Here is a 119,464-nt window from a genome sequence, read left to right on the forward strand (position 1 = left end):
CCACCTGATTTGAACAGCTCTGCTTACTTGCCATTTCTCAAAAAAAAAAAAAAAAAGTTAAATAACAAGTGTGCCTGTGTATGGAGGATCAGGATTCTGCCTTGCAAGGAAAGCAAATTCTCTGATGGCAATCCACCCCACAACCCTCAAGCTGTTATTGCTGGGAAAGGAACTCAGATTAGCACCATTTCTCTCTCAGGTGACTCTGTGTAGTTGGATTTTGAAGAAGAAAGTATTAAAGGAATTCTTCAGTGTGTACCACAGTCCTGACAAAAGCAGAGCCAGCAATTTAGAGATTTCTAAAGGGTTTGGTAATATTTTCATATTCTGCCTAGTTTGTCCTTCAGGAGCCAGCACAATATGATGCTATCAAGTCTCCTGATGACTCATAATTTTTTTTTTAGTATCAGAATGTAAGGGTTGGTGGATACCTTGAAGATCATCATCTAGTCTAAGCTCCTGCTCAGTGCAGAAACCTACTACCACAGTATCCAGCAGGAGGAGCATCCAAATCCTCCTGAGGTAGTCTGTTCTACTGCTGAAAAGTTCTTACCATTTGGAATTTTTTTCCTGATGTCCAGCAGGAATCTATTTCCTGTAATTTAAATCCATTGTTTCTTGCCCCATCCTCTGAAACAACTCTGAAAAATGTTGCCCTGACTTCTACATGACAGCCCCTCAGATACTGGAAGACAGCTATCATCTCTCCCTGTCCGTCCTTCTCCAGTCTAAACATACCCAGCGGCTTCAATTGTTCCTCACAAGTTTTCTTCCAGGACACATTCCAGTTTATATTTTTATTTATTTATCCATTTTTGCCACCGCCCATCTCCCCCCAGAAGAGGAACTCTGGGTGGTTTAGTTTGTCAGTCCCTTCCTAAAATGTGTCCAGCACTGCATACGATTTTCTAATTTATTTATTAACTGCTCGTATCACAGCTTTCGTCTTAGAAACAAAGCAATTTATGTGATTATTTTTCTTCCCAAAATAATTCTTGCACAATGATCTTGTGACAAAGAGGCAGCGAAAAACCGGCCACCCTATTGAGCTTTGCAGTTCAGTGGGGCCTAGAATCCGGTCTCTCTTTATTAACCCCACCCATAATTTAGAAGTCAACATCATGGCTCCTGCAACACTCATGGAGGTTGGGAGAACACCCAATTTATATTTTAAAAAATTAGAAATGGTCAAAATCTCATGCATGGGATCTCATGAAATACCAGGTAAGAACATTAACCATGTAAGATGTTAACATTTTATTTATTTTTAAATGTATTTTAGTGTCGAAACCAAACAGAAGAGTTACAACCCCTGTTTAAGCTTTATAGCACTGTTCCTCTACATTGAAGGAAGCCATTTGCAACTTTATTTGCTTAAGCTCTTTATTTCTTATGCTCAAACACAACACACTGGGAACACAGAACTGATCTTCAGCCCCATACCAGCACAGAGTTCCCAGGAAATGGCATAGTTTTCTTCAGTCTTTGCCAATGGTAAAGGGTACTACTGCTGCAGTATGCCTGCAACTAATTACTTGATCTAAAATGTTATGCAACAGACAGTTGGAAATAGTTATAATAAATAATTCTATGCAACATACTTGAAGGTATTCTGTTCTGGATTATGAAATGAATTGGTTTTTATATTATTATTATTATTATTTATGGCCAAAAGACCAATATTCAGTAAAGTTATGGAACAACTCATGTTTTAAGCGCTTCAAATATTTATTTTCATGGCAAAAATAGACTATGATATAATTCATTTCACATATATTACATATCAAAGAAAAACAACCCTATGAAACATAATCTGCACATTGTTTTAAAAACCCATCTCAATTGTACATGATTTAAAGCTGCAGCAATTATACATTTTTACACTATTGATTGAAATAAAGTAGAGCTTATTGTTTAAAAAAACACTTTAGCTTGACATTAAAAAATAATACTTGAATTTTCAGACACTTGTTCAAGCAAGATACTGCAAAAATCCTTGTATACTGACATAAAAAAGAAGAGGGGAAATTGTGTAAAAACCATCATCTCTTTCACTTGCATAGATATAATTGCTTAAGGCTAGTGGGATGTTGAGGTATCTGTTTCAAGATACAACATACCTTGCAATATCAGTCCCTTCCCCAAAAACTAACTTCCAGCTCTACAGCTTCACACTTTAGAAGAGAGACATGGGAGTTGCTTTCTTGGACTCCAACGCAAGGTCTCTCCAGTATGGTAGGACATGAATGATGCTCATGACACAGTTCTTTCCAAACAAGTGCCATTCAGTCCCTTGGGAGGATACTACTGGCATGGGAATGCACACCCCTGTTCATTCACCTTACCCATGTAGTTCCTTGGCTGAAAAAGCACAGAACTGAATACTTCAAAATATATTCCCTGCCACTGTAGTAGCCTATGAATCCAAACTGTCTCTCACAGTAATCCAACAAATGAGGTCAGACATATTTTGGGTCCAAGATTAATACAAGGAAACAGCATCATGAAGAAAGTCTGATATTTCTGATTTTATGTATTTTGTCTGTTAAAAAGTATGCTTTAGCAAGGTTTGGGTATTTTTTGAGCTTTTATGAAGATTTAATAGGAACATAGTTTAGTGAACCTATTCTGGAACATGGAAGCTCATTTTAGATGGTTTCAAATTCCTTCATGTTTAAAGGTGGCTCTAATAAAACAAAATGACACATAACTTCCCTCCATATGTTTAGGCATAATTTCTTCTCAATCTGTGCTTAAATATTAGAGGACTAAATAAAGCAGTGGAATTTCTAAAAGACATGCATTCTAATACACTAACCAAAACTATGTGGTTTGCTTCATCTATATTACAGCAAATGCTATTTTATTTAGCACCATGGGACTTCTTTGAGGAAAAAACACAGTGGCACTTTCTTCATTTCATAACACAGCATCATGTCAACATTGATTTTGGCCAAACAACATACAGTACTAGTTCATTTAGTAGCTTGTTCAAAATATAAAATGCAGTTTCAGGAAAATTATGCCCAAAGGATTTGTTCAGAATAATAGAGCAAGAATTGAGTTGGAAAGACTCACTATACACTGCAAGAGGGGTCTGCTTCAGTCAAAGATCCAGACAAGTGTTTCTCAACCTTGGCAACTTGAAGTTGTGTGGATTTCAACTCCCAGAATTCCCCAGCCAGCCATTCCCCATGCCGACTAGGGAATTCTGGGAGTTGAAGTCCACACATCTTCAAGTTGCCAAGGTTGAGAAACACTAACCTAGAATATCCAATATTACAGCTTGGACCTGCACATTTTTCCAAAGGGGTAATGTGCAAAAAAAAAAAAAAAAATGGCAAGAGAAAGACAAAGAAACTGGTCCCTATAGTACTGTAGTAACAAGATCCACAATTCAGAGAGCAGCCTTTTCCCCCTTTCCAGTCTTTTACATTCTTCAAAATATTTCCCCTCTGGCCCAAACTAATGTTAGAGCAACTTGACCTACAACTGCTTTTTGCAGGACAGGAAGGAAAAGAGTATGCCTCACAAAGAAAGGAGTAATTCCATAGTCCTGTGGATTGCACCAAGATTGGACAGTACAATATTGTACCACTGAGATTTCTGAACTCTTCACTTCATTGCACTGAAATAGGTCTAAAATGTTTGCTTATAAGAGTGTTAGCTTATAAGTCTGATCTTGAGCTTAGCTTTAAGAACTGCAAACCACATACAATCACAAACAGCAGAGCAACCATATAAATCACATTGCTTGCGATAGCCCGTCATTGTTCACATGGAAATCACTTAACAAGGTGCATATAATTGTAGATATGCTGAGTATGACTACACTTTGCAGTACATTTTGCTCTGTAGTACATGCTAATTAAGGCTATGGATCATTCAAGCACAGAACAGAGAAATCAACCTGTTCTTTCTTACATCTTAGTAAGTATAACTGCTAAAAGACATTCCACCTGAGAGACAAACAAAAGCAGAATCCTTGAGCTCTGGAGACCTGCTGTTGTTTCAATTCAGCTCAAAAATAGGTTAATCCATAACATAAAAATTCCACTTCTCCCTTTCCACCTTGTGCTGCACAAGTCAGGCCAAAATAAACAGAGAACAATTTCATTATACAGAAAACATTACAGTGAATATTTTTCCACAGAACTTAGAAGAGCCAAAAGATAGAATTTAACCAAGCCCTAAAAATTAAAATTTGAATTTTCGAAAACGATTTGGAACACACCTTTATAGACTTGGACTACATGTTTGTATACCATATTACATTTCAAAAATTAAAATGAATGCCCTAGGAGTATCATCTTGCAGATTGCTGTACAGTATTGTACATACAAACACTTCCAAATTTATCTTCGGCCCTCTCTAATGCATGGCCCCATCCCACCTTTAAAAGTTCATGCAGGATATCTAACTTGATGAAAAGCTCTTTTGAAGAAGATAGTGTTTTCAAAATGAAATGCTTCTTCAAGGAATTTAGGCAAAAGCCCACATCTCAAATGGATCATTTTCAGAAACTGCTACTGTTTGTCACCTGGTAAAACTTAGCTAGAAAACTAGTTAATACATACATATCTCAAGGGGTGAAAAAACAAGGGAAACTGAGTTTGCACACTGGAAATTAGCATCACTAGTACCAACCAATCTGACTTTTCTGTTTGTTCTTTTTGCCATGAAGAGTAATCAAATACTCAAAGTATCCCAGATACATCTTTTGACATCTCACTGGAGAGTGTATAACGCAAGAACAGACATGGCTAAAGTTTAAAAGAAATGTTACTTAGAGTCTGCACCACAAACACTGATCGATTTAACTTCTGGCTTAACAATATACAATAATCTCAGAGGCCCAGATAGTGCTGCTTTGAAGAAATAGCTCCATGTTATTCAAGGTATCACACTACACTTACTGTGCTGTACACATCTGTCCATCCATTTCTCCCTGCCTCCAATCTCTTTGAGACATTATACAGCATTATGGAAAATACATAACTGTTTTGCTTTTCATAAGTAGTTTCCATCAGCTATAACTCAATTAAAGCAGTAATCATTTCTGCTTTAAGAAGCAAGTAGACTTTCTAAGTTTAGCACAAAGTTGTTGGAGGGACTGCTGTTATCCAGGAGAGAAGATAAATAAATTTGGTGACTCCAAAAAAGGTTCGTTTTTTTTCTTTTTTTACTTTCTTGATAGGGAATTATAAACAAAAGCAATATTACAGCCACTTGCTGTTATACAAACCAATAGCCACATTCCACATTAAACCAAGTCCTTTTGTACTCCGTGTTCAAACCCTTTTCCTAAAACAAAAATTTAGTACAGTATGTTAAGCAGATAAACATACTGCTTTCCTAGATAAATAAAATATTTAAGAAGTGTTTAAATATTCACCTGTATTCAGCTTGATTTCAACCACAAGTAGCAAACTGTTCTTTAAACAAATCATTCTGGAGCTACACTTCATCAATAATTACTTTCTGACATTTTGAGGGGCTACATAGGATTTGCAATACTTTTTCTTTTTGGCCTAGAATGTGACCCGACGATCATCTCCTGTTGGAGGATAAAACAGAAGCAGCTGGCTTTTGCCATCCCATTTTCTTTTTGTTTCCTTCAAAGATTTGCCAACTACTTGTTTTATGACACCACAAACTTTACCAGCCACTGTCACCTTTAATCCTTTTTCCCTTTACAAATCTTAAGCAAAAAACTCAATTTCTTTTACTGTGTGCCATCTGTAGCCTGCAGCTTCTAGAGGAGTGCCCCACCCCTCACAAAAGAAAGCCCAACACTCTCTGCATTAAGTGCTTCCTTTAATGGCTTTTTGCTGATGCTGGTTCCAATATAAAATCAGTATAATACACAGAGAGAGAGAGAGAGAGAGAGAGAGAGATTGGAGTAGAAAACTCAAGCACAATGATGCCATTTGTGATTACTGTCTACACAGGGCACACTTCTTTCACACACAGTATATCTACAAGTATACATAGGCATAGCTTTTAATTAATAAAAAAATAACCATCATGATTTTCAGTATGGTGCAGTAGTGTCTTCATAGGATCAGCAGTTGTATGTCTCCAGCAACACGGTCTCATCAGTACATGAAAAACACAATACCACTGTGTACATATGTATGTTTCCATTTCAAAACACCTGCACGCATTCCCTTCCTCTTCTGCATGAACTAAGGAAGGAGCCCATGCACTTCACGTCTTGCTCTGCAAAAGCAGTGTCAGGTGGCATTCAGAATCTTCAGGCTACATGAGAAACATGTTCTCCTGGAAGGCAAACTTCTGCTTCTGTAAACTCTTGCAAAGAACGAGACTTCGAAGTTGGGTGGAGAAAACTTATATAAGCCTCGAACTCTTGAGAAACTGGATAAGAACTCCATAGACAAATGTGTATTGGCTTAGGGTTTGCACCATCATCATCCTCTGCTGCCTCAGCATTTCTAGCATTCGTGGGATATCCAATGCCTAAAAAACACACACACGTAAGTTGGAAAATGGTCATTTAAGTGGTAATAGTAAGCAACAACTGGCATAATGACTGTGAGAATAACCTTGGAAGACAGAAGGAGGAGCCGCAGCCTAGACAACGGTCAGACAAGAGATAGCCCACAGAAGGAATGGGGGTGGAGAAAGCCTCCCAGAAGGGACCCTCCCTAGTTCTCTGGAAAGTAAAGGCAGGGGAGGGGAGAAGGGCTTTCAGACTTGCAAGATGCTGTTACTGTAACCTTACAATAAAGGTAGTGTTGGTACTCATGGTTTTGCTTTCTTGTCTGGACTACCTTGAAGGGCTGACGACTATATAGATACTTATGTGACAAGTCTTTAAATATCGGAGAATGGAAAGAGACAGGAGAGGAAGGGAACGACGTGATATTCTATTTGTGCTCTGCTCTGACAAGAGGCATTTAGGAATACCTTCCTGGAGAAATGCTAGTTTTTGTGGATTTTGGTTTGAGTCAGAAAGGCAACGGATACGTTTTTGATGCCTAACTCTGTAGTTTCCAATCTAACATGGGGACAAGCACATTACAATTAATCACTATTGTCCAATAGTTACCCCAGTCTTGAAAGAATGTTGGGCACATTATAGGGATCGGCACTCTATGAGATAATCTTTAGCAGGCTTTCTCAATGGGTATCCCCTTTGGTTCCCATGATCCCTAATTTAAAAATTAAGAAATAACCTCATTGTGCTCCAAACAGGCAATCATGATCTCTGATAAGATGGCCACTCCAGTTCTTCCTACACCGGCACTGCAGTGCACCAGCAGAGGGGGGTTGGGAATTGCAGGGTCAGCAGTACTGTTGGTATGGCGCCGTACCGACTGTATCTCTTCCAAATATGCTGTTGGATCCAGCGGAAAAGAAGAAAGACAAAATCATTTCAATTGGACATCGCTGACAATATTTTTGGGGCTTTGTAGTAAGAAAAATGTGTTTATCTGAATTCCAACTATATATTGAACTGTTCAAATTTGAGCTCAGAAATTAAACAAGATTGAGCTTCGTACTTGGATGGGAGATCTTAAGAGAACATCAGGACTGTAGGCTGGATAAGATGATGCAAAACATCCTGGGGGAAAAAACTGCAAACCATGTCTGTATTACAGCCAAAAGAACTACAAGAATGTACCCACCAATCACTTGGAGGTGACTTTGACTGAAGAGAGAATTGTCAGTGCTACACACTTACTGGAAATATGACTATTCAGCACAATGTAGCACACAAATAAACATACATTCTGTTTGAATATTTTGCCTTCAAACTAGGATTTTGTTTACATAGCATAAATAACTTTATGCAAATATTGGTATATTTCTTTCAGTAAGCTTCAGGCTTGCATGCTCCTCACAACCTTCCCTTCTGAAATAGAGATGAATTTATTTCTGTGTCTCCTTAACCACAATTTCTCATTTTCTCTTAGCTGACAAATTGTGATGAAAATGTAATGACTGGTTATTTAAAAGTATGACTGAAGTTCCAAACAGAACAATGCAGGAATGAAAACAAAAGTATCCTCAATTATCCTTACAGCAATGTGGGACGAAGAGACATTAGGGGTAATGTACAAAATGCACAATGATATTGCACTAAACTCTGTTTTAGCACAGACGCCAAACAGCCATTGATGATGGCCACATCCCAAATAAATTGCATTCGTGCTCGCTCGTTCTCTGTCTCTCTCACACACACACACACAAACACACACTCATACAGGCTGAAATCTTGTGAGAACACTAAACCTTAGAAGATTTGAGCATTTTTACAATGTATTTCAGGGCTGAGTTGGCCTAAAACTTCTGAGATTAAGGGTAATTTTGGGTTAGGCTAACCTTACTATGGCATGCAACGGCACTCAGATCACCATGCATATAGTGGAAGGTATATATTTAGACTTCATACATGGCCTGAGGAATCATAGCTGGAAGGCAAAACCTGGCTAGTCAAGGCTTTCTTTAGATATCCCCCATAACCCCAGCCTTACAAACAGGCCTTTTAAACATTTAAACTCAAGGCAGCATACAGATTATATTGTTTTCCATGCAGGCAATTATCAGCCCCAGACCTACTTTGTTTCAGCAGGTTTCCTGCATTATGTGCTTTCACATAATAGAAGAAATAATAGAAGATGAACAATGTGTAAAAAACAAAGACAGACAAAAACATACACAGAAACCCTTTTGTGTCTTCTGGGCAGCCATGCTCTGGCCAGTCAGTGTACTGAAGATGCCAAACTGTTCTCTCTTGTCCTGTGAGGAGGTGTTTGATCTTCAAACCTGTGGTGGCATAGCAACCAGAGTCTGTCCGGAATCGAGTGGTAATCTTGAACCTCCCATAGGTCACCGTGTTATGCCTTGAACCAAGTCGTGGCCAGTATCGGAAGCTTTTCTCTCGGCCACCTTCCTGCAAATGTTAAGTTTAATCAGCAAAAGAATAAACTGGCCTGTGTGTAGCTGAAGAATGTTCCACAACACTTATTGTTAATATGTTATTTATTATTAATTTTGGCCAAGGTGTTACTAATGCTTCATCCCTTATTTTATCTCTTCAAATAGCTTGTAATTCAAATTGGGCAAAGAGTTTCATGAGCCAATGAGATACCTGGGTCAGCAGGTATCTGAGTATGTATTGCTTGTTCCTAAAACAGTCACATCCCAAGTTGATGTCCTACAAAAATATTGGAACTGCAACTTCCCACATTTTCAGACAGAATGAAGATGGCTGATAATTCTAGTAGTTACAGTCCCCAAACATCTAGAAAGCACCAAACCGGGGTAAGCTATGTGTTGGTTTTGACTGACTTTCCATACCGGTTCTCCACATCATTTTCTGGAACCCAATCAAGACAAAATCAGCTTAAACAGAAGGCTGACCCATACATTCTTTTCATAATTACGTTTTTGAAGGCAGAAATATGATTCAGGAAGATAGATTTACCTCTTCTGCTGTCACCATGGTTATAATGGCAACCCCTTGCTCCCATACCATCTGCCAGAAATCTTGGCATGTATTCTGCAAAGGACCTTGGGTAGCAATATAATCCCACTCCATACCCCCAACACAGACCTGGAGAATAAGAAACAGGATATGGATACCAAGGTTATGAAAGGATACTAGTCCATAATGTAAGAATTAGAAGGAAAAAAACCCCATCCATATTCTTTAATCTCTGTATTTAAACCCAGAAACAGAGATTTGTAATACCTAAATGCTAAAAATGGAAACAAAATATATGTTCATTCTTTTCCTTAAACATGGTTCCCTTCATACCAATCAGAAAGTTCAAAAGATGCTTTGTGGGGCCATAACCTCCAGAGAAAAATAATCGGAGAGTATGCCTTTTTCAGTGGATTTCAGAGTGAGGGCAAGAGCCAGTTTGGTCTAGGATTTCCCAGCAAGAAAAAGCAGCATGAAGACCAAACTGCTATGCCATATGATAAAAATAATTTTTTTAAAAAAAGAGTGAAGGCAAGGCTAAGAAATCATTTTACACTTACATTCTTGATTTTATATAGGGTTAACCAGTACTCCCCAATCTGTGCTTTCTTGCTGTGTCAGACTACAATTATTTTAGCATTATCGAGTGGTTATATTAGCTCAAACTTATTCTGAGTATGATTTCAGGTTTTGCAGAGGGTGGGGAGAGGTATCAGAGGCATTTGAAAGTTAAGTGGAAGAACTGTTCATAAGTATACATCTTATTTCTGACCCTACCTTAATGTGTGATGCATTGATATAACCCGTATTATTTTCCTTAGTAGGGACTAGCTCAACTCTAGTGTCATCATAAGGAAGCACATCCTGGAATCGGTTCCTTTCTGCATTTTCTGGCAGACGGGCTATTGAACAGTCACCTTCTACAAGCCTTTTCTTTTGAATCCGTTCATACTCTGTAAACACCATCCCTTGGTCTAACCGTTGTTCCAAACCTTTGAACTAAAAATATAGAAAAACAGAGGGAATCACACTAGGGCTTTTCCCCTCCACAAATATATGTGTAGTATAAAAACATGGGTTATTTAAAAACTAATTAATATATACTGTAACTCCGATTTTACATTTTCTGAGTTTATCTAAACCATGCTTGCCTTTCCCCTTAAGCCAGGTTTCCCAATGGCTCATAACATATTTAAAATATTTGTATGCTCCTTCCCATTGTTACAAACGAGGGCAAACATACTAAAGCAATTTAAATAATTTACATGCACATACAAATAAAAGCTAGCAGTGAACCTCCAAATAGCCAAGCAACTGAAATGAGATGAATCCAAAGATCATTCGGAAAGCTCAGTATCATCACAGAACAGGCCCTGCATTTTATTTAGGGCCACTGACCATACTCTGAGACACACAGAACAGGGAACCAATATCAAAAGATTGTAATATAGTGGTTGGTATCTACCATTTCATATACCAACTGTCTGCTGTATGAAGACTGCCTAGGAAACAAATGTCATGGTAAGTACCGGATAACATTTTAAACCATTTTTAATGAAGAAATAACTAACTAACTAAAATTAAATAAATAAATCCAGCTTCAAACATACATGTGCTCTAAGCAGATAGAAGAATCTGAACCAAGCTTGACAGGCTGATGACCGATCCCAATGCCTATCCTTGTGTCAAAAATTAATTTGGATAGCCAAGTTTGAATAACTAAACACTGGATATGAATTTTCAACATACAATCACAGTCCTAGGAAAACATCAGACCAACCCGTTCATCATTTGTTGCTCTGGGAGGTTCCTCCTTCCCCTCATTTGGCAGAGGAAGACTAGATAATGTTAGTCCATTCAGAGCCGCTAACTTCAAAGGTCCTATTTTTTTAGCTTCAGCTCTGTTCTTTTTCATGACCTGTTGGAACAAGACAATCTTTCAAAATACATTATGATAGAAACCAGAGACAAATTGGCTCACTGGAGGAGCAACAAGATTGGGCACAACCAGAGAGAGAAATGCTTCCAGTCCTCCTTTTGCAAGCACTCAGAAAGGGCACACCACCAGATCCTCTAGCTAGTACAAAATTCTACAGATAATGACAACAAAGCAACATTCTTTCCATGTTGCCTATCTTCATTTCATCCTCAAGGTTCTGAAATGTCACAGAATTAATAAACAGGCTTGCCCAAGACAGTGGACTTTAATGAACAGTGAAATAAAAATTGAACATTAGGGGATGGCAGCTACAACCTCAGGGATATCAATTTATTCTGTAAGAATTTTTAAAACCTTGCTCTTTTTTCCATGGAACTCAAGGAGAAGCCAATATAAAGCCTTTCCTATTTACATTCACAATAACCCTGTAAGATAGGTGAGGCTTAGAGTCCAGTAGCCCAAACTTTGCAGCGAAATAAAGATATGAACACTTCCCCATCCAAGCCTAGTACTACAAGACCCCGGACAGCCTTGGGCTGCAATTCCCACCATCCGTAACCACTGGCCATGTTGGCTAGGAGTGATAGGAATTGTTCTGCCCATCCTTGTTCTAACTATAAAATACAAGATTGGGGACTTGAAAAGATTCTGTGGGGTTGGGGGGGGGATAAAAATTCTCTGCAAGGGACTAAGGGGGAAAAAAGCCTTGGTTCCTTGTAGAGAGGATTACTTTTTTCCCTTGGTCCCTTACAGAAAGGCAAAGAAAAAAACCACCTCTTCACAAGGGACTAAGAGAAAGCTCTCCACAAAGGACCTCTAGTGGAGATTTTTTTCCCTCTTAGTCACTAAGGTACAGCAGAAAGGATGGGTCTTGTCACCTGACATTCAGAAGTCCAACACTCTTGATCAGGGGGTCCTGGAAGTTTTTTTCCAACTATTTATTTATTTGTTTATTTATTTAAACAACTTGTATGGCTGCCCATCTCAACAAGTGACTCTGGGCTGCAAACAATATTCACCAACTCTTTTTATATCTCTAACCAGCATAGTCTAATGCATCTGCAGAACACTAAGTTAGGAAAAGTTGTGGACTGCACTGGATGTCCTTCCCCTACACCTATGGGAGTCCTTCCTTTCTGTTTGTAACTAACTGGAAAGTAGCAATAGTCTTCATTGCCTATGGCTTGTTTCTTGGAGCAGAGCTTTAAGGATCTAGACAAAAAGGTATCCATCTTTTCCCCAAACATATCCTGCTTACCCAATTGTGTGCCAATTATATGAGACATGGCCTGGCATAATGGACTGTCAGTGACAAGGGAATGCTTGTAAAGCCATTGGGGAATAAAAGCACAATTCACATATCCATTAAACTGACTGCATGTTACTTCTCATGAAGTAATGAGGGAATCCTAACAGCTATATCTGGGAGGTTTCATATATTTCAGTAGGACCATTAAACAAGTTCATGTGGATCAACTTCTATGTGGGTGTTAACATGCTATCCCTGTACAGTATATACTGTTTTTCTCCTGTCTGGTGCCCTCTAAACGTATTGGGATTGTAACTCCACTGTTAGCTACAAATACTGAGAGTTTTCTCCCAGCTCATCTTTGTACGTACCATAAAGGTAAACTACATAGAAAAGCTGATATTAACATAAAGCAGCTAATCCAGAAAGGAAATCTGTAATTCATTAAATAGATTTTCTGCTACTAAACTTGAGGGGAGTCCATGGAATATAAAGGGAAGGGACCACAGCTTGAAAATAAACCTCATTCTTTCCATACCTTCAGACCCATGTCCAGTTGCCTACAAATCCCATGAAAAGGTGCTGCCAGTGGCAGACCTGACAGAGACATGTACTTACAATGCCCATCGGTCTCGTGATTGGTTCAAGTGAGGAGCTTTTCAAATATGGCATAAAAAGAGGAAAAGAGGATAACTCACCCCTAGAGGCGGCAGCCCTTCTACAATATTCTTCTTCCCTGACAGTAATTCAGACACTGGTCTCTTCTTTACAGAATCCTTCCGCACTCTATACCGGGCAGAAATGGTTAGGTCAGACTCGGACACAGATGGAGTTAACAGCCCATCTCCTCTCCTTAGCAACTGAGAGTCACCCATGATGTGTGAGGGACTCACGTCTTTTACCCTCTTGTCAGTCTCAGTAATGTGCAATTTAGGCTCATGTATATGTAAAGGGCCAGGAGATGAGGCAACAGAACTATAAGGATAGTTCAATAAAGATTCAGTTGGATAACATGCCATTAGGGAAGGAAGCTGGGGTTTTCCATTGATGAATGGCAGAGCTGGATTAGCCTTTTTTTCTTCTTCACATTCTTCCTCTTCCTCACTGCTATGAATGAGCATAGTTGCATCTGAAAGAGATTTCTTATGCCCATAATTCACATTGTCCTCTTGCTCCTCAATTTCTTGTTTTGCCCTTCCTAGGAAAACAGAAGTCTGTGATCCAGCAGGGATCACCTTTGGATAAGCCACATCTGCAGTTGATGCTGACATGGTTCTCCCTTTAATCCTCATGGCCTCAAAACTGTGCGCCAGGCCAGCAATTTCAATGCTGTTTCTCTTCTGCAACTGAGCATGCCGGGCTGATGTTAAAGGCTCACTCACTTCCTGAAGGGAATGGGCAACTGGCAGACTGTCCTCCTGGAACGTCTGGACAGAGTGATGGACCCGTCGGGTGATGAGATCAGGGTTGCTATTACTGCTGTAGAGGTGTCTAGATAGATCTGGCGTGCTGTTAGCGGGTCGTGGATAAGGATAAGGAGGTGGGGGGCGATATACTTGAGTCTTCATGATGTTCGGTGCAGGATAATCTTGGGCCTGCAACTGAACATTTGTTAGCTCAGGAACGCTCACTGCTCCAACAACCAAGCGCCTTTCAGCAGGATACGGATATGAGGACTGACTGTGGAAGCTGTAATTCAGGTTAAATGGGTAGTGACCAGAATGAGGGGAAGCAACGTTAGCATGTTCTCGGATTTCAGGCTGACTGTACACCAGGGCATCAGGCCTACTGTAAGCATATGAATTGCCTATATTTAGATTTCTCATGGAATGACTCTGTTTGTCTGAATTCATCATTCCTCGATTTAGTTGTTTCATCACAGTCTCATAATCTGGGGTAGGCCGATAAGAAGGTGGTATTAGGGCACTATGCCGATGCGATGGGACATAATCTGAATGGAGGACATCACTGCCGGTAATGCTTGGGTTGGAGGACATGGGTGATGGCTGCATATAGTGCTGCAGGTTATTCAAGGAATTTGTGCTGTGAGCACTATAGACACTGCCATTGCGGATTCTGCCATTATAGTCATGCGGAGCTCTGTCCAGGCTAGTTTGAGAGTGGCAGTAATAGCCATTCTGGTTAGTCCCATAGAGATTATCTGGAATACAAATGTTTGCATCTATTTACACCCGCAAAATGGTAAACGAGAGACATAAAACAGTTGCTATCACAGTATCAATCCTCCATCTCACCAATGTTTTTAAAATTAAAAATAAAGTCATGCCTTCTTGAGTAAATAAATGACAACTTCATTGTCAGTATTTAAAGTGCAAGACATCTAATTCCGACCCATTGGCAAAAGCAGCTTCTATTTAATGAAATACATGGATATATGAAATAAAGCCATGTGTAGGCATTCATTTTGCTCATCTGAGGACATGAGCAGATCCACCTGTCTGCTCACCCACCAGCCTTCCCATTCTGAGAAGGAAAGCCTGAAGTAGACTGGGGGTGGGGGGTGAGAGCTGCAGGTAAAAAGAAAAACATCCCTCTCCAGCTGTTATTTTCTTCCCAACACTCTCCTTACATTGTAATCAGCCACACTGAGTGGCTTTTTTCAGCAGAAGAACAGAGTAAAATTGCTTAAAGACTGCTACTGGCAACATTAGGAGACTTTTTTCAAACCTAATTGTTGCAAATACAGTACTCATAAGTGCATGCAATCTTGGCTCTTGAAACTGCTGGTATACAGCTTCCAGAAGGCTACCTATGAGTGAATGCTGCTCTTGTAATGAAAAAGTATCCTCCCTGCATACCAGCTGAACAAATAAGCTTTTAGTAATTACTTCTTACTCTCCCTCTAAAAAAGTTAATAGTATGACTATGAATTACAGAGTTCACAGGTTTATTTTGTTTAATGCTCTTGTATTTTCCAGCTGGAAACTTAAGGTAATATGCAGTAAAAAGAGACAATAGCTCAATGACAGAACATATATTTTGTAGAAAGTCCCAGGTTCAATCTCCAGAACCTCCATTTTAAGGATACAGATAGCACATGATCTTCTGATAGACTCCTTCTGGTAGCACCTTTTCCAACTAAACTAGTGTTTCTCAACTTGGCCACTTTCAGTCAGCTATGTTGGCTGGAGAATTCTAGGAGTTGAAGTCCATACATCTGAAAATGGCCAAGACTGAGAAACACTGAACTAAACACATCTTATTAAAAGTCATAGGCTTTCATAGGCTGCAGCCACAAAAGGTGCCACCAGACTCCTCCAGATTTTTTTTGCCACCATAGAAGAACATGGCTCTCCTTCTACAATGTGTACAACAAGATAGTACATGATGGAAAAGATTTTGGTTGGAGAACTTCAAGAGCCCTGCCAGTCTCAACAGCCAACTTAACGTGACAAACAATTTGATCTGGGACAAGGCAGCAGCTTCTCTTCTTACATCAAAGCAATACAATCACTTCCTCATTCAGGTCCTGAGCAGTCTGCATGTCCTCCTGAGCCATGTTTTGTTTAACTGTGGTTAAACAAAACATGGCTTAGAACATGCAAACTGAAACATGAAAACGGTTTACTGAATAAACCTCAGTTGTTGCATTTACATACAATATTATGCCTTCATTTGAATCCAACCACTGATTATGCCAACAACTGCCTAGCATTAACTATTAATGGTTCCCCAATGACACCCTCCCAATGTTTTCAGGCTACAACACTCAGAATTCCCAACCTGCACAATCAGACGTTGAGAATCCTTGAAGATATGATCCTAACACATTGAGAGGAAGCCAGATTAAGGAAGACAGCATAACAGTGCTTCAGAATCTATTTTTCCCCAAATTTTCCAATTATTTGCAGACTACTCCAGTTTCCTAAAAATGCTGAAACTTTACCTTGTGAGGATGTATATGGTTCTGGGTAGTGTCCATTGTAGTGTAACTGAGGTGGTGGTGGCGGCATCATGTAAGGCTGTGGTTTAGGCTGCTAAAGAGATATTGAAGTAAGCAAACATAAAAGTCGGATAATAATAGAAACTTAAACTTTAATCCAATTCAAACATTCACATGTACTTTAAGTCTGAGCACAAGAATAAAGATTCTGGCTAATTAATATAATTAAAAACTACAAGAATGTTTTGTAGAGATGAAAGAGCTGGGTATATCTCTGCCCTAGAATTTCCAATAATTCTATTAAACCAAGCATATATATTAACTAACTTAGACTATTACTATGGATTTGCTCAGATGTGCAAAACCTGGATTGGTCAACAAAATCAATACAGTAACAGTGGCCTCCAACTCGCATTGCCAAGAAAACCAAATTCAAGATTGGCTGAATCACAGTTAAGTGTGATTTTAGGAAGTGGGTGTGACTCGCTTCCCTGGAAAAAACAGCTAATAGGAACCCATGCATTGTAAAAGGTATTAAGTTATCTTGAAGAGGACTTTTCAGAAAGAAGAGAATAATGCTGATTTGTTCTTTGGATCTTCTTCAGTGTTACAGATTTAAAATGGACTTTTATTAATATAGAAGTTAGATATCTGAGAAATTCTTTGCTCCACTAAAGCAGTCCCTAAAGAGATTGTGAAATATGGTGTTTTTTATAAATTTCTTTCCTTTCCCATTAAAGCAATACTATATTGTCAGCAGAATGGATTTCCTACTTAACTCTCAGAATGTGTAGTCCTATGGTTAAATCCATAGGAGTTATCAAGTGGGTCTCCATGGTTCTTCCAAATTTTTTTTGAGAAAGAGTGAATTATCTGTCCTAGGAATTGAGGAGAGACTGCCTGTATTTATCAACTAAACACAATAGTCTAGTAAGTAAATTATTCCTGTCTCCCATGATGCAAGTTGAAAGGAGGTATCAATACTAATTCACATTACCAAAGGTTTAAAAGTGATATAGGCAAACTTTATTCCATCAGCAATTACTTTATATCAACAACTTTCTTTGTTAAGGACTAGCTTTGAATCCACCACTGACTTATAAAATCATTGACAGATCTTAAAAAAAAGCAACCCAAGGAATAAGAAACAGCTCAGATACAGAGTGCTTACCAGAGACATCCTGGAGGATGATCGCCTTCTAACTGGATTCACTGTCACTGTCTGAGCTTGTCTACAAAGCATAATGACAGAATACATATTTTGCAGTCACATCAATCACAGTGCAATCCTATTCATGTATATTCATAAGTTTCAGTATGCTTAGTCGGAGTAAGTGTCTTTAAGACTGTAGTTTGTAATAATTCAAATTCATAAGATGATTCTTCTCCCAAAGAACCACTTGCAGCCACATTATAAATGTAGACTTCATCCTCCACAGCTGGAAGCACATTGCAATCAAATCAAAATACTGTATGTTAGTACATGCATCTTCTCCAGTGGCAGTTGAGAAGACTATGAATACTCATCAGATGATACAGCAATATTGCATTCACATTAGAGTACCAGGGGGGAAACCATTTAAATTTTCAGAAAAGCAACAGACTATGAAACATGATATACAGAACAATATTGCTTAGCCATCAGCAGAGTCCACCTACATGAACTGTAGCTAATCCAGCTACAACCTAAACACAAGTATATGCTTAATCGTAACTGGTGAATTTCTAAGCAAACTTCAAAATAATCTTCCCCTTTCCCTTGTTAGTTGATAGAGGAAATGCTGGGGAGGGGAGGTTTTATTTTTGTCCAATCACAATGCCATATGTAACTTTATCAAACAGTGAATAGGATATACTGGCAAAAATGTACAGAGCAGTATGCATTGCTAGATATGCATAACCACTTTTCAAGTGCCATGCCTACACTGATTGACATAATTATATCACAGCCCAGAGAAATCCAATCAAACGTATTCCAAACTGGACTACAAATGGACCAATCTATTACAAAATATATAGTAAGATGCATGAAAAGCATCTCATATAATGTCCACATAGCCTGTCATAGCATTTGAAAAATAAAACAATATTACCCTAATCCTGTGATTTAAGCTACTCCAAACAAAATATCAGGTATAATAGACCCTCAGTTAACTGGAACTCTCAAGCAACCGGCACAAAAATCAAACCGGAAAAAAAAACGGCACTCTCAAGCAACCAGCAAAAAGAATCTGTATCTCTCTGCTGCCATCTAGTGGATATTAGGGTTTAATAGTAACTCTCAAGCTACCAGAAACTACATTTATCTGGCATCTACCAATCCCCATGGGTGCCGGTTAACAGTCTACTGTATCATCTTTTTGAATTTTTACACCATTAATTTCAATGTGCTTTTCCCCATAAAAAAGATCCAAGGAAGAGGAAGAGATACAAAATTGCTTTTTGATTAGCAGTGCTCAGACTCATTCATCTGGAAAGAAACTATATTAATGTTCAAATGTCAAAACATGGTTTCTTATTAAGTGCTGGTGAGACAGTGACCTACTACCAATCTGTTTTCTCTCCTTTCCTCCAGGGATGGGCAAGTTTATTTATTCATCAAATTTATATGGCCGCCCACGTCACAAATAGTTGTTAACTTACTGTGACATACCTAGTACAATATGGGAATGGGGTCTGTGAAAAATATATAGATTGTTTTAAGGTAGTAAACTATGGTTAAAATATAGTTTCTTTGTTGTCTTGTTGATTGTAACTATGATTTAGCAAGGCTCATTTTTTGTGGTTTATGGGGGGGGTTGTGCCACGTCCCAAACATCAAACTAGTCCAGAGAGACGCATGACAAGAGCCACTAAAAAGAAAAGAAAATGCCAAGAGTTGAAAATAGGAGCTATGGTTGTTCACCTAAAAGACTGTGGCAGTCTTGTTTATAGACTGTTCCTCAAACCACGGCTAAAACCTTTTATAGCTTAAGACATGTGAATGTATCCATTCTAACTGAAATTCTTGGCTTATGAACTTTCTCTGACTCAGTTCTGTTCCCACATACAAAAGGGGCAATAGGTTGTTTAAGTATCCCTGAAATAAGATAGTTTTCTGTGAAGAAGCTTATCCAAATAATTTCTTTTTGCATATCTTGTATCCCATATTAATTGGCTACGTGACAGAAATCATTGGCTCATCAACGATGTTATAATGTTTACCTATTCTTGCAAACATAAAGTTTCATTAAAAAATTGGTCTGGCATATTCTGTTTGCGATGCCAACCTAATACATTTATTCTGAAACAAAATGTCATACCTGACGTACCCACTCCCACCTTCTTCATATGTTTAAGATAGACAGAAATAGGGAAATGGTGCTTTTATTGGAATTTGATGTCCAAAGGGATGGCTTCTTTTAATCTCATCACTGTGGGAGCATAAATATGGGAGCACTACAAATACTAGACATGCAAAGTGTGCAGGAGGAAAGGAAGGAAGGAAGGAAGGAAGGAAGGAAGGAAGGAAGGAAGGAAGGAAGGAAGGAAGGAAGGAAGGAAGGAAGGAAGGAAGGAAGATTGATTTTTTGGCTCACCCTTTTGGCGGAGAAGGACGAGAAAGGATTGGAAAGCGTGGAAAGGCAAGAATGAGGAAAGATTTCTGAGAGGCTTCCTCAGGCGAAGAATCTGGGGAGTCTCTAAAGACAAGGCATATGCAGACAAAATGTAGGCAGTGAAACAGCACATTGAGAAAAAGGATGTTGGCTACAACCAATGTGATATCACAATAGATTTTCAAGTAGATTTCTTAAGGGTCACATCTCTCATTTGGTTATGACCTCCCAACCCTTCCTAGACAGCAGAATGCAAACATAAACTTGTTTTTACAGAAGGGTTCTGTTAAACAGCTATGAAAACGTGTGATCTCTAATTCAAACCCGCAGGCCTGTGTTAAAAGGAAAAGAATGATTACTGCTATTTTAAAATGTGAATTCGTAATCCACATAAAAGGTAAAAACTCCCTTGAGCTGAACTTAACTCCTAGTGACTTCATGGACATGTTTATATTGTTTTCTTGATGACAGTACAGAACTATTTTGCATCCTCAGAGCTAGGGGAAAAAATGTTAGATTAAGCAAACTAGGAGACAAAAAATATTCACATACATGCTTAAATCCCAAGTCCAATACTAGGCAGAAAAGAGTTTTATTTGGTTGTACATTTATTTTTAGAAGCAAACCTGTACAATGGTATACATCTACCATATTAAGATATGCATGAATCTTGTTCATGATCTGAAACTCAGCATCATCTTCCATGAACAATACTCTTCTTTTAAAATCAATTAATCAATAGCATGAACATTAATTACATACCAACAGAGTAATTACATGTAACTAGAGCAAAAGCAACCCTGGTTTCATTTTGCAACCTGCAGACCTCCAAGGATTAACATTGAAATTCTGGTCATTTTGACTAGTACAAAATCCTCTCTCTTTCTTTTACACTTTATGGCTTAAAATACATGTTTCCCCTCTCTCTGCACAGGCTTTAAAATGTCTCTAAAAGGAAAGTACAAAAAGATGCAAAAAAAGCTGAAGTCAGTAAAGTTATGGTTTTCTTATACTAAGAATTTAGCACAGGTGTTTGATTATTTAAATTATGGAAGGTTTCAGAGACAGGTTTCAGGTCACAGAAGGAAAAAAAAAGCACTATAGTGAGCATCACATCCTCTATAACATGGCTGTCCCCATAGCTCCATTTCCATTTTTTAGGTCTTCTTTGAAGCAGGTATCTTCCTTTTTTGTTCACATTAAAAAAAATTGAATTTCAAAAATATACATAGTGCTGGTATATTTTAACATTCCCATAATGCTTGATACAAACTGTTTCCAGGATGCTTATTGCTTATATAAACAATGAAAATCCATCATTCCCTGTAAAACAATTATTCATTACTTTGGCCTGTCATACAATCGATTTTACCAGAGACTTTATCAAGCAAAGCTATAGATCAGATGTTCTAATGCCATCTATCCATTGAAATATTACCCTGATATTTTCATTGTTTAGCAGTAACTAATTTGACTGCCATGAGCAAAAACTTAATGATTTTTTTTTTACTTTGCAATGTCTTATTCTATTCATCAAATATGTGTAGCAAACCTACACTTTGGAGTGAATTGAATCTTCTGTTTACTTATGTGAGACATTTCTTTAAACACATTCTTCCAAAAAGATGATACTGTAGAAGTAAAAAAGGTGACCTTGATGGAGATATGCAGGAACCATTATCTAGGCAAAAGAGCTGAAGTATCTTTTTAAAGTCCAGAACTACAAGGTAACACTACTGTAATTCACTGAACTATAAGGAGGAGGAGGAGGGACAGCTAATTTATGAAATAGGTTTGATTTCTTCTTTTTAATTATATTCCATTGATTAATATATTCCCTTATTATTACTGTTTAATTGCTTCCCCTCTTATCACTGGAGATGTTTGTTTTGCATTATTTTCTTTAAAAATACTTAGAAAGGGACAGAGCTTCTTTTGCTTCTTGGATAGTCAATCGTATTGGACTAAATCACCACAAGTATGTTTAAAAAAGCAGTTTGGGGTCTAAAAATACTGAACAGGTGAGATATGCAAAGAGGTGTTATTGCGCTTGTTGGATTAGGCCTACTAGAGATTTAGATAACCAAATATAATATAATCCAGAATAATAGTTATGGCTATTCAGCTAATATGAGCATCCATTTAACTGGGGTTCATAATTTTCCATGTGTCAGTCAGTCCTTGAGTCTGCAATAATGTTAGCATATGAGAATATTAAAGAGACTTCCTTCTGCACTTTAGGTTGCCCATTTTACCTTAGAGGTGCCTTTAAATCTCCTCCTAGTATCAAATTCTCCATCCCAAATTGTACTAATTTCTTTAGCACTTTCTGAAGAAATTGTACTTGACCTTGTTTGTAGAATAATTTGAAATGATGGTGCTTGGTAATGCATCTAATTCTCCCTTAATCAATTCAAACCTTTCATTGTTACCCTTCAATAATCTCTGAACTCTAAAGTTTAAATCAGTTTTAAATAGACTTGCAACCCTTCTGGACTTCTTAGTTCCTAGAGCAAAATACTGTTTATTAAAATATTTGTCTTTGCACTGTCTATCGAAAAGTTTCTTGTGACATAACAAATGTGGGGGGGGGGGAGGATCTTACATATCTAAATATTCTATATCTTTTTGTGTACCTCAACCCCTTAATATTAAATAAAATAAAAGTACAGATATCACTCATAAAATATCATTGCTGCTTTGGATACCTTGCATATTATAAAATAATCTGAATATATTCGGGGTTTGTAAGAATAAATTTTCTATAGCTAGTACCAGTGATAATCTTGTTTCTTCTTACTTTTTCCCCTCTGAAACTTCCAGACCTAGTCATATCCATCCTCACCCAGAAATCTTCTCTCTATAATGATCCCTAAATTTTCAATAACTATGTTCCCCTTCCTAACCAATCCCCCCTCCCTGTTCAGTCTTAGACCAGGAATGAATCTACAGAGGTTTACCAGGGATCACTCTGACCCCCTTCTCACTCTAAGTGGGGAAATGTTTTCCTGCTCTCTCTACCCTCCCAACCCAATAAAATATATACTTGTCTTAATAAATCAACTGTACCTTAAGTATATTTTCTTAAGTCCTAATGCAAGTTCAAGTTTTACATACTGTGCTAGATCTTTAACTGGTCAACATAAAGAGTTTGTTTTCTTATTTTTCCCCCTTCTGCTCTTGCTTCTGTTTGCCTCCTCCTTTATCTATAATCATCTTTTTGTAACTCTGTCTGCTTGTTTTAATCTCCAAGGTCATTCTTTTCAGTGGCATCAAGGGGAGTCCTCTTCAAGTCTGCCAGGGTTTTATCCATGTCCTGAATAGCAGAAATTATCTCCATTCCATGTGGTTTCAAAGTTGTAAGTTTCAATGAAAATCCCCATTTATAACAAATTCCCATTTTTATCAACAGTTCTGTTAGAGGCTTGAATGCAATTCTTTTTTGTAAGGTAGTTTGACTAATGTCTTGAAAAACCAAAACTTCGTCTTTTCCCCAGTTTATTTGCTTCAGCTTGTGGGCTTCCTGAATAATTTTATCTCTGGTGCATTCATTAAGAAACATAACTATAATATCCTTTGATTTTTTTTCCAACTTTTTTTCAAGCCTGGAGTTTTGAATCCTATATGCACGTCCTATGTTCTTTTCAGACAAAGGTATATCGGGGAAGAGATCATTAAGTTATGTTGCAATATAATATATCATGTTATCATTCTCAGCTTTGTCACTAATGCCTCTAAATAACCTTCAGAGGTTATTTTGTCTATTACAGTCTTCAGCATCTGCCAGAGATACTTCAAAATCCATTGGTTCTTTCATGTACATTTTGATCCCTTTCATTTGTTGCAAAGCACCTCTCCTGGAGACTTTGCATTTCTTAATTGTTTTAGAAGCTAATTCTATATAGATAAGTAGTTGATCATGGTGGGTTGAGAGACCAGCATGCCACCTCCTACAAAGGCTAAGCCATGCCCCCTCCGAAACAGGCATTTTTCTTCAGAAATTAGGCTGTGTGAAAGAAAGCTGTTTGCTAATGTGTTAAGTTAAACACAAAGCCAAAGTCTCTACTGATTCAACAGTCTACCTTCTGCCTAGCCCTGGTCTTGGGCACATATGTTTCCAGTGCCATATGCCATTTCCCAAAAGAAGGCAGGCTAATAATTTTTCCATCAGTGTTAGTCTCTGAACTGGTAAAGAGCAAGTCAGAGTAAGAATGTTCTCACCCAAAATGCAAAATGCACTACACTTGGCTCTTCTTGATAAAAGACAGAACATGAAGAATAGATCAGCACCATGATTCATTATTCTCTTTAAATCTATAAAGGGCTTGTTGAAGTATGACAATTCAGAATGTGGCTATTAAAATGATGCACAAACTGTCAGCTGGGAAACAGACACTGCTGTGATGATTATATTCTGCTTTCATTAATTTAATCCACATGTTCATTTAGAAAGGTAAATATCTTTGGAGCTTCAGGGACTATTTGCAATGGCATTATTGGATGAGTTGTATGAGCTGGATCCAAAAAATGTCCTTTTGTTAGTTGACATCACAGAATCACTGTTACTTTCTGTTAACAGAAGAGTACTGAGAGAAGTGATCCCAAATCCAGAGCAATGTCTTTACTTGTGCAAACTCTTGTACAAAATCTTGAACAAACTTGTTCTCAAGATTTTTTAATAGGCTACTAAAATACATGCTACACAGTACCCATTATTCATTCTTTTTTTGTTCTGAAATCCCTGACAAATTGTGCCATTGGACTGAAATAATTCTTCCTCTATATAAGAGCTCAGCCATTTTTCAGGTGGTGGGTGCTACTGTTTTATTTTGAGTGATAGCACAATGAAGGGAAGGGGAAGGGGAAAGGGCAAATTTTCACAAAGCTTTCAAATCTCATGATATATTGATGAGAGTGCCAGAAATCATGTGTTATTTCTTTCAATTGTATTTTTTTTTAATTCTGAGGTTCCAGGAAAGCCATCCATCAATCTTGCAGGCATCTGGATGCTCATAGATGTTATACTGCAAATCCATACTCTAGTTCTAGTACAATAGTTCTAGAATGTACTAGTAATATTTTCTCACAGTTTGATCCACGTCATTTTTGTCAGAACCTGGAGCAAGAAAACCTTCCTTGCCTTACACAGCTGCTATATGAATGCTGAAAATAAAATTTCTAAGGTAATTAAGTCCCAACATCAGGAATATGCATTCAAAAAGAAAATAAGTTAATTATTTATAAATATCAGATAAACAAACTAAAAGATACAGTACTTACAGGCTACATTTATTTAATCTATAAAATTTGTGTCTGGCCACACACATCCTCCACACGTATTTTGCTGTTTCCATATCTTCCTGTCAAAGAGAAAAGATACCTGTGAAACAAAGAAGGTTCCTGGGCAGGCCTGGCATAGATCCAAATTACTTCCCTACTCTATAAATTTACAGGGCCAAGTGAATTGACCCTGTGAATCTATAGAGTTGACCTGGATTGGACAATATGTTTGCTATATAAAGGTCATGCACAGCAGAGAGAAGCAAAATCCCAGCCAGTACACATGCCTGCCTCCTTCTGTAGCCACACGGAGATGCCTTCTTTATGATTCCCACATATGAAAATGCAACATGTTCAAAACAAGTTCAAGTTTTACACTGCATGTAGAATACTATTATAGCAATGAAGGTCTATATTGGGCTTCCTCAGAATTTATTACAAAACAACTATTATATCTGTGAGAGTTATTTCTCACACAGATAGGAATAACAGTTATCAAACAGGAAACAGATGCAGACTCTTCTTCCTTTACAAAACAGGCAAGCTTCCAGATCCATGCACAGGAAAATGAGGAAGAGATGGACAAGAGTTTTACCATCTTAAACTCCCTATGTGTAGGTGCCTCATTTGAATGAACTTCATTCACTGCAAATGAAGTTCTCATTTACTATCTAATTCAGTGGAATTCTTGTGTTATAACCTTATCCTTCCATCTAATAAAACTGTTAATAAGAGCTCTGAGATTCTTGTTTTCAGTCTAGACTGCAAAAAGGGAGGCCTGATAGAATCAACAAATAGGCACCTGCAAGATCTTGCTCCTACTTCTTATGAAGTATCACTTCAATAAATAGCCTGTCTCAGCTGAGGTCATAGATGTTGATCACAGCACATTCAAATTAAGTTGTGTTTTTTCTCCAGTGAATACTCATGATTGATAAAAAGGTTCAATATTTGAAAGCCAATAAATAATCAATGAATTATATTTATTTATAAAAATTGTTACCCTAACCTTCCTCCACACACACAGGTCTTCCTGCATTTTATCCTCACAGCAAAGGATAGATGAAGCTGAGGGACTGAATAACCCAAAGTGAACTAGTGAACTTAATGGATAAATAGGAATATCCATACAAGTTTGCCTGTTCCCAACTCAACACTCGATCTATATAATCTATATTGAGGAACTGCAAAATGGCGTCTCAAAAAATCCATGGAACTGTGTAACTCTGAAGTATGTCTCAAATGGTTAGCTGTAATTCTGTAAAATTGTTATGTTTCATGAGATATTATTATTCTTGTATATCATGAGATTTTGAATCTCAAATCTTACAAGATTACCACCACTTTTTTTTTAAAAAAAATACTTTTGGCATATATACCATTGTGTTGCTAGCACTGATACTTGCACTATATATAATGCTCACAATAGCCAAGTTGTCTGGGAAATGAACTACAATCTGAATGCTTCTCTGTTAAATAATATAATACAACTTCATCCTTGAGACCATTTTCTCTTTTTCCTATGGATCTGGAAACATGCAGTAACAGAATACTCAAGAGATATGACTGATTCCCTTTCTTATCTATTCTGTTCAAAATATTTTAAGATTGTTATGGCCAAGCATCAGAAGATACCTTTTATCATATAGAAGTAGCATTACAATAAATCATTTTTTAAAAATGAAATAAAACTGATAAGATCTTTAAAAGTATACAAAAGACAGCAGTATGGTTCAGTATTAATAATACAATACCAGGCAAACACAGACAGACAGAGATCATCAATAATAGCGTATCATGCTTTGCCATAGCCAGACCCACCTGTTCCTGGCAAGAACATTGTAAATGAACAGAAAAAAATTAGACCAAGAGGTAGAAAAATAAGAAAAAAAATATGATGTCATCTGTATCTCTCATAAAGCAGAATGATTTCATGATAAACACCTGGCTTGAAAGCACCCTAAGTGCTTAAAAGAACATACAGGTGGTGCCCTAATGTTCTCCTAAGAGAGATAAAAATAAGTATATTTTTATTTTATTGAATGCTATAGCTGTTATCTTTACTGATGACAAAGCAGAGAACATACGATGGATATATATTGATATTGATACGGAGAATACATGAAGAGAATTGTTCCTGCTAACTATGTTGGCTGCTAATAGGATATATAACTTGTGCTAATAATTGCTCTAATTTCAAGATAAAATTAAGAAGTAAGAGACTGTCACCTTTCAAATACACAGAATTTCTCTTTCAGATACATACAGACTCACATTATCATACACAAACATATACACACACACACAGAGAGAGAATCTGATTTCTTCCTCATATCACAGTTGTTTAAAATGCATTGAAATAAAAGTTCACTTACAGTTTGAAACTGGATTGTCTCTTCTTTATTGGCCAATTCTAATGCAAAAAAAGATTTGTTGTGGGTCATATTAGCAATGTCATGCCACCTGTATATGAAAAGAAGAATGAGAGAAACATAAACACTCATCGCCTTCACAAATAATTATGCAGAAGTTCCCTGCATAAAATATATATATTAATTTGCTATTATTTCTTACACATTTACAAAAGTTGTTAGATACCTTGCATATTTCAACTTCAAAGCTGTAATCATTTGGTTGGTTGCTTTTGCACATGCTTTAGTCTCCATGCAACAGATCACAAGAGCTGAACTAACAACATATCTGAGGTCAAGGACAAAGATCTTGGGCACCACACAGTCCTACCAATTTCATTCTTAATGTTTAATTACAAACAGACAGGGCAAAAGGGCCAGCATTTGCTACCCTTCCCTTTCCTCCTGGTCAGCAACTGTAAGGGCTATAGCTGGCAAGATCCAAAGCTAACAGCCTAAAACCAGTAACAATGCACAGGTGACAACTATTTCTCCTGCTGAGAAACAAGTGCCTCTTGGTCGATCACAATCTAAGGGTGGGAAAAGTGATGTACAATTTGAATCTGGGGACTGGTATGAATATCACTTGAATCCTAGAGTTTGCAGTGGCTGATTTTATTTATTACTAAAGGCTTTTGTATTATCTGCAATGTGTTTATTTTATCCCAGTTGTGTCCTCTAACCTCTCTTTGTGAGCCTGTAGGTTAAGTATTGATGTGGACAAAACCCAACAGGAATGTGGGAAGAAAAAGCAGACAAGAGTTAGAAGCCTTTGGATCTCAGTCCAACTGTTTCTGGAACCTTAACCTTAATCCCTCTGTGTTCTTCTCAGGTAAGGATTCACCAATTTCAGAAAGAGCTTTTCATTGAGGGCAGCTGATTTAAAGTCAAACTTATCACTTGAAGTTGGATCCCCATCTACTATCTTGGAAGGGGGAAGCAGAGCAATCTCTTTCTCCTAAGATGCAATTCCAAAGGTCATAGATTGCACACTAAATAATCCTTACAGTGATTACTGAAAAATAAATAAGCATTTCATAGTACAGACTGGACTCTGAAGAAGCAGGATAGGAAGAGTATTGATGCTTTTGAACTTTAATGTTGGAGAAGACTCCTGAAAATACCATGGACAGCCAAGAAAACAAACAAATGGATCATTGAACAAATCAACCCAGAGTTCTCACTTGAGGACAAATGATCAGGCTCAGGTTATCCTACTTCGGACATATTATGTGAAGACCTAGTTCTCTGGAGAAGGCTCTAATGCTGGGAAAGGTAGAGGGAAAGAGAAGAGGATGACCAGCAGCAAGGTGGATAGACTCATTCATACTGGCGATGAGTGCACTATTGGAAGACCTGAAAGACCAGCTTAGAGAAAAATTATTATGGAAAAAATCTATTTATGTGACTTGATGGCACATAATCAATTAATTATTGTAAATGACCCAGAGTCCCCCAATGGGAGAAGATGGGTGGGGACAAATTTAATAAATAAATAAATAAATAATCACAGTATAGATCTTATTAGTGTGTCTACAGCCTTATATCCTGTACGGATTCAGCATGGAAAATATGTTCTTATTTAGCTCTAATATCTAGAGATTATTATGATTATAAGCATGAAACATCATGCTTCCCATCTTACTGGGGAATAAACTCACCTAAATATGACAGGAGGCCGACCATTTTTGTGCTTGACAAAAATTCCATCAAGACAAGCTCCGATGAATATGTCACTTCCTTGGCTATCCTAGATAATGATAATGAAAAAATAAAGTTGGTAATATTAGTAGGACAACCATTCAGCCACAGCTAGATGAACATTTAAATTATATTGCAAAAACTATATGCCAACATGTTTTTGTTCAGGTTAACCTGATTATCTGTGATCCTAATCAAGAAGGGATCATGTATCAATTTGAGGATATTACTGAGCGCAATGCTACCTAGAATAGGAAATAGCTTTGTTCCCTTATACATCACTTCCCCTAAAATTCCCTAATGTTAAAATGGTTTCAACATTCAGTTATGACAAAAATGGTAATGAAAATCTATTATTATTATCAGAGCAATTTATCAAAGAACAATATAAATAATATTAAATAAACAATTAACCAAAAGTCCTGCCAAATAATAAATAAAAAAATTAATTTAAAGTTAATTTAAAAAAAGCAGAGCGGGCAATCTCTGCAAGGATTATACAAGAGTTCTATAAGCCAATTCTTGGACACTTTGGATTGTACACTGTGCACGCCCAGGAATAGTGGCTGCCATTTTTGCATACAAAAACATGGGTCATGCCCCTAAGCATAACACTGAAATTATGTATTTTACTCAGAACTGCCTCTATAATATGCAATCTAAAACACAGATCCCAGAGTTGCTATTTTCCATCTGCCAGGCTGAATGGGTATATCTTTGTCATCTAAATGAAGAGAGCTTATGGCCATCCATATTTTCCTTTGAAGAGACTTCTATAATTGGGATCCTGCCACTGAAAAGACCCAGTGCACTATAAACCAAACCAATTTATAGACTACTGGAAGGTCTTCCACAGCATGGTTTTATAGCCCTGGAGAAGCTCGTATTTTAATATTGGGGTTCTCAGCTACTTGGATTTTACAGACTAATGTCAACACCTCAAATACAGCTCTGGAACCTTTTGGCAATGAGCGCAATGTTTTCAGGACCAGTGTTGTACAATCTCATTCACCAATTCACTTAACAATCAGGTAGCTATGTTTTGTACCAATTGCAGCTTCAACACTGTCTTTAAGAAGAGCCCAGAAAAGGAAATTGCAGTAATCCAAGCCTGAAGTTATTAGAGCATGGATCACGGAGGCTAGACGATCCTAGTCCAGAAGGGTTGTACTCTGCACACCAGCCAAAATTAGGCTTATCTTTTCATCACCACAGAGGCCAGTGATGCCCCTAGTGACAATTGGGAATTGAGGTTAGCCCCCAAGCAATGTACCTGTTCTTCAGAGGGAATGCTACCGATTCTAGAATAAATCACCTGCCTAATTCCAGGGCTTGAGAACCCATTATCTAAGCTTAGCTTCAGTTTGTTTGCCCTCATCTAGTACATTACTTCTTCCAGGAAATTCCTGAACAGCTTCTTCTGACTGAGTGTCAGTTGCACATTGATGACACTGTATTCTAAATTTCTGGACAATCTTCTCCAAAGTTTTAATGTTTATCATTCTTTCCTAACTTTGGCAACTTCCATATGTGCTTACTTCAACTCCCAGAATTTGTAAGAATGTCCGTGCTGAATGCAGAATATTTGGAATTGAAGTCTATACATCTGTAAGTTGCCATAGTTGAGAAATAGTGATGTACTCCCAAATAGCAAGAGAAAAAGGAAGAGAATTCAGTGGGATACCACTACATAAGCACTTGGAGCCAAACAGAAATATACTACTACCAATTGCTGGCAGTAGTCTTGCAGATAGAAAAGAAATCACTATACCCCAATTTCCAACCCACCAACCCACCCCAGCAATATCCTGTGATCAGTGATGTCAAAGACCATTAAGAGATCCAGAAGGTACAATAAAGGTAAAGGTAAAGGTTCCCATTTAGTTGTGTCTGATACTAGGGGGCGGTGCTCGTCTCTGTTTCATGGCCGAAGAGCCAGCATTGTCCTAAAACACTTCTGCGGTCATGTGGCCAGCATGACAGTCACGGAATGCTGTTACCTTCCCGCCAAAGCAGTACCTATTTATCTACTCGCATTTGCATGCTTTCGAATTGCTAGGTTGGCAAGGGTTGGGGCGAGTGTGGGAGCTCACTCCATCACGTGGCGCTCAGGTCTCGAGCTGCTGACCTTGCAACCTTCCAGCTGACAAGCCTGGCATCTTAACCATTGAGCCGCCACGCCCCCAGAAGGTACAATAGTATTCCTCTATTTCTCTCCCAGTAAAGGTCATCAATTAGGGCAACCCTAACTATTTCTGCACTATAATCAGATCTGAAGCAGATTGACATTAGAATGGCTTCCTTCTAAAAGAATATGAAGATGATTATTTTTAAAATAATAATTGTTTTTATTAAGTTAGTTCAGTGAAACATAAATTCTAGTCCCTATAACCCCATGTTTTTGCTCAAAATCTGTGTTATTACTATACACATACTCAACTCATTCATTTACATAGGCAGTCTGTTTAAACAGTTGAAATCTTGCCTTTTAAATTGACTAGATATAGAATATGATTTTTATGTATTACAACTATATGCTTGCTACATTTATTGGTTAACATACAGTAGGATCCAGAATATTTTCAGTGTAGAATTTTGCATTCTAAACAGAAATTCCAATCCTATTTCTGGATTGACATTTAAGTGTTTCTGCTAAAAGTTTTAACAGAAACATTACCAGTGTTGTAACAAGGCAAAAATACACCTTTTAAAAGAAAATAAAAATACAGAAGGGAAATTAATTATCATACTTGTATAACACTGAAGCAGTGGCACACGTCTTCAACAAAGCTAACTTTACCTTAGCAGGGTAGGTCTCTTCACCATAACCTTCCATTCTCTCAACTTCTTGCATGTATAACATCTCTGCATCAGGTGGTGTGAGGCCCCTTCAAAAGAAAGAAGGAAAGAAAGTCAATTGACTAACTAGCTTCTTGGAACACTTAGTTTCTGTCTGTAACTGAATCAAGAACACTTCTGTGAGAAGAAATTAAAGGATCTCTCCCTCTCCGCCACACTGTCTTCCTCAAACACTGTTTTCCCGCCACACTGCTTCACCTCCTTGAGCAAGGTAAAAGATTAAAAGTTACAAAATAGAATGAGTTCAATGCAAAAGGAGAAGCAAAAGATTGAAGTGAAACAGGAAGCCTCAACTGTTTAGACAAAAGATTCCCCTCAGACCTAATCAGAGACCTTGTAAGGCAAAAGGTTGCTCCTTCCAGAAATTAGCAGAGCCCATCCAGGTAAACAGCCTTCCCAGCCAAACAGATCTCCATAATCCAATCACAAAAAGTTCCTTCCCAGGTGAACATTCCAGGCTAGTAGACAAAAGCCACAGCCCAGCAGGGAGCCTGGACTATCTGAGAACAGGAAGCCACAAACAGCAGGGTGCCTGACCACAGAGCGCCTCCTCTCTGAACTTCGGTAAACTGCACTTTCCTAGAATTCCTAGACAGCGCCCCCTTCCAAGAAACTGGACAAGTGCACTTTCTCAGAAGTTCCTAGAGGGCAGGACAGTTTACATAAATAAATCCAGAGTGTAATATTTCATTGCTGCAAAAAATGTGATTTTTTCTCTGACCAAACACACAATACACTTATGCGGTTCAGCAAAGATTTAGCAGATTTAGCAGATACGTACATAAATTATATATGTAGTTCACCATATTTTATGAACTCAGACTACTGAGTCAGTTTATGATTCAATGTATTCTGCAAATCCAAAAAAATGGATTCATTCAGTAACTAGCTTAAATAAGTTTTTGATTTATAAACCACAATAGCTGGTTTCATATAACACACTATGCTACAAACAAGCAAATCACAATAGTGTCTTATTTAAATTCAGCTGTAAAATAGCACATGAAATACGAAAGATTACAAGGAGCAAAGATCGTATTTGCATTCACAGGTTTCTTATAAATCTATAATAAGCAGAATTCAGTAGATCTGTTGCAGATTCCAAACATTGGGCCAAAGCAAATAGCATGCTGGGCTTCTAAAAACTGTAGTTAAAGTTAAAGATTCTAAAGCCAGCCTCAGGCATATGCTGAGGCTCCATATTTAAACAGTTTATAAGTACAATAACACTATTAAAGCAAAACCGTTTCCCATTAAACAGGAGTTGGTTATCACTATTTATCATGACTTTCTGATTAGTAGAAGCTAGTATTAAAGAGACTGCTTCGACTGTTTATTAATAGGAGGGGGTTGGGGGGGTAGCCTAAGAGCCGCATCAGGCAGAGCAATGATGCTGAAGAGAGAAGTATTTTTTTCTTAGATTTATTTGTGGGGATCACTGCTTAAAATACAATGTTAAACCTACTGTAAGCTTACAGTGTTCCTTATGTACCTACTTCAAAATGATGAGAAATGGATCCACCAAATTTCAATCCCAGGGCCAGAAGAAGGACTGCTGACTTTAACAAGGCTGATACGTGTTAACACAGGATCTATATTTCTTATCATCAATCCAAATATAAATAATTCCCTACTTTATAGCAACAATTCAGCATGCCATCATCTGGCAACCTTCAGACTTAAAACATTGTCACAAATTCAGAACCAATACCTGTATTTTTGATGGAGTAATGCCACTTTCTGAGTTGCTTCTTCTAAGATCTTCTCATCTTGCAACCAACCCTTAAAAATAGAAAATAAAGCATCATGCTTATTCCTGTATCCATTGTCAACATCCTAAACTTCATTTGGTGTAAGAAGTTAATTAAAAGTACCAATATATACTATTCCATCTGTCTTCCTTTCAGTCATATATATATACATACACGCATACACATACACATATATATGTGTATATGTATGTATGTGTATATATATATATACACACACACTGTACACTGTATGTGTGTGTATATATATATATAGTATGTATATACATACACTGTATGTGTATATATATATATATAGTATGTGTGTGTTCGTGTGTGTGTATATATATATACACACACGCACACATACATACACATACTGTATGTACTGTGTGTATATATATATATATACATATACAGTATATACACATATATACATATACATACACACACTGTATGTATGTGCGTGTGTGTGTATATATATATATATAGTATGTATATATATACACTGTATGTATGTATGTGTGTATACACACACACACACACACATACTGTATATACTGTATGTATTGTGTGTGTATATATCTATATATCTATACAGTATATACACATATATACACATACATACAAATACTGTATGTATGTGCGTGCGTGCGTGTGTGTGTGTGTATATATGAGAGACTTTCAGTCATTCATATATTAAACCTATAGACTCAAGGCAACTTACATAAGATCAATAATTAAAACATCCACAGTAAACAAGTAAAGTGACCAAACATCAGTTTTGATTTCCCCAACCTGATAACTATAGAGTTTAAAGGAATTCAGATGGGATTCATATTGAGTAGTTTGATGTGTGTTAATCTATCCCCACATTTCAATGTCACAAGCCATGCCAGAATGACCTAGGGGCAAAAAATCCTTTTGTAAATCCCCACAAAAGCACCCGTTTCTTTCATCGGAGCACCTAGAGCGTGTAGCTATTTAAGACTTTAACCTGAAGGGTTTTTTTATATAGTGCAAATGAGCTGGATGCATCTGAGAGAATTTGGAAGCACCTTTGTGTTCTGCTGTTTGAAGAGTTGCTTGCACTTGTTTCTTCAAGGCAGTCTCAGTTAAGGAATGCAGGTAGAACTACTAATGGACCTCAGGTCTTCCAGTTTCAGGATGATGACACTGGATGTGATGGGACTGGAAATCTTTATTGTTTGTTTGGGTGGTGGTGGGGGAGATTTAAGGATGAGAATGGAAGCATTTTAACTCATGAAGGCCTTGTATTCTCACTGGTACCTTTAAAATTTCTCCAAACCATTAAATTCTCACACAGCTGAAAGTCAGTTTTTTTGCCACCAAATTTTAGTAGGGTGGTCCCAGGGAGCTTCAGAACCACAAAGGCAATACTAAAAAGTCTGGGTAGCCCAGACTAAAAGAGGCATATAGATATGCCTCTTTTCAGGCAAATATTCAAATATTCAAAAATATTCAAAAATCCAGACACCCAAAGACTGCCACATATTGGATATCACCTGGAGGGAAGAGGAAAGAAGGCAGATCCTTTCAAAGTTGGTAAAGTGGCATCTCAGGATATATGTGTCAAAGTCAGCAAGATGGCAAACAGAGCATCCCCACCCCTTTTAAACATGGTCTACGTATATGCAAAAGGAAAGGGGGTGCTGTATGGTAAATCTCTGTCCACCGTCTTGCTAATGATCTCTCTCTCTCTCTCTCTCTCTCTCTCTCTCTCTTTCACACACACACACACACACACACACACTTGTGGCTGGAGAATATCAATTCTGGGAGGTTGAGCTAGTCTGTTAGTCGTTGAGTAGTGCTAAGGTGGCAGCAGATTTACATCCTCAAGAATACCAGATATTCCTGGTTTCAACTGGGTTTCAACAATCAGATTCATCCCACTGGAGGTAGGATGATGACAGAGTCTTTATCTACATAGTAGGTTTTACTAACACTATAAAAAGCTGATAGAACAAAAAAAAATCATATAAACCTTTCCGACAGAGCAGCACAAAGAAACCTCTTTCTGAACATTGATTTTTTTAAAAATGTAAAACTTGAAGCAATTAATAATAAAGCTATCATGATACATGCTTGTTTCTATAGGTAAAATAAGACCATTCAAAACAATATCAGCATGCAGGACTGGTTTCACTTTTTAATCAGTCTTTTAAACATCTCCAAACATGGGAAAAAAGCAAGAGAAACTGAACCATCCTTACCACAGGAAACAAGGCAAATCTCTGCAGAAACTCTTGTGATTCATACTGGTCATAATCCCCAAAATCAGCTGAGGAATTAAAAGAAAACAGGCAGAAATTAAATACTTAACATACAATTCTTTTGGAAAGTAAGTCTGTCAAGAACAGACCAATTAACAGTGAAATATTATTTGACAGATGAACAACAGACCACAATTAAAGTATTGCATGCATAGAAAAGATTCCTATCCAAATTCCCAGAAGTCATATAAACAGTACAAATGGATATATTATACAACTTTCAGTTTTCTATCTAGAAACAGAAGTGTAGAAAGCTAAGTTATTTCATGATATACAAGAGCAATTAAGTAATTATTTACTGAATCACTATGATTTAAGAGTCAACTTAAGAGTAAATAAAAAAGGCAGAATGTTTGTCACATAAACAAGTTATTGTGATGTATTTCTTCTATCACACTGACAAAATAACATTCTGGAAATATATTCAATATACTATAGCACAATATTACTATTCCAAGCATATAAAGTATAACAGCAAATAAAATGAATATTCATGGCTTCCAATTCCCCATGCCAACAATTCATCTTTTTTGCCAATCTTTTCTATAACATACAACAGCTATACAAAAGTATTACTGATTTAAAATCAGGGCATATTTCCAACATGCTGTTCTCAAAATAAGGTCCACTGTCTCGCACCTGAGATAACCACTTTGCTACCAGATGGCAAATTAGTTTTGTTTTTTAAAAAAGAGAATAATCAAAAGCTGAGCAGAAAGGAGTTGTGGTGGCATTCCTGATGTATTATGTTGCTGCCTTTGAAGCTTGGCGCCAATACAAATTTTGTTATCTAAAAGTATTACTCAAAAATTACAAAAAGTATATTCTCCTTGATGTTGTAAAATATTATACAGAGTTGTAAGTTACAATGCTTTAGTGATCTGATTTTCATCATATAGATGAAGTTTATCATGGCCAAAGTAAATCATGACTTTCTTTTGATGATTTAAATCAATCCAGACTGTCCAATACTATAGTATACCATTAGGAGAAGTCTAACATGCTTCTGGGAGAAAAGAGCCATGGGTGCTTTACTCTAAAACAGTATGCAGCCAAATGGATGCATTGTGGATACTCCCAGCAGTAATGCTGACCGTGAACAGACATGTACCTGCACACAGAGAAAACTACACAGTGAGAGAGAGAGAAAACCACACACATACAAGGACATCAGAGTCAGGACATTGTGTCAGAAGACATGACTGCTTCAAAGCTTTGAGGAACGGTGCTTCATTCATGCCAATATTCTTTGTAAAACTCCTGTGCCAATTGCTTGTGCAGCCTTAATACAGGATAATGCTAAACATCTTGATCTCCACATATATATCAGCCGCTGAAAAGCAGCAACAGGAGACAGCTATTGCCTTCATGTGCTGTCAACAGGCTTCCTCTAAACATCTGTTTGGGGACAATACATTGATCCAAGATGGCCTTTTTTGTGCTCTTCGTATTCTTATATCCTAATTATCCTTTAATGCTTTTTACAGAACACAGACTGTAACCCATGTACAATCAAAAGGCCATACACTTCCTCCAAAATGTTCATTCAGACAGTAATACAAGTCCCTTCCTCCTAAAATAAGCTAAACATGATTGCAAGTGTGGAGATTACCTTGAACAGCTAAGCCAGCAAGATGAATTGCTTGTTCAAATGTGCAAGGTATGTTTCCTTCCAAGATGTCTTTCTTCAGTTGTAGATAATACTGGTATCTGTGAGAAAAAACATGTTTTTCCACCTGTCTCTGATTCATGGAAATGCATATACTCAGAAACATTTTGTGATGTACATATGTATGTGCATATACCTATATACATACATACATCTACTTCTCAGCTATCAACAATTTAGGCTGTAAGCAAATCAAGGCATGAAACTATCTGTTTTGTTGATATGATTCTATGAAGAAGAAGTATGTACATCACTCTGTGCTTCTGGAGAAGAAGCAGAGTATATAAATAAATAATATTATATAAGCTCTATAGTATGATATATGGTAGGCCAGACACCATAACTCAGCAGAGGAACATATGCAGAAGGTCCCAGGTTCAATCCATGGCATTTCCATTAAAAAGGAATCAAGCAGCAGGCTATAAGAAAAATCTGTATGTGAGACTTGAGAGAACTTCTGACCGTCCAAGTTGATAATTTGAGAAACAGTGGCCTGACTTGGTATAAGCCAACTTCCTTTGTATCTAAATAATAAAGAAACATCTGGAGCTATTGAGATAATGAGCCCCATCTGATATCAAATTCTTAACTCACATACAAGGATCTCAATGTAGCAAATTGTATCTCTACTCATAGATCCTCACTTGTCCAATAGTCACATACTCTCTTTTCTTCTAATAATGTCATTACACTATTACTAACTTTCCAATTAACCTATGTTAGCATTTCTTTCTTTGAACTTACATTTTTCAAGCCTTATCTAATTCCATTCTTCCTTATTTATCCCTTGGAGTGGAAACCCTAGAGAATAAGTATCACTTAAATCTGTGGGTATGCTATTAAACTCTTCAGACAGATTCAGATTTCATGTCTGAGCTTGAACTAGGTGAAGGAAACAGTCTTGGTTACACAGGGCCTACTATTCTATAGAATTGTTATACAATCTAAGCTGGTGAAGGATGTCCCAGAACTGATGTTGAAATCTCTTCAATGTACAGTGTGCTAATGAGAAAAAGTAATCATCCCAGTAGATTCAGTAACTTTTTGTACAACTTTTAGCAGCAATAACTTCCTGTAATTGGTGATCAGTCTCTCACATTGCTTGATAGGAATACTGGCCCACTTCTCCATAGTAAACTGCTTCAATTCAATCACGCTTCAAAGATTTTCTAGCATAAACTTCTCATTTCTTTTTCCACACTGACATGTCACATGTTGGATGATTTTGCTTATGAAATAGAGACTCCAAATTTTGGTACTGCTTGTTAACTCAGATCAACTTCCCTTCCCCCTGTATATATCAGTAGGATCCATGAAACTGATAATGTTCAGTGACAAAGATATGCAAAAATTCAGAAAATCAAAAAAGGGTTAAATGCTTATTCACAGAATGGTAGTTCAATACTTAACACCTCTAAATAGGTCTGGGAAATAACTGACTCTGAATTCTTAAGTTGTCTCACGCAGTGTAAACCAGTGTTCCCCAAATGGTGCCATCCCAGTGTATTTTCACCTATCTTCTAGGACAAAAAGCAGCCAGGGACTTCAACATCAAATCTGAGACTTCACTAAGCAGCTTAGCAGGGTAACACCTTTTATTACCTACCAAAGGTAATGTGCTTGGGATTATCTCAGCTAAAATAATTGGCTATGTAGGAAATAACATATTAATCAGAAAGATTTTTGTTCAGATCTAGGAGAACTATTCTGTTGTAAAGATATATGGAAACAACAGGAATCAGACTCAATACGGCCATTGTAAAATTTGCTTATTTTATATTTAGAATTATTCTACACAAGCTTACAAGATTCACCTGGTAATTTCCTGCTGAAGTTGAGAGACAGAAGGCACATAAAACACCACACCAAAGAATACAGTTGGCTCCAATGCATATTTATCCAGTTGTTTTTTGAGAGGTTTATCCAAGTCTATCCACCTCCTCTGGTTCTGCTTGTTGAAATACCAAAGGCTAAAATAGGTAATCTAAAGGGAAAACATGAAAAGGAAACATGTTACATATTCAAAAATAAAAGAAGGTGTATCACAATGAGGAAAAATTATGTCATTTTAATCTTTTATATATAGTAAAGAGACTAAGAAATCAAAGACTTTAGAACAAAGTATATCTAATTCATGTTAACATATACAGCAGGATGATCAACATGAGAAAAAGTTAAAAAAAAAAACTCAGCTCAAACACAGAAGCTTATCACTTGAAAAAGTCCCTTTAAATGCTTTTCCCCAGCCTCAAAATTGTATAGAAAATTGGTTCTATTGTCCAACTCTTCTTACCATTAAGAAATCTGCATTCAATCAAAATCTATCCTCCTAAAAATAAGTTCCTTTATTTCATTCTGCTATCTGGGCAACAGACAAATCTTATTAAAATGTATATATATTTTTCTTTTTTACTATATGGGGGGAGGGGGTATTTATAACTATTGTCCCACTGTCCAGTTCAAAATACTGGAGTATGTATAACATAAGTACAATTAAACAAAATAACAGTGATAAAGCACTAGATGAAACCATTAAAAGGAATCTAAGATGCAGAATAAAAATCCTTAGAAGTGATTAATATTTGCACAGAACAAATAAGAAAAAAATTAAGAAACCAGCAGCAGAATTCATTGTGGAGACTACTGATGACTTTACCAATTTCTTGAAGCTTTTCTCAAGCTATTGACAATTGAGGGATATTTTTCTGTATTAAAATAGAAAGCAAAGATCATTCCAGCAGTCAAAAATTTTCATTTTAAGACCCCTGGAAGCCCAATAGTAAGGTGTTAATTTTGCATTTGAAAGCAAAAACAGATTCAACTGTTTATATCCAAGAACGGAAGAACAAAGAACTGTGTCCAAAGGACAGCTGTGTGCAAGAATGCAAACATTGCACCTATCTGCCACACCTTAAAGCAACTGCGCCTGATCTGGAAAAAGACAAAACTATTTTAAGGATTTGCCGGACAACACTGCAAATCAGTTTTTGGAGATCAAATCTGAAGAGCTGTAAGGCAACAAAGGGCAATCAAATAAACAGTGAAAGGCAACTTCTAATGCTACCACCAAGAGCTTAGGAGCACACAGGGAAATACATGGGGTACCTGTCTGCAACTCTTTAAAGTAGCTACATTTTTCCTGGGATTGCACTCCTGCAACTACAGCCAAATTGCAAGAAAAGATGCATCTGGTTAAAGTAGAGACAGACAGATACTGTGTGTGTCTGCCCACATATTCCAGAACACCTTTTTTCCTTTGAATCTGAAGCACTGCAGATCTCTAACAGCTGTTCTGGCTCAAAGAAACTTCTGGATCTAGTTCAGAATTCTATTCCCATGGTGCCCAATCAGGTGCTTCTGGAAAGCTTCAAACAGGATGTGGCACCTTCCTGCTTCTGTTCTGTGGTATCACATGAACGGAAAGGCACACCCCTTCAGATAGTGGAAATAACATATTGTTAACATTTTTACAGCCACTGATTGTCTTATATTCCACAAATATCCCTAATTCTCTTATAAATCCATCCGACTTGTTAGCCATCACTACATCTTGTGGTGCTGAATTTCATATTTTAACTATATACTGTGCAGAATACTTTTTTATCTGTGGAGTTCTTGGTGCTTTCTGTGCTTGGTTGTTTGCTTGCAGGCGTTTCATTACCCAACTAGATAACATCATCAGAGTCACTGAGAGTCACTGATGATGTTATCTAGCTGGGCAATGAAACGTCTGCAAGCAAACAACCAAACTCAGAGAGCCCGAAGAATTCAATAGTTCAATGGATATTCTCTTCCACTGGAACTTCTTTATCTATTCTAAATTTTATACCAGTATACTGTAAGGATGGCTCAGATACCAGTTTTTTTTTTCTTTTTTGGGAAGGAGAGGACCTATCACTATCCATGTCACACATAAATTTATCATGTTTCTACATGCACATCATTTTTCCAAACTAAAACGTCACAAAGATAAAATTTCCCCATATTGGAGAGATTCCAAACCTTTTTCTTGACCACTTTCTACATCTCTTTAAGCTCTACACAAATACACCTAGCAGGAAAGAAGGAAACTGATTAAAAGAAGCCATGTCATAGCAATGAATCATTGAGATCACTGTCGTCACTTCTTTTTTTCTCTCTCTCTCAGAAATATTGTACTTGTAGGATCTTTCTGATTATTTTTTTTTCCCAAGATACCCATGGCTACCCTAGCTTACAGTTTGGAAGTTGTTGTGGTAGGGTCTTGCTTACAGTTACAATAATGCTTTTTATTACACTAGATTGTCACTGCAGGTGATTTCTGTACGCCCAAGTGCAAATACAGTTAGCTGGCTTGACAATTATAGTAACAAATGTGGGCTATTACTAACCTTTCAGATCCATGCAACTATTTAGGCTGGTAATGAGACTTCTTGGTATTTAATTGATTGTTTCTGAACTACAGTCGCTTAGTACCAAAGATCAGTCATAATTATACCCAAAAGATAAATAAAGAGAGCAGCACATAGGCCCTTCTGAGGACTTTGTGTGCATTTTTTTGAAAAAGTGAATTAATATAATATAGTGCTCTTAATTAAAGGAAGGATTTGTGGCCAAAGAATATAAAACGAACACCTTAACTGTCTAATCCAATCAGGCACTTTAGATATATTGATACCATAGCCCTAACTGTATCGTCACTGTTAAGCAGGTATCCTTATACTATGAAGTACAGAACTCAATTTAAAAATAATGTCCAATTGTTTTTTTGATAAACTGGGCTTCTCACATCACTTGGATCAACTCGCCTGATGAAAACTGGTTTTAAAACTTTGGCAGAATTAATACATATAATTTGGTGTTATCCTATTATTGTCATATGATTGAACTACATGATTGTTAATATAACTGGATCAAATCCTATACAGTATATTAAAAATGCATATGTTCTTCTTGGCTATAGAGTAACCCCAGTATTTGGAGTCTATCAAGTTATTAACTATCTTGGGGAACATGTAGGATGGCTAAAAATATTATCATACATTACTGGAGGGAGAAATATATGCCTGATTTGCAACAATGGATTCTTAATTATATATTGTTTGTTAATGTTTGAATTAAGGTTGGCTTTTCTAGCAAAGAGACAATGAAGGAGATTTTTGAGCAAAATGATGAAAACTTTTGGAGTTGTTGCTTATGACATAGTTTTCCAGCCTCCTTTTCTTCCTTTCTTCTTCTTCTTCTTCTTCTTCTTCTTCTTCTTCTTCTTCATCATCATCATCATCATCATCATCCATCACTTATTTCCTTAATAAAGTTGAACACATTTATGCTATCCTTTTGTTAAGTAATTTTTGAAAAAACCTTGCCTTTATAAAATGGACATAGTACATATTCATTTCTCCCTTTCGTTAACAGCAATCTAGAACTACAAAGGAAAAAAGTATCAAATTTGGATGCTTGGTTAATTCATGGCAGAAATTCCTACATGAATTAGAATAAAATATGCTCTCCCCAGTACACATGCATGGCTGCAATGGTATGTTTTAGCTTCAGATGCTCTGATTGCATTTAAGAATCCTGTAATGCTAAATGTATTAAAAGGCAATAACATTTTAATCATGTCTAAACGAACTGCTATCATTAGCAGAAGAGATTTACCAGTCCTACAGAAACAACATGACATAACTCTAGAAATCTTTTAAACTTTCAAGACTAATGCTGTTACAAGGTTTCTTAATTTTAACAATTTACTCATCATTCAATCTCTGGGAAGTAAATCAACCCTAGGCATAATTTTATATAATTATGTTCCATTAATTGCACTTTTCCTGATTTGCTCAAGAAATGGCATAGATTTTGTATCTAAAAATATTGGAGGTGGGAATGCTTAACAATGGATTGAACTAATGCAAAATATATGAACACATGAAAAGCCAATGTGGAAAAGCTAATAGTACAATGTTATTTATCCCTTAATTTTTTTATAAGACAAAAAATATGTCCTTCAAGTTCAAGTATAAATGTCTACAGTATTTTGAAAACCAGGCAAGATTTTTAGCATTCTGCTGATCTGTCAAGTTAATGCATAATATTATGCATATAGAACTTCACCAGCCAGTTTACTTAAATCCTGTTGAAATGAATTTGCAATTTAACCAAACCTAGAATGGGCAAAACATGATCCTAGAGCCATGTAAAGAACTACTGTATTACCCAGTGTAAATCACAATCCTCACTGCCAGTAGTATGACTACAACACTTCAGTCTTAATTGACATGAATCTTCCTCCTCCAAAAAAGAAAGTAAATGAAAAGTTCTCTTGCCGCACAACACCAATAATCCTGTTTGTTATCAAGATCAGTGTGAAATCCTTCTTCCACTTCAGAACTTTCTGTACACATCAGAGCAGTAACGATAGCGAAGGGATAGAGGGTTGTGGTTGCTGGCTAGGGAATTCTGGGAGTTGAAGTCCACACATCTTAAAGTTGCTGAGGTTGAGAAACATTGGTCAAGTGGGTAAAACGAATGATGTTTATATCCTTCTTGTACAAATTTTTTTTAGTCCCAGTGGGTTCATGAGCAGATTTAAGGGGGATGGGTGCCAGAAAGAGTTTGGAGCTTACACATGCAGGACAAGGTCACTACCAGAATTCACTTCCAGTATGCCTGTGAAAGGTGAAAGACTGTGAAAGGTGAAAGGTCCCCTGTGCAAGCACCAAGTCTTGTCTGACCCTTTGGAGGGATGCTGCTTTCGCGACTTTTTCTTGGCAGACTATAGCGGGGTGGTTTGCCATTGCCTTCCCCAGTCTGAGTTGACCTGAGCCAGCTACCCAAGAATCCAGCTTCCGCTGGGATCGAACTCGGGTCATGGGGAGAGTTTTTGGTTGCAATACTTCTGCCTACCACTCTGCACCACACAAGGCTCTTCCAGTCTGCCTAGACAGGCATTTCTCCAGGCAGAGCAGGAATGTGACCTGACAGGGTTTAACATGAATTCATAGGGATCTAGGCCTGGAAGCTCATGGTGATTGTGCTCATGGCTGGATCATTGTTTGGGAAGAGGGCCTGGAAGGGCTTTGGCACAATGCTGCAGGGATAAAGCCACGTTTGTTCCCACTCTGCTTGGACAGGTCGGGATCTCACACAACAGATGCTACAAAGAACAAATATTGCTCCAAGATAAGGGGGGTGGGGGAAGAGAGTGCAAATTGAATATCAGGAGTTGTTCAGCAGGCTGGTCCTTTCCATTGAGGGGTAAGGTTCTGAATTTAGTTGCTTTGTTCTTTATTTCAAATGAAAATTGTTTGTTTCTTGGTGCCTTCAAGTCAGTTTTTGACTCCTGGCAACTGCCTTGACAAGTCCCTGCAGTTTCTTTGGCAAGATTTCAGAAGTGGTTTGCCATTGCCTCCTTCCCAGGGCTGAGAGTGACTGACCCAGGGTCACCCAGCTGGCTTTATGCTTCAGGTGGGACTAGAACTCACGGTCTCCCAGTTTCTAGCCTGATGCCTTAAGCCAGTGCTTCCCAAACGTGGGTAAATTACCCAAAATTGGGTAAAAGTGGTTTTATTTTGGGTAACAACATGCAAACCCATTCAATTGACTTAAAGTGTTTTACCTATATTGGGTAAAAAGGACTTTCTGATAAGCACTTTTGAGTAATGAAGGAAAAGTTTGAGAAGCACTGCCTTAACCACTACACCAAACTAGCCCTGTTGTGTTAGACTGCAGGTTTCTACTATACAGTTGCTATACAGATTGAAAATTATTGAGGGCTCACATGGGTTCCTTTGTCATTTTGGAGCATCGTGGTGCTGGAAAATTTGCAAATCCATCTAAAGTATTTTTCTTTGCTCTATTTGACTTCACTTACATCTCTTTTGAATTCACTTATCTGACATGCAAGGCCTTTTTTAGCATTTCGCAGCCACATCTAGATCCTCCAGTGTTTGTGCGTAGTCACGCTTGCTCTGCTTTAGGACAGACAATAGTTCAGGCAGGGATCCATAATCTATTATAATAACAATCTGCCTTTGTCTTTGTAAGCATGATACAGATAGCTCCATGTTTCTCCATCTCACTACAGATAATCCTTGCTTAGCAACCACAATTGGGACCGGCAACTTGGTTGCTACGCAACGTGGTCACTCAGCCGAAAATCACATGACCATGACTGGGCTTACACCTCACTTCCCCTTTGGTCATGAAGCGAAGCAACATGGTTGTTAAGTGAACCATGACCAGGCTTACAATTTTGCCATACTGTATTAACTGCTTGACACAAGCAAAAATGCACGCTGGTTGCAAAGTATACAAATTGCAATCACATGACTGAGGGATGCTGCAACAGTCATAAATGCGAGGACTGGTCGCAAAGTTATTTCTTCAGCACTGTTGTAACTTTGAATGGTCGCTGCACAAGGCAGTCAGTAAGTGAGGACTACCTGTATGGTCTTTTCATGCAAAATTCACATAAAAGTCAAAAACGTAGACCAGGCTCTGGACAAATGTCATGGGGTGATGATCGCAGGCAGGCAATACAGTAGGAAACAAGCAACATAAAAATATATATATTTCTATCTGTTTTACATATAGCATAATATTGTGCTGACTCATTCTTTGATAATAGTATTAAGACTGTTACAATAGTTTCACTTAATCTTGATAACTAGGAACACCCAAACTACGTGGCTTGTTAAAATTATCTTTCTTGAAACTGCAAACACAAAGTATTTCCGAATATGGTTAAGATATTTTCACACCATCTAGTCAGCTGAAACCTCATAACAAATTGCTTCACGAAAGTAATGCAAAACACCAGCTGCCGGGGACTGATTCAAGCAGCTTCAGATGAAGGCAGATTAGCAAAGACAAACCAAGGAAGAAAACCTCAATTCCTACAACTAGCTTATAAGCTCAAATGACCACAGGAATCTGTTTATCTCTCAGCAAAGAATACCATGTGATGTGGTCTTAGTATTCTAGAAGCAAGCATCTATGGTTGCAGAATGCAAGTTACTTTAAGCAGTAGTTCAAAAATGTTAACACTCAGTGGCTTGATCACTTATAAGGATATTAACATTTCCAACTAACTAGAAACATGAAACTTGGGATATACATAGTCCGAGATACTGGGATTGCTAGAAATACCTGTTTCCAGAACATTTTTAAAGCTCCTAATAAACACTTGTATAAAATAAGCCACACAAAAAATGAATTATCCTGACTAATTCCTATTCTCTTTTACTAACTTGAACTTATATTCAAAACATATTTTGAACATTCTCTGTTCAAAATAGAGAATACAAATCTAGAAATAGGAAACATAACCATACAACAGAATGCAAGTGTTAGATAATGTCCTCTTCATAATATTTCAAATCTCATATTTTGAGGAGAGATTTTAACTAGCATCTAGAAACACTGATGTTTGCAAGACCACACTTTATTTACTAATGATGTGCCAAGGCAGGAGACCATCACAACATCTCTGTATCAGTCTTGATTTAGATTACATCCCACTGAAAAGTCTACTGATAAGCATGGTTTACATTTCTTATTTCATTTTTATGATTTCTAGTATGTCATTCATCAGAATGGATTCCAAGGTAAGAGTACTATAGTTAACACAGAAACACACAATCCTCCACTGAACTGGGATGTAACAAAATCTGTAAATTGCAGACAAATGCTATAAAGTCACTTCAAATGTCTGGACAAATACATCTTAATGTAGCACCAAGAATATTTTGACGTTAGTACCAGTTGAACTTCCTTTATGTATTACCAGAGAAAAAGCCCTTTGCACAGACATAACCAACAAATGGTAGCCACAGAATGTTCTTATTTGGAGCTTTTAAATTTTGTTATTTATTAAGTTTTAACGCATGAGTATGAAAGGAAGTCTTCTCTAGGGATGTCGTAAACCAAGGATTATCTTATTGTTATGTAAGAAATACCAAAGATTGTTGGGAATTTCAATCAAGATAGTTTTCATTTTACACTGACCAAGTAGTTATATAATATTTAATCTATTATTGTACTGTTTTATTATGGTGTTTTATCCTTTCTTTAGAGCCTATTTAGACAAAAGGCAAAGATACAAAATGTTAAATAAATTAAAAATAACAAATGGCTCATTCACCTCTATTCATTATGGTCATATTCATATGTAGCTCAATAACAGATTCAATAATACCTATAGCAAACGAAATATGCATTAACTACAAACAGTTACATCTTTCTATTCAGAGTTACTAGCGTTAAGTATATAAAGAAAGTTAAACTTTTGAGTGTCTTATCTCAAAAAAATCAGTTTCAGTGCTTTGCTAATGAAGTGATAAAAGGTTAAAAGTAGAACTGATTGTAATTCAAAGTACCCAACCAATTTTTTTAGTACTTCCAGTTCTGAATATAATGGCTGAAATCCATTCTGATATGTGACACAACAATGTGAAAGGTCCCCTGTGCAAGCACCGAGTCATGTCTGACCCGTTGGAGGGACACCGCTTTCGTGACGTTTTCTCGGCAGACTATAGCGGGGTGGTTTGCCATTGCCTTCCCCAGTCATCACCTTCCCCAGCAGGCTGGGTACTCATTTTACCAACCTCGGAAGGATTTAGCCAAAACTAATTTTGGTTATCTATTACTCTTTGCTCTATATTCTGATAAATTATTCACCTCTTGGGGTACAATTCACAAACAGGTTTGGCTGAAGCAAATTTTATTCCTAGTGGAGCAGGCCTTTTTAATTAGTTTGGGAATCTGATCACAGCTTAGACTGGCAAAAACGTTTGCTTTAACAACCATGTCAATCATAAATGTTTATGTGATTAAAATATGTGACAGACATATGTTTTGATTTTATTACCTGTAATCTACCAGATAAGAGATACTTTTCCTATACACAGAATTTAAGAGAAGAACCTGCAGATCTCAAGATACAAGAATCTAGAAAGATTTAAAAAATAGCATCTGGAGCCATCTGCTTGAATGCAAGTTTAGTTCTTCTTCTGTGGTGGTGGTATATCTGAATTGTGTCCATCCTTCCACTAACTCTCAAGTTTTACAATGAGGCTGCTTGATTCCCTCCATGGTCCCATCTCTCTGATGCACAGAAGTGTTCCATTTTTCATTTATGAAAACCTGGAAGGCATTCATGGTTTAACTAGAAGTGCCCCAGGGGATCCCCTCTTCCCCCAATAATGCATTCTCCAGCTACCAACCTATTTGTACTTCTGTTACATTCAGATGCAAGGTGACATTTTTGGGCTAGAACAAGCTAGAGAGCCTCCACCCCATGTCAAAATTCCCCCTCTGGCTTATCTGTTTATTTTATTTATTTTTGATTGTTTTTAGATTGTTATGGCGTTTTTAACTGTTGTGTTGTACACCGCCCAGAACACGTGTTTGTGAGATGGGCGGCTCTATAAATATGCTGAAAGAAAGAAAGAAAGAAAGAAAGAAAGAAAGAAAGAAAGAAAGAAAGAAAGAAAGAAAGAAAGAAAGAAAGAAAGAAAGAAAGAAAGAAAGAAAGAACTATAATAATTTAAACCAGGGTTAGGCAGTCTGGTCTACACCAGATACTTTGGACTCTAATTCTTACAATCCCTTGCCATTATCTAAATGGCCAAAATATAGATAGCTTCTGATTGCCTATATCTGTTTACAATATTCTGCACTCAAAGCCATGCCAGAGGAGGAAAGGGATTATGGGAGTGCAAAAAAAGAAAAAGTCTGCTCCTGCTCAGATGAGAAATTTTAGTCAAAGGTTGCCTATGGAAGATGTGTTAAGGAGCTATTTCCTTCCATATACTGACAATCACACTCTTCCATAGCTACTTCTCATTTTTTAAAAGAAAGTAAGAAACAGAGAACTCCACGCCATGGCTTGTCTGTCACTAAACACTGTGCATGTCTGAATATTATTTATTTCAAGGAGCATTCAAATTCTAAAACACACTATGACAACATAACATACTCCATTCAATCATCTTTGCATTCTGCCCATGTTGACTCCTAGAATTTAATGAAGGCATATTTACCACTTGGCCTCTTGGCCAGGGTGGGAGAACCAGATTGTATTTACACTCCCTGCAATTCACATTCTGCAAATTCTACAACATATGCTCCTCGGCATACAGCATTTTATGTAACTAATATTTTCCAGCATGTTTACAGCACAACATATTTTTGTTTTAAAAAAGGTGGAGGGAGGATGGAACATAAAGTACAATTGAAAATGTCTTACTTTCAAAAGTCCTAAACTCCAACATACTCAGATTCAAAGTAGAACAGCAAACTCTTTTCCAGCCAGATAATACACTATTCTAGTTGCAAGCTATACTATACCAACTTGCATGAATTAATGCTGATTTCAAAAGGGTTGGAATTTTTCACTAATAGAATCCTACACCCAAACCCATCAGCATGACTCAGAAATGGCAGAATGCCAAGCATTCTGTCAGCAAGATAGAATGTTGTGGACCATGACCAATCCATCCCTCTCTCCTCCATTACTAGTCTGATGTACCACAAAATAGCCAAGTAGACAAAGCTGGGAAGGATGAATTACTTCTGTCAGCTACAGTAGGTCTCCAGTTCAGCTGTTTCATCTGGGTTTAAATCATAGATAATAGTCCTTTTATCAGTAAGTGATCTGGAATTAAAGAACAGGACTTTCAGATTGTAGGGATCATCGTTGTTGTCATATTGACTTCCTTTGTTAAGTTGCAAACTGAAAGGAGGAGAGGCCACCCAACTGTTTGCCCTGTTTGTAGCCTTCCTGGGTTACCTACTTTTTCAATGTTCATTCCAAGGACATTATCCATACCCCACTGCCTTCCATTTCCTAAGCATCTTCCTAAGGGGCTCCTAAAGCCTCAGTATAGTTTCTTCAGGTTTGTCATAAAGTGGTGTGTTAATCCAGCTGTAGTTGTCAATCATGGTTTAAGAATCAGCATTATATGTGAAGCTATGTATTGTGTTTCAAACAAATTAAGACTTAGCACAATATGTGAACCTAGTTATTAAGTCATGAAGTTTACTGAATGACCTTAAGACAATTTTGCTCCTTTAGCCTAATCTACTTTGCATTTTTAAGGTATGCTTTCCCAAGCTTCTTAGGATAAAGTAGAAATAAAATGTAATTTAAAAAACAAATCCCCTCCAACAGGCAAAATGTCTGGTTACAGTAGAAAATACTGGTCTGGAAAGTTTTCCTCACAAACATCCAAGACTTGGAAGATGATAAAAATGTCTTCCAAATTATGTAATCTTCAGCAAAGGATCGTTACCTTGTCGTGGTGCTGGAGCTTGAGCACCTCAATGATGCCATGAGCTAAACCGTGAAGGGCCACCCAAGACGGGAAGGTCATGACAGAGAGGTCAGACTAAATGCGATCCCTGGGGAAGGTAATGGCAACCCACCCCAGTATTCTTGCCGTGAAAACTAAATGGATCAGTACAACCAGAGATATGTCGGTATACCATCGGAAGATGAGACCCCCAGGTCGGAAGATGGTCAAAATGCTACTGGGGAGGAACAGAGGATGAGCTCAACTAGCCCCAGACGTGATGACGCAGCTAGCTCAAAGCCGAAAGGACGGCTAGCGGCCAACGGTGCTGGTGGTGAACGGCGAATCCGATGTTCTAAGGATCAACACACCATCGGAACCTGGAATGTAAGATCTATGAGCCAGGGCAAATTGGATGTGGTTATTGGTGAGATGTCAAGATTAAAGATAGACATTCTGGGCGTCAGTGAACTGAAATGGACTGGAATGGGCCACTTCACATCAAATGACCACCAGATCTACTACTGCGGACAAGAGGACCACAGAAGAAATGGAGTAACCTTCATAATTAATAGTAAAGTGGCTAAAGCAGTGCTTGGATACAACCCAAAAAACGACAGAATGATCTCAATTCGAATTCAGGGCAAGCCATCTAACATCACAGTGATCCAAATATACGCCCCAACCACAAATGCTGAAGAAGCTGAAGTAGAGCAGTTCTATGAGGATCTGCAGCACCTACTGGACAACATGCCTAAAAGAGATGTTATTTTCATCACAGGAGACTGGAATGCTAAGGTGGGCAGTCAAATGACACCTCGAATTACAGGTAAGTATGGCCTGGGAGAACAAAACGAAGCAGGACACAGGCTGATAGAATTTTGCCAAGACAATTCACTCTGCATAACAAACACTCTCTTCCAACAACCTAAGAGACGGCTTTATACATGGACTTCACCAGATGGACAACACCGAAATCAGATTGATTACATCCTTTGCAGCCAAAGGTGGCGGACATCTGTACAGTCGGTAAAAACAAGGCCTGGAGCTGACTGTAGTTCAGATCACGAACTTCTTCTTGCACAATTTAGGATCAGACTAAAGAGATTAGGGAAGACCCACAGATCAGCTAGATATGAGCTCACTAATATTCCTAAGGAATATGCAGTGGAGGTGAAGAATAGATTTAAGGGACTGGACTTAGTAGATAGGGTCCCGGAAGAACTCTGGACAGAAGTTGGCATCATTGTTCAGGAGGCGGCAACAAAATACATCCCAAAGAAAGAGAAAACCAAGAAGGCAAAATGGCTGTCTGCTGAGACACTAGAAGTAGCCCAAGAAAGAAGGAAAGCAAAAGGCAACAGTGATAGGGGGAGATATGCCCAATTAAATGCAAAATTCCAGAGGTTAGCCAGAAGAGATAAGGAATTATTTTTAAACAAGCAATGCGCGGAAGTGGAAGAAGACAATAGAATAGGAAGGACAAGAGACCTCTTCCAGAAAATTAGAAACATTGGAGGTAAATTCCAGGCAAAAATGGGTATGATCAAAAACAAAGATGGCAAGGACCTAACAGAAGAAGAAGAGATCAAGAAAAGGTGGCAAGAATATACAGAAAACCTGTATAGGAAGGATAACAATATCGGGGATAGCTTTGACGGTGTGGTCGGTGAGCTAGAGCCAGACATCCTGAAGAGTGAGGTTGAGTGGGCCTTAAGAAGCATTGCTAATAACAAGGCAACAGGAGACGACAGCATCCCAGCTGAACTGTTCAAAATCTTGCAAGATGATGCTGTCAAGGTAATGCATGCTATATGCCAGCAAATTTGGAAAACACAAGAATGGCCATCAGACTGGAAAAAATCAACTTATATCCCCATACCAAAAAAGGGAAACACTAAAGAATGTTCAAACTATCGAACAGTGGCACTCATTTCACATGCCAGTAAGGTAATGCTCAAGATCCTGCAAGGTAGACTTCAGCACTTCATGGAGCGAGAATTGCCAGATGTACAAGCTGGGTTTAGAAAAGGCAGAGGAACTAGAGACCAAATTGCCAATATCCGCTGGATAATGGAAAAAGCCAGGGAGTTTCAGAAAAACATCTATTTCTGTTTTATTGACTATTCTAAAGCCTTTGACTGTGTGGACCATAACAAATTGTGGCAAGTTCTTAGTGGTATGGGGATACCAAGTCATCTTGTCTGCCTCCTGAAGAATCTGTATAACGACCAAGTAGCAACAGTAAGAACAGACCACGGAACAACAGACTGGTTTAAGATTGGGAAAGGAGTACGGCAGGGCTGTATACTCTCACCCTACCTATTCAACTTGTATGCAGAACACATCACGCGACAAGCTGGCCTTGAGGAATCCAAGGCTGGAGTTAAAATCTCTGGAAGAAACATTAACAATCTCAGATATGCAGATGATACCACTTTGATGGCTGAAAGTGAAGAGGAACTGAGGAGCCTTATGATGAAGGTGAAAGAAGAAAGTGCAAAAGCTGGTTTGCAGCTAAACCTCAAAAAAACCAAGATTATGGCAACCAGCTTGATTGATAACTGGCAAATAGAGGGAGAAAATGTAGAAGCAGTGAAAGACTTTGTATTCCTAGGTGCAAAGATTACTGCAGATGCTGACTGCAGTCAGGAAATCAGAAGACGCTTAATCCTTGGAAGAAGAGCAATGACAAATCTCGATAAAATAGTTAAGAGCAGAGACATCACACTGACAACAAAGGCCCGCATAGTTAAAGCAATGGTGTTCCCTGTAGTAACATATGGCTGCGAGAGCTGGACCATAAGGAAGGCTGAGCGAAGGAAGATCGATGCTTTTGAACTGTGGTGCTGGAGGAAAATTCTGAGAGTGCCTTGGACTGCAAGAAGATCCAACCAGTCCATTCTCCAGGAAATAAAGCCAGACTGCTCACTTGAGGGAATGATATTAAAGGCAAAACTGAAATACTTTGGCCACATAATGAGAAGACAGGACACCCTGGAGAAGATGCTGATGCTAGGGAGAGTGGAGGGCAAAAAGAAGAGGGGCCGACCAAGGGCAAGGTGGATGGATGATATTCTAGAGGTGACGGACTCGTCCCTGGGGGAGCTGGGGGTGTTGACGACCGACAGGAAGCTCTGGCGTGGGCTGGTCCATGAAGTCACGAAGAGTCGGAAGCGACTAAACGAATAAACAACAACAACAACAAATTATGTAATATAAAAACTGGTGGGGGGGTGGGAGTGATCAAAACAGAAACCTTTTGGTGGTTAGATGACAGACATATTTTCAGTTTGCAATGAATATTCTGAAGAATGTTGTTTATACAGTATGTTTGCATGTTGCCTATTTCCCTTTTCCTGTCCAAACTTTGTTACCAAAACAATACCTGCAAGAATGCTTACTGAGATGGAAGACGGGAACCCTTTCAAATTCAGTAGTCTGGTTTTCATACCCTAAATCTGATTTTTAATGGTGTAACAATTAGAATATTGTACTAGAACTGGTGAGGTTCAAATTCAAATCCCCACTAAACCAAGAAGCTCACTGAATGACCTAGCACCATCTCTTAACCTGACATTACATGTTCTGACACAGTGGAGCTACTTGAGAATCATGAATGCCAAACTGAGCTGCTTGGGAAAAAAAAGAGAAGAAAGTAAGGAATTGTTAACCTAAGTCCAACAGAAAATATGATAATATAGAAGTTCATTCACAGATATATACAACCAAATTTCTGCAGTAGACTCAGACTGCCCTCCAATTTCACTGTGCATGGAGGAAGGCTGCCTAAGATTCATTTTACCAATGTGGAAAAAAATCTCTGTGCAGAGGAAGCATACAAAGCATCCTGTCTGGTGTCCAGTATCGGTGTTTATTTTGCCACATACAGTTGGACTGGTCCATGTATTACAGTTTGTAACAAAACACTTGTGCCACACCAAGGAACTCCTGCTCAGCCCTCTAAAGAGACCTAAATGAAGCACGCTGCTTTTGCCTCAGCATAATTTCCTCCCGCTAGCCAATCTAAGAGAGTGAAGGAACAATGGAGACTGTGAAAAGTCCCATCCTTAATCTGCAGAGCGCAAAGCCATCCAGGCTTCTAAATTATTACCCAAGAAATGAACAGCAAACTCAAATATGTCCTGAATTAGTTAATTAGTTAACAAAAAATGATTACTGAGAAACGACAGTGAGTTAAGTCCAATATTTACAGTTACAGAACTAGAAAAATCTTCAGGGGCAAATAAACCTAATGAGTCACACCTGTTGTATTGAGTATGTTCAGTGTTATCAACACTAGGTCTGTAATCTGGTTAGAGTAGGAGTTGAATGTGCTGAAAAAACATGGCTGACTCATGGTTGGAAAACTGAACAGGATACCACATAGTGCAACATTTTGTCCACTTGCTGGATTAATAATTATATACTTATAATAACTCTATTTTTATTTCCACAATGGGCTCAAGAAAGTACAAACAACCGTTTCAGTGATTTTCATAGGGGAGTGTGAATATGAAGATGAATCTCCCTAGATGTATATTATAATCACTACCCCAGACAATGTCTCTAAGCAATGCTTACATCATTTCACCTTTATCTTCACACCATGAGGACTGTCCCCTCAGCTGTTGGAGCTGAGGGAACAGTAACTTGGAAGAACACCTTAATAAGTTAGGGCACTTTATTTTATAATTTTGCATACAGTGAGGCTCACGTGACAGTTCTTCGTTGCCCTTCTGGCGCCAGATTAAAATATTTTTATTTTCCCATGCTTTCAAATATAATATTTGCTGCTACTTTGTTTTCACTGTTCAATTTTATTGTTTGATTCATTTTACATTTTTATTCCCTGTAATCAATTTAAGCCATTTTGAGAATATTGGTACTGAGGGATAGCTCAAAAATATAACAATCAGTAAGAGAATTGCCACTGCTAAAGTTGGGAATACTCCTGTTTCTATTTCTCTGCTTCTTTTTCGAATTGTCTTTTCTTACCCTATAAGCTTACTACTCCAGGTAATCTAACTGTAATCTCTCAGATATTTATAGCACAATCCGTTATTAGTCAAGAACCTTTACAGCTTTTGCTACATGCTAATGCAGGCACACTTATAGAGATACCTTTCATTTGCACAATCCAATTCTGTTTATGTGAATGTTAATGCTGGAGAACACATTGTGCAGAAAGGTGATGGAAGAACCCTAGATTGGTGAGTACTGATCTATATAACACTTGTATATAGAAAGTCAGATTCAAATTCCTGCCACTTCCAGTCAAAAATAATCATGTGACAGTGACAAGACAGCTCTTTATTTAAGACACTGAATAACTGCTTCCAGCCACACAGACAACACCGGGGTAGATATAAATTAGGTATAATTAGTCTGACCTAATATAATGTAGTTTTCAATCCTCTGAGTACACATATTCCAAGGTGGAGATGCCAAACAGCCACATTTCCTACCTCTCGAAGTTCAAGTCTCTGTGCCACAGCCTCCAGACTTTCCTGCCCAGTGCTTTCCACCGACAGTGTGAACTCCACAAACTCATTGTTAAGTAGATGGATACGGGCTACCAAGCAGCTCTTGCTGGATACTGTGTAGCGTCGAGTTCGTTTCAACTTCAGCCCAAAAGGTAGAGGCATTTCTTCCTTCAGTCATTAACAAGAAGTCACAGAAACCATCGAGCAATGTTGTCTCTTCTGTTAAGTCAAGAGTTGCAGATGATCATCCAGCAGCAGCAGCAGCAGCCATTAAAACGTGGCAGGTTTTCTTCCAAGTTCTGAATAAAGGAAGCATCCACAAAATTTCTGAAAGAAAGTGGGGGAAAGGAGTTAATTAAACCTAGACTAGGAAATATTTACACATTTTGATAACTTACAAGGATAATTTATACCAGCCAAATATTACTCACTATGGTATAATTTGTCTTTTATCTAATATTCCTCAACTACTTAAGGAGCACCTTTCAACTTTTTTTGAAATCCTTACAATAAATGTTATTCATTTTAAAGAAGTAACAAAAGAAGAGAAAAAAGGTTAAGAGCACCTCTCATAAATTCATGGTTTAGATAAAACTTGAACTGAGATCTTCCCACCTCATGTTCTTAACAGAAATTAAATTTTCCTGGGACATAAGGTTAATTTGTGTAATAAATGTTGCAAGGATGTAAACATTTTATAGGCAAACAATATTTTGGTAATCAAATCTATATAGGAATTGGATATATTTATAAAAATATAAAACACTTCAGTATATTATTGTGGGTTATGGACTTCACGAGGCCCCCAAACCCATTATCTGACCCAAATCTCCCAGTATTTGCATTGAGAAATGAAGATGCAATTTCCTGTGTATTTTCAGTGGAAAAACAAGATAAATAGTGAACAGACCTTATTCAGGCTTCACACACCAAGAAAACAAATACAAGAAAAAATCATCCTCCCAAAATGAAAAAACATCTGGCCAGATGCCACAGCTCTGCTTACTTCAGTGGTTTCACTGTATTGCTACTCTAGTTCCTATTGTCCTTACCTACACATTGTTTTATAATGTGAACCACAGACTTTCTGAAGTATTGTGAGAATGATTCCATACAATATAATGTGATGTGACAGCTTCCAAAATCATTCTGGAAAGCCCTGGACTCAGAAATGCAGAGAACTCTCCACTCTTGTCTATTCTGTATATATGTGTACATGCACATTTAGTTTAAAAAGCAAGAAATAAACCAAAACATATCAGGTAAGAATTACTAGCCTAAATGAAAACCTCCCTTTGATCCCCAACATCTAAAGACATTTATTATTTCCATAATATTTCATAGTGGTTAATTTATTTATTTAGAGCTTTTTATATGTCTGCCCTGGACTGGAATGGGCCACTTCACATCAAATGACCACCAGATCTACTACTGTGGACAAGAGGACCACAGAAGAAATGGAGTACCCTTCATAATTAATCGTAAAGTGGCTAAAGCAGTGCTTGGATACAATCCAAAGAATGATAGAATTATCTCAATTCGAATTCAGGGCAAGCCATCTAACATCACAGTGATCCAAATAGACGCCCGAACCACAGATGCTGAAGAAGCTGAGGTAGAGCAGTTCTATGAGGATCTGCAGCACCTACTGGACAACACGCCTAAAAGAGATGTTATTTTCATCACGGGAGACTGCAATGCTAAGGTGAGCAGTCAAATGACACCTGGAATTACAGGTAAGCATGGCCTGGGAGAACAAAATGAAGCAGGACATAGGCTGATAGAATTTTGCCAAGACAACTCACTCTGCATAACAAACACTCTCTTCCAACAACCTAAGAGACGGCTTTATACATGGACTTCACCAGATGGACAACACCGAAATCAGATTGACTACATCCTTTGCAGCCAAAGGTGGTGGACATCTATACAGTCGGTAAAAACAAGACCTGGAGCTGACTGTAGTTCAGATCACGAACTTCTTATTGCACAATTTAGGATCAGACTAAAGAGATTACGGAAGACCCACAGATCAGCTAGATATGAGCTCACTAATATTCCTAAGGAATATGCAGTGGAGGTGAAGAATCGACTTAAGGGACTGGACTTAGTAGATAGGGTCCCGGAAGAACTATGGACAGAAGTTTGCAACATTGTTCAAGAGGCGGCAACAAAATACATCCCAAAGAAAGAGAAAACCAAAAAGGCAAAATGGCTGTCTGCTGAGACACTAGAAGTAGCCCAAGAAAGAAGGAAAGCAAAAGGCAACAGTGATAGGGGGAGATATGCCCAATTAAATGGAAAATTCCAGAAGTTAGCCAGAAGAGATAAGGAATTATTTTTAAACAAGCAATGTGCGGAAGTGGAAGAAGACAATAGAATAGGAAGGACAAGAGACCTCTTCCAGAAAATTAGAAACATTGGAGGTAAATTCCAGGCCAAAATGGGTATGATCAAAAACAAAGATGGCAAGGACCTAACAGAAGAAGAAGAGATCAAGAAAAGGTGGCAAGAATATACAGAAGACCTGTATAAGAAGGATAACAATGTCGGGGATAGCTTTGACGGTGTGGTCAGTGAGCTAGAGCCAGACATCCTGAAGAGTGAGGTTGAATGGGCCTTAAGAAGCATTGCTAATAACAAGGCAGCAGGAGACAACGGCATCCCAGCTGAATCCCAGTTTAAAATCTTGCAAGATGATGCTGTCAAGGTAATGCATGCTATATGCCAGCAAATTTGGAAAATGCAAGAATGGCCATCAAATTGGAAAAAATCAACTTATATCCCCATACCAAAAAAGGGAAACACTAAAGAATGTTCAAACTATTGAACAGTGGCACTCATTTCACATGCCAGTAAGGTAATGCTCAAGATCCTGCAAAGTAGACTTCAGCAATTCATGGAGCGAGAATTGCCAGATGTACAAGCTGGGTTTAGAAAAGGCAGAGAAACTCGGGACCAAATTGCCAATATCTGATGGATAATGGAAAAAGCCAGGGAGTTTCAGAAAAACATCTATTTCTGTTTTATTGACTATTCTAAAGCCTTTGACTGTGTGGACCATAACAAATTGTGGCAAGTTCTTAGTGGTATGGGCATACCAAGTCATCTTGAATGCCCCCTGAAGAATCTGTATAATGACCAAGTAGCAACAGTAAGAACAGACCATGGAACAACAGACTGGTTTAAGATTGGGAAAGGAGTACAGCAGGGTTGTATACTCTTACCCTACCTATTCAACTTGTACGCAGAACACGTCATGAGACATGCTGGGCTTGAGGAATCCAAGGCTGGAGTTAAAATCGCTGGAAGAAACATCAACAATCTCAGATATGCAGATGATACCACTTTGATGGCTGAAAGCGAAGAGGAATTGAGGAGCCTTATGATGAAGGTGAAAGAAGAAAGTGCAAAAGCTGGCTTGCAGCTAAACCTCAAAAAAACCAAGATTATGGCAACCAGCTTGATTGATAACTGGCAAATAGAGGGAGAAAATGTAGAAGCAGTGAAAGACTTCGTATTTCTAGGTGCGAAGATTACTGCAGATGCTGACTGCAGTCAGGAAATCAGAAGACACTTAATCCTTGGGAGAAGAGCAATGACAAATCTCAATAAAATAGTTAAGAGCAGAGACATCACACTGACAACAAAGGTCCGCATAGTTAAAGCAATGGTATTCCCAGTAGTAATATATGGCTGCGAGAGCTGGACCATAAGGAAGGCTGAGAGAAGGAAGATAGATGCTTTTGAACTGTGGTGTTGGTGGAAAATTCTGAGAGTGCCTTGGACTGCAAGAAGATCAAACCAGTCCATCCTCCAGGAAATAAAGCCAGACTGCTCATGAGGGAAAGATATGAAAGGCAAAACTGAAATACTTTGGCCACATAATGAGAAGACAGGACACCCTGGAGAAGATCCTGATGCTAGGGAGAGTGGAAGGCAAAAGGAAGAGGGGCCGACCAAGGGCAGGATGGATAGATGATATTCTAGAGGTGACGGACTCATCCCTGGGAGAGCTGGGGGTGTTGACGACCGACAGGAAGCTCTGGCATGGGCTGGTCTATGAAGTCACAAAGAGTCGGAAGCGACTGAACAAATAAACAACTACATATGTCTGCCCAATTCACACAACCTGGCCTGAGCAGTATACAAAAATCATCAACAAACACAAAACAAAACAACATATACATTAAAAATCAACAGAAACAATAAAATTGTGACCATGACTACAATTGGCTAAAATTCATCCAGTTAGGAACTCTGCTCATCCTGACCCAAAGGCCTGGGGAAACAGCCTGGTCTTAATGGCCTTTCTGAAGGCTTGAAGGGTTGAGGCCATCTGAATTAGAGGGAATATTGTTCCAAAAAGCAGGGGCCGCCACTGAAAAGGCATGCCTTCAAGGTTCCAAACAATGATGTTGTTTCAATGGTTCTTTCTCTCAATAGAAAATGGAATAGATTTGAACATTCTGTCCCTGACTTACAGTTATTCAGCCTTTTTTCCCATAACAAACATATGTGCTGATTATGGTGAAGAAAGAGACCATGACACTTATCAACCTTCTCTGGTTTTTGGAACGTTTGCACCAAGCAAAGAAGTCTACAATCAGTCTGAACAAGCAGGATGTGCTTGTATTTCCTATAGGACGCACAGTACTGCAGTGGTTCTCGTACTTTCTCTAGGGCCAGTTCCAGTCATGTTGATGGAGTGGAGGGTGGAGAGATAGAACCCAAGGCCCTGCTTTATGGGGTTCCTCAGGGCTCTACCCTCTCCCTACTTCTGTTTAACTTCTACATGAAGCAACTGAGCAAAGTCATCTTTTGACACAGGGCAAAGTATCACCAATACATTGATGATACCCAATTATATATCTCTGCCTCAGACCAGCCAAGTAATGTTGTTGAGGTTTTTTCCTGGTGTCTGGAGGCCATGGGGGTCTGGATGGGCAATTTGGGGACCCTCCTGGACTAACAACTGTTACTTAAAAAGTAGGTGGCAACCATGGCTACCTACACAAGTTCATGAGCACCAATTGTGCTGGTTTCTGGATTAGAAGGTTCTATTCATAGTGGCTCAGTCACCTCCCAGTTGGACTGCGGTAATACACTTTATCTTGAGTTGCCTTTGAAGAGAATTTGGAAGGTACAACTAGTCCAGAATGCAGCAATGCAGGCAATTTTGGGAGTTTTACAATACACTCATGTAGTAACTCTGTTCTAGGAGCTGCAGTGGCTCCCAGTAGGCTTCTGGGTGTAATTTTAGAGGCTTGTTATCACCCATTAAGCCGTACATAGCACAGGGTCAAGTTATTTATGTGACTACCTGTCTCCAAATTTCTATTCACACACCACCAGAACCAGCAGGGTGGGCATGCTCCAGGTCCCGTCTATTCAGCAGTGTCATCTTGTGAGGCCTAGGAATCATGTCTTCTCTGCAACAGCCCCTGCCCTTTGGAACAGTGTCAACCTGGAGATTGAGACAGTCTCCACCCTGTTGGCCTTTCATAAGGCATTAAAGACCTAACTGTTCCCTCAGGATTTTGGACTGGGAGATTAAGCTAGTCCAGTTGGTTGATTAATTTGTGTATTCTAGTCTCTGGACTAGAAATGGGATGATTTTAGTCCTTGTATACATGTTACACTGTTTGTTCTGGATGTTTATTTTATATTGTGTTCTTATTTGATTTTTACCCTCTGTTCACCACCTAAAGTCACTGCAAGTGAAATGGGCAGTGATACAAATTGTTTAAATCAATCAATAAAAATATGTCTAGTTGAAGGTCACCAGCTCAAGGAAGTTCAGTTTCTTAACTAGAGAAGGAAAAGTAAGTGGTAGAAAGTTTGGGTGCTTTAATGTATCTTAAGAGATCCCACTGTCTTTCTGAAGACAACAGTGTGGTCCATTATTATTGTTATTATTCTAACTCAAAATGGAGCAAAATCTGGAATAGGCTTGTAGGAGAGGGAGGACGCAAGCAAACCCAAGAAGGAATTGGTGACTCTCTCCCACCTCTTATTCCCTTATTTTACATCCAATAAGCAATTATGTTATCACTTTTAACCTGCTGATTGCTACATGACAGGCAGCCATGCAATAGGTACAAGCATGTCTCTTTGCATCATGGTGGCCAATTGACTCCAGGTTCTCTTGGATGAAACTGATTTTCTAGACCATTTCAATCCAGTTACAGACCTGGCTATGGCCCAGAAACTGCTGGGGTCACCCTGAGGGGTGAACTGTGACAAGAAAAAGATAGGTGGAGTATGACTGTTGATCCTCTTGGACCTGTCAGCAGCTTTCAGTATCATTGACCATGGTATCCTCCTGGACAAACTGTCTGAGTTAGGATGGGGAAGCTTTATGGTATTACTCCTACTTGGATGGCCATTTCCAGAAGATGGTTCTGGGGGTTTTCTCTTGCCTCATGGCATTTGGGCTATGGAGTCTCTCAGAGTTCCATTTTACCCTCTATGCTTTTTAACATCTATGTGAAACTGCTGGAAGTGGCCATCTGGAAATGTGAGCTAAGGCGTCGTCAATATGAGGATAATACTCAGCTCTTCCTCTGATTCTTGTCTAACACAGGTGAGGCAGTTGGCATTCTGAACCAGTGTTGTGGATGGGTAACAGACTGGATGAGGATCAACAAACTGAGACTCCAGACAAGATGGAGATACTATTTATGGGTGGGGTACTTGTCCAGATGAGCAGTGCCCTGCCGGTCCTGGAATTGTCTGCACTCACCCTAAAAGAGTAGGTTTGCAGTTTAGGGATAGTCATAAATCCATCACTTTTAGTAGAGGCCACGGTGGCCTCATTAGCATGGAGTGCCTCTCATCTGATTTACCAGTTGCAGCTGATTTACCACCTGTAACTTGGAGAAGGACAGTCATGCAACAGTTATGCATGCTCTGGTAACTTCTCAACTGGATTATTGCAATGCATTGTAAAAGGGGCTGCCTTTGAAAATTCTTCAGGAACTTCAGTTGGTTCAAAGTAGAGCAGGTAGCATGCTCACTGGGACTGGCTGATATGCACATATGCCAGTATATCTCCATCTATACTGCTTGCCAGTCTGTTTCTGGGCCCAATTCAAAGTGCTGTTTTTGACCTTTAAAATCTTAAATGGCTGAAGACCAGGTTATCTTCTCCCACATGCAGTTACCCGAACCTTAAGATCTTTACTTTACTTTATTACAGTCTTGTTGTTGTTAGTTGCCACCGAGTCGTTTATGACTCATGGCAACCTTATATATAACAGAACGAAATGCTGTTCGTTCTTGTGCTCTATGCCTGACTGTTCCAATGTTTGCATCCATTGCTGCGGTAATTGTATCAATCCATCGCATTGAAGGTCTTCCTCTTTTCCGCTGGCGCTTGACTTTACCAAACATGATGTCCTTTTCAAGCGATAGGTCTTCCCTGACAATGTGCCCAAAGTATGAGAGTCTAAGCCTAGTTATCTTCGCCTCTAGGGAACATTCTAACTGTATTTCTTCTAAAACTGATTTGTTTGTTCTTCTGGCAGTCCATGGTATTTTCAATAATCTTTGCCAACACCACAATTTGAATGCATCAATTCTTCTTCTATCTTCCTTTTTTAATGTCCAACTTTCACAGGCATTATGTGGCAATTAAGAAGACCATGGTGTGGGTCAGACACACCTTTGTTTTTAAACTGACATCTTTACTTCTGAAAACTTTAGATAGGTCTTTGATGGCAGATTTTCCCAGCAAGATACATCGTTTGATTTCTTGATTACAACTTCCCTTGGCATTGATCGTTGATCCGAGTAGAATGAAATTGTTGACGACTTCAATTTCTTCTCCATTTATTGTCACATTGTTTATTGGTCCATTTGTGAGAATCTCTGTCTTCTTCACATTCAGGTGTAGTCCGCACTACCGACTACAATCTTTGATCTTCATCAGCAAGTACTTCAAGTCTTCTTCATTTCCAGCAAGCAAAGTTGTATCATCTGCATATTGCAGGTTGTTAGTAGGTATATAATATAAATGGGTATCTAAAATTACTACTGTTTTATATATAAAAAGAAAATTTGAATGATTTACTATTACATGCAATCCATTACAGAAATTAACCCATCAGGGTCTAATGGATCTTCATTGCTGCAGCACAGAACCTTGCTACCTGCGCTGTGACAATAGAGTTTTCATCTATAAGCAGCAACTGAGCATAGTCAGTACCTGTGCAACCAGGGTATTTACTAATCAGGGGTATGATGAGTTTGGTACAAATGTCTTTATAAAAAACACAGTGCAGAAGAACATGGTCTATAGTTTCCACCTCTCCAGAGTCACAAGAACAAACCCTTGCGGCCAGTGGTATTTTTTTGTATTTACCATCCAATACCGCAGAGGGGTAAATACAAAAAAATATATAATTTTTTTTTTTTTTTTGTATTTACCATCCAATACCGCAGAGGGCAAAAGGGACGCGGTGGCGCTGCGGGTTAAACCGCTGAGCTGCCGATCGGAAGGTCGGTGGTTCGAAACCGCGCGGCGGGGTGAGCTCCCGTTGCTCGTCCCAGCTCCTGCACACCAAGCAGTTCGAAAACATGCAAATGTGAGTAGATTAATTGGTACCGCTTCGGCGGGAAGGTAACGGCGTTCCGTGAGTCATGCTGGCCACGTGACCACGGACGGGTCCTTAGGGACAACGCCGGCTCCAAGGCTTAGAAACAGAGATGAGCACCGCCCCCTAGAGTCGGACACGACTGGACTTTACGTCAAGGGAAACCTTTACCTTTACCTACCGCAGAGGGGAGAGCATGACAACGAGCTAAAGAAAAGGCTCTCTGATGGCTGGGTGTTTCAAGCTGTGTGAGATAACTAGCTGCAGAAGCAATGTATGTGTTATGTGCCGGAAACAGGAAGAGTAGAGTCTTCCCTACATCTGCTTGCCTCTCTGTATCCTTTATCCTTTGTTTCAGCTCTTGTTTGGCTTGATTAAAGTCCATCTCAAGGACTGGAGAATGGAGAGTATCCTAGCTTTGGAAGATTTGTGTCAATGGCCTTGATCCATGAGGACTGAAAGTTGTCCTGGGAAATGAGAGGTGCAAGGCCTTGGGATAGAATTTGAGCTTCAACCAAAGGTTTAGAGAAGCTAAACACACTCTTGATTCCACCCTCATCATGCCTGTTTCAGGCCTCAGGTGTGCATTTGAAACACATCGAGGCATCTGGAGTACTGCTCTAATTAATTTGGCTTGTACTCTTTCCAGGGGTGTAAAATATGAGGATGAAGGGCCTACTAAAGTCCCATAAAGAAGCTGAGCTAATGACTTGGCCTGAAAGAGTCTGATTGCAGCTGGAACATAAGATACCCTCTTGCAACAGAAAAAAATTAGGATAGCATTGGCAACCTTAAGATCTTCTAATGTGGTCCTCCTCCAGGTGCCCCCACCAAAGGAGATGAAAGGGGCCTTTACAAGGGCGAGCCTTTTTTGTGGTGTCACCCTATTTACAGAACACCCTTCCCAAATATGTTTGACTGGTGCCCACATTAGCATTATTTGGGTGCCAGTTGAAGACCTTTTTATTTTTCCAAGCCTTTTAATCACCTTGTAATCCATGGCCTAGTTTGTATGGTGGCCTTATTTTGTATTTGATTTGATTTTATTGTATATGTTTTATTTTTGTTTCCTTTTTGTGTTTTATTGTAAACTGCTCAGAGAGCTTCAACGGTTAGATGGTTTAAAAAGGCAATAAATAAATAAATAACCAGGAAAAAAAATTATTAGAAAGATTTATTAGAAATCTTTAGTAGCATCAAACTATTTTCAGAACAAAATCATAGCAATATCAACAATAGATGATAAACATTTTGCACAAATCATTTCAATAATTAAAACACACAGAAAAATTCACCATTAATTCTGTACGTTCTTGGATATTATAATTTAGAGAATATTCACACAAGAGCATTAAACTGGGTTCACAGATAGTGCCATGCCAAATTATAGTTTCTCAAAAAAGCAACTGGCTATTTATTTGATGTATATAGTTGCCCATCTTAGATAGCATAGCCCATGAAAACAATAAAAACCAACATAAAAACTACCAACACCCAAAAGCAGCACACCTCTCACATCCAACAAACAACTTTTTTGAGCTCCAGCCACATACTACTAACACGTGTGGGAAAAGCCAGGTCTTCAAGACTTTTTGGAAGACTAGGAGTCGGGGACCTGCCGATTCTCAGGGGGAAGGGTATTCCAGAGGACAGGGGCTGCTACTGAGAAGGCATGTTACCTAGGTCCCACCATACAGCAACAGGTTTATATACATGTTTATGTAACGTGCATACAAACAGATGTCCAACTTTTTGCAGGCCAGAGGTCTCATCTGCTCTTTGATGTTTTGTCAGAGGCCACTCCGAAAACTACTGATGGACAAAATTAAATTGTATTAAACTGAACTTATATTTAATTATATTAAATATTAGTTATTATCCCATGTATTTAATTTTCCTACTATCTTATTAAAAATTATAATATGATAAGAACTTCTGGAGATCTTTGTGTGCCATATCCAAGGCTTTTGGGGGCCTCCAGTTGTGCATCTCTGTGCTAAACCATTCTGGTTAATGTAATGTAATTACCGTTATGTTACCATTCTGGTAATGTAAATAAGCTACATTATGCCTCATTGTGGTATATGAACCTTAACCATTAATGTTATACTAAACCTGAAATATTAAAGGCAAAACTGAAATACTTTGGCCACATAATGAGAAGACAGGACACCCTGGAGAAGATGCTGATGCTAGGGAGAGTGGAAGGCAAAAGGAAGAGGGGCCGACCAAGGGCAAGATGGATGGATGATATTCTAGAGGTGACGGACTCGTCCCTGGGGGAGCTGGGGGTGTTGACGACCGACAGGAAGCTCTGGCATGGGCTGGTCCATGAAGTCACAAAGAGTCGGAAGCGACTAAATGAATAAACAACAACAACAACAAAACCTGAAAACATAATCTAGAAATTGCATTTCATTCATGAAGTAGTAACATGTACTACATTACTTCTACACTTCATTCGATGAAGGGCAGCTCCGTTTATGACTCTTAGAGCAGAAGTATGTTACGCCAGTGAGGTTTAGTACTGTTAATCATAGGACACGCTTGCAACTATCACAGCTTTCCTTCTTAAAATATGCTTGTGAAAGCTTTTTAAAAAAACAAATCCCCAAAGGGAAGAAGCAACAGAAATATATCAGAGGTTACAAGTAGAAGGACCTTGTACCTAGGTCTCATGGATAATTCCATGAATGGCAACTGAAAAAAATTCATCATGAGCTATTAAACAGGTGTGAGATTCATCTGATGATGTCCCTGGAATGTTCATGAACAGTCCAACTTGTTTCTTGTCTGGAGTCTGTCGAACACGTTTTGACAGCTGCTAAATGTTGATCCCTTGTGAACATTACAAATGCTATTACTAGGGAAAGTTACATTTTTATCACATCAAAGGAAATTTCAACAATAATTTTTACAACTGTGACCTCTGTTTACTTCTTATTCAAGATGATCAAAGTATGGATCCATATCCAGTAATAATCTGTAGCACTGCCAACTCTAAGAAGCTTAAACACTGACCTTAGAAGTATTACATTTGGACATATAAACTACAGTCCTCTGGCAGCAAAACTCTGTTCCCGTTAATATTTTAAGAACTGAATCTTCTTTTAAATGCTCATCTTTTAAACTTCTGTCATTCCCCATCATATTCCTTTTCAGCCTCAGTGCAGCACAAACCTATATATTCTGCTCAGAGGTAAGTACTGTATTGCAACATTCCACAAGACCTGCTCTTAATTATATATTGAATAGCTGTCTCAGAAATATGCTTGAAGTTTGACATTTCACCATACTTGTCTAACCGCACACACAATTATTAATTAATACATGAAATTCTAAGGCTTCTTCAATTATATCTTATATTGCATATGCCAAAAAGTATATATAGTTCTAATGTTCTCATCTTGAAACTTTAAGCACATGGTTAAACCTATAGCTTTATAGACATTTAATCTGATATTAAGTTTTACTTTAAATTAGTGGGACTCACTTTTGAATGAACATGGGTAAGATCAGACTGCACCGCTGTTTCACTGAATTCGATGTATAGAAATACAGCACTTAATTCTGGCTGGATTGTACCCTATCTTTCAAATTCTATCAGATTCATTCTTTATTAGACTGATGTTTTTGTATAAACATACCCAACATTTGACTTAGAAAGGAAAATTAACATTTTAAAAATCTAACTATGAATCCTATTTTTACACCACAGAAAAACCAGAGGGTCAGAATATGTTTAACCATATCTTCCAAATCATTGCTCCTTTCCAGAAATGAACCACAGAGAATGCAGTCATATTACAGCAAGTCAATTAGAAAATGCCAGAGGATGGGTGGAGAAGGTATCATGCTTCAATCCTATTCAACAAGTTTCCACGCTAGCCAAGCACAATTCTTGCTAACACAGCACAACCAGTTTTGTTTAGCAGCTGTTACTTTCTGCTACAGCTGCTGTCATGTTAGACCTTGCCATATTCGACTATTTCAAATACCCTCCATTCTGCATAGTTAAAGGCATTAGTAGACACACTAGAAAATCCAATAAAATGTATGTTGAAATCATTATTCTCTATTTAGTGGTCCTAGAACTCTTTACATGGATATATATTTTTTATCCTGTTTTAATATGCAAAGTAAAACCAGCAATGTTTCCCATCTAACTTTTATTTACTTTCCACTTGGATTGCATAATGATTCCACACAGTAATAAAACAAATGGGAAGTATCATATATGAACAGGAAAATGATAAATCCCCCTTCTTCAGCTTAATTATATATATTTTTCTTTCAAGAAATAAATAGTGGGGGGAATTTATACATTTATGTTACCACCCATTTCACTAAAATACATTTTACAGTAGAAGAATAAGAGAAAACTTTAATGTTCTTTTGTTAAGAATGGGAGGAGCCAAGATAGAAAATAGTCTCAAACCATTTTAATCTTAATCCACAAATCAAATGCAGCCCTCAAAACATCTTCAGTTGTAATAAATGGAAGGTTAATATTTTCCTTTTACTGGTGCTTAGCATTAGAATTAATAATAAGAGACCATCAGGAATGCAAAGCACCATAACTGCTTGGGAAATCTCTGCATACATAACTCCGTTTAGTTTTATTCACAAAAGATTCCCAATTTCCTTTCTGTGGTTTGCGAGATTTACTATGCAGATCAGGGGACAAACTTATTTTGGAAAACATTTTATACAGTTCAGTCAGAACCATCGAGGTGGAGATTAAGAGGGATAAGAGGCAGTAAGAAAGGAAAAGGTAGGGAAACAGGTAATCAGATCTTATTTACTTACAGAGCATGTCGCGATCCACTTTGCCATCCAAGACTAAATTAATTTTACTGTTAAATAACCTCCTTCCCCGCCCTCACCTACTTATGTCAAGGAGAGAATCCACTTGCCATTTATTCCTTGGTGCAACCTTTCCCGAGTCTGAATGAGACTCTTCAAAAGTGAGTGGTGAAGAAACTACGAATCCTACTTTGGAAATGTTAACATCTTAAAATAAAACATCAAGAAGCAATCTCGCATATCCGTCGCCACCGGTTGGCTCACTTTACCTATTGTGAAAACCCAAGGCAAAAAAAGTCTCCTTTAGCTGCAAAATCCCGGGAGCAGCGTCGAGACCGCTTCAGATAAAGCCATTTCATGGGTTATTCCTTCTGAAAGGGGGAATGGAGGAAAGTCCCGTCTAAGAGAGCAGCCTTCGGCTCTTCTCTCAGGCGCTCAGAGTGCGAACATGCCTCACTTCCTGCCTCTCAACAACAACAACACCAAAAATTGAGTCTGGATATCATTCCACTCGGCGAAAAGTTAGGGGGGAGGAGGAGAATCAACGCGGGCTTCCCTCCGCCAGCCACCTTTTCTTGACAGAGGAAGGCTGCGGGAGCACAAGGCAAGCTTTTCTCTGAGCGCCCAAGGTTTTCCCCTCCCCCTCCTTTACGTGCCGCCCCCGCCCCCCGCTCTGTCCTTCCTCGTTCCCCTTTGGAGGCGTTCCCCTTGGCTCCAGCCATGCGGAAGGATACGGTGTGGTCATTAAAGTACAGCCCTGTGTGTTTGAAGGCCCATTACCTCAGAGGCCTGGAATGCTCGGCAGGGGGAATGTCAGCAATGGGACAGCTGCTGCCGCTGCCCTGGCTGGAAGGAGCGGAGGCGGAGGCGGGGAGCTGGCACGGCTGAACGGGAGATGCCGAAGGCGCACGTCTGTCCCTAACTTGCTATTGCGCTTCGTCGTCTTTGCCCGCTGCAACAAGAACAAAGCCTTTTGCCCCTTGAAAACTCGTGCCCTGAGAATTGTCTCAGTTTTCACCAGGCCGCCTAAATCCCTTTCTCGTCCAGACTGGCGTTGTGCGACGAAAAAAAAAAAGACACGGGACAGATGAACAACAAACTAAAGGCGAGATTGGTATCACGTGATGTATGGTGCTAGCCTATACTCAGGCAACTGACAAGTTTCATTGACAAGCTTACACTTTGGTCGCCGTCCTACATTACATCTGAAAAAAACTTTGGCCATGGCAGAGTTATTCCTGGGTCTTCTGTTTTTCAGTTCTTCTGTGAGTGTTTCTATACTAGCGTTACTGATTTAGGGAAGTGCATCATCCAACCATCACCGTGGGATATGAAAAGGCTACCTTCATTAGCGATTCTCTGATACAATGGTTGGGTAGTAACATAAATGAGAAGTGTGTATTTATGCATTTATTTCTTGGATTAATTTTCTACCTTTGGTTCAGGAACTCAAAGCAGTGCTCCGTCCTCCCATTTTCCCACAAGAACCCTGTGAGATAGGTTGGGAGAAGAGTGAGTGATTAACACAAAGTCATCCAGTGATCTTCTGTGGCCGAGAGTGGATTTGAACCTGAGTGAGTCAGTGCCAGACCAACACCTTAACTGCTACTCCAAAATGAGGAAATTCTTGCAGATTCAAACACATAGAATAAACAATTCTGAACAGAGGTGGCAAATATTAATGCTAGTTACATATTATTACTTTGATATTTGTCAAGAAGAGTTCTCGCTCAAGGCACAAATGACCAGGCTGAAATTATCCTACTTCGGACACATTATGCAAAGACCTAGATCTCTGAGAAGGCTCTAATCCTGGGAAAGCTGGAAGAAAAGAACAGAACAGAACAGAAAAGGACGACCAGCAGCAAGGTAGATGGACTCAGTTACACCGGCAATGAGTAGCCTATTGGAAGACTTGAAAGACCAAGTTGGGACAGATCATTATGGAGAAAATGTATGTGGTCACTAACATTCAACAACAACTTGTTGGCACATAATCAATTTGTCAGGAAGAGATGAATCAAGAAAGATTATTCCATTTATTTTAAACCTTTGTAATTCAAGCAAAAATTAATATCCACAGTAGGTGTGTTTATGAGGACAGTGCTTGGAAAACACATTGAATGTGTTCTTGGATATATTTTGTTAAAATTAAGCTATGTAAAGTAACATTCTAAATAGGGCTTTAGAAGCCCAGATTCAATGTTTACATCATCAAAATAATCTATCCCAAATCCAATTGTCCTAGCTGTGCTATTCATCATCATCATAGCTGATAGCCTCTCATAGTGACTTTATGGCAAATTCCATATTGCTATGATTCCCATGCCTTGTCATCCAAAAGCAACTTGAAACCAATCCACATCTTCATTGTCATTGACCTTGAAATGCTGAGAACAACCTGAGCCAATCACCTTTTTTCTTTCAGAAGTGCAGAGAAGAACATAGTTTGTTTATTGAGTTGAGTTGATTTGATTTGATTTATATGGCTATCATCTGAAATATATAACTCTGGGTGACTTATAATATTAAAATGATAAAAATATATTAAAAATCAACCCATAGCAGCTGGTGAATTATAAAATAACAATCAACATTCTGCATAACCAGGAGGTAGGCTCCATCACATACCCAGGGCCTCAAGCTTTAGCACAGAGGCAAGTCCTCGGGGCCTTGTGAAAGGCCAGCGGGGACAGGACCTGTCTGATCTCCAAAAGGTTGATGTTCCAGAGGGCAGGTGCCATGACAGAATAGGTTCTCCTGAGCCCCGCCAGCCAACACACCTTTGAGACAGGAGTCAAAGTATGCCCCTCCTGCCTGACCAGATAGGATAGATAGAAACAAAGTGCCAATCAGTCCCTGCTTGAGTGAGAACTCTGGATTGATTTGTTCAATGTTCCATTTGTTGATTCTTGGCTGTCCATGGTATTCTCAGGAATCTTCTCCAACACCAAATTTCAAAAGTGCCAATACACTTTCTAACCTATTTCTTTAAAGTTCGACTTTCACTTCCATAGAGTATCATAGGGAATACCACTGCCTGCATTATTCTGATCTTTCTAAGTATAGGTACATCGTGGCATCTGAATATATTATCCAAGGTCTTTGTGGCTACTCTACCTAGTGCTAGAGTAATTGGTCATATTTCTTGACTGCTTGTTCCTTTACTGTTGATGGTTGATTCTAAAAGGCAGAAATTATCTACTACTTCAATACCTTTATTGTGAATTCTAAGGCTAGTTATTCTATCTGTTGTCCTTAGTTTGATTTTCTTTATATTTAATGTTAGTCCCATTTTTTTCACTGTGCTCCTTGACTTTTATTACTAGAGCTTGCAGATCCTTTGCATTTTTGGCTATCAAAGTAGTGTCATCAGCATAGCACAGATTGTTGATGTTTGTTCCTCCAATTTTAAAATCACACTCATCTCCTTCCAATCCAGCTTCCCTTAATATATATTCAGCATATAGATTGAATAAATAAGGGGAGAATATACAGCTTTGTCTCACTCCTTTGACAACTGGAGCCAGTCTGTTATGCCATGTTCTGTCCATACGGTGGCTTCCTGACCTGTATATACTATAGGTTTCAGATGAAGACAACGAGATATTCTGGGATTCCCATTTTTCTACAGTAATAACATTCTACAGCTTGATGTGATCAACACAATCAAAGGCCATTCTATATATTTTTGGTATTCTTTGGTGCCTTTAATTCAGTCCACAAAGTCCAAAATCTAATTTTGAACTCCACACATCATAACTAAACACAGCTAGCAGGATCATATCACTCCCTGACCCAGTGTCTGGAAAATAGGAAAGATTGCAAAAGAGCATCTTTTGCATTTGTCATCATCTCCAAGTTCCCTGCTGTTTTAAAAGCAGCATCAGCAAATATAACTTGCTTCAAAGGGACAATATTATAGGAGGTCAATTTAATTTTCCTCCTGGAAAAGGAAAACACGGAGGAGATGAAACTGCTATTTAAATTGGGATAATGTAAGCTTTCGATAAGGAAAAAATGCAATGATACTTAATGTGGCTATGTAGGTAGGGTAATTTCTATGAGTGTAGAAGCAGTGTTCTTCCCATTTCTCTTTGATGAGATACAGGACTACTCTACCAGTTTCTACTGCAACTCAACCATAGATATCTGTCCAACTCATTCAACAGTGAGTGCCAATGTAAATACCACTGTTAGCTTAAAAAAAAAAGTCAATCCTTCTTTCATAATATTTTCTTCTTTCGTAATATTTTCATTCCTGTGTTGTCTAGCAGTCCAACCATATCTCTGGCTGTTTTCCTATTTCTATTAATCTAAGAATTTTTAATATAAAAATGTGTAAAATTTTAGCAATATGGTCTTTAAACTCAAAATATATGCTTCATTGCCAATTTATACTTGTTTGCTAGCATTTGTGCTACTATTTGTTCTCGCTTGGGTAAGTCTACATGTTAAAATAAATATTTTTATCTTTTACAGTTCTTCTTGGCTAACCATGTAAATATCTCATTAGACTAGCTAATGCCATTCTTAATCTGTGGTACATGGTGTAGCCAGGCTTTTATTCTTATGGTTTTAAATAATCCCCAAGCACTTTAGAGTGGTTTAAACCTCATTCTTTCTTTCAGGGGCTACAATACAGTATTTATATTCTGGCATATACTATTAAGATCAGATAATTTCTCATCATATCAAAAATGTAAAACATTTATTGTGATCTGATACATTTCAACCTATCAGATACATTTTTCCCTCCATGAGTACAAACAGAAGGTCCAGAGACTGAAGGAGCCAGCACAGGGGGCAAAGTCTGAATAAAAGTGATCATACAAACTGAACGTATGTATATTTGCTCAGGACTAAGTCCAATTAGAGCCAGTTTGGTGTAGTGGTTAAAGACGCCGGGAGACTATGACCTTGGGCCAGTCACTCTCTTTCAGCCCTAGGAGGAGGCAATGGCAAACCACTTCCAAAAATCTTGCCAAGAAAACTGCAGTGATTTGTCCAGGCAATCTCCAGGAGTCAACACTGACTTAAAGGCACACACAAAAAAAGTCCATTAAATTCAATAAGACTTACTCCCTAAAATGTCAGGGAATGGATAAAAGGCAATGGCTAAGTAAATTACAGAATCTTATATTAGCTCTATGACCCAGAGCAAAAAGTTTATTAAAACATCTCTGTTCAGTTTCTAAAGCTCTGGTTTCACCTTCTTGTCCTTATCCATGTGACGGGGAAGACCTCAAATTTCCTCTTCCTGGCAATGCTGAATTAATTCAGCATTGTTGGAGTCAAGCTGCTATCACAAGAGTGAATGGGGTCAATAGTTCATAAAAATAAGAGAGCCTTACCCTTTGTTTTTCTCCAAGTTAATATCTGGTGAGGGCGCAAGCCACTTGGGGCCAATTAGAAGCAAGAAACTGAGGAATGAGAAAAGGTTATGCCCTTCCTTTATCTATATTCTTCTTGGATCCCATTCACCTTCTGGAAGCATTTTTGTTTCTTTCTTTGATTAAACAGGCTGACAAAGTAAACATTTACACATAGTATCTACTTTGATTCTCAGTCATCTATGGTATGTGAATAGTGAGGCATATCATGGACTATTATGCAATCTCGTGGATTGTACCCAGCGTTACACAAACGCCCATGGAATGAAAGATTTCTGTCCTTCCCTCCCCATTGCATAATCCCATGTATGTTGTTGTTTATATGTTGTGCATATATTATTATTTCTGTTAATCAATTGCCTTCCCTGTGTTAAGACCGAGGCAGTTTAAAAATCGTATAAATGAATGGAATAAAAATTAAATATATTTTATCATCACTTGGACAATACTAATTTAATCTTGAGATAAAGGAATTAATTTAGTCCAGATTTCTTTTTCTTTGCTTATTAGTGTTTCTAGATTTTATATTTATCAATGTCCTAGTTCTGTCTTTATTCTTTTCATAGCTAGGTAATGTATCGTAAAGTCTTGTTTGAATGAATAAGTAGAGCTTTATTAGTATAGTAATCCAGAGTAGCAAAAATTATGGTAGTATTTTATAGTATACACACACTCATACACAACATGTGCCATTTAATTTTCAAATATCTCAGGATGTTCCCATCAGTATCCCAAAGATAGAATGAATATACATTGGCATAGGAATATACATAGGTAGTGCATCCTAGATAGAGAGCAATGTCCTTCAATCCTTATCTTACTGCCTATTGATTTCTGAGACTGGTAGCAATGTGTAAGAATGAAATATGATTGGCTCCTTAGTATCAGATGACAAAGGCATAGGCTATGAGTGAAAAAAAATGAGGTCCTGAATGCTATCACTAGACATACAGCGATGGAGTAAAGGCCTTGAAGACTTCTCTGATCTCTCCGTACATTATTCTATAGGACACAAACAGCAGAAGGATACAGTGGAGAGCAAGAAAGCATGATGCCCAAGTAATCACAGCAGAATACAGCATTTGAAATCTGAATTTGTTAAAGATGCTTAGGTTTAAATATACAACAAACTGGTCGGCTGGATCAACCTAGAGCACATATTGGCAAACTAGCAAGTGGGTTTAGGACTGGACATTCTATCTATGGTCATGCCTTTATACTTCAACTTCTGGCTGAAAAATACACATCTAGAACAGGCTCAATATTATATTTTGCATTTATTGATTTTAGATCCGCATTCTATCTAGTTCCCAAAGCAAAGATATGGAATAAGGTTATAAACCCCTCTATAGATAAACAGCTACTGTTACTAATTCACAATATCTTTAAGAACTCCAGAATCAAAGTCCAATGCAGTATGCAAAACCACCACACTAATGAGATTCCAACTTACAGAGGAGTAAGATAGGGATGCCTCTTAGCTTCCCTGCTATTTAATCTGTACATAAATCCACTTGTGGCTAAAATAAATCAGTTAGAATATCAATCCCCCAAAACTAGCTAAGAGACATATTGCAACCTTGTGGTACACAGATGACATAGTATTTCTATCAAGAACTTTAACTAGACTTAAAACGAGCTTTGAATGTCCTAGCCAATTGCTGCTTTGCGGAAGCACTCGAGATCAGTTACATCAAAGTAAGATCCTGATCTTTGCAAAGAGGCCTAAATTGCATGCCTGGAGTTTAAATGGCCAGAGTATTGAACAAGTGAAATCCTTTCCATATCTGGGCATGGTTTTCCACAGTTCTACCAAAGGCAGTGCACACCAACATTGGTGTTTATTCATTTAGTCGCTTCCGACTCTTCATGACTTCATGGACCAGCCCACGCCAGAGCTTCCTGTCGGTCGTCAACACCCCCAGCTCCCCCAGGGACGAGTCCGTCACCTCTAGAATATCATCCATCCATCTTGCCCTTGGTCGGCCCCTCTTCCTTTTGCCTTCCACTCTCCCTAGCATCAGGATCTTCTCCAGGGTGTCCTGTCTTCTCATTATGTGGCCAAAGTATTTCAGTTTTGCCTTTAATATCATTTCCTCAAGTGAGCGGTCTGGCTTTATTTCCTGGAGGATGGACTGGTTGGATCTTCTTGCAGTCCAAGGCACTCTCAGAATTTTCCTCCAACACCACAATTCAAAAGCATCGATCTTCCTTCTCTCAGCCTTCCTTATGGTCCAGCTCTCGCAGCCATATGTTACTACAGGGAACACCATTGCTTTAACTATGCGGACCTTTGTTGTCAGTGTGATGTCTCTGCTCTTAACTATTTTATCGAGATTTGTCATTGCTCTTCTCCCAAGGATTAAGCGTCTTCTGATTTCCTGACTGCAGTCAGCAACTGCAGTAATCTTCGCACCTAGAAATACAAAGTCTTTCACTGCTTCTACATTTTCTCCCTCGATTTGCTAGTTATCAATCAAGCTGGTTGCCATAATCTTGGTTTTTTTGAGGTTTAGCTGCAAGCCAGCTTTTGCACTTTCTTCTTTCATCTTCATCACAAGGCTCCTCAGTTCCTCTTCGTTTTCAGCCATCAAAGTGGTATAATCTGCATATCTGAGATTGTTAATGTTTCTTCCAGTGATTTTAACTCCAGCCTTGGATTCCTCAAGCCCAGCATGTCGCATGATGTGTTCTGTGTACAAGTTGAATAGGTAGGGTGAGAGTATACAGCCCTGCCGTACTCCTTTCCCAATCTTAAACCAGTCTGTTGTTCTGTGGCCTGTTCTTACTGTTGCTACTTGGTCGTTATACAGATTCTTCAGGACGCAGACAAGATGACTTGGTATCCCCATACCACTAAGAACTTGCCACAATTTGTTATGGTCCACACAGTCAAAGGCTTTAGAATAGTCAATAAAACAGAAATAGATGTTTTTCTGAAACTCCCTGGCCTTTTCCATTATCCATCGGATATTGGCAATTTGGTCCCTAGATCCTCTGCCTTTTCTAAACCCAGCTTGTGCATCTGGCAATTCTCGCTCCATGAATCGCTGAAGTCTACCTTGCAGGATCTTGAGCATTACCTTACTGGCATGTGAAATGAATGCCACTGTTCGATAGTTTGAACATTCTTTAGTGTTTCCCTTTTTTGGTATGGGGATATAAGTTGATCTTTTCCAGTCTGATGGCCATTCTTGTGTTTTCCAAATTTGCTGGCATATAGCATGCATTACTTTGACAGCATCATCTTGCAAGATTTTGAGCAGTTCAGCTGGGATGCCGTCATCTCCTGCTGCCTTGTTATTAGCAATGCTTCTTAAGGCCCATTCAACCTCACTCTTCAGGATGTCTGGCTCTAGCTCACTGACCACACCGTCAAAGCTATCCCCAATATTGTTATCCTTCCTATACAGGTCTTCTGTATATTCTTGCCACCTTTTCTTGATCTCTTCTTCTTCTGATCGGTCCTTGCCATCTTTGTTTTTGATCATACCCATTTTGGCCTGGAATTTACCTCCAATGTTTCTAATTTTCTGGAAGAGGTCTCTTGTCCTTCCTTTTCTATTATCTTCTTCCACTTCCACGCATTGCCTGTTTAAAAATAATTCCTTATCTCTTCTGGCTAACTTCTGGAATTTTGCATTTAATTGGGCATATCTCCCCCTATTGCTGTTGCCTTTTGCTTCCCTTCTTTCTTGGGCTACTTCTAGTGTCTCAGCAGACAGCCATTTTGCCTTCTTGGTTTTCTCTGTCTTTGGGATGTATTTTGTTGCCGCCTCCTGAACAATGTTGCCAACTTCTGTCCATAGTTCTTCCGGGACCCTATCTACTAAGTCCAGTCCCTTAAATTGATTCTTCACCTCCACTGCATATTCCTTAGGAATATTAGTGAGCTCATATCTAGCTGATCTGTGGGTCTTCCCTAATCTCTTTAGTCTGATCCTAAATTGTGCAATAAGAAGTTCGTGATCGGAACTACAGTCAGCTCCAGGTCTTGTTTTTACTGACTGTATAGATGTTTGCCACCTTTGGCTTCAAAGGATGTAGTCAATCTGATTTCGGTGTTGTCCATCTGGTGAAGTCCATGTATAAAGCCATCTCTTAGGTTGTCGGAAGAGGGTGTTTGTTATGCAGAGTGAGTTGTCTTGGCAAAATTCTATCAGCCTATGTCCTGCTTCGTTTTGTTCTCCCAGGCCATGCTTACCTGTAATTCCAGGTATCATTTGACTGCCCACCTTAGCATTCCAGTCTCCCGTGATGAAAATAACATCTCTTTTAGGTGTGTTGTCCAGTAGGTGCTGCAGATCCTCATAGAACTGCTCTACCTCAGCTTCTTCAGCATCTGTGGTTGGGGCGTATATTTGGATCACTGTGATGTTAGATGGCTTGCCCTGAATTCAAATTGAGATCATTCTATCGTTTTTTGGATTGTATCCAAGCACTGCTTTAGCCACTTTACGATTAATTATGAAGGGTACTCCATTTCTTCTGTGGTCCTCTTGTCCACAGTAGTAGATCTGGTGGTCATTTGATGTGAAGTGGCCCATTCCAGTCCATTTCAGTTCACTGACGCCCAAAATGTCTATCTTTAATCTTGACATCTCACCAATAACCACATCCAATTTGCTCTGGCTCATAGATCTTACATTCCAGGTTCCAATGGTGTGTTGATCCTTAGAACATTGGATTCGACATTCGCCACCAGCACTGTCAGCTGCTAGCCGTCCTTTCGGCTTTGAGCTAGCTGCGTCATCACGTCTGAGGCAAGTTGAACTCATCCTCTGTTCCTCCCCAGTAGCATTTTGACCATCTTCCGACCTGGGGGTCTCATCTTCCGATGGTATACCGACATATCTCTGGTTGTACTGATCCATTTAGTTTTCACGGCAAGAATACTGGGGTGGGTTGCCATTACCTTCCCCACGGATCGCATTTAGTCTGACCTCTCTGCCATGACCTTCCCATCTTGGGTGGCCCTTCACGGTTTAGCTCATGGCATCACTGAGGTGCTCAAGCTCCAGCACCACGACAAGGTAACGATCCTTTGCTGAAGAATCCCATGTATATCAAAAGCCTTTTCTGGGAATTCAAGGGCCTCTGGAAGATCTAGAACATAGTCTATAAAAGAGATGTCAGGATGGGGGGTGGGGGGAGATACAGTTGGGAATTGACAAAAAGTTGGGCTATTTCCTCAATCATCAGGCATGGATCTTCAGAGGACACAGGACTGTAGTATGGAAGAAAATGCTTAAGTGATTTTGTATTTATGCAACTCTATGCAGCTTAATGAAAGCAACCCTTTGTAGTTAGATAAATGAGACAGTGAAAGACAAATGTAACCAAAAATAGTAGTAATGGACAAAGGAAACTATATAGTGAATGCAGTAATTAAAAATTAATTTTGAAAGGTGCTCTGGAAAAAATAAAATATGAACAGGGTATGAAAACAGTATCTTACAGTGGCAGACATCAGTTTCTCTCATCAGAGAGAAGACTATGTATACTTGCTGCCATTACTTTAGGAAGTTGGAACGTTTAGCAGTGAGAATGTCAGCAATGGAACAGCTGCTGCTTTGGCTAAAAGGCCACTGCAGAAATATATCTGGGGTTTACAATAAATAGCATCTGATCAGTTCTTTTTCATTATGCTAAGCTTTTCTGATTAAAGTAAGACTCCAATGCATTGGTTTTATTTTCAAAGTTCTCAAAAATATTTTAATCTTCCACTTAAATTAGGTTTATTGTCAATATAAATGGGTCAGTGGGCACATTTTAAAATGTCTCTAATCTGAAGCAAAAATACTTGTGATTTGTCAGCTGATAACAGTGTAAAGACATCTAGCTGCTCTCTTGCAGATACTTACAGAGAAAGAAGTATGAAGGAAGAACACAAATGCAGCCACGTTAGAAAAAAACAAAGGCTTGTATATCAGTAATTATATGCAGAGAATGGAAACTTCTTGAAAGCACTGTCTGTTGGGACACTTCTTCAGGAACAGAAGTCAACACTTCTTTGTGATCTGAATCACTGCTACAAGATTATTGGTATTCAGAATTGATCTATTGGTCTTCTTGCATTGTTTCTTCCTTAGAATAATCCTAAATATTTGTAGCCTTTTAAGTCTTTGAAAATATATTTTAGTTTGAACTCCAGTTTGCACAACTGAGTGAGAATCTGAGTAATAATTTCTCAGATTAAAAAGTCAGAATAAACACTCCAGTGCATAAATCTTTTTTATGACTCCTCCCTTCAGTGATAATTTCCCACCTGGCCTTAACCAGGATAATAGAAAACAATGTCTTTATAAACTGCCCTTGTTTTGATATTTTTCCCCATGAAATGTGCTAGTTGGTCAGCCCTTTCATCTCCACTGCATCCTTTTTGGTGAGATAATCTAAAGAAGCAATAGAAAAGAAATACCACCTTAGATCACAATAAGTAAACTATTTGTAACTCTTTTTCATTTTTCATATCTAGGGGAGGTACAAATATGATTTACATAGCTGTTTATAAGAAAACCTGCTTTGTCATCAGAACAACAAATACATTTTTTATACTCCATAATAAATTTGTTAGGATCTTTAAGTTCCTGCACGACTTTTTGCTTGTTTTAAAATTTTATTTATTTATGTATATTTCATATTTCGTCACCACCCATCTCACTAAGAGCGACTCTAGGCAGTTTACAATAACATTAATATAAAATGCAGTGAAAACACAATAAAAATATTTGAAAAGATCAAGTGAAAAAGACACACCCTCGAACTGAGTTAAAGTTTCTTTCAAGTACACCTACAGAATGTACCCTGACTTGGGAAGAAAACATTGTGGAACTGCATGTACGGTAAATGTAAGAACAAGGAAATACAATCTTCAAACTGGCTATTTTGCATGCTATTGCACATTGCATTTACAGTGCCTTTCACTGTAAAATATTCGAAGAGAGTCCCCTCTTTTCCTTTGGCAAATAGGCTTCGATCTACCTTCGCTGACACACCCTTTGGTGGTGGATGTTGTCATAACAACCCATCGGGGGGGGGGGGATAGCAGCTTGGCCGACACTTGTGCTTTTAACTCAACAAGAGACTTGAACAGGTTGCACAAATCAACCCACAAGACGGCTGCCTCCCCAGAGAAAAGCATCAATCAGCTCAGAGAAGCCTCTTGTGGAAGGTGCCCTAGTACCAGCCGCCGCCGCCGCCGCCGCCTTCCTCAGACAAAGTGTTCGCTCTGCCTCGGCTAGCATCTAGTGAGGCCCGCAGGACAAGCCTTCTTTCCTCACCTCCCGCTCTTATCCTCCATCTCCAAGAGGGGGCGCTGCCGGCGGAGGCCTATTTGGGTCTCGTCCCGTCTCTTTTTCTCGTCTCCCTCTCTCTCTCTCTCTTCCAGCCTGCAGCCGGATTCGGGTCGGGCCTACCTGGTTTTGGGCAGCGTTGGGACGGGAAGCCTTTGGCTAAGTCGGTCGGTGGCCATGGAGATCGGCACCGAGATCAGCCGGAAGATTCGGGTGAGAGTCGCGGACCTCGGGGGCTGGGGGGTGGGGGCTGCAGGGGACGCGCCGCAAGGGGAAGGCGGGCGAAGGAAACTTGGAGCGGGATGAAGGGATGACCGCCCCTCACGTTCCTTTTTCTCGTGGGCCCCGACTCGCTTCCTTTCATTTTCCCCGCAACCATTGCGGGGAGGGGGGAATGGCAGGGCCGAAAGTTTCTTTGTCCAAAGCGGTTGCCGCGCGTTGGCTTCTTTTCGGGGGCTACTCCGAGATCCGAGCTTCACCTTCTCTCCTCCCCGTTTCATACCTAGAAATTGATGGCGCCATAAGCTGTTTGCTGTTACAAGGACCTGCAGGACTTGTAGAGTAGGAATCTGTTGAAAAATACCTACTTGTATGTCATTTTTCTGCAAGTATCCTAAAGCTGTAGCTATTACTCTATCTTGATACATATTCATCAGTTTTAATTTCATAACCTCCCTTCCCTATACAACTAGTCGGTGTCTTTCTCAATAAACGTGTTTATTCTCCCTCCCTGCCCAAATCTCTGGACGCTCCTGTAGGTAACTTTGGGCCAGTCATTCTCTCCCAGCTCAACCCACCTCACAAGTGGTTGTCAGGAGGGAACACTGTGTATGCCATTTCATTCTCCTAAATGAAAAGTACTATATAGTCTAATAAATGAATATGCATCTTCCAAGGAGACAGCACTTTTTGATTTGCCAGTTCACTCAAAGAGAAAGAAATAAAGTAAGTAGCATGCAGCACAGTCTTAAAGTCTGTTGACTCAAATGTTGTGAATATAATATGCACATTTTTGATCACTGTGCTCCAAACAACATGGTCTCAAATTGGGGGGGGGGGGGAACCTGCAGAAGAGGTGCTCCAGGTGATGAAAGGTCTGGAACAACTGCCCTAAAAAGAAACAGTATTTGGGACTTAAAAAAATAAAAATAAAGATGAGATATACTAGTCTTTTCTCAGTTAAGGAATAAAAAGATTTTCAAGCAATATGATCACATTTTTGGAGTTGTTCTGTTTATAACATTATTTTCAGGGCATTTTCCCCTTCTTTATTGATATGCTTAGTGATTTTGTGGTTGTGTGGATCCTTTAAAACTGCTGTTTTTATTTTTGTGTACAAAATTGCATTTTTATTGGTTTTTCATAATATTTAAGTACTAAAAGGCAGAGGTACACAAAATTATTTATGGTGCAATGAGAGTAATGAAGGAGAGTTTTTCTTTTTCTCATAATAGTAGTCTATGATATCATTCACAGCCTTGAATAATGAGCAGTTCTGAACGTATGAAAGTTCTGAACGTACCGCTTCACTTATCATGAAATGAAAATAAAGTAGCTGCTACAAGAAGCAGTGGCATCTGTAAATTTGGAGTTTTGAAAGAGAATACTGTGGTCAGATTTTTGGAGGAGAGGTAAAGATCCGTGGCCATTAGTCATGGTTGGGGCTATGTACCTTTAGTATCAGAAGCAATATGCCTGACAGTATCATTGGCTGAGGAGCACAAGCAGGTGGGTGTTGTCTTGCTTGCTGGCTTTTTCAAGGCATCTGATTGGCCATCCATTGTGAGAACAGAATGTTTGAGTAGATGGGTTTGTAGTCTGATTCAGCACAGTTCTTACAGCAGTAAATTAAATCTTGTGGAGCTCAAAGAGATTGACTCCAGCATTGGAAGGTGCTCTTTGCCATCAGCAGTTTGACTGGTCTTAATCAAGTCTTTCCCATCCCTTCCTAAATAATTTGTAGCTTTCTTCATATATTATTCCAGTGAACTTTTATTTGGTGTATAACTGGATCCCATCTCATAAATTCTTTCAAATGCATAGGCACAAAGGGTTGGGGAGAATGTGTTCTTTCCTTCCTTTGTGCCAGCTTTGCCTTTTTACTTTTAGACCTCCTTATATTGAGCAAGGAAGTCTAAAGAGGATCTGTACTCACATTTCCTTGAATGTGAATCCAGTTCTTCATTCTGCTGAAAACTGAGATGGCCATGTGTTCAAGCAAATGAAAGTGCAGTTCTTCAGGCTCCTGTACTCGACAGGAAGTTTGAAAATAAAAAAGCAGGGAGGACATAGGGCCTTGGTGCACTGCACAATCCCCTGTGTTCATATGCTTGTGATCCTCAGTCCTTGGAGGAGTGGGTGAAGACGACTGAAATTTGTGTGGGACTATAGCTGTTCCAGATAAATGAGCAACTGATAACAGTTTTCAAATTATTTTAATTTTTTAATTATGGATTGAAGTACATCTTATGATCGATAGGGCAGGTGAAATAATGAATTGTATTCATAAATGACCTACTCATTTAAAAACAAGTAGCACTTGTAGTATAATACTTTCAGAAGATTTTTTTTCTTCAAACTAGCACAAGTTTTTGAAACTAAAAACAAGTGTGAATGAAGTTTCTGTAACTACAAAATCAAAGACAGATGTCATTAATAATACATATTCTACTTTTTATGGGCAGGGATGTTCATAAAAGATTTGAATAGATAGCAAATGTCTAGAAAAATAGTTCTGCAAAGTAGTTTCTTTATTTTAAAAATATTTTGTAGATTAGAAATCCCCATGTATTCAGTACCTTGGAAAATAATTCTGTTGATACAAATGAATCTATGTAGAAAAATAGTGAATGGATACATTTCTAGTCAAAGTAAAGCTTTTCATTTTGTCACATGCCACAATTTCTGTCATAATGCTGTTGTGACATGAAAAGCTTTATTTCATTTTCTCAAATTACCTAGCATAATTTTCTCTTCTATGCAATTCCTAAAGGTACAGAAATCCTCTCAGCATGGTTACTATAGTAACCTGGAAAGCAGGCATCTTTGATTTTGATTAGCTTTGTTGTTAAAGAACAAGATAGTCCATGTAGTAAAACCAGATTTATTTGGTCAGAAATAGCATACTTTTTCTACGTTTATTTTATGCTTAAATAAATGTACCTTAAAATCTTGCTTCTATCAGCCAAATTAATTCTTACAAAGTTATCTTTTACTCAGCAAACCTATTGAGTATGAACAATTAAAATGTTATCTAACAATAACTTTGCATGAACAGATAGTTTAGGATATGTTGCTTAATCAACAAAGTGAATAGTTAACTCTTTACTTGCTTTGGCAGAAGTAACAATAACCTACCATTTCATCATGGTCCACAACTCCAAAAATGTTTACTTCAGTTCGGTCATACAGATCCCTCTGGTTTGCTTATAAAACAAATTATGAAAGCCATTTGCTTGAAATTAACTTTATATCAAAGAGCTAACTATTAGGATTGTGCAGTGCTTTGAACTTGATCTCTGAAAGGTGCTTCAGAGGATGTAGAAGCACAAGTGTAGCACCATTCTGCAGTACCTTAAAGCAACCAAGCTGCATCTTTTCCTGAGATAGCACAATATAGCAGATAAGTGCTATCTTTCTGCTCCTGCATGCTCTTAAGCATCATCTGGCAGTTGAATCTGAAGTGCTGAACAATCATCATAGAGAGCTAGATCTTGTAATTTTGTTTGATTTATTAATTTATTTAAAAGATTTATATGGCCACCCATATTATTTATTTATTATTATTTATTACTTGTCAAATTTGTCATTGCCCATTTCCTCCCAGCAGTGGGACTCTGGGCGGTTTGCACAATAATCAATAAAATAATAATATACAATAAAATTTCAATAGATAAAAATACAATATCTAAAAAACAGTTACAAGTAAACAATATAGATAAAAATAAAATCCAAATGGCAGATAATAACTCAGTCCTTGTGTGTGCCGAGCATTCTAAGGCACTAGCCATCCCCAAACATGATGACTCCCCTCCCCATCCCAAGCCAAGTGACAAAGCCACGTCTTCAAATTCTTCCAGAAGGCCAGGAGCGATGGGGCTAGCCTCACCTCTGGGGGCAAGATGTTCCAGAGGGTGGGAGCAACTGCAAAGAAGGCCCACCTGCTGGACCCTGCCAGACGGAATTCTCTTACCGACGGGGTCCACAACATGCCCTCTCTGCATGATCGGGTGGGATGGGCTGACATAACAGGGAAGAGGCGGTCCCTCAGGTAGCCTGGCCCCATGCCGTGTAGGGGTTTAAAGTTGATAACACCTTGAATTGGACCCGAAAACAAACTGGTACCCAGTGCAGCTCGCACAGCAAAGGTGTTACATGTGCCCTTCTAGGGGCACCAAAGATAGCCCGCGTGGCTGCATTCTGGACCAGCTGTAGCTTGCAGATATCCTTCAAGGGTAGCCCCATGTAGAGCACATTGCAGTAGTCTATATGGGAGATAACAAGGGCATGAGTGACCGTTCAGAGGGCTTCCCAATCCAGGAAGGGGCGTAACTGGTGCACAACATGAAGTTGCACAAAGGCCCTCCTGACCACGGCTGCCACCTGCTCTTTGAGCAGGAGCCGTGAGTCCAGGAGGATCCCCAGATTACGCACCGGGTTGTCTGGGGCAGTGGAACCCCATCCAGAACCAAGGATGACGAGATGACAAAGTCCCGGATACAGAAGAGCCATTCACCCACAGTCACTCCGTCTTACCATATTGTATAAACTAGACAACCCTGTGACCTGTTAGCAGTAGGAGTGATTTCTGACTTACTGTCACCTTCCCCAGGGGCTTTGCTTGTGGGAAGCTGGCAGGGAGTGTCGGAACTCATGATCATGTGACCATGGGGACACTGCAATGGCCGCAACTTTGCAAATAAAACTGGTCTGAACATTGTGGAAATTACAATTCCACAGGAGTAATGGGTCCCAGTTTTTTTTACGCATTCTGTAAGTTAGCAGATTTTAGGTACCTTGATTCAAAAATTGTTGCAATCTAAGGCACTGTTTGGGCTAACTTGAGGGTACAAACAGATAAACACAATGAGAGTTTTAGTAGTATACACTGTAGATAACGCTAGGCAGCTAACAAACAATACAAAAAATTTAAAATCTCTGTCATACCACCAAGCACCATAACAATCCCATCACAAAACCACATGTGGTAGGCTCACTTCCCCTCTTGATCCAGCATCTGGAGGAAAAGCCAGGTCTTAACAGCCTTCCATTATTAATACAGCCAATAGTATAAGAATTAGAGTAGCATCTGAAAGCATAATCTTGGGTAATTTTTCAAGCATTTAATTTAGGTAGCTGTGTACAATGTCCTGTTTTATGGATGGATTGTTTCTTTGTTAGGAAAAAAATAAGTAACAGTGCAATTCTTTGCACGATTTCTTTAAAGAAAGCCTACACACAGTCAGTTGAGATTTACTTTTATGTAAGGTGTGCAAGGAGCACAACCCATTTCTCATTTTTTAAATCGTATAATCCCATGCTGAAGTTGTGTTTTCAGAACAGTTATGGCATATATAATTAAGGTTGGAGGTTTTATTTCTCCCAGGAATGTGATCTAAATCCTTGGGTTATGTAGGATATATGCTTTTAGTATTGCAGATTTATGTTTACAAAAGCAGATTTTGCTTTGTCTTCTACATGAGATCCTAAGCAAGACTCAGAATGGTTAATTATAATGATGCAGAAGTGTACCTATTTACTTGGTGGTTAATCCCATTGGACAATGATTTCCGTCTAAGTATCCAGAATTTTCTAGAAGGGTACATAATACTACCCTTAGTATTCTTGATTTTAGTAGTTGCTTTTGGCTCTGTATTTGAAGTCAAGAGGGAATAATTATAGGTTAGCACCCCTTCTTCTGTGGATAAGTTGTTGTGCCCAGGTTCTGTATGTGGGCATAGAGTTGTTAGGCACAAAGTTAAGGCAGAATTCTATTTAACCTCACTCTCCTGTATGATAAAAAATGGACTGCCCTACACTGCAGAATCATTACTGAGAGATATTGAACAATCCAAGGATGAGATCTACACTTGTATTTAGTCAACTAAGTTTTATTTTGGATATTATTATTTATTAATGTTCCTTGTTGATAACTACGTAAAATCACTAATATAGCAAACGAGGCTCTCCCTCAGAGTATAGCTCTTCATAGATCAGAAGTTTTGTAGTCTTTCTTGGTGTTGGTTTGTTTCACTCTGTCTAGGATGTATACATTTGTTGCTTATATCATAAACTTTATCTCACTTGCAAAAGTGAGTCCCCTGATGGGAGGAGACAGGCAGGGACAAATTGGATAAATAAATAAAATAAATAAAAAATCTTTAGCTTGTAGACAGCAAATGATTCTGTTACCTGTTTTGGCAGCCTAGCATCAATTTTGTTTTTAATTTTTCCTTCTGACCCCATTTCTCAATGTATTTCCTATAGTTCTTGTTTTAAAGTCTGATTTATTAAAGTCTAATTGTGGTATAATTTAAATTGACTATTTTATAATTGGTTTTAATCTTGGTACAAAGCAGACACTTCTCCCTAAATTCTTCCTAGCTTTAAGGATGCTCAGAGCACAGATATACTATATCTCCAAGATGTTCCCTCAATTTATAAAATAATCTAGAAATAGTATGCAGTATTGCAGTCTGTGATCATGGGTCTCAATAAAAGCTGTCTTGTAATTAATGCCTTCCCTTGCTTCTATAATTTACTATATTAAGTTCCGGTCATTATAGGCGCTTAATTTATGTATCATGTTAAGCTAAATCCAAACAGACTGCATTATATTATAATATGTGTGAACTAGGTCAGTATTTATTTATTTATTTATTTTTCAAATTTCCATCACCGCCCATCTCCCCCAAAAGGGGACCCTGGGCAGTTTACAATAAAATCAGAATTAAAATATATAAATTACAATATAATAAACCAATAAATAAAGATAAAATAAATATAAAATCCAAGCGGTGAAGGTCTTATTCATTGGGGAGAGATCTATGGTACTAGCCACCCCCAAGAAGAACTGGTGCCACCCCCCCACCCTAAGTGAGGCGGCAGGACCAGGTTTTCAAGTTCTTCTGGAAGGCCGGGAGTGAATGGGCCCGTCTCACCTCCGGGGGCAGAATGTTCCAGAGGGCGGGTGCCACTGCAGAGAAGGCCCGCCTCCTGGATCCCGCCAGGTGGAATTCCCTTACTGGTGGGGTTCGTAGCATGCCCTCTCTGCATGACCAGGTGGGACGGGTCGATGTTAAGGGGATGAGGCAGTCCCTCAGGTAACCTGCCATGTAGGGCTTTAAAGGTCATAACCAACACCTTGAATTGGACCCAGAAGCAAACTGGTACCCAGTGCAGCTCGTGCATTAGTGGTGTCACACGTGCTATTCGTGGGGCACCAATAACTGCTTGCGCGGCCGCATTCTGAACCAGTTGAAGCTTCCGGATACTCTTCATGGGTAGCCCCATGTAGAGTGCATTGCAATAGTCTATATGGGAGATAGCAAGGGCATGAGTGACTGTTCAGAGGGCTTCTCGATCCAGGAAAGGGCATAACTGGCGCAGAACACGGAGTTGCACAAAGGCCCTTCTGGCCATGACTGCCACCTGCTCTTCGAGCAGGAGTCGTGAGTCCAGAAGAATCCCCAAATTACTCACCGGGTCTTTCTGGGGCAGTACAACCCCATTCAGAACTAAAGATGATAACTTCCCGGATACAGAGGAGCTGTATGTTCATTAGATCATCTTTATGCCAAAAAGGAAAAGATTCAGTTTAAATGCTATAGCTCCCATGTTGTATTTCAGCCTGTAAAAAAATCACCTCACCCTCACACGTACGTTGAGCCTCTCCTATGAATTCTTGTCCTGACTTGTCATCATCTATTAGGTTCCCTTGTTCTGAATTTTAGATAGGTTTTTCAAATCAAGAACCTGTTCTCTTATAACTGGCAGACAAACAGGATTGTGCATTTTTATAAAACAAATTGGAAGAACTTCAGACCTCAGATGAACAGAGTATGTCCTTGCTATTCATTAAAATAGCCTGATCTTTTCAGGCTTCAGTGCAAGTGTGGAAAAAAAAATGCCTGATTTAAGGAGTTTACTTGTTAAAGTTAATGCAACTTTACAACAGCTGCACCTTTTTTTCAGGCTTGCACTGAAGTATTTTAATGTATAGGAAAAAGATGCAAGGTCCAGAGCATTTCTGAAAAATTTTCAAAGCATGTACAACCCTATCATGTATATCGATATAATGCTTTATAAATTTTAAAAAATGTTTTGCTATTAATGTGATTCCTTTAAAAAAACATTTAACACTTATTTTGAAATGTTTGGAACAATTTCAGAATATTTATGGTTTGAAACTATGCATTCTTCATTTTTTTTCCTTTTTTGTCCTGTTCTTCATATAGAGTGCTATAAAGGGAAAGCTACAGGAACTGGGAGCATATGTTGGTAAGTTTGATAGTAGCTTTAGCTGTAAAAATAGAAACTATACAAAACATTGGTTTACATACTGTTTAGTTATTTGCATGGTTTGTATCCTTTGCCTCCCCCATCAATGTGTTTTCTAGGGCAGCTAACAAATAAATAATTATAAAAACAGAAAATAAATAAAGCAAACCGTATAAATTAGGTTAGCCGCATTCTTTTCAAGCAAATGGGAGGGTCAGACATAGAGCTGCTAACATTAGCAGTTCTAAAAAGCGTAGGAAAACAAAAAATGGAAGGCAGTCCAAAGTTTGAAGAGCTACTATTAAAAAGGTGTGGCACTTGAGAAAGGCCTCAGATAATGATCTTGTTGGACAGACAGATTGATGTGGAAAAAAGTAGTCCAACTAGTATTTGAAGACCAGGTTTTTCTTTATGCTCTCTGTGCATCACATTCATAGACTTATAATGAACTTGGGGAAAAAAGTTGATTAGCCTATTGGAAGGCTAAGCATTGTAAATGAGATAAAACTATAGTTGTTGCCTTAATGTTTAATATTTAGATTTATTTTCTGTTTTTTAAATCAGATGAAGAACTGCCAGATTATATTATGGTCATGGTGGCCAATAAGAAGAGCCAGGAACAGATGACAGAAGATCTCTCCCTTTTTCTAGGAAACAACACTGTGAGATTTACTGTATGGTATGTTTATCTTCCATCTGTTTCCATTTACTGAGATATGTGCTTAGTATAAGGCATGCAAATAATACAGCAGTACAGCATTGCAGAAAAATCATCCTTAAAGATGAAACGCCTTGTGGAGAAGGGAGGGGGGAAATATATTTTTTCCTAGCTTTTTTTCCTCTCTAGGAAAAAAATTGTTCTGTTGGAAAGACTTGGAAAATGGAAACTTTGTTGGTTATAGAATGTTTTCTTCTAGAAAAAGGAATAAATTTTTTAGGTTAAGAATTCTTACATTGAAATATTTTACTCCTCTCAAATTATCTTTGAAAACCGTGCACCAGAAATATTTTTTTCTGAACAGGGATATTATAATTTGCATGCTCAGGAGACAAATGACACTTGCAAAAACAAGATAAACTTCTCCCCCAGGGGCCCTATTATTTTCACTAGAGAAGAGACAGTCTCTACCTTTTTGACAGTGGGCTCTCTTCATTTCTGTGACATTGTTTATTTTCTAATTCCCATGCCAGTCTGAAAAGGATGCAGTGGAGTGGACAGCAACCTACTTATTCTCATGGGTTAGAAACAAAAAATCTAACAAGATAGGCAGAGCAAGTCTAATGATTTTGGAGTTTAAAGGATTTCTTCCTGTAAGTCTGTTTTAAGATGCACAGAGCAACACAAGATTATTGAAAAGAAGTATTGGATACTAATTTAAACATTATGTTTAAAATGGCCTTTCACAGTGCCTTTAGAAACTTTATTTAAAACAAAGAGTATGAATGTTTTGGGATGCTAGGAAGCATATTTGACCTTTGAGTGGTACACTTGGACCCATACTCCAGAAAGTAGGCAGGATCAGTAGAAAAAAAAACAGTGTCAGAACAAAGTTAGATTTGATTCCATTTAAACTTAAAATGTAATGAAATGTATTTGCAAATAATATGATTACTCCACTTACATTGAATAGTCCCCTTTTCCCATTTTATAATAAAAAACAGTTTGGTGACAGTTCTGTATGCTGCATTCAGGGCCTTCAGTAGCTGCACGTATCTCTGGGGTCTTGAGTTGGGTTGTTGTAATTTAAAACTTATTAAATGTTTTCTTATTTTTCAGGCTTCATGGTGTCCTAGACAAGCTTCGGTCTGTAACTACAGGTAAGTAAAGGCTATGTGACGTCTTTGAAATAACTCTTGGGAAAAGAATCTGTGTGCACGTGATTTCATATAAATTTTTGCCATTCTTTAAAAAGTATTTATTAATTTATCTAGAAGAAATTATAATGGTCTAGGCAAGAAGAGCTATAAAAATGTTATATAAAGTTGAAAATTGTGTCTTGTGCAGTGTGAATAAGAGGTATGTTTGTGTTGAATCCACAGTGGAAGACAATTTGCAGTTCTGCATAAATACCATCCTTAATTTTGAGGTGAAACCAATTATACTTCTTTTTTCAGAGCCCACAAACCTAAAATCTTCTGAATCCAACATTTTTGAGACCAGTCTGTCTTCTGGCAAAAGCACATCAGGTGGGAATGAGGAGAGGACTGGAGAAGAAATTCTACAGCCTCTTACAGTCTCAAGTTCTCGACCTGAAAGGACTGACTTCCGAGTTTCTACAAGTTCTCAGGAACAGAGAGCTGCTGCTCTTCGGTAAGATTTATTTATTATTTAATTTTTATCCCGCCTTTATTATTTTTTATAAATAACTCAAGGTGGCGAACAAACCTAATACTCCTTCCTCTCGCTTAGTTGTTAGGAGCTGATAATACATTGCACTTGAACTGTACATCAGGGCATTTCTGGTTGAGCTCTCAGCTACTTCATAAAATCACTAAGTCTTAACAGCTAATGTTACTTAGATTCCCTCAGGTATAATACCCCATATAACTAAAGCTTTGTGTTTATGTTCTCCCTTCTCCCCTTGTGTATTTTTTCCTCTGTTCTTATTTAGTGACAAACACTATTTTCTGTTGCAACCAATCCAGGAAACAGTGATTCATGCATACAGTAACTTGTGTATGCTTCAGGACTGCAAACATACTTTGAAATTAAAATTACAATCTTGAAAGCAGAAGGATGGCTTTCTCTGAAATTGGAGATAAGGAGGGAATCAAAAGAGTTGAAGCATGAGAGAAGAAACATTATGGGACATAGCAGCACATGAACAATCCGTAAATCATGGTTGGCTATTCAGCTTAAAATGAGGCGCACATCTGCATTGTGGGGATGTTGGTCTATGAAAAAGTGCTGATGGAAAGATTACTGAAATAATATGAGGCATGCAACTCAGTGTACACTTGCTTTTAGAGCTGGATTTCTTAACAATTAGGGACAGTTGGCATGTTTGACAGTTTGAGAATTCAAAAAGCTTGAGTGACAGTTTGGACACTCAAAAAGAAAGGCGGGGAATGTCATGGTAGGAGATGGTTGCCCATTCAGATTAGTGAAATTGCTCCTGAGCATTATCTCTGTTTTCCCAGGTGGTTCATTATTATTCCCCAGTTTACATGTGTCTAGTATATCTGGCTAAATGACCATATTTATGAACAAAGCATTTGGTTGAAGCCACTCATTTTTATTTTTTAAGAAAGCCAATTAAAGCCATTAACAACATTTGAAAAGATAGATAGATAGATAGATAGATAGATAGATAGATAGATAGATAGATAGATAGATAATAAGTGCTCCCCTCAATAATTACCTGAATGGGGGTGTTAAATTCACTAAAAATAATAGAACATACAGGGTAGATGGATAAAAGTGCAGATAGATAAATAAAGGCCTTTGACGATAAGTCTGAAGATTACCTGTTATTTGGCAGGAATGTTGCCTGGCAAATTTAACTCTTTCTGTAATGGCTAACAAGGGCGTCTCCCTTATTTTTATTTAAAAAAACCTCTTATTATTTTTATTTTATTTCCTTCCCTGTCCAGATACCTCTACCCCTTCTCTTCATCAAGTTTTGTTCTTCCCTGTCTTTCTCTTCCCAATGCAGCTATTAGTTATTAAATGATTTACTTTATAGGGAATTAATATTAATTAGTTATTAACTCAGTTAATATGAATTTTTTTTTGTCCTCGCCCTAGCCTATTCTTTTTGGGTTTGTGGTTTCTGATAGGTATATATACACAAATGTACATATTGGCATATGCATATATAAATACATCACATAAACACCTTCATTTGGAAGTTGATTTCAGGTGAAAACCTCAATGTAACAAAGAGAAGAACCTGGCCATTACATACAAGTAGTCTTGTTCAGTGACTGCCTCAGACAGGCAGACTATTTGCAATTACAACAGTGATGAAAAAGTAACTTTGCAACCAGTCCCCCTTTATGACCTTTACAGCATCTCTCTCTCTCTCAGTCATGTGTTCACCATTACAGTCAGTCAGTACGCATTGTCCTATGTAAAATCATAAGCACAGTTGCAGTCATGCGATTTTTAACTTAGCAACTGCTTCACTTAACCAAGCTGCCAGTCCCAATTGTGGTTGCTAAATGATCCCTACCTGTATTTATTTATTTCTACCCACTTTTCCTTTTGGGTAGAGTGATATTGTCTTAAATTCAGGATCATCTGCCTTTTACATTGGTGCAATACTTCATGTAAAGCCAGGATACGTAATCAGTGTTATACCGACTTCTTAGGTTAAGCACAGTAGGTTATCTTGAAAGCCCTAAAAATCTGGTGGGACTTGAACTTAATGACTGTGTGGAAATTTCTTTAAATTTCTTTTACCAAATTATCAAAAATTGACTACAAGAATAATCCATAGGTAGCAGTCTATTCTGCTAAAATTATACTATATAGTAGAATTTCTAGATGATGTTGGTGTGGTTATAAGGAATTGGTATCTGTTGCCTAAACTTTAGTGGCAATACTTAATCAGACAGCCCTTTCGAATAGAAAATTTTGGAAGAAATTGGGAAAATCACTCAGTAACCTTTCATAATGAATTATGGTACTGATTTATTATCCATATGTTCTAAGGCACATAAATTGATACAACATAAAATATTGATTCTGCCAGATATCATAAAGCACTGGAAAACTAATACTGTAGGTGCCTTTCATTGGATGTGACAAATAATCTGGCTGAAAAATTAAATGTTTTGAAAATCCTACAGTGTAGATTAAATATGCCTAACCCTGTCCAGCATTTATTAGGTATGCTAAGAGTGGTTCTCCTCAAAAATTATCTTTATCTGTACACCCGTTATGGATAGAAGTATTGAATAGGATAGTTGTCTTTTTTGTATTTCTCCTTAAAACTACAGTATGTACATATTCATGTTCATATATATGTATACTTCCAAGTATGAACTTTGTTTTTTTGTTTGCCTTGTTTTTCCCCTCACCTACCCCTCCAGCTTACTTTTTTTTACCTAGCTTGTTTAGTTTTAGTTTTTATCTTTTTTTTTTCAATTAAAAGAGAAATAAGAATATATTTGACCTGGTGGGTTCCAGGGAAGCATCAGAAAGCATTGTGTTAGTAATTGTACCCTTAGAATAAATTAAGCTCAGTAGGATCTGCTTCTATGTAAGAATGTGTTGTAAATAACATAGTTGTGAGAAGTAGTTGAAAATAATTGAAAAATGGAGAATCCCCCTAATATCAAGACAAATAAATGCCATTTGCAGAGTAGATTGTAGCCCTTTTATTCCATTTCAATAGCTAAAGTGAAGAAATGATGTACTGAGTTTGTAAATTATATTTGTGCATATTTTGTTACTGGATTTCTCATTTTCTTTATAGCAAAGATGTTTTTTAAAAGGCGTGAGACAAAGTTAATATCCCCTCTTCTCTGCAGGCAGCCAAGTCATGATGGTTCACCCTCCCTGTTAATGTCAACTGTAAAACCTTTACGGGAGCTTTCCCCCTTGGAAGCTGTGATTGACATTAAGCCTGAGCCAGACGATCTCATTGATGAAGATCTGAATTTTATACAGGAGAATCGGTTATCCCGGAAGAAGCCTCTTGTTACAGTGACCTACGGCTCTTCCCGCCCAACGGCTGAAATCTACCGTCCACCTGCTAGTCGAAGTACCGAAGGCGGTGTTCACTTGCAGAGGTTGCCACAGTCAAGCAACCTGCAGACTGGCAAGCAGCTTAATATACAGGGTGATAGGTCACAGGAAACCATCCAGCTCTGTGATCCAGATGCATTTGACAGCTTGTCCGAGAGTTACCAGCCCCCTTCAAAAGGGAACGCTGATAAAATTAGCAGTGAGGTAAGTATGTGAGTCCAAGCTATGCTAGTATTTAACATGTTCTCAACAAACAGAGGTCTCCATGGATACCTGAGGTCTCCTGTTCTAAACATAGTGATGTTGGTCAAATATATCTCATGACTGGCATGTAAAATTTGTGGCATCCAGGCTCTAGTTGCTTTATGGATTAGAGGTGAAAAGTGTTCGTGGGTTTGTGTTCTTAGTCTAAAAGAGGGCAAGTAGAAGTTGTAATTTAATTCTTCTGCCTATTGGCATAGTTGGGAGCAATGCTGTAAAACTCCAGCATGACAAGCTGTGCCCATTAACTAATACTAAATCAAGTGGTTTCAAACATTCTGCCATTAGGAAACACTTTCCATGGTAATACTCTTTAGCATTGTACAAGATGATGGAGTACAGCAGTCAAGGGAGGACAATTCTTAGAGAGCCAGTGAGGTATATGACTAGAGTTTTAGACCCTTGTTTGAGAGATCTGAGTTTAGTTCTTAATTTCTTTTACTACTTTTGTGCACTGCTACTTTCCACTACTGCTCTCAGTGGTTCAATTGTCCACATAGCCAAGAAGCCTTATGAGTCACTGTTTCTCAGCCTACCTCACAGGGTTGTTGTGAGGATAAAATGGGACTATGCACATCATATTGATGCTTTGGATGGGAGGTATAATGTCAAAAAAAAAAAAAAAGGCATAGCTGCCACTGTCCTATTTGAATGGAAAATGTGCTACTGAATACTTCCAGCTAGGTATGTGAAAAACATTCCAGGAAACTCGGGAACATTCCATTCATTCTCCAAGCCACATTGATCTGGCAGTTCCAGAAGAATCCCAGCAGTTTTCCAAAGAGATCTGATCTTGAAATGAATAACTTGGAAGGGAGAGAAGAAAGGGGGATGCTAGCTTAACCTCAGATGGCAAGGGCTCCAAAGCATAAGGATGTCCCCAAGAAGGCCTTTTCCTGGAATCTCAGAAGATGCACTGTGATAGTGGTAGGACTGAGAAAAGAGTTTCTCCTGATGATTTTAATGTTCAAGTGGGCTAATAACAAATGGCTTTATCATAGCCACAGAAACAAGCTAAAAGCCAGTGAAACTATAACTTGACTCCTGTGACCAGTGACTAGCCACACCATTCTGGGCTAATTGAAATGTCAAAATGCGTGTAGTGGTACAAATTGGGATATAACTAAAGCATGCATTGCCATCTCCAGAAACAGGTGTAGTTGGCACTCTAGTGTTAATTGTGGAAATGGCAGTCTTAACACAAATTTCATTGGCTATTGATCTATTCCAGCTTCAGATTTAAAGGTCAGGCCTTAGCCTTTGAATCTCGAAAGAGCATGGGCCTGACCTTTCTTAGAAGCTGTTCTACATATGAGCTGAATCTGTTGGCAATCTTCATCTAGTTTCTAAGGCATTTCCATCCACATAGACTGTGGAATTAAATACAGAGAACATGCATCAGCTTTGGGTTTGAAGCTTCTGTCTCAGTTTGTTTCATTTCGTGGGTATTTTAGTTAGGGTCTCCAAGATGATACTTGTGTTTGATATTGTCTACTGTGTATTTTATGGTTGCTATTGTTGCCATTTACAGTCTGTACTTGACCTTATTTTTCTGTCATATATTTTCATCTTTGTACATCAGTTTGAAAGACTGAGAAACAAATCTGAAAATTAATAAAAGATATTCCTCTCTTGTCCCCCTTGCCTCTCCCTTTCTAATGTTTCTTCCTCTGTCAAATTTAGATGGTAAGCCTTTTAGACCTTTTATAAAAGTCATCCTGCACATAGTGTCATACTCTCAGCTGGTTCCCATTGGGGTAGTCCATGATGGGACTGCAAGTGCTCCCTAATTCAAGTCCCCTCCCCACAAAATTTAAGTGACTAAATCACGTTAGAGTGAATTTTTTTATTTTTCTCACTTAAAATCCTGTGGGGTTTTGCCATTCTTGAAATGTCACAAGATTTCAATCATTTTTAAAGTAATTTTTAAGTGTGGGGGTCCTTCAGAGGCTGTATGAAGGAGGGTCATGTGTCCCATGGTATCCCCAAACATTGCATTGTTGACATCTATCTTATGTGGAGATCCTCAAGAAGTTTTATGACAGTGTAGTCTCCCCATAAAGAAAAAAGTTGGGAATTGCTGATTTATTCTGCGCAGAACTGCTTGTGAGTCTATTTACAATGTCATCTGCCAGATTATTGTCAGTCTCACTTGTTATAGATGGGGCAATATGTTTTTTAAGAATCAGGTTTTATTGTTGTAGGAATGGAATTCTAGCACAAAATTGAAAGAGCAGCACTTTGTTCATAAAAGATATGGTTCCTGTATTTTTCAAAGCAAATTTCCTTAACAGCTGTTTACCAAAGCAAGTTAACCTTATGTTCGTTTGGTCTGTCAGGATGATAATTACTGCTGCCTTTCCTCCATTAAGGATGTACTGTAACTAATGACTTCTGTACCTGCCTGATGTATGACCAGATGTCATCATGTTCTCAAGTTTTTAGGAGTCGTTGACCCTTCCTTCCTTCCTTCCTTCCTTCCTTCCTTCCTTCCTTCCTTCCTTCCTTCCTTCCTTCCTTCCTTCCTTCCTTCCTTCCTTTCTTTCTTTCTTTCTTTCTTTCTTTCTTTCTTTCTTTCTTTCTTTCTTTCTTTCTTCAATTTATATAGCTACCTATCTCAAATCAGTGACTCTGGGTGGCTAACAATCATAAAAAAACAGTCAAACTAAACAATACAAAAAAATTAAACATAAATAAGCCAAGAGATATTAAAATCCATCAGTATCAGCACAACCATGAAACAGGGCCCTTTGCACACTCAGGGCCCCAGGCCCAGGCACATAACCAGGTTTTCAAGGCCTTCCGAAAAGCCAAAAGGATTGGGGCCATCCTAACCTCAGGAGGGAGGATGTTCCAGAGGGCAGGAGCCACGGCACACAATGGACAAATAATTGGTAGCGATATTAGTAGAGCTTTTTAAGATAACTGAATATAACATTTTTCACACTAAATAGATTGATTCTGAATTTGAGGATTCTACAAGTTAGATTTCTTCAGAAAAGAACATTTCTGGCCCTTTGCTTTGTTAATATATAAACATAAATGAAATATGCTGGAGGGAAGACTTTCTGTATACCATGTGGGATTCCAGTTTAAAAGCTTGATAGGTAGGCTGCCTTTCATAATTCATTCACAAAAGCACATAAATGATCTTTTGCTAACTGTTGCCTTTCATAATCCATCTTCCCCTACTGTAACTTGTACAGACAGATGATAAACAATCATTTACAAAGATTTCTGGGAATCTTGGAACCCTAGATAAAAATCAGATCTACTCAATGTTACCTTCTTGTCATTGCAAATATTTTGAGTATCTGCATTTTTAGAGATTTGATGTTAATTATTTTAATAATGGAATTTACTTTTTAAAAACAAAACCTTTCGGATTTGTGTCTCATTCTGCTATCTGCACATACCTATGTTGCATCCTCCCAAGCAATGAGCACATGTATACTATTCTTGCTTTTAAGGGATACTGAGTGTGATTAGTTTGAATGAGGAAGACTTGGGTTCAAATACTGTTCTATAAAGTATACTGAGCAACCTTAGCTTGGTCTTTACCTCTCTCCCCAGCATACTGCACTGCTCTACCATGGAGATCAAATGGAGAAATTACATATATGCTTATATTAATTCCTTAAAGGAAAGAGGAGATATAAATGTGTTGAATTTTGAAAGTCCAACAAAATAATATTGTATGCCATTAATGTCTTATTAATTATTACCTTAAAATCTGGAAAGGTAAAGCAGCAGAAAAGAAAGAGTAATAGAAAGATGTGAATCCGTCTTCTTGCCAAGCATTTGGCATTGCTTTAAATATAAGCTTTGTTATATAAAAGTATAGGGTAGAGAATTGAACTAATTGATCTACTGGGAATCATCCAGCTCTGTGATTCTAAGCCTTTGAAACAAAATTGTTGCCTTCCAGATGCATCAGACTAAAATATCCATAATTGCTGATCACGTGCCCAGTATATAGTTGGAGAAGGCAACTCAATGATAAAGTTGGCTTTGAATGGAAAATATTTTATGGAAAAATAGTGTTAGGATATTGATCAGTGCTTCTGTAAATCTGTGTATGGTTCCTTGATTGTGACATTTTGTATGGAAACAACATTTGAGGGGGGGGGGAGATATAAAATAAATATACAGAGAAGAAATACTGTCTGTATTCTAAATGTGAGCTTTGATATTCTCCTGAATAAGAAGTTTACATTTTATTTGCTGCCTGGGGATGGAATGCATGACAGGTGGGGTAGAAATATTTAATTATATAAACAAAATCAATAAACAGATTTCCCCTGAATTATAATCTAGTTTATCATTATTTTTACTCTACTGTTGCTCTGTTGTTATTATGCAAAACAAAGCCAGAAAACTAACTTTCTTTCCCTTCAAAAACAAAGTGTAGGTTTGGTCACGGCTTTACTCTGTCCAAATTTGACTTATTATTTTATTTTTTAAATTATTTTTATCCCACCTTTATTATTTTAATAAATAACTCAGGGCGGGGAACATACCTAATACTCCTTCCTCCTCCTCTTTTCCCCACAACAACAACCCTGTGAGGTGAGTTGGGCTGAGAGAGAGGGACTGGCCCAAGGTCACCCAGCCAGCTTTCATGCCTAAGGTGGTACTAGAACTCTCAGTCTCCTGGTTTCTAGCCCAGCACCTTAACCACTAGACCAAACTGGCTCTATATTGACTATATAAACTGACTATATTGTTATTTTTATAATACAATTAAAATGTACGGAACTTGGTTTTCTAAAGTCCTCCTCCCCCTCCCCTCTCCCTCTGCTTCTTCTCCACTTGTTCATAGTTTAAAGTCCTGTCCTGAATTCTGTGGCCTGATCAGGGCCAACAACAGCCTTCTTGATGGTGATTACCACTGTTTCTTTCAAGGGTGCAAAACATAAGCCAGGGCCACATGTAGCTCATTAGCATCCCTGCCCTTAGCTCCGGAAAACCCCCACAATGAGGTAGATGGGGCAACAAATTGGGCCCTTTTTTGCATTTTGGAGTTCTCAAGGGGCAAAAATAACTTCAGGTTTGCAGATGTTTAAGGCATCCATTTCACTACTTAAAACTTCTGAAATACTCTCCCAAAGTTAGCCATGGTTCCACCAGCTTATGTGGAGAGCTGCTCTTAACATGCTAAACACAGCCTTGTGAGGGAGCCAACAAAAATTACACATCCTCATGCTGCGATTTGACAAACCTCAATTCCATCTCATTTTCAACTTTGAGATAAAATGTTGCTGCTTAAAAAGTCTCCAAAAAACGTTATCAGTATGAATGCAAAGCTTCTATTGCTTATACTGTCATTTTTTTAAAAAACTGGTTTGGATTTTTGAATTTTTTACAATGTTGGCATCTTGGAATGGTTAAATATATTAGTTCGGTTTTATTGCATTTTTTGTGGTTTTAAACCATTTTGTGCTCTCTGTGTATATAGTAATATACTATATTATATTTTTATATTATATAAAAATATATATAATTAAAAAAAAACTTAAATAGACAATGCTCTCTACTTTGTATCTCCCCTGAAACCTGATCTAAGAAAATAGGGGGTCAGGAGCAAATGGCAAAGTATGCGATTAGCTGAGTTACATCTATTTAGGCTAGGCTAACTTTTTATCTGGCCTTCTAAATTGTTCTTGCTCGCTCGCTCTATGTATGTATGTATGTATGTATGTATGTATGTATGTCAATTTATATACAGCATCATGTAGTTTTAAAAAAGTATTGAGGAGGTAAGTTTAGACTTCTTTTCTTGTTTTCAGTGGTGCATAAGGTCGCTCTCAGTATACATAATTGTATGGTGTTTTATTTTGTCTTGGTGTATGATCCTTTATTAGTCTGGAGAAAGGAGGTACAAAAGCAAATTAAAAAAATGTTTGATTCTTGAAAAATCAGCAGGAATTCTTTTACATAAATCTTCAAAGTAAAATGGATACAGGAGTTACCCTGGCCTGGAAATATTTTGACTGAAAGGTGGATCAGATTTATCAAAATATTATCCTATTACCTGCAGGAAGAAACTTTGAGGAAGAGAAAACTCCCTGTTGTAAGCTCAGTAGTCAAAGTGAAACGGTTCAGTAACGATGGAGAGGAGGAGGAAGAGGAAGATGACTATGGTCAGCGACTGGGAGGCATCTCCAGCAGTGTCTCTGTGCCTGCAAAACCTGAAAGAAGGTAGTGATCTTTTTTATAAAAAAAAAAAAAACTTTTCTAATTATACTACAGTTTATAAAAGGCCAAAGAAAGTTCCTGACTAAAAAAATACAGTTTGAAGATCAATTAGGAACAAAATCAAACAATGGGGAACAAAGCTCAGAGAGGTTCTACATTTCACAATGTAGGAAAAATGAATAGGAAAGATGTTTCCTGTCTCTCGTTAAAACTGGGATAAACAGATAAAGCTGATGGTGAGAGAGTCAGGATAAACCAACTAATTCTTCAAACATCACAAAGTTAAATCTACTCTTGGAAGATGAAATTATAGCTGTCAGGAAGGGGTATTTGAAAACAGGCTGAAAGAAGTGACAGATAAGGCTTTCAGTGGCTATAAACTGGTAGTTCTGTGCTGAAGTTTATCATGTCTCTGAAAACCATTTGCTGAGAAATGAGTGGCAGTGTTCTGTTCCCCGTCTGTTTGGACTTCTTTCTAGACAATGCTTGTCTAGGTAGGCGTCTGGTATGATCCAGCAGGGCACATTTAGATTAATATGTTCTGATGGTTGAGCAGAAAGCAGGTGTCTGTCCATACTGGCTTTTGCTGATAACAGTTTTGAGGCTCAGCTTATAAAGTTGCTGTGAAATGCAGCATACTTTGCAAATCTCTGCATAGGCACAGATGAATGAAAGTATATTCATGAGGAAGAAAAAAAGTGGCCACCATTCAGCTTACAGTTGGGTGACTGCTAATGTATCTCCATGGATTTCAATCCATTTTTTGGAAATGAAATGTGAGAATATTTGAATATGTAATAAAAATGGAAGTATTAATTTAATATCCTTGTATCTGTTTGTTCAATCCTCTAGGCCTTCACTGCCACCTTCCAAACAAGCGAATAAGAATTTAATATTGAAAGCTATATCTGAAGCCCAGGAATCGGTTACAAAGACAACTAATTATGCTACAGGTAGATTAATTTGGCATAGATGTATGATCTTTGACCCCATTCATATCTCAAGTTAATCTTTGTTGTTGGTGATGTGGGAAGCAAAGCATAATTTAAGAATTTATCATAGAATTCAGTGCTATTACCTTCGGTGTGAACCACCTTGATAGCTTTCTACTCACCACGGGTATTACTCATTTACTAATATTTGGGTACCTGAACTATTACAATATCAGTTACTGCTGTTGTGAATTTTCCCTGTGTGTATACAAGTGTGAATGTAGAATGACACTTTGCACAGCTAGTGAAAGGATACCTTAGGGCATAATGAGTTGGTTTAGGTTTAGAGTGCCCCATGCTTTTTGCTGCAACATATTAATGTGACTATTCCTTTTGAATTATTTTTAGCCCGTAGCTGTAATAGCCCTTTTACAAGCAAAAAATTGCCAAAAAATTGCCATAAAACATATGAGAGCAAAGCCCCACTTTGGAAACAATGGTTCTGGTTTGCTTTTAAAATAGGTTACTAGAACATAAAATTTTCAGAGATGTAATTAAGCTAAAGCTTATGAAACTTACATTGATTATGACTACATTTCTCAGGTTCCTTGGTCATAAAAATTAAACTGTAATAAATTTGATTTACGTTCCTAGTGCTGATCTATTCTCAAATCTTCAAAATGTGATATAATTTATATATTGGATGTATATCCTGCCTCTTTTGGCCAAAGATTCTCAAAAGTTACTTGCAAAAGTTACTACATTGCAATAGTAAAAATAATTAAAGTTGTCCAGAGAAAAGGCCTCTGAGGAATATAAGTGGTTCATCCTTGGTTTGGAAAGAATGGAGCTTAAAGAAGCAGTAGTTATAATTGCCCATCATGAACAACCCAGCTATATATTTTTCCAGAGAACATACTCACTATTGTTGGGGGTGGGGGTGAATACTGAGGAGTCAATAGGGGGCCTCTCTAAGTCTTGGAAGTGAAGAGATTTAACTGACCATTGGTAAGAAGTTAGCAAAACCAAACTAAGTTTTTTTGAAACTAACTAACCTCTCTAGGTTAGTAAAGCAGATTGTTTGTATGGGTTATCCCCTGTAACCATGAACCAGTGAGCCATCTCCTACTAATCCCTGCCTGCTTGTCCAATAATGAGGGATGCTGGGAGTTGGAATTGAGAAATATCTGAATGATTCCACAATCCTGTCTATTATACACACACGTTGGATTGCTCAATAAGCTAACTGTTCCACCCATCTTTTTTAGTGAAAATCCAAAACACATTGAAAATAAGGCTTTTCTATTTAGGAACTAGTATTGTTTGAATTAAATTTAGCAGAATTTTAAAAACAAACCACAATTTTGAGATTAAACAATCTGTCATTGTTTGCACTTTGTATAACACATTGGATGCTTTATTTTGGTTTATGGAAAGTCCCACCAAAGCAGACAGTTCCTGTGGCTCCCAGAACTCGGGCCTCCCATGAAGAAGCCCTCCTTGAAGTGATTCATGGCCAGAATCAGCCGACCAGAGTAAATTCTCAGATGCAGGAAGAAGAACCAAGAGAACAGACATTAGGGAGAGTTCCAGGTAGTGTTGAATATGCCACCATATTCTCAAGTAATCCCTGAAAGCTCAGTTATACCTTAATTTACTGAGATACCGTAGTGAAGCCTTTTCTGTTATAATCTTTGAAGGAAGACATTTCAGCCTTTTTTCACAACCAGAATAGTTCATGCATACTCAGATAAAAACAGAAACACAGAGGAGGTGCCAAGTGGATTTTATATGGGTATCTGAGAATATTAGAGAAGCTTCCTTGGGTCTCAAAAATCCATGTGATCTAGCATGTTGCTTCTCATTGTAGGACATCACTATTCTGAGAAAGTTCATCAACATGGTTTTAAGACAGTCGCCTCCCTTCTCCTGATAACATTTCTGAGCATGGAATTGGGGTAGGGAGGAATTTAGTTTGTACCATATTTTTAAGGAAACCAACCTGATTCATAAGAATTGGGACACAATTAACCATTTTGTTTTATTTCTCCAGTTTCTGAGCTACAATTCTTGTCTTGAAAAATAAATACATAATATGTATAATAGGGAATGATGCATATGAAAATTATTTTTTGCCAGATTTATTTAAAATTATAGCTTAATATGTAAGATGGATAGACCTAATTCATCCATCTAGTCTAATCTTCTGAATTTGTGGGATGCACTTAGGAGAATAAAGAGGTAGAGTGCAAGCCCAGTGGCTACATTCCGCTTCCTACTAAATAGAATCTGGGAGAGGTTTCATCCGAACAGGCAGAGATACATGCAGAAAATGTTGAGTTAATGATAAGAATAAGTTGACACTGATTGTAGCAGAATGCCATGTCTTACAGAAACATAAGCACTTGCAAAAAATGAGGAAAGTTACTACAAAGTTGTTCCCTAACTTGAATTGAAGAGGAATGAAACATCATTTTCATTCTTAATTTATTTTAGGAACCCAACAGAGGCAACTCTTTTCCCGTCTCCAGATTGAGCCAGGCATTGAAGAGATGTTACAAAAAACTCAAGGTTAGTTGTGGCTGTTTTTTTTAAGCATTATATTTTCACATTTTTAGAAGAAACTAAATTCCTTTCTGAATTTTTCTAGCAGATAGAATTTCTGCTGCAGCAGGAATTGCCATTTGCTATTGCGCTGCCAAATCAGAACCACCCCATATTATACATAATGTTGATATCTGAAATTAATACAGTAGTTTATATTTAAGAAAAAGCTAACATGAATACAACCAAGAAACCCTTTGTGAAAACTTCTCTTTGAGTGAATCAAAGTGAAGATATATTTGTTTTATTATATTTGTTTATTTTCATTTGTTTCTTTGACACTTCAAGATACAAATGTTTCCCTGCTAATGGAGTGCTGCTAGTGAGTTTGGGCATACTTTCACCAGTATGCCACAAATGCAGCCAAAACCCAAGATTGCTCATGCTATTCTATGCAAGCTAGGTTCTCTGATCCTGAGACTGCCTTGCAAGCCAACATACTGTTGCTCACATCCCATCAACCCTAACATATGAAGTGAGAGTAGGGTATGTCAGGCGATAAATAAAGCTGGTATCCATCCATCCATCCATTTATTTATATGCATGTAAATACATACATACATGCATGTATACATACAATGTATAGGCCGCCTGACTCCCAATGATTCTAGGCAACTTACAATTAAAAGTAAGGGAAAAAAAATACAAAACACACATGGACATGCACACACGCGCACACACACTGTGAATGGCTCCAGAAACAATATATAATCAAAGAAAACCCATCCAGCAGGGGCTCAACCTTCACTCTGCCCCAAAGTCTGGAAAAATGTAGTCAGAATAGGGTTCTTAGGGAATGTCTGGTTAAGCAAGAAGCTGTGTGGTCGGTAATGAATGGATGCTGAATGAATGTGGATTGGATATTAAAGTAAGTGACCAGTACTAGATAAGTTCTTTGAGATTGTTTAATCATTTTGAGAGAATGAATGTGGATCAAATTGCAAAACAAATATAAAGACGAGAGCATGGGTCAAGAAGAGGAAGACTGAGAAAGTCATAGTTGGATGGAGCTGATGAGTCCCAGGCCATGAAGGGCTTTAAAGGTGACAACCAGCACCTTGAATTGCACCCAGAAACACACTGCCAACCAGTGCATCTCCCGAAGCAGTGGTGTTACATGTGCTGAATTGCCGACACTATTTACAACCCGGGCAGCTGCATTCTGTACCCGCTGAAGCTTCTGAATGCTCTTCAAGGGCAGCCCCATGTAGAGCATGTTGCAGTAGTCCAAACGGGAGGTCACAAGGGCATGAGTGACAGTGAGTAGAGCCTCCCAGTCCAGGAATGGGCACAACTTACAGTATGTTTACAGTGTGTTGTTGATTTAAAGGGTCTATAATACATCTTGCCATTTTCTCTGCTTTAGATTATTATGACTTGGAATCAGTGGTCCACACAGATACAAGATCATTTATCTTGAAGAAGCCCAAGCTCTCTGAGGAAGTCACCGCACCCAGAAACCTGGAAGTGGGGAACAATGCTACAGATGCCTTGCAGGCACTTTCAGGACGGCTCATTCAGACACGGTAAAAAAATAACTCCTTTCAGTTCAGTAAAGAGTTGAACTTAACTTGGAAATTGGGCATGTTCATACAGTATGTCTAAACAGTGAACTTTGGTCTTTGCTGAGCAGAGGAATGAGAATTGGGTCTCTTAGCTGTGAAGGTAACGTTCTTTATATAGAGACAAGACAAATTGTAATAGACTTATTTCAAATGTTTTCTTAAGACCCAGATTAGTTTATGCCAGTAATTCACAAACCATAGTATGTTGCACAAAATGAGTTGAATGAATGTTAGGCTTCATTGACTCCCCAGGATCCATCTACAGAAAAACTAAGGACTGGTGGTTGTTCCTAGTGTGTGAATGCAATCAAATATTTTCAGTCATTCCTAATGCTGCAGCTCAGAAGGATTTTCTGCCATGAGAGATAGGTGGTTGGATGGCTAGCTGAATATCTCTACTAGTCATAACATTTCCAGTCCCGAAGCGTGCCCCGAACAGAGAATCATAGATAAAATTCCTTCTTTACACAAACTAAGGGTGTGAGACTCAAGTGCCATTTCCATTTTAAGGGTGTGATAGCTGTTGTATGTTTTGAGGGAAAGTGCTTTAGTCTCTGAAGTCTTTGAGGTCTTAAAAAAGTATTTTATAAATAACTATGCTCTGTTGATTGTCATGAATTATATTTGATTGATTATGTGCCATCAAGTCATTTTCAACTTGAATTATTGGTATCAATCACCACTCCTTTGTTCTTGTTTCAGTATCTTAAACAATTCTTTGTTTATCCGTCTGTTATAGAGAGCAGCTTGTGCTTGCAGAGAAACCTGCTAGTCCCAAGTTCATAGTCACTTTGGATGGAGTCCCCAGCCCTCCAGGGTACTTATCTGATCAAGAGGAGGAAGAATTGAGTCTTATGGAGGGAGTTAGGCCTATTCCACCCAAACCAAACCCCGGCAAGGGATTAAGAAGCCTTCACACACAGCAGATGCACCTTATATCCAGACAGCTGGACAGCACAGATGGTAACACTCTCATCCTCATTGATAAGGTCTTTATGTTAACTTGATTGCAAAATATTTTTGGGCACTTGGAAACTAAACTAGAAGGAGGAATGCAAAAACTAACCTGTAAGCCAAATTTCCTAGAATATATTATTTTTTACAGAAATTTCTGAGTTGAGAAGAGCATAGATTTAATTTGTCGACTGCGTAGATGTAATTAGGAAACAGCACTATGGCACATGGAAAAAGTATGTGTAGCTTTAAGGGGAGATTTTATTTATTCAAAAACAAGCCAGGGATTCCTGAATGAAATGGATTGCCTGGATCATTTCCAGTCAGAATTCAGGCCTGGATGTGGGACTGAAATCTCACTGGTTATTCTGATTGATGACTTTTGGCAGGATAAGGATGGCAGGGTGGGGAAGAGTATGAGTCTCCTGGTCCTGCTTGACCTCTCAGCAACTTTTCATGTAATTGGCTAGGATATCCTGGGCCAGTTTCAAGAGTCCGAGTGAGAGGCACTGCTTTGCAGTAGTTCTCCTTTTTCCTGAGCAATCAGTTTCAGTCAGTCAGCGGAAACGGGCAGGGAGAAGTCAAATCTGGAATAGGTTATCCCATCAGCGTGAGTGAAATATTATCAGTATGCAGATGGTACCCAGTCATGTATCTCTACCTCTGATTGAGCAGGAGTTGTGCCAGAAGACCTGATCCCATGCGTGGAGGCTGTAAGGAGCTGGACAAAGGGCGTCCCAGCAAGATGCAGTGTCTGTGGATTCTTAAGCCAGCTTTTTCCAGAGATAGTCCATCATTGCCTCTTGAAAGAAGTAGAATTGTATTCCCCTAGTCTAAGATGGCTTACAATCTGGCGATTCTCCTGGACTCTCAGTCCTGCTTGAACAGCTAGTAGAGGTTATGGCTGGGGAGTGTGGGGCTTGCACAATTACATCTTGTGTGCTAGTAGCAGCCATTTCTGGAACAGGAAGATTTGTTTTTGATCACTTATGCCCTTGTCACCTTATGGCTGGACTACTGTAATTCATTCTACATGGGGCTACCCTACCCATTCAGAAGCTTCAGCTGGTTCAGCAAGTAGCAACCTGAGTAGTAATGACAATACGTATATTCACCAATGTATCATTCATACTACAGAGCTATGGTTTTTTTTTAATAAATCTTTATTAATTTATTTAATAAACAGAATTACATACAAACAACAATATCTTACAATACAAAAAAGAAGAGAGAAGAAAAAGAAAAAAGAGAGGAGAGAGGAAAAGAAAAAAAAGGAATATATATATATATATATATATATATATATAAATAAATAAAAATAAGGGGGGTAAGATGAAAAATAAATAAATAAATAGAAAGATTAGGGTTTCCAACTTTCTAGACAGTACACCTTAGTATCCTAGCATGTTGTTGTTATTTTTTTCCTTAATTCTCTAAATTGCCTTCATTAATTCTAATAAGAGATTAAACAAGTAATTTGCTATTTATATACTATATATTCATATTAACTTTTTGAGTCCATTCCACATATTTGAAAAAAGGTGTCCAGTCCTTTTGAAAATCTTCCATATTTTTATCATTTAGTTGGTCTGTTACGTTTTGCCATTTGCGCCAAACTTAGGGATTTAAGTATTCATTCCTCCACAGATGGGATTAATTCTTCTTTCCACTTTGCAGCGTAGAGAATTCGGGCTGAAGTAATCAAATACGGTAGAAGTTTTCCATAGTTTTTTTCCAAATCTTTGTTCATAAAGCCCAATAAATAGAGTTCCGGTAATTTATCAATACTAACTGCCAGCATTTTACAGATTATATTATGTATAGATGACCAAAATTTTTTCGCTTTTTTACAGGTCCACCACATATGGTATAAAGTTCCAATTTCTTTTTTACATTTCCAACACATTTGACGTATTTCGAAACATTTTCGATAATTTTTCAGGGGTGGTATACCACATGTACATCATTTTATAAAAACTTTCTTTTAAATTATAATTTGATGTAAATTTTAATCCCTTAGTCCACATTCTTTCCCAAATATCATATTCAATATTGTATCCAAAATTTTTCTCCCATTTATTCATACATTGCTTAATTTGTACATTTAGTATTCTCATTTGTAATAACATTTTATATATTTTAGAGATCATGTGGTCATTATTAGCATAGATTTGTTCATCCGACCAAGATAGTTTTTGTGTAAATTTGTAATTTTTAGCATCTATTTTAAATTGTTCTTTTAACTGAATATATGTAAACCAATGAAATAAATATTCTTCATTTTCCAATTCTACATGGGGCTACCCTACCCATTCAGAAGCTTCAGCTGGTTCAGCAAGTAGCAACCTGAGTAGTAATGACAATACGTATGTTCACCTATGTGTCATTCATACTACAGAGCTATGTTGACCAGTCAGCATCTACATGTAATTCAAGGTACTGGTTATCACCTTTAAAGCCCTATGTAGCTCAGAGCCTGGATGTCTCCACAGCTGCTTTCTCTGAATTGAATCTGTCCATCTAATAAGATCCAGATAAGGCTTTCAGAGGGGTCCTAAACTTGAGGGAATGCCATCTACAGGGACCTTGTGTTTGAGCCTTCTCAAGGATGGTCCCTGGCTTCTGGAACCCCTAAATATTCAGATCACCCTCTCCTTATTATATTTTTGAAGACCTCTGAAAACATAGTTGCTTGGAGAGTCATCTGGGGACTGTCAGCCCCATGGGGCAAACCAGATAGGAATCACAACCAGATGAGCTAATTCTACTTTATTGTAAAGCTACATGAATAGAATCTTGTAAGTCTGAAAGTACATTCCTCCCTCACCCCCCACATCTCCTTTACTGCCCAAGAAACTAGGGAGGGTCTTTTTTGAGCCTCTTGCCCCACCTACTATCCAGCTGCATGCTATGCTGTCTCTTTTCTGACTATTCCCTTGGCAGTGTCTCTTTGGCTAGTCTCCCAAGGTCTTTCCCACATACCATTACAGGGACACTTGAAGATTCTGCTGCCCAAATGGTGATACATCAGGACCATGTTGTTTATTTTTATGTTACAGTTACTCCTTGCTTAATGACCCTAATTGGAACCAGAATTTCTGTTGCCAAGTGATACAGTTATTAGGCAAAACATCATGTGACAGCTCTGCTTAACAATGGCAGTTTTGGTAGTCGCAGTTGTTAGGCCAGGACCATGCCATTGTTAGGCCAGGACCTCACACTTCTGCCCTGCTGTACTTGCCTCTGCTTCAACTCCCCCCACCCGCCTATCTCCCCCCATCTCTGCCCTTTTGGCTGCCCTGTGCTCCACCATCCCTGCTGCCCTGTGCTCCACCGCCCCCAGCTGACCTTCTCCATCTTCTTCCTCCCTCTGCTGCTGAGTCATGCCTGGTCTGGTCCTTTGTGAAATGAGGTCTTCTTCCAAGGTGTCGGAAGGCATTGCAAAGCCTCAGGAAAGCCACGTGCGGCTTTGGGAAGAAGGCATTGTGTGGCCAGCAGCTGTCTCACAAAGGGCCAGGCTGGGCACACCTTGTCAGCAGCAGGACGAAGATGATGAAGAAAGTCAGCCGGGGATGGCAGTGGAAGCAGACTGCAGGGCGCCAAAAGAGCTGAGATGGGGGGAGATAGGTGGGTGGGGGGAAGTTGAAGCGCACCCTGCAGTTGCAAATGCAGGCTGGCTGCCAAGCCCCCAAATTTTTATCATGACTGCGGGGGCGCTGCAACAGCCACAGCTTTGAGGACCGGGTGTAAGTACCATTTCTTCAGCACCATCATAACTTTGAACAGTCGCTGAATGAATGGTCATTTAGCAAGGAGTACTTTTAAGGCTTTAATGTTATGTTGCTACTTCTAAGCTGCTCAGTCTTTGGAAGTGAAAGTATGAAATAAAGAGCCTAGCCTAGCCTAGCCTAGCCGTGGCTTTCAGACAATTCCAGAGAATGAAGTTTATGAGAGATTTGAATAGTAACAGTAATAATTAAGGTTTAAACTATTATTGACATTCTTTATCCTCCATCCTACTATTTCTACCATCAGTGCTATCAGGAACTGCAGGCAGTAAAGAAACAACATTCCATTGTATTTTTATATCTACACCTTCATTCATGAACTTCTGAAAAACAGACTAGTATGTAATTGGCTATTTTGATAAAGTAGTGTTTATCATACCCTGAATATAAAAGAATCTACAGGAAAGAAAATCTGATGACATGAATTTGAATCACTATATTGGCCCTGTACTTGAAGCCCATTTACTTAGTCACACTTAAGTAGCAGTTTGGCAATTCTGTAAAAGGTTGGGAAAGACCAGTTAATTAGTAGTTAAATATGATTAGACTTCATTTTGAATTTTTGCTTTAGTTGTTTCAGCCAGCTCTGGATTAACATTTGATTGCTAGTGAAAATATGCTTAAAGCCTGTGTGACCCTAGAATTACACAAATTGCTTTGTGGCAGACCTATTCTGTCTTTGTGGATATTTTTCTGAATCTCATTCTAAACTCTGTATGATTTCAGTCTATATAAATAGTTGTTTTGGTCAAAACTCTTTTGAACAATCCAGATGTCCAACATTGCTTCCTTGGCTTTTCTCCACAGTAGAGATGGAAGAAATAGGCATCTTACACAAAGTGGAGAAAGTAGCTGAGCGCTGCAAATACTGGCCTGCCTGCAAAAATGGAGATGAATGTGCCTTCCATCATCCCACATTGCCATGCAAGTAAGTGGCACTGAACTTCTCAGGGCAGCCTAACCTATCTTGCCTTCCTAGCTTTCAGGCACACGAGTTAGTGCAAAAGAAGTTTGCCGCACCACCAGCACTGGTGAGGAGGAGACGTTTGCACTGAAATGGAATTTCCTTGCCATGGAATGTGGTCATGGCTGCAGCCAATAGTTAAGATGGTAAACATGGATTGGAGGACAGTTGGTTGTTAAACCCATATGTAGCTTCTAAAGTGTTATCAAGATGTTACCAAATATTTCTCATTACTAGGCATAAAGAACTTGACTTGAATCAATGGATAGCCACTGCTGTACTTGTTACACAGGGATCTTTGGGAAAACATACTCACAAAAAAGGGGGATTTGCTCTGTGCTAGTGCCCCGGAATATTACATCAGCAGAACAACTGTAGCGTAGGCAAGACCAAAACAAGAGTGGAAATTCTGAACCTAGAGTGTTAAATTCTTTCCCAAGAAAAGATGAATGGTGACCTATTAAGTTAGGCAAATTTTGCACATTCTGGTGATTTGTTTGGTTATTTTATTCTATAGCTCTTACTCCTCATATGTAATTGATAGTTGTGGAAAGGAGCCTAGAGCTGTGTCAGGTTCTTGAAATTTAAGAGGAGAGATGAAGACTTCCCACTGCTGACTCCCCTGCATTGTGGGAAGAGTTCAGGTGGGAGAGAGAGAAATGTGCAATCAAGGCTGAGCGGTTGTAGATATGTAATTGCTATTGGCCATCTGGCAAACCCACCTGGTAGAACTCTGGATGTAACAATAAGCCGTACTTTATGGAGCTTAATGCTAACATAAGGAAAAAAGGAAAGACCTTGCCCCAAGAGCTTATGGTCAAAATTTCAACAAAGAAATATCAGAGAGAAGAAGAGGGAGCAGCAAGATAACAGGGTGGGTGTGAGCAAAGACAGTTACATGTCTTCAGGCATGATTTTGATTTGGGTAAAGGATAGGAGTTCAAACAGATATTTATTCTATTAAAGCACCTGACTTTAAATAATCTGAACAATCAGTGATCAATCATTAAGTCTTCTCCACTTCTGTGTTAGGAGGACCGGAGAGGAAATACAGTTAATGCTGTCAATACTGCTTTTTCCTATGAACCCAGTTCTGGGGAAGAACTGAATATTAGTTTCTGCTAGTCCGAAAAGCACTGCAGCCCTTTTCACCACTCTTACATTGACACTGTTGGAAATGTTCCCAGTCTTCATCTTGTTTCATTTGTCATGGCCATGGCTGATATTTTTCAGAGTAGGGATAGGTTGCCCGCCCCCCATTTCTTAATCTGGGAAATCAGATTCATTAGCCAGAAATGTGATAATTATTTTCCCCTTCCTTCCTTCCTTCCTTCCTTCCTTCCTTCCTTCCTTCCTTCCTTCCTTCCTTCCTTCCTTCCTTCCTTCCTTCCTTCCTTCCTTCCTTCCTTCCTTCTTTCTTTCTTTCTTTCCTCCTCCCTTCCTTCCTTCCTTCCTTCCTTCCTCTCCTCTCCTCTCCTCTCCTCTCCTTCCTTCCTTCCTTCCTTCCTTTTTCTTTCTTTCTTTCTTTCTTTCTTTCTTTCTTTCTTTCTTTCTTTCTTTCTTTCTTTCTTTCTTTCTTTCTTTCTTTCTTTCCACATTGCACAATTACACATTGGCAAAGACCTTGTGATATAATTGGGTACTTGAACAGAATCCAAAATCCTTGGGAACCCTTTGGGCCTTCTTGGTTTTTTGATCCATTTGGGCTTTGAAGATTTGTACACACATGCACGCACGAACACACAAAAGAACAACCAAACCATACAGTTTGGCTTAACTGCTACACATGGGTATGTTTCCTGATTTGATTTTTTTCTAGTCTTAGGGACTTCTGCCAGATTTTAATAAAATGTATTTGAAGCTTGAGGGTGTTTTTTTTTAAATTCCCAGTGAGATCTTGACTTTTGTTATAACTTGAGCCTGAAAACCCAATTCTCATGCTCTGTGTAAAATTATTCTGCATCATAAACATAAGCATTTTTGAAAGGATGCATCTTGGCAAGCTTCTTCTGCAGGAATAATAACTCTTTTACCTCCATGTTTCAGAGTCTTTCCAAGCTGCAAATTTGCTGACAAGTGTTTATTCATCCATCCAAACTGTAAATACGATGCCAAATGCACCAAACCTGACTGCCCTTATACTCATGCCAGTCGACGGGCACCATTACCACCTCCTAAACAAGGTAAGATTTCCTTAATATTTAAAAAAAAAAAAGGACCTTGCTAGAATATGCCAGTGACAACAGAATTGAATCCAAAGGCTCATAGATCATTATAACTACTAGTCATATTGTCAAAATAAAACTGTTGGCTAAGAACAGCCACTAAATTCCACTCAGTTGTGAGCTGTCTGGTGATAATCTAGCATGGCCAAAAGGAGGAGAGGATGTGGGTCCAGTTCCTATGTCTTGTTTATCAAATACTGATCATAACTTGGGGGAGGGAATAATGGGAACCCCTCTTTCTTAATTTGCTCCAGCTGTGATGGGGCCAGCTTCATAAATCCCTAGCAAGAATTACTCTGTATGCACGGAACGGTATGACCCCTCCTCTTGAAAACAACCTCGGGCACAGCATTATTCATGCCATTCTTTCCCATGACTTATTCCTAAAACTTGCAGGCAGTCTATATTTCTTACATTTTGGAATTCACAGCAGTGCCTATTGAATGCCAGTTACCTCCTACTCTGCCAGTGGCTAGGTCCAGATTCATTGCCTTCAGCTGTGTGATTTCCCATAATTATATATTGGGAATTGTAGGAGCCAGCAATTAAAATTACATGTATATATGGTAATACTTGCAGTTCTTTAATTAAATATTAGCTTTTGGACTTAGGAATAGCCATTTCTTTCTCATTAATTGGTTTAACAGTTTCAGCTCCAGCCCCACCAGCATCTTCTACCAGCCAGCTTTGCCGCTTTTTCCCTTCGTGTAAGAAAATGGAATGTCCTTTCTACCATCCCAAAGTAAGTATCACAGGTTGAGTCCTTCAAGACAATATATTCTCCATAAAATTTATAATATTTTTCAGGTTCAGCATTTTGGTACTTCTAGTAATATCATCTTAATATGTTAAACTCTAGGATGGAGTATCCATATGCATATTAGGACCTGCAGCTTCAGTGATGACTTGCACATGTGAATGCACTATCAGTGACACCACAAATGGGAGTTTGTATCACATGCATTTTTGAGCTGGCCTAGAAGTTAACTCTAAAAACTGCAGTCACAGAAATTTTCCAACTTGGGTTCAGCTGGCTCACGTTAGATACATACTTGAGTGATTCCATTGGGGATTTCATAACTTTTAAAGAAAAAGCATATATTAAATAAATTAAAACAAGCCAAACTGAATTCTTGCAAGCAGATTTTTAAGCCTTTCATTTGTCTTATTAGCACTGTAGGTTTAACACGCAGTGTACCAGAATAGACTGCACATTCTACCACCCTGCTGTTTCTGTACCACCACGTCATGCCTTGAAATGGACTCGAACTCAGACTAGGTGACTAATTCATTTCACTCTTTGTAATTACATCTCTTAATAGAACATGAAAAGGTGCAGCCAGTTAGGCATGAAACCTGTGTAAGTACAGTTCTTTATTATTAGCTGAACATTGTGTATACTGAGGTTTTCAATTTTGACATATTTGAGAGATGATTTTTAGAGCCTACCATTTATGAGAATGCTTGCTAATTTTCTGTATTTGTCTTCCAGTGAATAATTCAGAGACTCCCATTCAATTTTCATCATAGTAGTATGATGATGGAAGGATGCTTGCTGATGGTACAAGATGCTGTAAAAATGTATCACATATTCCAGGCTTTGAATATGTATTGTTTCATAAAATGAAGTTGATTACATACTTGAAATATGTAATTTTCAACTGTTGTACATTTAATAACTGGTTTTACATATTTTTACTGTAAAATTGTCTGTAGGAAAGAGAAAATTTGCTTTAATCCTTAATTAAAATACTAAGACAAGGATTTTGTCCTACTTATGTTGGGCTACTGTCTTTTTTACTATTGAAAAGGGAGACTTTTCCTTGAAAAATAGGTCTTCAGCTATGTAGAATAGCTCGAATGTGCTCTTAGGAGAAGGCCTTTTTCCTGAAAGTTCTGTTTTCATAGGAAATGACACACAGCATTCTTTCCCCACTGACTTTTCTCCTGAATTTTTGTTTCTTACCTTAAAATGACTGTATTAAGAACAGAAATCAGTATGGAGGCTAAAAGGAATCCTCTTTCTCATGCAATAGGTCAGGATTTGAAATTGGACAATTAAGACTGCGGTCCTATGGTCCTGGGAGGATATACCAGGGACTATGTGATGCGTGGGTTCTCTCACTAAAGGTATAGAAAGGGCTCCAATCTTGGTAAGAGCAATTCATGGTAAGTCATTACTGGCCCTTACCTGTTTCCGAAAAAAAGCTCTGTCCCATGTAAGAAAGGGCCCCCAAGTCTCAAACTGGCATACTCTAGCCTTTGAGATGGTACAATACATTCCCAATTATTTGTAGTTGTGTTAGGGAAGGGGTTAACAGAAGAAAGAAGACCCCTACATTTCTTCTCCTTTTTGATCTATTGCTAGTAAGTTCTTACTGCTTCTTCAATTAAAGCGGTTCTGATCAGCTACGTACGACTTCTTTTATGGCATATGGTAGAAATCGGTGATTTACTTCAGAGGCTGTGGGAGTACACACTCTTCCAGGCTATTTTATTCCCTGAGCTGCAGTTTATCAAGAGCTCTATGTTGCATCCATACTCAGCTAGTAATTCCTAGGAAAGATGGAACACAATGGGGCCATTATAAATGCATAGATTCTGTCAGCCTTATATAGCATTTGACAGTATACTTACCATCGGAGGTTTCTGAAATCTCACTGGCCAAAATTAATGTTCTGTTGGGCTTCTTGGGTTAAAATATTAAGCAGTAACATTAATATATTTTAAATTAAATCCTTTGTAGCTTTTATTGGGCCAGGACATTGCGTGAGACTGTATTGTGTACCTTGTGTTCAGTTGTTATTACCTAGGTATGAGA

General features: G+C 38.4%; 2 protein-coding genes across 6 annotated transcripts; one reads left to right on the forward strand and one right to left on the reverse strand.

Annotated features, from left to right (window-relative positions):
* Nucleotides 1–1,709: 1,709 nt before the first annotated feature.
* PTPN21 (protein tyrosine phosphatase non-receptor type 21) lies at nt 1,710–71,320 on the reverse strand. 3 transcript variants are annotated; one of them, XM_063290202.1, is made up of 20 exons: nt 71,051–71,320; nt 56,850–57,194; nt 39,922–40,091; nt 38,051–38,148; nt 36,379–36,446; nt 34,105–34,175; nt 32,335–32,422; nt 29,495–29,583; nt 27,798–27,885; nt 25,423–25,502; nt 20,125–20,226; nt 17,718–17,778; nt 16,550–16,640; nt 13,341–14,803; nt 11,235–11,372; nt 10,232–10,453; nt 9,455–9,583; nt 8,686–8,920; nt 7,200–7,360; nt 1,710–6,480 (listed from the first exon to the last, which is right to left on the reverse strand). In XM_063290202.1, exons 2-20 carry the CDS (start codon nt 57,027–57,029, stop codon nt 6,352–6,354), a joined length of 3,663 nt encoding a protein of 1,220 aa, XP_063146272.1. In that variant the 5' UTR covers nt 57,030–57,194; nt 71,051–71,320; the 3' UTR covers nt 1,710–6,351. The 3 variants fall into 3 exon arrangements, with proteins under 3 accessions (XP_063146272.1, XP_063146271.1, XP_063146273.1); XM_063290201.1 differs by lacking the exon at nt 71,051–71,320 and adding an exon at nt 70,540–70,878; XM_063290203.1 differs by lacking the exons at nt 20,125–20,226; nt 71,051–71,320 and adding an exon at nt 70,540–70,878.
* Nucleotides 71,321–83,032: 11,712 nt separating this feature from the next.
* Nucleotides 83,033–118,421, forward strand: ZC3H14 (zinc finger CCCH-type containing 14). 3 transcript variants are annotated; one of them, XM_063290197.1, is made up of 17 exons: nt 83,033–83,171; nt 91,415–91,457; nt 92,022–92,136; nt 93,235–93,275; nt 93,573–93,768; nt 96,936–97,356; nt 103,454–103,614; nt 104,464–104,564; nt 105,981–106,136; nt 107,040–107,114; nt 108,514–108,673; nt 109,452–109,675; nt 114,262–114,382; nt 116,465–116,601; nt 117,291–117,385; nt 117,816–117,922; nt 118,136–118,421. In XM_063290197.1, the coding sequence occupies exons 1-17, from the start codon at nt 83,136–83,138 to the stop codon at nt 118,140–118,142; spliced, it is 2,196 nt and encodes a 731-aa protein (XP_063146267.1). In that variant the 5' UTR covers nt 83,033–83,135; the 3' UTR covers nt 118,143–118,421. The 3 variants fall into 3 exon arrangements, with proteins under 3 accessions (XP_063146267.1, XP_063146269.1, XP_063146270.1); XM_063290199.1 differs by having other exon boundaries at nt 114,265–114,382; XM_063290200.1 differs by lacking the exons at nt 116,465–116,601; nt 117,291–117,385; nt 117,816–117,922; nt 118,136–118,421 and having other exon boundaries at nt 109,452–109,701; nt 114,265–114,376.
* Nucleotides 118,422–119,464: the final 1,043 nt, after the last annotated feature.

The sequence above is a fragment of the Candoia aspera genome, chromosome 1, assembly GCF_035149785.1.
Source record: "Candoia aspera isolate rCanAsp1 chromosome 1, rCanAsp1.hap2, whole genome shotgun sequence".
Taxonomy (NCBI): domain Eukaryota; kingdom Metazoa; phylum Chordata; class Lepidosauria; order Squamata; family Boidae; genus Candoia; species Candoia aspera.

Coding starts and splice junctions, on each gene's coding strand:
- PTPN21 (XM_063290202.1), bottom strand. CDS start 57,029: ATGCCTCTACCTTTTGGGCTGAAGTTGAAACGAACTCGACGCTACACA. Junction 11,373..13,340: donor AAGGGCTGCCGCCTCTAGGG/GTGAGTTATCCT, acceptor TTGTTCCAACAG/GTCATGAAAAAGAACAGAGC. Junction 10,454..11,234: donor GAGCAACAAATGATGAACGG/GTTGGTCTGATG, acceptor CTATATTTTTAG/TTCAAAGGTTTGGAACAACG.
- ZC3H14 (XM_063290197.1), top strand. CDS start 83,136: ATGGAGATCGGCACCGAGATCAGCCGGAAGATTCGG. Junction 106,137..107,039: donor GACATTAGGGAGAGTTCCAG/GTAGTGTTGAAT, acceptor AATTTATTTTAG/GAACCCAACAGAGGCAACTC. Junction 116,602..117,290: donor ATTACCACCTCCTAAACAAG/GTAAGATTTCCT, acceptor TTGGTTTAACAG/TTTCAGCTCCAGCCCCACCA.